The 115,084-nt window shown below is 34.0% G+C and overlaps 13 protein-coding genes, 2 long non-coding RNA genes and 2 pseudogenes across 23 annotated transcripts; 10 read left to right on the forward strand and 7 right to left on the reverse strand.

The window, feature by feature from the left end:
• Positions 1–21,310: 21,310 nt before the first annotated feature.
• LOC106388482 (protein-L-isoaspartate O-methyltransferase 2) lies at positions 21,311–22,747 on the forward strand. Of its 5 annotated transcripts, none has more exons than XM_022699245.2 (5): positions 21,373–21,578; positions 21,690–21,719; positions 21,791–22,052; positions 22,115–22,279; positions 22,358–22,747. In XM_022699245.2, the coding sequence occupies exons 1-5, from the start codon at positions 21,417–21,419 to the stop codon at positions 22,606–22,608; spliced, it is 870 nt and encodes a 289-aa protein (XP_022554966.1). In that variant the 5' UTR covers positions 21,373–21,416; the 3' UTR covers positions 22,609–22,747. The 5 variants fall into 5 exon arrangements, with proteins under 5 accessions (XP_013684009.1, XP_013684010.1, XP_022554966.1 ...); XM_022699244.2 differs by having other exon boundaries at positions 21,374–21,578; positions 21,782–22,052; XM_013828555.3 differs by lacking the exon at positions 21,690–21,719 and having other exon boundaries at positions 21,311–21,578; positions 21,782–22,052.
• A 4,072-nt stretch (positions 22,748–26,819) lies between these two features.
• On the forward strand, positions 26,820–28,875 carry LOC106388481 (KDEL-tailed cysteine endopeptidase CEP1). The gene is made up of 4 exons (XM_013828554.3): positions 26,820–27,330; positions 27,520–27,755; positions 27,835–27,975; positions 28,386–28,875. Exons 1-4 carry the CDS (start codon positions 26,889–26,891, stop codon positions 28,650–28,652), a joined length of 1,086 nt encoding a protein of 361 aa, XP_013684008.1. The 5' UTR covers positions 26,820–26,888; the 3' UTR covers positions 28,653–28,875.
• Positions 28,876–32,681: 3,806 nt separating this feature from the next.
• On the forward strand, positions 32,682–35,063 carry LOC106388479 (pentatricopeptide repeat-containing protein At5g50280, chloroplastic). Its single transcript, XM_013828551.3, has 2 exons — positions 32,682–33,582; positions 33,656–35,063. The coding sequence occupies exons 1-2, from the start codon at positions 32,753–32,755 to the stop codon at positions 34,959–34,961; spliced, it is 2,136 nt and encodes a 711-aa protein (XP_013684005.1). The 5' UTR covers positions 32,682–32,752; the 3' UTR covers positions 34,962–35,063.
• A 112-nt stretch (positions 35,064–35,175) lies between these two features.
• Positions 35,176–36,916, forward strand: BNAC03G27720D. Its single transcript, XM_013828552.3, has 4 exons — positions 35,176–35,615; positions 36,016–36,426; positions 36,598–36,648; positions 36,725–36,916. Exons 1-4 carry the CDS (start codon positions 35,222–35,224, stop codon positions 36,775–36,777), a joined length of 909 nt encoding a protein of 302 aa, XP_013684006.1. The 5' UTR covers positions 35,176–35,221; the 3' UTR covers positions 36,778–36,916.
• Positions 36,917–41,347: 4,431 nt separating this feature from the next.
• On the forward strand, positions 41,348–45,694 carry LOC106388478 (kelch domain-containing protein 4-like). Its single transcript, XM_048750900.1, has 19 exons — positions 41,348–41,578; positions 41,770–41,856; positions 41,939–42,007; positions 42,117–42,249; positions 42,328–42,374; positions 42,483–42,569; positions 42,928–42,989; positions 43,220–43,262; positions 43,359–43,439; positions 43,560–43,673; positions 43,769–43,874; positions 43,960–44,066; positions 44,138–44,365; positions 44,436–44,597; positions 44,681–44,809; positions 44,878–45,027; positions 45,111–45,197; positions 45,316–45,384; positions 45,464–45,694. Exons 1-19 carry the CDS (start codon positions 41,447–41,449, stop codon positions 45,560–45,562), a joined length of 1,992 nt encoding a protein of 663 aa, XP_048606857.1. The 5' UTR covers positions 41,348–41,446; the 3' UTR covers positions 45,563–45,694.
• Positions 45,695–46,593: 899 nt separating this feature from the next.
• LOC106385962 lies at positions 46,594–48,231 on the reverse strand. The gene is made up of 3 exons (XR_001277334.3): positions 47,570–48,231; positions 47,165–47,343; positions 46,594–46,947 (listed from the first exon to the last, which is right to left on the reverse strand). It is a non-coding gene; the product is annotated as an uncharacterized LOC106385962 (long non-coding RNA).
• A 5,782-nt stretch (positions 48,232–54,013) lies between these two features.
• Positions 54,014–57,416, forward strand: LOC106385551 (receptor-like protein 34). Its single transcript, XM_013825464.3, has 2 exons — positions 54,014–57,078; positions 57,191–57,416. The coding sequence occupies exon 1, from the start codon at positions 54,057–54,059 to the stop codon at positions 57,072–57,074; it is 3,018 nt and encodes a 1,005-aa protein (XP_013680918.3). The 5' UTR covers positions 54,014–54,056; the 3' UTR covers positions 57,075–57,078; positions 57,191–57,416.
• A 1,991-nt stretch (positions 57,417–59,407) lies between these two features.
• LOC106384054 lies at positions 59,408–62,919 on the forward strand (annotated as a pseudogene).
• Positions 62,920–65,188: 2,269 nt separating this feature from the next.
• On the reverse strand, positions 65,189–68,493 carry LOC106388476 (elongator complex protein 3). Its single transcript, XM_013828550.3, has 9 exons — positions 67,950–68,493; positions 67,558–67,627; positions 67,305–67,477; positions 66,907–67,081; positions 66,599–66,765; positions 66,310–66,529; positions 66,121–66,225; positions 65,576–65,728; positions 65,189–65,491 (listed from the first exon to the last, which is right to left on the reverse strand). Exons 1-9 carry the CDS (start codon positions 68,423–68,425, stop codon positions 65,333–65,335), a joined length of 1,698 nt encoding a protein of 565 aa, XP_013684004.1. The 5' UTR covers positions 68,426–68,493; the 3' UTR covers positions 65,189–65,332.
• A 3,785-nt stretch (positions 68,494–72,278) lies between these two features.
• On the reverse strand, positions 72,279–76,978 carry LOC106388475 (DNA repair protein RadA-like). Its single transcript, XM_048750901.1, has 15 exons — positions 76,245–76,978; positions 76,039–76,094; positions 75,889–75,947; positions 75,721–75,792; positions 75,359–75,442; positions 75,016–75,123; positions 74,750–74,812; positions 74,591–74,671; positions 73,791–73,856; positions 73,464–73,619; positions 73,173–73,250; positions 73,003–73,041; positions 72,829–72,911; positions 72,676–72,748; positions 72,279–72,584 (listed from the first exon to the last, which is right to left on the reverse strand). Exons 1-15 carry the CDS (start codon positions 76,808–76,810, stop codon positions 72,417–72,419), a joined length of 1,752 nt encoding a protein of 583 aa, XP_048606858.1. The 5' UTR covers positions 76,811–76,978; the 3' UTR covers positions 72,279–72,416.
• A 1,286-nt stretch (positions 76,979–78,264) lies between these two features.
• Positions 78,265–81,323, reverse strand: LOC106388474. Its single transcript, XM_013828548.3, has 7 exons — positions 80,504–81,323; positions 79,969–80,139; positions 79,772–79,870; positions 79,397–79,519; positions 79,164–79,301; positions 78,758–79,090; positions 78,265–78,661 (listed from the first exon to the last, which is right to left on the reverse strand). Exons 1-7 carry the CDS (start codon positions 81,182–81,184, stop codon positions 78,434–78,436), a joined length of 1,773 nt encoding a protein of 590 aa, XP_013684002.1. The 5' UTR covers positions 81,185–81,323; the 3' UTR covers positions 78,265–78,433.
• A 9,263-nt stretch (positions 81,324–90,586) lies between these two features.
• Positions 90,587–93,589, reverse strand: LOC125583627. Its single transcript, XR_007320676.1, has 2 exons — positions 92,937–93,589; positions 90,587–92,813 (listed from the first exon to the last, which is right to left on the reverse strand). It is a non-coding gene; the product is annotated as an uncharacterized LOC125583627 (long non-coding RNA).
• Positions 93,590–93,826: 237 nt separating this feature from the next.
• Positions 93,827–96,652, forward strand: LOC106388471 (probable aspartyl aminopeptidase). The gene is made up of 10 exons (XM_013828545.3): positions 93,827–94,165; positions 94,308–94,443; positions 94,535–94,816; positions 94,911–94,983; positions 95,160–95,261; positions 95,356–95,511; positions 95,681–95,854; positions 95,925–95,999; positions 96,085–96,225; positions 96,309–96,652. Exons 1-10 carry the CDS (start codon positions 94,090–94,092, stop codon positions 96,528–96,530), a joined length of 1,437 nt encoding a protein of 478 aa, XP_013683999.1. The 5' UTR covers positions 93,827–94,089; the 3' UTR covers positions 96,531–96,652.
• A 13-nt stretch (positions 96,653–96,665) lies between these two features.
• LOC106388472 (adenylate kinase 3) lies at positions 96,666–98,284 on the reverse strand. The gene is made up of 6 exons (XM_013828546.3): positions 97,978–98,284; positions 97,678–97,823; positions 97,472–97,591; positions 97,234–97,401; positions 97,054–97,143; positions 96,666–96,982 (listed from the first exon to the last, which is right to left on the reverse strand). Exons 1-6 carry the CDS (start codon positions 98,087–98,089, stop codon positions 96,881–96,883), a joined length of 738 nt encoding a protein of 245 aa, XP_013684000.1. The 5' UTR covers positions 98,090–98,284; the 3' UTR covers positions 96,666–96,880.
• Positions 98,285–102,612: 4,328 nt separating this feature from the next.
• On the forward strand, positions 102,613–109,472 carry LOC106388470 (cycloeucalenol cycloisomerase-like). Of its 5 annotated transcripts, none has more exons than XM_048750903.1 (15): positions 102,613–102,846; positions 102,916–103,046; positions 103,129–103,212; positions 103,325–103,366; positions 103,436–103,546; positions 103,612–103,803; positions 103,972–104,069; positions 104,316–107,712; positions 107,929–108,029; positions 108,221–108,287; positions 108,375–108,472; positions 108,566–108,628; positions 108,716–108,808; positions 108,931–108,998; positions 109,146–109,472. In XM_048750903.1, the coding sequence occupies exons 1-8, from the start codon at positions 102,840–102,842 to the stop codon at positions 104,491–104,493; spliced, it is 843 nt and encodes a 280-aa protein (XP_048606860.1). In that variant the 5' UTR covers positions 102,613–102,839; the 3' UTR covers positions 104,494–107,712; positions 107,929–108,029; positions 108,221–108,287; positions 108,375–108,472; positions 108,566–108,628; positions 108,716–108,808; positions 108,931–108,998; positions 109,146–109,472. The 5 variants fall into 5 exon arrangements, with proteins under 5 accessions (XP_048606860.1, XP_048606862.1, XP_048606863.1 ...); XM_048750905.1 differs by having other exon boundaries at positions 104,316–107,422; positions 107,531–107,712; positions 108,931–109,472; XM_048750906.1 differs by having other exon boundaries at positions 104,316–107,422; positions 107,536–107,712; positions 108,931–109,472.
• On the forward strand, positions 107,646–108,963 carry LOC106388469 (ras-related protein RABE1c). The gene is made up of 6 exons (XM_022699247.2): positions 107,646–107,707; positions 107,929–108,029; positions 108,375–108,472; positions 108,566–108,628; positions 108,716–108,808; positions 108,931–108,963. The coding sequence occupies exons 1-6, from the start codon at positions 107,646–107,648 to the stop codon at positions 108,961–108,963; spliced, it is 450 nt and encodes a 149-aa protein (XP_022554968.2).
• Positions 109,473–111,892: 2,420 nt separating the features above from the next.
• On the reverse strand, positions 111,893–113,303 carry LOC106388468 (annotated as a pseudogene).
• Positions 113,304–115,084: the final 1,781 nt, after the last annotated feature.

Below are 115,084 nucleotides of genomic sequence, written 5' to 3' on the forward strand. Positions count from 1 at the left end.
AACTAATAAAAATAAAAATAAAAATATTTTAGTTATTTTTAATAGAAAATGTGGAACTTGTATTTTTTTTTTTTTTTTTTTGCAAAACGAGGGAGTGTAATATATATACTGGCGTACAATAATGTTTGTTTGAGTAGTGAGTATAATATACTTATGCGCAATTGCATAAGTACATAGTGGATATAAATTTTGTCCAGATTCTTTTTAAAAAATAACTCAACAAAGTTGGCATACACACTTGCAAAAGTCGTTGTTATCCTACCGATTGAAAATTTGGTTTTGTAATATAAAAAGTATGCAATATAAAATGAACAATTTTCTACAACATTAAAAGACCGGAGTTGCTGGCGACCGGCTCTTTTAGCTACCAAATTGAGCCACTTGTTTAGATAAAAATATAGTCATAATTAGGTAGTCATAGTCAATAGAGCTTATCAATACGCTGTGCTGGTTATTAAAGGTCATCTAGCAGAATCATGAAATACTATATGCTAATTATTAACGATACATTTGACTTTTCATCTCTTTAATGGTAGGACCCATTCCCAAAAGACATGGAGCCAAACAAGGGCACGTCACACGTTAGCATGGTTAAGCTCTCTCTCTGTACGGAGAAAACACTTTAAAAATAAAAGAATATCCAGCGCATCCTATTGTTTGTTGCTTTTCTCCGACGAAATCCCCCTAAATCCATTTCATATATTCACACTAATGTTTTCTTTTTCTTTTTGAAAGAAGATTGCAAAACATTAAAGGTTTGATTGGTAATAGCAAAACACCAGACGGCTTTCTTCTTTGAAACCACCTGAAAAAATAAAAAAATTTAATTTAAATACTAACTATAATGTTTTAAAATATTAAAGACGTACCCTAAGCACGATGTTGTGCATTTGCTCCTTGTCAAATTGTTGGAAGCCCAAAAAATTTCATCTTGACATAGTCTAAGACCATGATTAACCCGAGATTTTTAAAGTGGAGTTGTTAGCGGAAGTTAAGACTTTAAGAACCAGTTCTTAACTTTTTTAGTTAAAAGTTAAGAAACAGTTTCTTAACTTCCGCTAAGAACCCCATCAAAAGAACCCGGGTTAATCATGCTCTAAGAAGCTATGGCTTCTTCTGCCTGGGTTTCCACCAATTTGATGACCTACCTCATAACCGGATCTTGAATTTCCCCGGTCTTCTGTTGGTGTAAACTCCCTTAAACAAAGCAAAATCATCGATGGTGTTACCATAGTTTTCTGCGATCTAAAAAATATAAAATTAATTAATAAAAAGTTAGTAAAATATATATAAATAACTTACAAGGATCTGAAATAGTTTGAAAAGCACAACAGTGTGACTGAGACAATTAAGAGTGACGAAAGTGCAATTGATTAACGGAACCTGAACCCTAAGTGAATTAGATACCTAGCCGCATACGGCAGTTGGTCTAGGGTTTAGTTGAACATTATCGACGGTGCGGTAATGCTTGTTTAAAGAAGCATCGATCGACGCTAGCTTAATAGCATCGATTGACGCTCGCTCCTTGTTCGCACGCGATAGCTGGAACATAGGACTTAGACATCTGATTAGTAATTGCATGCGAAAGCTGAATTACTTGCTATTGAATTCGAGTTCTAGAATTGAATCTATAAAATCTTTAGCATCCTTGATTGTAGTATTGGATCTCTTGATTGATAAATCCCTAGATATATTGTTTCTTCCTTATTGTTTACAAACCTCAATCAATCAACTGAACAACTAATTTGTTCACCCTGCTTTCATTTACTTACTACTTTTCATATTGATTGCCTAGTTTAACTTTGATTTATAAAGTCTATTGTGTGCTCACGCTCCCTGTTGATTTGATCCCTAAGTACTACAACGGAACCTCATATTTGAGAAAGTAAAGTCACTCCTTAAGGTAATTTGAGTGATATCAAAACTCTCCCTAAGAAAAAAAACACACACAGTTAGTTGAGAAATATTATAAGTAAAAAGGTAAAATTTAAAAGGAGATAGAAGAAATTACCAAAAAATGACAGATTTATATCTTGTGATCTTCCTCGGGCATCTCTAAATAGGTTGGATAACCATGCTTGAGCATTCCATACTCCATATCCAGAATGATTGTAATCCCATTGTTTGACTTATCGTACCTTCTTAGCACCAAAATATCTGCCACTTAATTCATGAAGTTAGCTGTTATACACCTTCTTGATTTTTGTAAACAGTTACGTACTTCTATGATATGTATGATCGTATGGTAGAAATCTTATGTGCAGTCAAACTAACATGTTTTCTCCGTCCGTATTGTAGTTAGAAACCAGATGTGCTATCTTGACAATGACATACCATATGCTGGAGAATCACATCTGAAAATTTTCTTCGAACGAAATATCGTATGTAAGAACATTGTGCTTCCATAGTAGTTCCAACACATATATTAGTGACTGAATAAACACATTAAGAGATCTCATAGAATCCTCTGGTCTGGGGACAAGAATGGAGAGAAACAAAAAATATCATCGCATGCATGAATCTGGTGGTAAATTGTAAGGTGCCACAATTCTTGGCCATAAAGAATATTGTCTTTCATCTTTTTCAAATAGGTTAGAACCATCAGTGCATAATTTAAGTTAGCCATTTCTTCTCTTATACGTAAATTATGGATAATTTTTTATTGGAAATGCTTCAACGCTTCTACATCTGAAGGATGTGTAATCTGATCATATGTTGCATGCTTTGCATGCCATCTCATTGGTCATATTGTATGTTCTTATTGATATAGCCACTTCAACCTTTCTGTTAACGGAAAGTACCACATCCGTTTATATTGAACTGAAAATCTTCCGCTTGTCTCCTAATAGCGAGGTTTTCGTCAAAAGCGATATCTCTTACGGTTGTCATCCCCTCTCCAGTAATCATGAAATTCTCAATGCATACATATATCACCTGATACTGTAAACATAGATAATCTACAAGTTTCTGAACCTCGTAGTATGAACCAGGTGCAAAATTATCCTTAGGTAGAATACCTCTCACAAAGTCAACAATCGCATCCACGCATTCTTCGACCAAATTATAATATGTCTTTATCGTCGTCAATCTACTTGCAGATGATGAAACTGAATGACCATCTCCACATCCTTTGTACAATGGTTGTTTTGTTGCATCTAATATATCAAAAAATCTCCTAGCTTTTAATCGGGTTCTTACCGTCTATCTTCTTCCTTAACCATTGAAGGTAAATTTTTGCTATATGTATCCTTTACCATCTGAATAGTACATACACCATAATTCATATCCGTGCTAGGTTCATCTAAACTATTTGCAGTCTGAGGTTTGCTAGTTCTAACATAATATGTTTCTCCATGAAGAAACCAAATCTTGTAACCCGGCATAAACCCATTTATATATAAATGCTTCTAAACTTCACTCTTCTTAATATTCATATTATTATTACAAGGCGAGCATGAACATTCAACTTACGGGTTTTTATAGCTTTCGTTTGTTGTTGAGCCACCACCATGAATTCTCTAATACCATTTGCATATTCTTGTGTAAGTACATTTGTCTCCGGATCCATAGTATTTTTATCCATCCATGAACAAAAGTAACCACGATGAGCCATATTTGTGTGCTCTGTTCGATGTGGTATTTATAAAGAATGTGTCGGATATTTCTGATGGATTCCTAGTGAAAATGACAAATCCGTCGGTAATCGGTAAAAACTTTGAAATATTTAAACAGTTATAAAAGCTGTCATAATCCGTCATAAAATTTTGAAGAACTTTAAATTTCTTTGGAAATTACAATGGCTAGATAACGAATATATGGTATCCTCATAAAATTGTTTGAAGGTTTAAATGGTAAAGTATTTCGTCGGAAATTTATGGGAATTACCGACAAAATTCTGTTAGGTTTCTATCATTCGGGAACAGCGAATTACCGACAAATATTTATACTTTCATTTTCCTCGGTTAATCGTAGGGAACTCTGTAAAGTATTCCCATGTTTTCTTGTAGTAGCTTATCTGTGATGCTTTGAGAGTTAGACGCTTAATCTGAACTAGATTTTTATCAGCGCTTGCAAAGCGCGGAATTGTTTCTATTTAAAATAAATAACTTTAAATTTTTTAAAATACTTTTATATATTGTTATGTATTTGTTAAGTTTTAATTAGGATCAGTTAAAATATTTTATTTGAAGAACCGAACCCGACCCGTAAAAGTTATACCAAACCCGAGCTATAATGAGAAAATACTCGAATGGTCCAAAACTTTAATATTAAAAGAAATAGAATTGAACCCGACATGAGTAAAAAAAAAATTGTATTGAAAAATATCTGAATCACAATTATATATGTAAATATCTTATATATTAAAACAGAAGTCACAACCTTGATTCATGTGTGATTTTTTAAAAAATGGACCTAATGGACCTATTCCTAGAAAGTCATCTTAAATTTAATCTCTGATCTTATCATTTAAATTTTGGGCCTACCAGAAATTTTTATTGGCCTATCAATAATTGGATTTAAACAATAGATGATACATTGAATTTATAGATAATATAAATTAAATAGATATAATTTAATGTTGTAATACTATACCTCCATATGTTAAATATTTAAATATTTGTCGATGTTAACTTTTAAAATTATAAAGATTTTTTTTTAAATAACAAAAATCATATTATCTAACAATGATTAATCTTTACTACCTTAAACCAATGAAAACAAATTTTAAACTATATAGTTTATTTTAAAAATTAAACTATATAGTTTATTTTAAAAATTAAACAAAAACTAATTTTTAATTATGTACTCGATAATATAAATCTATGAAGCGAAAAGTTTAATTTTTAAAAAACTTTCCAAATTTGTGAAATGTTATAATATCTTTGAATATGACAATAAAACTATATTTTACTAATCCTTATATATATAGTTACGATTTTAATAATGAAATAATAATCCGAAAATATATATATATAAGAAGATACAAATACATGTGAAAGTTTGAAACAATCCATTCAATGAAAAAATATATCTTAAACTTATTATGTTTTAAAAATTGATAGACACATATATATTATAATATATACCAATTTAGAATTGAAAACAAAATATTTATATAAAAATAAATGAAAACAAAAATCCGCGCGGTTGCGCTGATCGAGATCTAGTATTTTATATTTTTAAAGCTAGTATATAAAAGCCAAAATATATGAAAGTACTAATATAAAAGAAATTAAAACAACAAAACTTTCTTAGACTTATACGTTCATTTATATAACTCTTTATATATATTTTTAACACTTGTAACACATTATATCATCATATAATCTCTCAGGGTGTGATTGATGACCAAGGGAATGAGAAAGAACATTCAATTCCTTATGGTTCCCATAAAAATACATCATTCATAAGAAATTAATTTTCCTTTCTATTCTTTATCATTCTTTTTTTTTTGTAGAGAATAACAAAGCAAAATTATTCTTCATTATTTTTGAGGAGGAACAATCATTCTCACTCATTCCTTTAATTTTATTCTTCTTCATTCTTTTCTTATTTGTTCCTAGTGTTCCTCAAATGGTCAGCAGTCATACCTTAACTCTATTACATATGATAATCAACTACCTGCAAGATATGCGATAATGATGAACAGCACCGAGGATAAGGATTTCACGATGAAGCTCTTCCTAAACACTTGGATCGACAGATGGTTCTGCATGTACGACATCCTCGATGGACATGCTCTCTCCTCAGCAGACGATCACAACGAATGTCTCTGCCTAAAGTACTTCGAAACCCCCAGTAAGCTTCCCTTCTTATAATTTGCAAGAAATTGCATAGTTTGGGATTCGAACCCAAGACCTGGATGAAGAAGCCTTTAAACCCTAACCAGTAAACTACAGTGCTTCCACAACTCTTTAGATTTTAAGATACTTTTTTGGACCGACAGATGTTAGTATACTTCGTCCAACCATTTTACTTAAATTTGATTACACATTTTATATAATCAATCTTAACTGAAATAAATGCAAGCAAACAAATAAATGTTTATTGTGAATATTTTTGACCAGATTTTCGAAATGTTTAGAGGAGGATCCAGGAAATATAATATTAGAGATTAAGTAAATCTAACTGGATTATTTGAGAATCTTTTAGTTAGTAAAATATGGAAGTTCGTAAAATTTCAAAAAAGCTACAGATAATTGTAGCTATAGTTACGTTATATTTAAGGTGAGTAGTTAGTAATAGTATATGTTAAGAGAAAATATATAAAGTATAGTTTTTAAGAAAATATTCTATCTAGCATCAAGTTGGATATAACTTTTTGATTTTGTTTTATAGTATAGCTTTGGCATGTACGAGAACTAGGCACATATTCGATGGTAAGTTATTTGGAAGATGTTTATTGATTGATCAAAGGATGAGTACAAGGGATAAGACGATGAAATCGCTAAGAGCAATGAACTCAGCAAGAGAAATTAAAGCTATAGAAAATTTAGTTATGGTGCTGAAGTTTGTATGATTGTGAATGTTCCCTCTTCTCCTTTTATATCTGATTTCTTCTATTTTCCTTCAAGTCAGGGTGTTCCTTTAACCGCCTCTTAGTCAACTGGGATGAGTTCAGTTGGTTAGCTGGACCTTGTTCGCCAAAGATACCTTCTGAGCAGATGGAAAAGGTCAGGATATGGTTGGCAAAGAGGAGAATCATGGCAGAAATATCGACCAGGAAGTCGATCATCAAGCTTAGTAGATCTTTCGCCGACATGGTGAACCAATGGCTCCTTTTGTGTCAGGTATCATATATGATATATCTCAGTCGTAGTATTGATGATTATTTCATTTCCGAGGATGAAGTCCTTGAAGCAAATGTAAGGCCGTCAGTCGTTGAAAGTCAGAACTGAAACAATCATTTTGCAACTCGGTTTACAGTGAAGAGTGTGAATGAACTCGTCACACGCTTGGATGTTGATGCTGGTTTAACTTTCTTGATTCCAAAACCATATCAAAGACCATGGACTCCTCTAGTCGGGTACGCCTACGTGTATGAGTAATGGTTTGAAAAAGAAGCTAAGCTATGGTTTCCAATCCCTCACCTCATCACATCCTACTACAATAGAAGAGAAATTCCCCTCTCTCAACTGACCTTTGGATCAATTTGGATTGCCTTTCTCTATGGTAATGGCTACCAAGATCAATATTTTGATGTCCATCATGGTTTTTGAGGAGATGACATGTGGTAGAATGAATAAGGTAAGACACAATGTTTGTTAATGCCAAGATGCATCCTGCTCAAAACTATCTAATCGACCACCTCTCTAAAACTTGAGATTGGTCTCGATACTTTTTCTAAGTAAAACCCAATGAGGAAGATTTCGAGGAGAGACAGACAAATTCCCCCATTCTTATGGAGCAACAACCCCAATAAATAGTCACTTTTCTGACTCCAAAATAGTTATCATTATTAATTTTATGTTTGTTTTTGCATTTCAACGTCCCCGCTTTGCCCTTTATCCTGGAAATTTATTTGTGAATACGGAGCTGATATATTAGCGTCATTAGAGTTGGCAATATATTAGCGATGAGAGAAGCAATCCATTGTTAGTTTGAGAAATTTTCTAAAGGTGCAAATATCCTTTACAAAACTTCTTTATTTTTAAAAACATTTTGCTGATTCAACACCCTTCCTTTCTTTAATACGACTTGGGTACCAATATTCCTTGTTCAAGAGACCGCAACAAACAGAAAAGAGCCTCCAAATCTGAGATGGGAAAAGTCAAGAAAAATCTCTCTAACTTCACCATTTTTATCCAGTGAAGCCTCAATCGAAACTTCCTAAAATACGATCCAAATTCTGGATAACATGGAGTTGAATCAAACCGAGCATATCCCCATCCATACCCCTTTTGCGAATCCTTCTGAGAAAGTGAGGAAGGACAAGTCGGCCAAGAAAAAAAATAAATCTGCAGACAAAACTCAAGGCCAATGAGGGTGCCGGGAAGGATGGACTGACGAGTTCACCATCTGGCATTGATCTAAAGTCGACGAAGTAGTCAGTAATGAGGATCTGCTGACTTCCATACCAAACACTGAGAATCGGGTTGGTGAAGTGCTTTCAAACCCTCTTGAAAGTGTTCCTCAAGAGAAAGGTGCTACTATGGTCAGTCAAAAAAAGAACGAGTAACCGGTGCCTAAAATGACTAAGACGCCTTCTTGTAGTGCAGTGGATTTTCATATTCAATCACTATGACTTTCGTGAACAGTCGTGAGTCTTGTGCGGACTTGTTCCATCACTTGATGGGTGGTGTGAAGGAATTTCATGCAGTGCCTGGTCTGAATTCTCTGGGCGTACGCCGCGATGTAGCTCGTACCGTAACTGCCACAACTAATACTTTTTAATATTCTTTTCGTGTATTTATCGTAAAGTCTTTCCTCCTTATTCATGCCATTCAATATACTGCTCATATCAACAACATGGTGGCCGACTACGAAGCTGCCTTAACAAAGAAGGAAGATGGCCTGGAGAGGGCCAATGAGATAGTTTGAGTTTGATATCAGCATCATATCAAACTAGAGGGTGAGATTGAGGCTTTGAAAAGCGCGCCGAATTGGTGGTCTCCCAGAGAAATCAAGCGATCTTCTAACTGAATGATGCGAAGAAACAGCTAGGCTTACTGGCCAAACAAGTTGTGACTTCTCAATTCACCATCTCGATGTTGGAAATGAAAAAAGCGGACCTCATCCGTACTCTCAAATTTTAGACCAACCTTCGTAGGCATTCACGTGTGGAATGTGTTTCTCGAGTTGAGCCATATATTAAGGTCAAATGTACGACTCATCTGGAGAAGTTCCTTAATTACATAGCGTAGAAGGAGGTGGTAACCAAGAAGATCCTGATCTTGAGCCAGGCCTCTGATACCAAGAAATACTTGGAGAAACTGATCGCGCAAGGGCTTGAGGTCCCAAAGGATGTCATGGATTAGTTCGCGGCAGATGTGGCTCAATTTTACCTGCAAGAGATAGCCGACATCGAAGTCTTGGAGATTGAAGAGAATGACCTGACTCTTTCTCCTTTGGCGGAAATTCCAAGAATTTCTCAAGCACCTTTGACTCTGGTGGCAAATGAGTTTGGATCAAACCAAACTCTCATGCCTGCTGAGACTCTCGTAAAATACGTTCTTCTAAGGAGAAGGATCCGCTAGCCGAAGTCCAAGGTCAGGATGATGACCATTTGACTTGAGTTGATCAGCAAGGACTCGCTGAAGAAGTCCATCAGGAGCAAAGGATCCCTGAAGAAGGCAGGGAGGAATATGCTCACATCCACATAACAAACTTTACATGTTAGTGTATGATGTACTTTACCAGAGTTATCCCACACAAACAAATTGATTAGGGATTTATTGCCGTGGATTAGCATTTAAATTATAAAATTAATGATAATTACAATCTGTAATACTAAATGCAGTTTGATCCAATCTTTCCCAAGACCATCGTAAGCCATTTCCGTACAAGTCTACAACTTCAACTTGAAGTTGATATCACTCAAATTACTATAAGGAATGAATTACTCTCTCAACTAAGAGGTTCAGATGTAGTACTTAGGGATCGAATCCACAAAGGCTCTAGGATTACACAATAGATTTATAGTCTTTGAAATAAGGCTAGATTAATGGGTTAATAGGTTTTAAAGTAGTAAATGAATTGGTGAGCAAGGTAATTGCTCGATTGGTTTGATTTGAGGTTGTTAACAGTTGGGTGAATAGCTAGATTCATGTATATTCTCAGGTATGATAAGTAAATAACTTAATTTGGGTTTTTTAGGGGTTTATTGATATTAATTGTTCTTGAAGTTAAACTCAGATATAATCAATTATATTATCTAATCTGGATCTCGGATTTCAACTCTCGTATGTTAATCACGAGAAAGTGTCGATCGATGATTCGTAAAGAATATCGATCAATACACCTTTTAAAATTTCGATCGACAGAACTATCGTTGCGTCGATCGATGCTTCTTCCAGAAAGCTTTACGGACAGTTTTGATTTATATTCTCTAACTTACTAGACCAACTCTCGTGTGTATCTAGTCAGTTAGATCATGCTAGTTATTTTCTGGTATTGAGTCAAACGATAGCTTGTTCTCAATTAATCCTAAGATCTAAGTTTAAAGGGTGATCAATCCTAAACTTAGTGTAAGAGCAACTAGTTGTAAGAACTATATTTTTAAACACCATAGCAACAGTTTAAGTCAGTAATACATTTATCAACCTATTGAGAACCCTAAATCTAACAGTAAGACTACTCAGACATATTCATAAAGCACATGGTTATGATGGTCTGAATAATACTTAAATAAATGAATAATAAAGAGTAAGCAATAGAGTAAATGAAAGCAAGGGAGTTCAAGATCTTCTATGTTTTGTAGTTCACATCTATCTCTCCAATCCTAAGCTCTTTCCCTCCAATGGTGGCTTCTTTCTTCTCTCCAAACTTGGTCTAAAAAGGTCTCTCGGCAAGTCTGCCTCTAAAATAATACAAAACCCTAATAAATAGCTAACAGGCGGCCATGGACTTAAAATATAATTTATTGAAACTTTGTGAAACTTTCAATCTTCTAATTTTGTCATTAACTCGCGGGTGGCTTCGCCGTCGATCGATGATACGAGTCTTTCATCGATCGATTGTTCTTGGTGATCGTCAGTCGATATTCTAACAAATAATCGACTCTCTCTGTTTTCAGCAAAGCCCTCAAAAAGTCTCCAAATTGCTCCAAATACATCATTTTCCTCAAGTAAATACATTAACATGTAACTACTCTAAATAGACTCTATATCGTAGTAAATATATCTTAAAACACTTATATACCATTGCTAATAATGGGTAAAAATCCATGGTCTATCAGAAGTCTTCAAGAGGAAATGACCGTGGTGAGTATGATGATAATGAACCGGTTCATTCTTTCAAACTTTGATCTCGGTTTAGAAAACATTTTAAACCGGTCGACAACTAGGTAATTGGAATGACATGTTGAATTTGGGGAAATTGAACCGTCACATTTCTCGGAAGATAGAATGTTCTTTAGCTTTAATGATAATGTAAGTCTTATAGACCTAATGATGATGTTCTCCTCTAAAGTGACATATTGCCTTCTATAAATGGTGGCCTCCACTCCTCATTTTCTCATTTTCATCTAGAACAACAGGTGGACCTCTTTCAAACTCTCTCAATATTGTTTGATCTTTGTTATTTTGAATCTTTCAGTTAGTTAGTCACCACCACTAGCCCTACTACTTAACTTTTATCTCATTGCTTAGTATTCATGCCAATGGGAGTATTATTGGAAGATGAGGGTGTATACGGAAGTAGTGCAGGTGGATGTGGAGGCTTTTCTGGGATCCAATTATGTGATTTTTGTGTCTGTGCAATATCCAACTAAAACTGTATTCTTTTGACATAAGGCTTGTACCAAAGAGTAGTGATTAGCACTATATGAAAGTTGTGTTCCTTTCGCATGAGAAAGAACATTTGAGTACTTGAAATATTTATATTTACGAATACGATATGACTTACAATGTGCACGGTTTAATAGATTCCAATCCTGGTTCGCCAAAAGGGCTTGACTTAAGTCATAAATGTCTCTGAAACCTAAGTTTCCCGCCATATTGTAGAAAGATAATTTCTTCGGAGATATACATGATATTTAGCCATTTTAGTTCCCCACTAGAAACATGACCTCATATTGTCCACTTGTGAACATAGTTGAAGAAGTAACTAAAAGCAATTCATGGAGAATACATGTATTGCAAACATTACTGATTTAATGGAGTTCCCTCCCCAGCAGGGGGGTTAACTCAGATGCCCCTTTGACTCACGAAAATGCTCAAATCTCCCATCAAAAAAATATATTTTTTATTTATTTATTTTAAATAAGAAAATAGGCTAAATACATCTATAACCCTAACAAAATTACATAACTACATGACCCGACCACTCAAACCCGGCCCACTCAAACACATACGGGTATAACCCTTTTCCTAAACCTAAACTCCGCGTTTAGACAAAAAAGAGAAAAAAAAATTGTCGTTCTCTCCTCTCTTTCTCCTCGTGCCTGTTCTTTCGGACGTTCTTGATTTCCAGAAACTCCCGGCTTCATCGTTTCCTCTTCTTATTCTTCTCTTCTTCTGTTCTAATCAAGACTTCATCTTCTGAATCGACATCCTTCATTCTGGTAAGTTATTTTTTGACCTTGATTTCTTTGTATTTTGTATCTAGGTCATATAAAATTTAGGGAAAACTTGTAAATTGTAGTCGAAAAATTTGGTAGGATCTTAGTAAGCGAGATTGTGGTTTGAAATTGGGGAAAGCATCTTGAAACTGTAGAATTGGTATAAATTGAAACAAAAAACCAAGAGCTCGCGATTTTTATGGGTTCTTTCTTACTGGATCCAATTGGTTTTCTTGATTTATTGTTTGTGATATGAAACCGAAATCTCTTTGACTGTTAGGATAAATGTAAACTGAAATGTAGTAGGTGATTTATTGAGTGAATGAAAGGTTTGAGATTAGGAAGTAATAATTCTATATTATGCCTAAATTGTGTTGTTTTTGGATGTTCAGAGGAAGTAGATAATGGCAGGTAACTGTGGAGGAAAAAAAAGACTACAAAGAAAAGTGGAAAATCCACAACAGCTCTTGTTGCTGAAGAGCATGTGGAAGAGCTATGTCTGAAACAATAGTGATGATATGTGTGACCCCCCCCCCCCCCTCTGAGGTATAATATTTTTTTGGTTTTAGTTGAATAAAGTGTCACTGGTTGTGTGTGTATTGGTTTTATTTTAATTAAGTGCTACTGTTGTGTATTAGTTTTGAATTGAAGCTTTATTGATGTTGGTAGGAGTAACTGAGTTGTTGTGATTAACATCTTGTACAGGGAATGAAGGGCCTAAAAAGAAAGCGTCCATCTACTGGAGGTGGAGTCTCCAGTAGAACTAGAGCTAGAAAAGCGGTATCAAATGGGAATGAGCCGGCTAGAGAAGAGAGTAATCCAGTGCGAGGAACGACTGTGGTTTCGCTCTCACTTGATACCGAAAGTGAAGGCATGTCTGCTGTTTCCTCCAAGGTAATTTTTGCATTCATTTTAATCATTTATTTTATTAGTTTACTAGTAAAAAATGACTAATACATATATATTTGATTGCAGGAAAGACAACCACCACAGCCCCTTGAAATGTACTTCAAGAACACACAGTACCTGAAGACTTGCAAGATTCAGACCAAGTGCCGCGTGAAGAACACAGTTGATGTGATTAAGGAACTTAAGGAGGAGGTCGGCTGGTTCACGAGCCATCCTCAGTTTTGTCATTTCTTCCACATGCCTGATGAAGAATTCCTGAAGCTCAAAGGAATGTGGATGTTACTGCTGCACACCATTCGTATTGAAGGAGAAGAAGCTGCATGGTTTGGGGTGAATGGTGTGCCCATCCACTACTCTATGAGGGAGCATGCCCTCATCTCTGGCTTGGACTGCCATGAGTATCCGAGTGGAAATTTGAAGCTCGGGGGTGCTAAGTTTACGGATTATTACTTCGGTAATAAGAAGAAGATCACCATAGTAGATGTGAAGCAGAAGCTGCAATCTATGGGGACAACATGTAATGATAGATTGAAGATGGCTGTCCTGTTCTTCCTTGGTCGGATTATCAGAGGAACGACGAAGGATTCTGCAGCATTAGACCCGTTCATCTTAAGGATAGTGGACGATTTGGATGTTTGCAGAACATTTCCTTGGGGTCGTCTAACATTTGATGATGCAATAAAGGAGATTAAGCATGTAATGGAGCTTCTGAAGGGTGAAGTGCACCATGCAACCGGCTTTAATGGATTCATAATTCCATTAGAGGTAAAGCACACAATTTAGCATTAAGTGAAATTTTTGTTATTTATAACCGAAAATCTGACACTATGACACTTCATTTGTGTAGGTTTTGGCTTTTGAGTGTATTCCTAAGCTAGGAAAAAAATTTCGAATCTCTTCAGATGGCGCCTGTGGAGATTGTCCTAGGATGTGCAAGAGTCGGTTTACAAAGAGTAGCATGAAGGGCTATCCTTTGGAAGATATATATGCTGCTTTTGGAAACACAAAGGTATATCTTTATTTAATTTAATAGAAAATAGAAAATATTTAAACTGATATTTCTGAATGTTTTATTTTCAGGTTATTAACAGTGTGTTGGTTCCAACGGTGGATGAGGAAACTTTGCTGGCTCGTATCATTGATCCGGAGCCAGAGTACCAGCGTGAGGGTAGCACAAGTGATAGGTGGAACTACTGGCTAAATGTGAAGCAGAAGAAGATTTGGTGGAAAGAACTTTATGAGTCAGATGTTGCTGCACGAAAGTTTACAAAGACGAAAGACAAAGAAAAGGTGACGATTGTAGAAGGTTCATCTTCTAATTCTGGTTTGGAGTCGATGTTGAAAGGTGTGGAAGAGAGGATTGTGAAGGCCATGGAAGAAGGATTTTCTGGAATTAATTTAATGGTAGAGACAAAGCTGGAGGCTATGAACTTGAGGATGGGTAAACTTGAGAAGTACCAGCAAGTTTTGAAGAAAAAGGCTAAGAAAATAGAAGACAAGTTGACTTCTATTGAAAGCAAGGGAAATGAGGATGAGGAATATACACAGTGGAATGATTTTGATTATGGTAGAGATCATGGGAAGGATAGAGACATGGCTGAGGCAGAGAAGGCTGAGACAGGGAAGAAAATCAGTGAGAAGGGTGAGGAAGATGAGGAAAACAGTGGGAAAGATGAGGAAGACGAGGAAAACAGTGAGAAGGGTGAAGAAGAGAAAGACCAAGAACCTGAAAAAGATAAAGAAAACAGTGACTCTGTTGAGAAAGGCGAAGAATACGTGGAGAAATCAGATGAAGAAAATTCTCTGTTAAGGCTTCATGAAAGAGTGAGAGTGCAAGCGGAAGAATTTTGGAGGACAATTGATGATGAGTCTGAGGCTGAGAAAGAGGCTGAGGAAGAGGTTGAGAAAGAAGGTGAGGAAGAGGCTGAGAAAGAGGTTCAAGAAGAGAAAGAGGGTGAGAAAGAGGCTGAGGAAGAGGTTGAGAAAGAGGCTGAGGAAGAGGCTGAGAAATAGGTTCAAGAAGAGAAAGAGGGTGAGGAAGAGGGTGAGAAAGAGGCTGAGAAAGAGGTTCAAGAAGAGAAAGAGGGTGAGGAAGAGGGTGAGAAAGAGGTTCAAGAAGAAAAAGAGGCTGAGGAAGAGGGTGAGAAAGAGGCTGAGAAAGAGACTGAGAAAGAGGTTCAAGAAGAGAAAGAGGCTGAGAAAGAAGAATCCAAGGGAACTCCTACCTCTACCGGAGTAATAGTCATTACACCACGTGGTAGAACTAAGGCAGCAGCTGCGAGGAAAGCAATCTTTATATCACCAAAGATTGTTGTGGTAACAGGGAAAAAAACAGTGAACAAGAAACCATGGTAATTGAGCAAGAAGCTATTTAGACTGAGATTGCTGAGCTAGCTGTGAAGTCAGTTGAATCTGATGTCGATCAAGATGTGGAGGAAGAGGAGGAAAAAGCTGAGAAAATTGAAGATAATCCTGTGGAGAATCCCGCTAAGAAACAGACTGAGCTAGCTGAGAAGTCAGTTGAAGTAGAAGTAAAGACTATGCGCAAGCCTAGGTTCAAGGTCATAGCAGTGCCGTATGGCATTCCCAGAGCTGAGAGACTAGCAAAAATGAGAGCTGAAGCTGAAAAAAAGAAAGCTAAAGCTGAAAAAAAGAAAGCTAAAGCTGATGGTGCACCTAAAAAGAAAGGCAGACCGAAGAAGACTGAGGCTACATTGAAGCCATGTACGCCGCTGCCGGAGAAGAGAAAAAGTGAACCATCACGGTGGGTGCAGTCTCCTTTCACTGAGGGAAAGACTGATGAGCTAGAAGTGCCAAAGAAGAAGCTTAAAACAAAAACCTAAAATGCTTATGTTATGTATATGTATTATTCAAGTTAGGATGTTATGTTTCTGCCTAAAATGCTTCTCTTGAACTTGTTAGGATGTTATGTTTCTGCTTCTGGATGTTATGTTATGTTTCTGGATGTTTTATGTTTTTTAAACAGGTGTGGTAACTCAAAATTCTAGGGGAAACTCTGGTCAAAATTTTGGAAAAATACTTCAAAATTTCGAAAAAAATACTTTTTAAAATTTGGAAAATACTCCAATTTATAAAATAATTAAAAACAGTTTACACGTAAAATGCAAACCACATGTAAAACGTGCATGGATAAAAAATGCACATGTAAAACGTGCAGCCGTCATGTATTTTGATATTATATTTTGATTACACTTAGTAATTCTTGGTAAGCTTCAAGGACTTAGTAATACTACCTTACACATAGTAATCTTTTGGCAATTTTTAGGTTTATCTACTAAAACCCTGAGAAAATGAGCTTTTTTGTAGTAAAACTGATGCTTTTACACTATAATAATCATTAAAGAAGACATTTTCTGGAAGCATTTGCCAGGAATACGTATTTTTTTAGATTTTCCTTACTATGGTCTAACCATTCATACAATAACAATGAAAGTTAAGAGAGTTTTTTGAAAAAGTGAAAAGATTTTTCTTAAACTGCTAAAATAATAATAAAAAATAGTCTTAATATATATTTAGTAAGTAACTAGTCTACAAATTGATAATAATCATAAAATATATATCTATTCTACATACTAAACATAAATACTCATACTAATATATATGTAGTCCAAATAACACATAGTAATCTAAAGTAGTCCTAGTAGTTCAAATAATACATAGTAATTCCAGAAATACAGGTAGTCCAAATAACACATAATAAATCCAGTAATCCTAGTAGGTCAAATAACACTTAGTAATTCTAGTAATACAGATCGTCCAAATAACATATAGTAATTCCAGTAGTCCTAGTAGTCGGAATAGCACAATGAAACAAATTTCAACAATCAAACACCTGAACCTGAACCACTTCCACATTCAAAATACACTGCCATACCTCTTCCTCTGGCTCTGCCTGTGTCTGTGCTTGTGGCTCTCCCTCTTCCACTCCCTCTGCCTCTTTTTCCTCTTCCACGAGCTTCTCCTGCAGATGGTTTCCTTTTTTGTTGTGGTTTTCCTTTCTTGACTTCAAATTCTGGAGGAAGTACTTTCTTTGCTCTAATTTCTTCTGGTATAACCCAATCAGACATATGAGAAACATGATATATTGTCATGTGATAAGCCAAAGCCCATTGCTCTACCAAATAGTACTTAGAACAATACTCAGATAGATGGAGTTCCCTTCCCGCTTTATCAGTCATGAATGTGGCAGCAGCTACTGCATGAACACATGGATATTTGTCTTTATCAAATTGCCCACAGGTGCACATGTTCATAGCCATGTCCACGGTATAACGCTTCCCGTCACTACCATGCACACTGTACTCGAGATGGAAGCTGTTTAACTCGTCAACCCGAAGAAACCCTGCATCAACACATCTTTTAGACATTTCCTCCTCCGCTATAGGCACAAGCTTCAGTGCGGGTGGCATTTCAGCTGCCTATTTCCTGTGCTTGTTAAACCATTCAGCAATTTTTCCAATGATAAAATCAAACATTGGAAGTAAGGTGAACTTTCTTGCGTCCTTAATAACACCGTTAAAAGATTCTGCTGAATTGGTGGTGTCAACATTGTACCTAACTCCTTCAAAGTAACATCTAGCCCATTTCTTTTGTTCACAACTTTTGTCAAGATACTCCGCTGCACTTGGATATTTCCTGCCAAAAGCGTCATAAAGGACCAAGAACTCCGCCTCTGTATAAGCGTGTGCGCACTCCATAAACTTAAATACACATGTTTCTCTGTTGTTACGGACGTAGCCTTTAACATTTTGAGACATATGCCATATACAATAACCATGAGCGGCCTGAGGGAACACTTGATGTACTGCCTTGATCAAGCCTTTGTTTATGTCCGAAAGAAACACCAATCCAGGGAGATCCGATATCACTGATTTCAACTGTTCCATAAACCATAGCCAACTCTCATATTTCTCACCATCTGCAACACCAAACGCAATTGGGTAGTGGTGATGATTGGGATCCTGAGAAGTCGCAACAAATAAGACTCCACCATAAACAGTCTTCAGGTGTGTTGCATCCACAACGAGGACTTTTCTCATCGCACGGAATCCTTCTATGCTAGCTCCCAAAACCCAAAACAGATACTTAAATTTTTTGCCCTCATCCACAACCACACGAGTTATTGTGTCAGGATTCACCTGCTCCAGCATGTGCATATAACAATATAATAAAGAATAACTCTCTTCAGGAGTTCCGCGCACTTTATTAGCAGCTAGTCTTCTTCCTCTATATGCCGTTGTGTATGATACTTCCACAGCAACTCTCTGATGAACCAAATCGATCAGAGCATTGGGACGTGGTGTGTCAAAACTTCCAGGATAATCTTGGGCCAGGATAGATGCAACGATTTGTTGTGTGCCTCTACTTCTATTAGGCAGTGTTCTTGTGGTAACAACAGAACATCTATGCTGCTTGATGTAACTTCTAACTGACCAAAGATCTGAATTCGTTAACTTTGCAACACGTACAAACCACTTGCAGCCTTCTTTGGCTCCTCGGCATTTTATCACATATCTCTTAGTATCCGACTTAATTACCTCATACTCAAAACACTTCAGATGTGACGCCGCCTGAATATGAGTTTGCGCTTCCTCCTTGGTTCTAAATTCTTGATCTAAAACCAAATCCATACCATCATCCCACTCCTTATAAACAACTGGTGTGACTTCAACTGAGGGTCCTGCTTCTCTTTCATTGGCATTCTCATGCATCTCAATGTCTTCGTAAAGTGTAAGCACACCACCACCACCAGTACCTTCATTATCAGTTGCATCCTTCTCAGTACCTTCTTCATCACCACCCTCTGTCTCAATAGCCTCTGTATCAATAGCTTCTGTATCAGTAGCCTCTCTATCAGTAGCCCCTCTTTCAGTAGCCTCTCTATCAGTGGCCTCTCTATCAGTAGCCCCTCTTTCAGTAGCCTCTCTATCCGATAGACTGCCATAGAAATCAGTGTCATCATCCCTTTTGTTGAACTCCACATGTAGAACACTTCTACAATTCTCTTGATTTACTTGCATTAGATAACCAAAAACGTCTTCATCTTCCCAGATATATGATGGCTTGTTCGAATACATTACCATTGGAAAGTAACTAATCTTCGCTTCCATCTTATAGTCATCTACCTTTATCTTTCTGCAAATACGCTCAACCAAAACAGAGCGTGTGATCTCATCCACTGATTTCTTCAACACAATAGTGTGAATTTCATCTTCCCCTTCACCATCTCCCGAAATCCATTTCATTTCGACCCCATCTTTAATATAATATCCTCCATAATCAAAACAAATGATTGTACAATGCGGATTTTGCATTTTCCTGAAATAAAATGAATTATAATTAGAATTAACATTATTAAGAAGTTTAAATTAATTCTCATGTAATATTTTACTGTTAGCATTCTTACTAATACTAATTTATTTCAATACTATATACATAGTAAAACCAGTAATACTAGTAATATTTGTAAACATAGTAACACCAGTAGTATCAGTAATACCACGTTGCCTTAGTAAAACAGGTTATCTTAGTAATACCCATAAATTATCCTTGCACTAATTAATCAACTTTTTAGTCCGATTTTGTTCGGACTCAAAATCCATGTTATATAATTCATATTAATGAAATTACACCGAAGAAATCATCAAAACGGGCTCAAAACGTACATAAAATATACCCTAAAACCAATAAATACAGTTTACAAAATCCTTTTAAATCTCTTAAAATTTGCATTCAACCTTTCTTTTGTTACACTAGCCGATATGTACACTTATTTTTATAAGTATTCCAGCAAAAATTTCATCAAAAACAGACATAAATTAAACCCGAAATTCATATACACAGTTTTCAAATTCATTTTTTCTCTTTCAAATTTTCATCAATTCTTACTTGTTTAGGTTACCCATGGTTTACACAAACATTTAAAAGATATTTCACACAAAATTTCATGAAAAACGGACAAGAATTACCTGATGTTTAAGCTTCAAAATCACCAATGAAGGATGGGGAAGAAGAGCTCTTCATGCGGACAGAGGAGAGAGGAGAGGGAACATGAAGACATGTGGACCAAGGTAAATCTGATTGGTTAAGGTTGTTTGTGGACCCCATTTGGTTGTTGTGTTTGGTTGGGTGTATTTAATTGAAAAATTAAATGAATTAATGAAGTGGAAAAAAAATATATTAAAGAAAGAAAGGTTAGTATAGAGAAAGGTTAGTATAGAGAATTCAAAGACAAAGGGGTAATGAGAAAACAGAAATGACAAAAAAAAAATGAATTTTTTTTTCATAAGGGCATTTGGAGTTAAAGCCCTCCCGCAGCCGACATGAATCTAGTTTGCTATCCAGTGATATTTTTATTGACATTTTCTTCAATGTACTTGTGCATTTCTGATTTCTTTGTACCAATCTGCTCGGGTAACAGATAAGCCATGATATCACTGGATAATAGTTAGTAATTGTTGGATGTTTGTTTGTGTATGATGAAAACACTTGATCTTAAATGTGACTGTCTCTTTACAATTTTGATTAACTGACATGAGGCAGCTACAACGTATATATCAAAGATCTTATGAAGTTAAAGAACGTTTCTTAAATCTGCTTTAACAAAAAAAAAGATTAAATTAATCAGCGAAGAGTACGTGTGATATTTGTAGCGGTTGGATTGCTTGGATAGCCTCAGCCTTTTGCAGAAGAGAACTTAGAACATCAACACATAATATGAACAAGTAAAGCAACAGATCCATGTCTTCAACTTGGAGTAGCTATGAGAATATCTCATATGAACTAGGATTAATTAATACTGAAAATTGAGACAGCTATTACACATAATATCGTCTATTTATCCATTACTGACATATTTTGGTTTTCCGCATAACCTCTTCCAAAAAAACTATTCAGTGTAATTATACATTTTTACTGACAATATTTTAGCTATCTAATGTGTATTATATTTTTTCACATATCTGTTATTAAGATAATTTATTAGTATGTACTGAAAAATCAATCAGTTTTTTTGTGTAAAATAAACCTGATTAAAATTATTTTTTTATAAATTTTGACAATTGTAACTTTGGTTTAGACAAATAATTTCACATATTGGGCCTAATAAGGCCTGTTTACATTGCGATAAAAAGGTGCATTATACGAGACACATGTCAATCAAAGAACCCGAGTCTGGAAAAGGGACACGTAGTCGCACACATAAGCAACAACATCAGGAAAGATGAAACTAGAACCCGAAACCATTTAAAAAAAAAAGGGGAGAACAATGCGATCTTGCCCAACATTAACTGCATATGGTCGCCACTATTGTGCGCCGCCACGTAGACTCGTCTCCTTAACCTTCACCTCTCTCCACCGCCACAATTCTGCTCAGTTTCTCAATTTCAGTCTCTTCACCGCCTTTCGTTCTCCCTTCTCCCGCATGGAGGTTCGCTAAATCCTTCCTCTCGCCATGAATCTCTGCTTCAGTTTTCTCTTACTAATTTTCTCTTTCGCTGAGATATATTCCTCTGGTTTTTCTGATTCGATTTGTTTGGAGACTCCGAAACTTGATTCAATTGGGCTAGAGGTATTAATTAGGTCTTAATTTGATAGTTTGCCAGTGTTTATTGCTTTTCTTATGGATGTTAGCAATTCCAGACCGGAACTGGTTTGACCGGTAATAAAGCAATGGTGGAAAATCTGAAGCGGTTTGGTGTGATATCATCGAAGAAAGTAGCTAAAGTGATGGAGGCTTTAGATAGAGGTCTCTTTGTACCAGCTGGATCTTCAGCTTATGCTGATACGCCCTTGCCTATAGGTTACAACGCCACCATATCCGCTCCACATATGCACGCCATGTGTTTGCAGCTCTTGGAAGATAAGCTTCAGCCTGGGATGCGCGCTTTGGATGTTGGCTCAGGTTCATATAAGTTTTCTTGAGATTTCAGCTTCCTTCCTGGTTTTGATCGTGTCTTTTTGTAGGAACTGGTTACTTGACTGGCTGCTTTGCTCTGATGGTTGGAGCTGAAGGACGCGTTGTTGGCGTGGATCATATCCCTCAGCTTGTCGATATGTCTATCAAGAACGTTGAAAAGAGTGTTGCTGCTTCTTTGCTTCAGAAAGGATCTCTCTCCTTACATGTTGGTGGTATGTAAAACGTTGAACGTATTGTTTCAGCCTCATGGAACCGTCTGCTGAAAACGTGAGATTTCTCTCTTATGACAGATGGAAGGAAAGGTTGGGGAGAGTTTGCGCCATACGATGCAATTCACGTAGGAGCAGCGGCATCAGAGGTCCCTCACGCGCTTTTGGACCAGCTGAAACCTGGTGGAAGAATGGTGATTCCAGTAGGAACATATTTTCAAGAGCTTAAGGTGATTGATAAAAGCGAGGATGGTTCCATCAAGGCACGTACTGAAACTTCAGTTAGGTATGTGCCTCTTACCAGCCGCGTTGAACAGACGGGAGGGTTTTGAAGAAACCAAGCAAGAACACTGCTTCCTACGTCTTAGTGTGCATATAGAGGTTGTGTATGTTCTGTAATATATTTTGATGGGTAACAAATAACAATATGTTTATGAACCAACAAAATAAATGAGAATAGTGTTCAAGAAATATAACATAGTAGTGAGTACCAAACATCTGAATTTAACCAACTCAAATGGATAAGGTACAATGATATTACAGCAAATTAGAAGTTTCCTTTGATTTCAAAAAATAAACTGAGATAAAAATAAAGAACGAATGTAAGCATATTATTGATGTGGCCGAATTTTTTTTTTGGTCAGTTCACTGTACATGTTGATTTTGAGAAATTATGACTTATTTTTTTTCTCTGAAAATTCATTAATAGTAGAAATTGTCACCCAAAACAAAACGGTGGCGCGGCGTGTTTGGGCACAAATTGGGTTTCCTTTTCCTCCGAGAGGTTTTGAAAACAGAACATTGCTCAACAACTTTGATTATCTGTTAGGACTTACTGTGCGAAAAGACATACCTGCAGTGTTGAGCCATGTCAACCGTTAAATCAATTTAGCATTGACATTTCACATATCTAAAACTGCTTCTTCAACAACAAAAAAGGTTAAAATGGACAATTTTAAGAAGTTAGAGGTTAAAATGGCTCAGTTGGAACTTGGAAGTTGTGATTTATTTTGGCTATTGTGTGTAAGTTGTGGGTTTCTTGACAGTTTTCCCGCATGAATTTACATTTACATACATATTTCATTTAATAATCCTCCTGAAAAAATTTTCCAAAAGAATTTTTCTTTAGGCTGACATCTTGATTTAGTTAATTTAAATTATTAAAATGTATAATTAAATTGATTTAAAACTGAATTTTGTTATTGTGCATACATATCACTAGAGTCTATAGACTCTCAATACGGTCCACAAAACAAATATGGTCTAGAAGCAAAAAAAAAGATTTTTAGGCTGGTTACGTATAAAAAATAGGAAATAATGATTGGACGGACTCGAACCCATCAACCTCAAACAAACTAATTGTAACCGTAAACCAACTAGTCTACCAAAACTTTTGCAAAACAAAGACCAATATTTTTCATATTCTATGTAGGGCCAAAAATCACATATTTACCTTATTCACAAAATAACCATTTAAATAGGGTAATTAATTGATGATCATGTGGCATTTAGTCCTTAATATATGCTACGCCGCCAATTAATCTTATACAATGTTTCCATATCTGGCCCAAATCCGTGGTCAAAATAGTAAACCCGGATCACCGTACGTTCGGATTAATGAAAAACTCGTTAATTAAAAATATAATAAAACACGGTAAAAACCCAAGAGCCCGACATTAACCCGCGATCCGACAATGGTTGACCCGATAAAACTCAGAAACCCAATAATATTTTCAAAAATGATTCAGTTTTATATACTTTTTAATAGTATATGAAATTGAATAGATTATTTAATTTGTGATTTTGATGAAACTTTTACAATGTCGTTTAAAGAAAATGGTGACAAAGAATACCAAAATTTATTGACATGACGCAGCATTTATTTTTGTTATTGATAATATATTATAAATCATTTTATTTTAAATTTTAAATTTAGTTAATAATAATTATTTAATTAGCTTTTATATTTAGCCAAAGTCCTAATTTGGCATAAAAATAGTTTAATATTTTGTTTTTATGTTAAAGGACAATTGAAGTTAAAAGAAAATTCAAATATTTCGTAAATAAAACATGATTTTTTTTTATTTTATGTTTTGAAATTACTAGTTAGTTTTTTCTAAGTAATTTTCCTTTAGTGATATTATATTAATATATAGTTATATATTGAAACTTATCATTTATTAATTTGCGGTTCAACCACAATTGACCCAATAACCACATTACTCAATGATCCAAAACTTATCCGGTCGGATTTAAAAACATTGATCTTATATATTCTACAATGTAACAAAATTTTAATGTGATATATTAAAAGTGAACAGTGGATATTTTGTAAGCTCTGATATATCACATTAAAAATTTTATGGTTACAAATTCAAATCGTTGCTCATGAATGCTATTTAACTGTATTCTCATATGATCTGAATTTTCTTATGATTTTGTCATTCTTTTTAATTATTCTCAAAAAGAAATCCGAAAGAAAGGAATTAACGGTTACATTTTAAGGAAACCTTTTTCTTGCGTTCGTTTTTGTTGTTGATTGCGTGTTTGCTGTGTGTGCGGTGTGGTGTGGTGTGGTGTGTCCATCGTCCCCATTTACCTTTTTTTTTTTACTTTTCGCTCAGTTTCAGATTTTACCTTCTTTTTTTTTGAAAAACAGATTTTGCGTTGTTTGTTTCCATTTTACAGCTTTTACTGATTTTGCGTTGTTTGTTTCCATTTTACAGATTTTGCGTTGTTTGTTCCCATCCCCTATATATTATTTGTGAAACATTACGACTTATTTTTATAGCCACGTGTCATCATTAAGATGATTCTTAGAATTATTAAAAAAATATGTTGGTCCATCTAATTATATAATAAGCTTTTTATTAAACTAAACATAAATTCATTATTAATGTCATTTATTATTTTTTTAAATAAAAATTACGGAATTGCCTAATGTGGCTAAAGTATATATGACAATTAATGATTTTGAATAATAAAGATCTGATAAAAAAATAATGTATCTTCTATCAAATTTGTTTAATTTTAAACTATTAAAATAATTTTAAAAAATCACAATAACCATATTATAAAAATTTAGATTTTTCTTTATATGTTATATTTTGAATTTTAAAAAACGATAATAAATTACTAAAACTGTTAAAAGTCTCACATTCAAATTTTGCGATCCATGGTTTAAAATTTTTGTATGACAAAATACAAATGATTACAAAATCATATAAATAAAAGTTTAATTTAATTAATCATTAAGATTTAAAATATATATGTATATATATCATTCTAAATTAAACTATAAACCATATTGAATAAATAAATATTTTAATTTCAAAATTTACTTTGAATAATTTTTTTTGATAAAAGTTTTGAACTAACATTGATAAAAAATTTTAAATTATAAATTACTAAAATTATTAATCGCACAATGAAAATTTTGTTATCAGTAATTTAAAGTTTTTGCTATTAAAGATACACATGATCAAAAAAACATATGAGTAGAAAGCATCATTTAATAGACATTAATATTAAAAATATACTATGTATGTTAATATCATTTCAATTTAATTACATATCCTATCAAATTTTTTTAAAAAATGTTTGGATTAATAAAATTGATTTATACGTTCGCACCAATTTAATTATATATGTAATAGTTACTGACTTTTAATTATTCAATATATATTTATTATTTCAGAGTATGCAAGAATATATAATACATAAAATAGTTTATATATATAATGTTTATTCCGTGCGTGCAAGGCGCGGATCTTAATCTAGTAATCAGTTAAAGCACAGTTTCCACCTCTCTTTTTTGTCAAACAATAATCATCTATTATTTCTACAATTCTTCATCAATTTAACATTTCTCTTTTGTCTTTCGACATCAATTATTGTTATGCTAATCAGCCGACACGGTACGTTAGCAGAAAAAGAAATCGTACTTGGGTTCCGAGCGCTGTTAAAACTTAAAACTAAGCGTAATATTAAACCAGTCCATATAATTAAATATTTTATTCTCTTTTAACATAAAAAATATTTCGACATAAATAACTTGTATAATTAGGTACACAGTTTTTTCCTCATTGCCCATTTAGATACATAGTTTGTGTAACCAAATAAACAGTCACATAACTAATCATAATTAGGTGATTTAATCAATAATAGAGTTCCTATTTAAGATGATTAGTTGCGTACAAGTTTTGTTTTATCGAAATTCGTGGTTCCTATTCAGTTTACACTGGTAGTTAAGTCATCTCATCACCAAAATCATCAATTATTGTTACCAAAGATATAAGAGAAAAACTGAATGAGGTTGCTTGTACCATATCACGCGGCATCAACTGATCAACATCAATTTCTATTATATAGTTTTTATCTTTATATTTCCATTAATTAATGTATCGTCAGTCACAAGTCACAAACGTATTTGTTGCATCGAACACGTAATCCTCATCCTCTTTTGGTATTAATTTTTTCATTACATATCGTTGTCACAATATTCTCACTCCAACATATATTCCCTATATATACAGTTATCTTTATACCTTACCATCTACAAACTCATTCTCAATCACAAAAAACAAAGTAAAATTATCATATATAAAGAAATATGAAGCGCTTCATTGTCCTTTCCCTTTGCTTGCTTATGGTTCTTGAAACAACAAAGGGTTTAGATATCCATGACAAAGATGTGGAATCGGAGGATAGCTTGTGGGAGCTGTACGAGCGGTGGAGGAGCCACCACACGATAGCTAGGAGCTTTGAAGAGAAGGCAAAGAGGTTTAATGTGTTTAAGCACAACGTGAGACACATTCACGAGACCAACAAGAAGGAAAAACCTTACAAGCTCAAGCTCAATGAGTTTGGTGACATGACAACGGAGGAATTTAGAAGATCATACGCTGGTTCGAACATCAAACATCATAGGATGCTTAAAGGTGAAAGACGAGCAACAGGAAAATTCATGTATGCAAATGTTAATGCTCTGCCGACCTCCGTTGATTGGAGAAAGAACGGAGCTGTCACTCCTGTCAAAAACCAAGGCCAATGCGGTGAGTTATCTTTTTCTTGAAAATTACATCTTTACGAAATAAGTCAAATGAAATGTTTTGGTAGGGAACTCACTGATTACAAAGCTGCTTGAATATGTATATTACATCGGCCAACGGAATAAATGACAAAAAGAAATAATGTAAAATGAGAACCAAAATAAGGCTTAAGTTTTTGGTTAATTACTACAGGAAGCTGTTGGGCGTTTTCAACAGTTGTAGCAGTGGAAGGGATCAACCAAATAAGAACCAAAGAGCTGACATCACTATCAGAGCAAGAGCTAGTGGACTGTGATACGAATGAGAACCAAGGGTGTAGTGGAGGTCTGATGGACCTTGCTTTTGAGTTCATCAAGGAGAAAGGAGGGCTAACGAGCGAGCTAGTGTACCCTTACCAAGCTTCTGATGAAACATGTGACAAAAACAAGGTTTGTTACATACTGCACGTCAAGAAAGCTTAAATGGTGATGAAGTACAACAAATAACATAACTGTTACAATATCGCAGGAGAATGCGCCGGTGGTTTCAATCGATGGACACGAAGATGTTCCTGAGAACAGTGAGGATGATCTAATGAAAGCTGTTGCTAATCAGCCTGTCTCTGTTGCAATTGATGCTGGAAGTTCAGACTTCCAGTTCTACTCCGAGGTAAGAATAAGAGCAACCTCAATGGGGGTTCTTCCTCTTGGGTTCTTAAAACACAAATCATCATGTAATAAAACATATGTGTTTTAAGAACCCAAGAGCAAGAACCCCCATTGAGGTTGCTCTAAGAACATAATCTAAGATAAAAAAACAAACTACCTCCGTCTTATTACAATTAATCGTTTTAAATAAAAAAAAATTTTGCACTTGTTAATGAAAATCATTGAATATCCATTAATTAAGAAAGTTACAGGTTGTTCTTATTATTCAATGAACTGAAATAATTGGTAAAGATGGAACTCTGGTTCAAAATATGCACATATTTATGAAACAAAAAGAAGCCCTAGAAGGATATTTTTAATGAAATATAGTATTAGAGATATTTTTTTCTGAGACATGCATGGTGGTCGTAGGGAGTGTTTACGGGGCGATGTGGAACAGAGCTAAACCATGGAGTTGCAGCAGTAGGCTATGGAACAACGATAGATGGAACAAAGTATTGGATCGTTAAGAACTCTTGGGGAGAGGAATGGGGAGAGAAAGGATACATAAGGATGCAAAGAGGAATCCATCATAAGGAAGGTCTATGTGGTATTACTATGGAGGCTTCTTATCCTGTCAAGAACTCCAACACTAATCCTCCTGGACCTACCTCCACTACGCTTAAGGATGAACTCTAAAGCTCTTTATATATATATTAATATTTACAAGAAAATAATAAGTTTGATTATCATTTTTTTATGATGCCTTATATTTCTTTTTAATAGTCTGACGTCTCTCAGTATATAAACGGATTCTTCTAAATTTATTGCTGAATCCGTTTCCAAAACCAAAAGAACATAGAAGGCTTTCTTGGTATAATGTAACTCGTTGATGATTGAATTTTCTTTTGATAAAGTAAAACAGACCCATTAGTTTAGTGGTTTGAATAAAAATCATTAATACTTTTATACTATGAGGTATGAATTTTGAATCCCGAAAAAATAAGATTTTTCATAATTATAATACAATATCATAATTATCTAACGTCAACAAAAAGTAAAATAAACAAAATTTCGCAACTATTTCTCCTTTTCTACAGATTGAGTTATGCTAAAATTCACAAAAAAAAATGATCAAAGATAGATGCATCCCACCAAAATGTTTTATTGGTTTAAACCCACAAACAAAGTTGACAAGTTCTGCGAAGCAGGAACCGCAGGATGACATAAACTTGTCATCAAGTTCACTTGAGCTTTACTAAAGTTACTAAAAGGGTATTCTGTGCCAAAGACGTTTAAGACAAAGTGATCCATTATTACTATATTTGTTTATTCTTTGTACATAAGCTCGTACTGCAAATATTCGCAAGGAAAAAACTTTTAACAGGTCTTAAAACAGCTCGAGGAGGTCCTGCGATAGCACATATTCTATTCGCATATGATAGCCTATTTTTTGCAAATAAAAAAGAGAAGATTGTACAGTCATTTTAAAGATACTCAAATATTAAGCGAATGCATCAGGAATATGAATAAAATTTTCTAAATCATCTAATACAATTTGACCATAATGTTCCAGATGCCATACATGCTAAATTGCAACATTTACTCGCTATTACAAGGATTGGTGGTATGAGAACCTATTTAGGTATTTCAAAAAGTTTAGGTGGATAAAAGAACCAATTTTTTGGATTCTCAGTGAAAGAATCCATATTACAATGAATGGTTGGACGGTTTGTTTTCTTACAAAAGGAAGAAATAAAGTCCTTATAAAATCAGTAGCATCAGCTCTGCTTACACATTTTATGTCATGCATTAGGTTACCAAAAATGATGACAAAATTTAACGAGTGCAATAGCAGACGCTTGGTGAAATAGTAGTGGAAATATTAATGACATGTATTGGTTCTCATGGGATATAAAACCGGGAGAATAGGTTTTCCTGACCTACAATATCTAAATATTGATTCATTAGCAATTTTGGAGGATAATAGAGAAGCCATAATCATTAATTCAAAATTTTTTCAAATGGAGGTATTATAAAAAAAAACAGATCTTTTGGATCACATAAAATCATATTTAACATCATATGGTTGGAGGAGTATGATTTCAGTTCGATCTCTGATTAAAAATGACTAACTAAAAGAGTGAATACATGAAGCTCTATATTAGTACGGAATGATCCTTAGATCCCAGCTCCTCACTTGAGGTCATCACTACCAAAACATCAAAATCAGTTTCTAAATCATTTACTCATTGTGAATAATCTTATTAATCTGGTGGATTATACTTAGAATATGGATTTTCTTAGGCACATATTTACCTAATTGATGTGAAAATTATCTAAAGTATGGAGGCTAGTCACACATCAAAATTAGATACATAATATGACATTATACAATGATTGGGAGATATTTTGTGAAATCACGTTACAGAATATGAAAATTATATATGGATATGAAACCAGCCCCTGAGTTTTATGGACCAAATACTAAACCACTTTTGGTTTTCACTTGGAAGCTTCAATTTTTTCCAAAGTTGAAACATTTTTTTTGGAAGCAATATTGGGATGTTTACCTGTTATTAAGAATTTAAGTTCAAGGAAAATTTAGTATTTCATGATGTGGTATATGTGGAGTAGGAGAGAAATCAATAAACTACGTCTTATTTGAATGCCCAAACATAGGATTTGTCAAACATTCCTTCTAATCTAGGGTGTTTCCAATGTATATTATCGATTATCAAGATTTCCAAAGGATTGTAATTTCAACTATTTTCCATGTATTTTGTGGTATATTTGAAAAAAAATCGAAATTGCAAGAATCATAAGTAAAAAAAATGGAAACCTACAAGAGATTTTGCATGTAACAGAAATAGAGGATACACTGTAGGTTGACACAAATCAAGATTTGAAAATTCCAGTGGAACAATATCTTTTGCAAACGGTTCGGCATGAGGGAGATGTGTGATGGTGCTATATAGATGGATCATGAGTCTAACAAGATAAGTTTTCAAGACAAGAATGATTTTCCAAAACATGGATTCCATATGACAAGATAATAGGACAATGAATATCTGACGAAGTCTATCTCTTTTACATGCAGAATGTGAAGTTTTGATTTAAGAAATAGAGTGCATGAAAAACTCTATAGTTCTTGGAGGTAGTGTTCACAACAGACTGTTCTAACCTGGTGAAGATAGTATCTACATAGACGGAATGACCAGCTTTCATGTTTGATAGGGCGGAAATTCAACGATGTAAAGAGTTATTCTCTCACTTTAAATCTAACATATTCCAAAAACAAAGAACACAATGACGGACGAACTAATACGAAATGCTCAAAAAATTTCTTTCTTACGTTGTGTACTATGTTAATTATGTATTACTAATATGAATTTTTGAATTGGCGAATAGTTCAAACTAATTTATTTATTGTTGATAAAAAAAATCCATTTACATTTCTAATGTTATGACCATATCCCTTACTTATTAATAGAGAAACATTTTAAGAGAATAACTTTTGTTTAGTAATAAATTCACAAGTTTGTCATTATTGACGAGGTGTCATCATCACATGTTTCCACATGTTCCTTTTTATAATATACCAACATTTACTAGAACAATTATGATATATGTCATTGGTAGATGTATAATATGTTACGGAGTAATGAAATGACTATAGTTACTTGACTAAATGCAAGGACCTGACTATATGCATTTGGTCAAACGTTTAATGTCGTATTTGAAATGGATATCATATTTACAAGTTACCAATAATAGCTTAATGATTATGTTTACAATTAATTTTTTGAACTTTGTAACTCTATTTACTATTGAAAATAAAATATGTTCATACAATTATTTTGTAATATTATTACATTATATATACGATTTTGTACTATGTTTTTTTTTTACAAAATTGGATCTTAGGTATTTCGAGTTCAAACATAAAAAAATCTAAGGAATGTAATAATTAGAGATAAGAATGAAAAAAAATTACGAGATGAGAATTAGAGTAAAACTCATCTATGTAGAACCCATCTTTTTCTGAAAAAATTAGATCAGAAATATGGGATCGACGAATACCTATTTCTCTTTTCTATTTATGATCTCTAATATTTTTGCTTTTTAAACCAAAAAAAATTATGGACTGTCAGTATAAAAGCATCTTATTATACAAACGGACCTTTGACAAACTAATGTTCCACTATCGTTAACTTTTGTTACAGTTTTTCTTTATATTTCCCTATATAGTTTTGAGTCTATAGTTTTCATATAGGCGTTTGATTCTATACATTTACAAGTGAAGTTATTATAACTCAAAGATTTGTAATAGGTGGATTAACTATTTTCATGTGTTTAGTAGTCACATAAGTTATAAAACTGTTTACAACCATTTAAACGTGTACTTTCTAACTCCATTTTATGTATTTTTGTTTATAATTTTCTTTTACAAATTAAAAACAAATTTTAAAAGCTAAAAAACATATTTTTCCATATATGATTTCACAATGGTTAGATTATGTCATATAAAAATCTATATATCAATTAAATATATGTTGTTTAATTTATTTTATCCCGTGCAAGGCACAAATGTTGATCTAGTCCGGTCGTTACTACAAAGTAAAATTATTTAATGTATCGTTCTTTCAACGCTGAATATTTAACAAAAACATTTTAACCAAAATGTCCCTTGAAAGAGAGGAGTAAATAAATAGCAAATTTGAGCCTTTTTTTATTCACAAACAAATCTATTTAGCTATTGTCCGTGCCTGAGCGTTTGGGAGCTATAGGAGGCATCCATGTCGATGGCGTCTTCTTCTTCTTCTTCTCTTGCAACCCAATCCTTTTATACTTGGTTTTCTCTATCTCACCCACTTCACCTCCCTCAACCTTATCCACTTGTTCGCTCTTCACTCTGTCGAAAATCCATCTCTCTGTCCGCTACTTCCCCTTCTTCTCCTCCCATTTTCCTCTCATGTTTCGACGACCCACCACCACCACCAAATGTTCCGGAACCAGATAATCCGACAACTATTAGCGAAGAAGTAGATGATGATGAAGACGAAGAAGACCCAATTCTCAAATTCTTCAAGTCACGAACTTTAAAAGCAGAGGACCCTCCTCAAGAATCCAAATTCTCCCTCCAGAAGAATCGTCGAACCTCCTGGCACTTAGCTTCCGACTTCTCCGACCTTGAAACCGAAATCGAGCCCGACCCAACAAAATCCGCCTCTGTAGCAAACCAGCAAACACTTGGTGTGCACAACAATACACCCTCTGTCGCTGTGGAAATCCTGGAAACAGCTAAGAATCTGACAGAGAATCAAACTCTAGGAGAGATGTTAGCAGGTTTCGAAAAAAGGGTCAGCGAGAAAGAGTGCGTAGAGGCATTAGTGATGATGGGTGAATCTGGTTTCATCAAGAGCTGTTTGTACTTGTACGAGTGGATGAGTCTGCAGAACCCCTCACTCGTTTCGCCTCGTGCTTCCTCTGTGTTGTTTACATTGCTCGGTAGAGAAGGAATGGCTGATATGATTCTGCTTCTTCTTCGTAATCTACCTGACAAGGATGAGTTCAGAGATGTTCGTCTCTACAACGCCGCCATTTCTGCACTCTCAGCTTCTCAAAGGTACTTCCTTTCTTCAGCTCTAGATAATTTAAACTTGTATCCTTTTGATCAAATTTTCTCTTCTTTTAATTAGTTATGATGATGCTTTGGAAGTTTATGAGTCCATGGATAAGATCAATGTCCATCCAGACAGTGTTACATGCGCTGTAATGATCACCACAATGAGGAAAGCAGGACGAACTGCGAAAGAAATCTGGGAGATATTCGAGAAAATGAGCGAGAAAGGTGTGCGTTGCTGGAGTCAGGATGTTTTCGGCGCCCTTGTGAAATCCTTTTGCGACGAAGGGCTTAAAGAAGAAGCTCTTGTGATACAAACTGAGATGGAGAAGAGAGGAATACGTTCAAACACCATAGTGTACAACACGTTGATGGATGCTTACAACAAGTCCAACCACGTTGAAGAAGTGGAAGGTCTTTTCGCTGAAATGAGAGGTAAAGGGTTGAAGCCCACATCCGCAACTTATAACATTCTTATGGATGCTTATGCTAGAAGAATGCAACCTGATATCGTAGAGACCCTTCTGAAGGAGATGGAGGGTTTAGGTTTAGAGCCAAATGTGAAATCCTACACGTGTTTGATTAGTGCGTATGGTAGGACGAAGAAGATGAGTGATATGGCTGCTGATGCTTTCTTGCGGATGAAGAGAGTAGGTTTGAAACCTACTTCACATTCTTACACAGCTCTTATTCATGCTTACTCTGTTAGCGGGTGGCACGAGAAAGCTTATGCTTCCTTTGAAGAGATGTGTAAAGAAGGGATTAAACCGTCGGTTGAAACGTACACGTCGCTTCTCGATGCGTTCAGAAGGTGTGGTGATGTAGAAAAGCTGACGGAGATTTGGAAACTAATGCTGAGAGAGAGAATACAAGGGACAAGGGTGACATATAACACTCTTCTTGATGGGTTTGCGAAACAAGGTCACTACATTGAAGCGAGGGATGTTGTTTCCGAGTTTGGTAAAATGGGTTTGGAGCCGACTGTTATGGCATACAATATGCTGATGAATGCTTACGCAAGGGGAGGACAAGATTCGAAACTGCCACAGCTGTTGAAAGAAATGGCTGCTCTCAACTTAAAACCTGATTCCATCACTTATTCGACCATGATCTACGCTTTTGTCCGTGTCCGAGACTTCAAAAGAGCATTCTTTTACCACAAGATGATGGTTAAAAGCGGGCAAGTACCAGACCCGAGGTCATATGAGAAACTTAGGGCCATTCTTGAAGACAAGGCAAAAACAAAGAACAGAAAAGATAAAAATGCTATACTTGGTATTATCAATAGCAAGTTCGGTCGTGTTGAAGCTAAGCCCAGAGGAAAGAAGGACGAGTTCTGGAAATACAAGAGGAACCGAACATCTTATAAACCCCAAGCGTAGCCTGTTAAGCTATTTAAATGCCATAGTATTACATAGTGAAGATGTAAGTCTAGTTCAGTTCATGTAATATATATTTCTTGTTTATAGGAGATACCTTGATCACGTGGACTAAAAAGTGCAGGAGTTTAGCTTTGTTGTTCCGACAAGCAAAGAATCTCTTAAGCTTTAAGCAATCTTTCAGATATAATAACTAACTCTTTACCCTCTACATCACATATCACACTCTCTCTCGTTTACACAATCAAAAAGAGAGAACAAAAATGAAAATCTTGGTTCTTATGTTGACAGTCGTAGTAATCTCAGAGGTTTGCTTGGTGGGCGCGTGTCGATCATACTGTGGAAATATAACGGTGGATTATCCGTTTGGAATCCGGAATGGATGTGGGCATCCAGGGTACAGAGATCTCTTATTTTGTATGAATGATGTGTTGATGTTTCACATACGTTCAGGTTCTTATAGAGTGTTGGATATTGACTACGCGTACCAGTCGATAACGCTGCATGATCCTCACATGTCGAATTGCGGAACCATTGTGCTTGGTGGCAAAGGCAATGGCTTTGAAGCTGAGGATTGGAGAGCTCCTTATTTCAATCCTACCTCTGATAATGTCTTTATGTTGATCGGTTGTTCTCCCAAATCTCCTATCTTTCAAGGTTAGTAAGTTGGACTACAACACATACGTCAAATAATTTTTATTTGCATTCTTTAGACTAAACAAATCCGGTTTACAATTTAGTTTGAGCTTGCTTTCTCGGTTTATATAACTCTCGTTCAGAAGAAAACGCAATCGGTTTGATGCAATATTGATTTGGTTCATTTTGTATTCGGTTTGGGTTTTGGTTAAACTTTGAGATATTATTTAAGTAATTATTGTTATGTTATATGATTATATATATACATATTAACATATAGATGTGATTAAAGTTTCTAAAGAACATTAAAAAATTTTGGTTATGATGATAAAGGTTTTTAGATTCGGAATTTTCCTTTCAAATCCGGTTTAAATGCGGTTGAATAGAGTTTGATAAACTAAATTTCCACTATTAATGTTAGGCTTTCCGGAAAAGAAATTACCATGTCACAACATCTCTGGAATGAGCTGTGAAGAATACATGTCGTGCCCGGCATGGGATATGGTTGGATATAGACAGCCGGGTCTATCATCCGGATCGGGTCCACCCATGTGCTGTGCGATTGGATTTGAATCAGTAAAAGCGATAAATCTAAGTAAGTTGGAGTGTGAAGGATACAGTAGTGCATACAATCTCGCACCCTTGAAGCTTAGAGGACCTTCTGATTGGGCTTATGGAATACGAGTCAAGTACGAGCTACAAGGGAGTGATGCGTTTTGTCGTGCGTGTGTTGCAACTTCCGGTACTTGTGGCTACGAATCTGCTGATGGTGGAGGGCTTAGGCACGTTTGCATTTGTGACCACCACAATTCTACCACAAACTGTGATTCAGGTCGGTTTTGCATTATCATTTTATGATTTATCTAAAAAAAACTAAAGCTCTCTATACTCGAACCAGCTGGTTCACAAACTTGTTTTACTTTATTAAAATGCTGATGATATCTATTTTTATGTAGTTTTTTTTTTTTTTGCTAACATTTGGTACAACTCTATTTTTATGTAGTTGTAGCACCAACCAGTACATCTTCAAGTGTTCGACCAAAAACCATTGGATGTAAGTATCAAAATGCATTTACGTGTACTAATTTGGTTTATTAATTTAAGCTAAATTATTACCGTTTCTTTTGCAGCACTGATCCTCTACTTCATAGCTATGAACATACGTTTTAAAAGAAGACAATGAATGACCCATTAATAATGTCTGGAATTAAGCGTCTATTTTTATTTTACTCAGACATTTAGTTTCATTAAAATTGTTTGAAGTTTTGTACGCATTCCCACGAATTTCGATTTATACACCAAAATTTATAGACTTCATAATATGTGAAGAGTCAGCGCTAAGTAAAGAGAGAGGTGAAAATCCCAATAAACATATCTCCTTGTTTACGAGTTCCGATTCCCATTGGCAGTAAACTGAGTTTGCTCTTAGATATTTCTAGAATTAATTTCTAATAATAATTTAATTGAGTAACTAAAATTTAAAGTCAAAACAAGAATTCTGCAATAAATAAAGGATATATGACTCAAAAATATTTTAAAATTTGGAGACATATTTTACTCAAAAATTATTTTGATTCTCTTTCTCATACTATTTATTTTAAAATATTTTGTAGGTAAACTTATACAAATGAGTTTTATTCAAATGAAAGCTTTTATAATAAAATTCTTCTACTTTTAGGAGAATATATAAAAACACTATTTTACCCCTAAATTAACTATAATGTATGTCTACTGAATATAGTTCCTTTATTTTAAAGGAAATATAAAGGAATGCTATCATAAAGGAAATATAAAGGAATGCTATCTTGCCTCTGAACTAAGAGTCAGAATTAGGATTTCATATATTTTTTATTTCTTCTTTTTTTTTGGTCAAATATTTTTTATTTCTTCTAAGAGCATCTCAAAAAAACACTCTATAACTTCAAATATGAAGTTTTTAGCTCTCCAAAAATGAACTTCAAAACTTCAAATTTGAAGTTTTGAGGAGTGAAACTCTATATTTGAAGTTTCACTACTCAAAACTTCAAATTTGAAGTTTCATATTTTTATTTGCATTTTGGTCCCTACAATTACACATCACATTTATGATTCATAAATATTTTTTTTTTATTGTTTTAATCCTTATAAAAATTATATCTCATAAATATTTTAAGTTTTGTTTACAAAATTTAAGTTTACACATAAAATTAAAAAAAAAACTTTAAAAGAAGGTTTAATATATTTAAAACTAGATTTAGATAACAAAAATATACAAAAAAAAACTTAACAAAAAAACTTTAAAAAAATTACATGAAGATATAACTATTACACCGATTTAAATATAACAACAACACTAATTGTAAGTTTGATCCGGAACCTTCAAAATTTCCAAATAATGTCCAATCTTCTTTGTATAACTGAAGATGGTTGTTGTTGTTGTTGATGATGTCTTTTCGTACAATTCTTTCTTGTTCATATTAAATATATTAACGAGTATTAATATCATCGATAAAAGTTAGTCTTTTATCAATATTTCATGTTTCTCTTTTACATCCTTGTTCTGATCTAATGTATTTACAAGTATTAAATCACCTAATTTCAATAATTTTTATCTCTAATCTACAAATTAAAAATGAGGAGAGCCATTTTTACTTCGAAATGCACTAGTAGATCATATATGCATCACGAAAATCACTTTATGGAATAATATGGTATTTTGCTTGAAGTTTAATATTAATTAAGTTATTCTGTTTAAAACTTTATATTTTAATTTAATATTTTATTAGTTGATATTGTTGTAATATGTTTATATATGTGCTAGTTATTTATAAAAGTTTTATGAATTCAAATTGAATATGACAAATATAAGGACCATATTATAAAATACAAATAGTTTTGAAGGTGAGTTTAAAGTTTTGCTTTTGGAGAATAACACCTTTAAACTTCAAATATAGAATTTGAGAAACTTCAAAATAAAATTTCTTTTTGGAGATGATCTATGAGACTAGCATACAGAAATTATATTAAAGAAACATACATTGGAACCTATATAATAGTGTTCATGTATTTTAGATGAAAATATAGAAGAAATAATAGAAGTGGGTTGAAAATACCTTTAGAGATTCTTATTGAAAACATCTTTGATTGTGGTTTTAGAATATCATTATCTGTGGAGAGACTCTTAAAAATTTCTCACCAATTTAATATTCGTATTTTCATTTATAACTAAATTATAAATCATAAATAAAGTTAAACAAACAAAAATATGATAAATGTCTTAATGGTCTCTTTAAAGAACGAAGTTCCTTCCCAGTGAACCGTTTACTCACCTCCTTATTTTCTCTTTTTCTTTCTGTTTTTTTTTTTATCTTTTGATTTTTTTTGTTTTCTAATTCTTGAATTTTTTTGTAAGATGCTCGCAACACTGATTCTCTTATGTTTGTATTCGGACTAAAATTTTCAATTTATAATAAAGAATGAATAAAACAAATATTTAAAAAATAAAACAAATTTGGAAGGATTGAAAACAACTATTTCTAACTAATCTTTAACTCAATAAATTGAATTAAACAAATTTAGAAAATTGAAAATAAACGAATAAGTATTATCATTGATCTATATAATTCTCCATATTTAACTTTCACAATTCCGTTGGAAAACATCAGACTAAAAGGTAAATGAATGAAAACTAATAAAAAAGAGAGTTAGAGAATAATTTTACCAAAATATTAAACCAATTTTCATAAAGCCTTGTTTTCAGTAACCATTTTGGTTGCATCTGCATCCATGTCATCATTTGGACGACTTTGGATCATGATTTGGATGACGTATGTCAATATGTTCTTGAGGCTCTATTTGTTTTTTTTTGCCATAGTTATTTGTGCATGAATTAGTATGTTCTAATGTATGTAGGACTGAGTTTTTACCCAAACCGAAGAAAAAAATTCAACTTTTGGTGCAGGTTCGGTTATGAGTTCATTTTTAATTCAATAAAATTTATAAAAAATTCAATTTTCGTTTGGTTTGGTAGGTGGTTAGTTTACTTTCCAAAAACAAATTAACTAAATTTCAAACCGAACTAAACAAATTTCAAACTGAATTAACCACAACATCCAAAATTATCAAAGACTTTAACCCAGTTAAACCAAAACGTAAGCAAAACCAAAAACTTTGATTAATTTTGGCAGTTTTCAAAACATGAATTAGCTGAATATCCAACCCAATCAATTTTTTACGGATCAGTTCACTAAAATTTTGGGCGAACCGAATTACAAAAAAATGATCAATCTGAAGTTCCAAACCAAATACTTCAAACGAACTGAATCCGCATGCCTAGATGTATGGATCAGCGAACACCTAACCTCCTTCAACTTTTGGAAAGTAAAAATCATCCCCAGGTTCTTTGGTTTTATGGCTACTGGTCGGTAAACAGATCACAAGAATACACTGCACTTATTCTCAATTTTGTCCATAAAAGCAATAGACAAACGAAAGCATAGCTCCAAAATTTAGTAATGCTTATAATGATAGACTTATCAGCTGGAGGCGACCAACAAAGATAAAGCTCGATGGATCCAAGAAAGAAATCTTCTTTGAATCTTGTCAATAAGAAGTTCATAGTCCAATTTACTCCAAACCTTGGTAGCTAGAGCCATTATCAAATAATGAATGTGTAGGGTGCCAAATATTAGGCACTTACTCACAACAGCTTGGCTGAAGTAATCTCTATCCTTACCAACTTCAAAAATAAAATATTTGGTTGCATCGATATACAAGCCGAACATACAAGCAAACTAATCCATCACACCAAGGCCTCCATCTAAGAGTTGCCACTACAATAATGAGTATATCATGTGTAAAACTAAGATGAGTGCGGTTCACATCCTTACATTTGGGATGATATCCAAAATGATCATCCATAGCTGCTTGATTCAACATATTGGAGAGAAAATTATTGAGAGAGAACAACCTTAGCGTATACCATAGCACTAGTGGAAAAGCCCTTTAGTTACTCATTAAACACAACACAGAAAGATGATGTAGAGATGCGAAGACAAATCCACTTAATAAACTGGCGAGGCAGACCTACTGCTTGGAGCATTGAAATGATGAAACTTCATTTAACCATATCAAATGCTTTGGAAATGTCAAATCTGTTTTCTAGCAAAAAAGGCTAAGTAAATTTTAGATATTCTATCCGGTAACACTTTCTTGAGTTTATGGTCATAATACTTTAGAAATAATCTTATAACTCACATTACAAAAACTGATAGGCAGAAATTGAGACATTTCGTTTGGTTTGTCTTTTTTTGGAATGAGACAGATATTTATATCATTTAAGCCTTACTATGATACCATCAAACATGAATTTATTAACTATACTAGTTAAATCTTCTTTTACTATGTCTCAAATATTTTGGTAGAAAAAACAGTTAGACCATCTGGCACGGGAGATTTAAAAGAGTTCAATGTTATAAATTTTATAATCTTTTTTTATAAAATAGTTTTAAAAATTTAGAAAATATTATATTTTTCATAATTTATGTTACACCATACAGTAAAATATTTGAACTCGGTGTAAACGTATAAGGGTATGGATTTATTTAATATATTTAGTAAAAAATTTAAGAAATAATATTTTAAACGAAATTTTAATGGTATATTTGAAAAATATGATGTTTCTAAAATGCCCAGAATTATATGATTAGTGATGACAGGTAAGTAAATGGGCCTCCAAATTTCCTCCTTGATAAAAAGCAAATGGCCCAAGTAGATAAAAGCCACGTTCCCCTTGTTGAGCACAAACGGTAGAAGAAGAAGAAGAAGGGCTACTTCCCTTGTAATCGCTCTCAGCCTCCATTCCTGCAAACAAGATGGGGAAGAAGACGAAGAAGGCCGGAAAAGGCAAGGAGAAAACTGAGAGGAAAACGGCCAAGGCCGAGGAGAAGAAAGCTCGACGAGAAGGCAAAAAGCTCTCTCCTGAAGACGACATAGACGCTATTCTCGTATTTACTCACTTCCTCTGCTTCTTTTGTTTTCATTAGGTTCTGTCTTGAGGTTTCTTATTCATTGTCTGAAATTCTCATCGGGTTCCGCTCATAGTTTTATAGATTTATTGATTAAAAGAGACGACTACTTTAGTAGAGTAACTGCAACAAGTAGAAGGTGGTCTAATGATGTATGTTGTTTTAACCAGTTGAGCATACAGAAGGAAGAAGCTAAGAAGAAAGAGGTCCTTGTTGAGGAAAATGTTCCAGCACCATCTCCTAGGTCAAACTGCTCGGTTAGGCTTTTTGCTTTTAAAGATTGAAACTTTCTTTTATCTAAAACATTTCATTTTTTTGCTAAATCCGTGTTTTATGCAGCTTACTATAAATCCTTTGAAAGAGACTGAGTTGATACTCTATGGCGGCGAGTTCTACAATGGCCAAAAGGTTAGCTTTCGATTGTTTTGGTCTTTGTTGCCCTTATTCCACTTGTTCATAAGTGTTTGATTCTCTAAACATGCAATTCAAAATTGTTTTTTTTTTTATGTGAATGCAGACATATGTATATGGTGATCTGTACCGATATGATGTTGATAAGCAGGAGTGGAAGTTAGTTTCAAGCCCCAACAGTCCTCCTCCTCGCAGCTCTCACCAGGCAGTTGCTTGGAAGAATTATCTCTACATTTTTGGTATGTTTAGTTTTTTTTTTTTTTCATCTTCATTCCTTACCGTTCATATTTGTAAGCCTCTTTCTTTTTATCGATTAGGTGGTGAATTTACATCGCCAAACCAAGAGCGGTTCCATCACTACAAGGTGAGAGTTGCATATTTACTCATATTTACTCATTGTTTTATCAGTCTATTACGATATATATATATTTTTTTTGTTTCTCATACTTTTAACTTTTGTTTTAAATTGTAGGACTTTTGGATGCTGGACGTGAAAACTAACCAATGGGAACAGTTAAATTTAAAGGGATGTCCTAGTCCCCGTTCTGGTCATCGTATGGTATGTTTTTGATGTATCCTTAAAACCAAACTATGTAGTCGCTAACATACTGCTGGAATAACTTTGCATATGCTATTCCCCCTCTCAATGAAACATGAGGAATATCTAGGCTTTGGCTGTACATTATCCATACATCAGACATTGAGACTAATATCAGACTATTCATGAGGATGGGAATCTGGAAGATTTATCTCCAGTTTTCTGCTTAATTTTTAAACTATCTTTTGTAATGAAATATATATGCATATAGCATTCTATTGTATTGAGTTTTTTGCATAGTGAAAATGTAATTATAACTAATCAACTCTTGCTTCCCCTCTAGTAACCAACCCGTCAAGTTCTTTTTTTTTTCCTCCAGGTATTATACAAGCACAAGATTATAATTTTTGGTGGCTTCTATGACACTCTACGTGAAGTAAGGTAATTTACTCATTGCTTAAGAAATATATCATGATAATGTGTTATCTTGGTTGGTAATTTTTCATCTTTTTGTTACCCTCCCCTGGATGCTTTATTATTTTGGTTGGGACATTTTCTTTTGTAAGCAATTTCAATTAATGAAAGTGAAAAAAATGTAAATCTTAGCTACTACTGAATTAGGATCTTAGTGTCACTGTTATCTCTAAGTTTACTTCTGCAATCCCCTGCAGGTACTACAATGATCTCTATGTGTTTGATCTGGACCAATACAAGGTAAAACCTACGTTCCATTGAAGAAGTTTCAACTTTCCACCCACCTTACCTCCCCAAACCTGTTAACTGAATATAGTTATGGTGTCTCTTTGATAGTGGCAAGAAATAAAGCCTAAGCCTGGTGCCATGTGGCCTACAGCTAGAAGCGGTTTCCAGTTCTTTGTTTATCAAGATGAGGTAAGCTTACGATGTTCATGTCTATATCATATCCCTGAGTCAAAAACGCTGTTTCTTTTCCTGAATAAAAATTAATAGAAAAAGACAGATTCATTGATAAGAAAGCCTCTCATGGTGCAGATATTCTTATATGGTGGTTATTCAAAAGAAGTCTCATCTGAGAAGAGCTCTGAGAAGGGAGTTGTTCATGCAGATTTATGGTCTCTTGACCCCAGAACGTGGGAATGGAACAAAGTATGTACTTTTACAATTAGTTCGTTTATGATTTTGCAATTAGATTGAACTCCTTTCTTTCTTTGTATAGTAATAAAACTGGTTGCTGTAATTAGGTGAAGAAAATTGGGATGCCTCCTAGCTCTCGTGCAGGGTTTTCGGTATGTGTCCACAAAAAGCGTGCTTTGCTGTTTGGTGGTGTTGTGGACATGGAAATGGAAGGTCAGGAAATGATTATATCCTTGTTTCCTTTTTTTTTTGTATATCAAGTTGAATTATCATCGACCTGTGTGATTTATTGGCGCAGGTGATGTAATGATGAGTTTATTCTTAAATGAACTCTATGGCTTCCAGTTAGATAATCGTCGCTGGTACCCCATAGAGCTACGAAAAGAGAAATCATCAAAAGATAAGGTAATGATTTTGTCTACTAGAGTTTCTGTTGCCTGCTGTATTTACGTTTTATCATCATTTTTTTTTTACAGGCAAAGAAGAATTTAGAGGCCAAACCTATGACATCTAATGATGATGATGATGATGATGATGATGATGAGATGGATTCAGCAGAAGGTGAATCTCCGTCGGCCATGGGTGATGTGGCAGGCTCTTCCGATGGGATTTCTGAACGTATGGCAGCATGTCTAACGGTTGAAGGAAGTACTAGTAAAGCTCTAAAGGGAAGACTAGATCCACAAGTTTCTGTCTCTGAAGAGGTTTGTTCGTTAACATTGTGTTAACTTGTGTTATGAGCTTTTTTGCCAACTTGTTATTTGCTTTGTGCAGGTTGTAAAACCATGTGGACGTATTAATTCTTGTATGGTCGTTGGGAAGGACACCTTATACATATATGGTGGCATGATGGAGATCAAAGATAAAGAAATAACTCTTGATGATTTGTATTCGCTTAATCTTAGCAAACTTGACGAGTGGAAGTGTATCATTCCGGTTTGTTCCAGATCAATAATCTTCATTTTGTTTTTTTCTGTTGATTAAAAAGGTTGAAAAATATTGGTATGTCTTTAAAACAGGCGACTGAAACAGAGTGGGTGGAAGTCTCAGAGGATGAAGAAGGGGACGAAGACGAGGATGAAGATGATAGTGAAGATGAAGGAGACAGTGAAGAGTCTGATGATGAAGATGACGATGAAGAAGTAGAGGTACTTGCCTCTTCTTTCAGCCCTTTGTCTTGTTGGCTTTGACTCAATTTGGCCAATGTAAAATCTAGGCTATGGATGTTGATGGATCGGTGAAAGTAGGAGAAGTTGTTGCAATGATTAAAGGTGAAGGAAAAGCCCTCCGAAGAAAAGAGAAACGAGCTCGGATAGAACAGATCAGAGCTAATCTAGGGCTCTCAGATTCACAGAGAACCCCAGTGGTAATAATTGCTTAGAGTTTTAGTGAGAAAGAGAGATTCTGTTTGAAGCTCTCTGCTAATTTGATCATTTTGTGTGTTTCAAGCCTGGAGAAACTTTGAAGGATTTCTATAAGCGCACAAATATGTACTGGCAAATGGCTGCCTACGAGCATACCCAACATACTGGCAAGGTATGCTAATCTCTGTCTGTGTTGATGAAGCATCTGATGAAACGCATATTGTAGCAATTTTGTTCTGTCTTTAAGGATGAGTCTTTGAAATTATGATCCACATGTAAAATTGGCATAGGAGCTGCGGAAGGATGGTTTTGACCTTGCAGAAACTCGGTATCTGGAACTCAAACCTGTACTAGATGAGGTCAGATTAGTCTCTCCATTTTTTTCGCTCTCTATAGTTGAAGTAACCAAAGTTCTGATGGTTGAATGTAAATCTGCAGTTGGCAATACTTGAGGCAGAGCAAAAAGCTGAAGAAACAGAAGGACCGGAGGCTAGTGGTACCTCTAGAAAGGGAGGCATTGCAAAGAAGAAGAGATAGATGTTTTGCAGCTTCTTCAAAAAGTATCATATATATACAGTTGGATATCAGTTTTAATGTTGGATTCTTTCGTGTCTAGTTAATGCGACTATGTGAGACTGTTTTTTTTGAAGAATTTATTATTTTAGAGTATTTGTTATATTCGTCTAACGAGATTTTGACAAATGGCACTTTCTCATATTATACGCATTTAAAAAGTTTAATATAGGATGTGGAATCTTTTTTACTACTAGATATACGATGGTTAACACCTTCATTTTTCCTTTTTGACATTTTACATCATTTTTTTCTTTTCTTCATCTTAATTTATTCAACACTTATTTTATTTTAAAGTACAATAGTTTGTTTTAAAAACTCCAACACCCTATCCACTATTTTTAATTCATACTAGAGATTTTACCGCGCATATCTGTCTATAAAATTAATGTTTAACATATTAAAAATTCATCTTAAATTTTGATTGCAAATTTATTATTTTTGTGATTAACTATTTTTCATAATTTTTAACCTATCAAAATTCAATAATCATATTTTTTTAATCTAAAGCTTTAAATTTACAGTCATACCTAATAAAAATATATTGAAAATGTAAAAAAAACATGTCTTTTTAAAAAAAGTTCTCTAAAACATTGATAATTTGAAATAGAAGGATTATATTAAAGGTTAAAATAAAGTACTTTTATTTTGTGATATATTATATTATATTATTTATTTGTTTTGATATGATATTGCTTGGTATTTGTTGTTTTGTCAATAAGTATTTTCTATGAAATTGTGAAACATGTAGGACATTTTACTATGAACGATTCTTCCATGTTTAGATACGACATAAAATTACATTGGATAAATTATGTGCATTAATGCAATTACACATATGCATATATATATATTTGTCATTATCATTGTGTAGAAAATATATAACCTTGCAATATTATTTGTCTATTAGAGGAGAAACATACTTCCATTATTATCTTAGACTGTTAAGTTAACTATTAAACAATTTATGATTGAGGTGGAAAAACACAAATAAATTATCATGGTTGGAGCACATTTCCAATAAAAGATTTTAACTACAGGTATACACTTAACTCTATTTATCAAATTGAAACTCTTCTAGCCTAACATTCTCTTACACGTTGTGTTTCTCAACCACGGTGGCCGTTTTGTTTGCCCTTCCTCTCTTATTATTTTTTTGATGGTTCTTTGATTGTGATCCTTCCCCTTCCTTACTGTCTTTATTTTCGCATCCTTGTGCTTATACTTATTTGGTAATTTTGCCTCATGTCTAACTTCAACAAACTTCATATATGCTCGGCTTCCTATATTGCATTTGCAAGTACCATTTTTTCTTCGCTTCTCTGTCATTGACTGTGCGTTGTGACTGCCTGAATCAATGAGAATTTTAAAAAATTGAAAAACGTATATGAGTCTGAGTTATGAAAGAATACAATGATGATGAGACCAAAAGTAGCTAAATCGAGGATGACTGATTGTATCATTGTGAAAACAAATCTGAAATTGCATGAAAATAAGAAATGAAATATATATTTATATATATATATATATATATATATTTTAATTTAGGTAAAGCATTTGATGTACCTCACTTCAGATATGGAGATCTTCACGTTTATTTTTTTTATGACACAATCTTCACGGTTTTGCAACACGAATAACTCTAGAACAATGAAAAGCATGAATAACTCGAAGGTCTACGTTTGAATTTGGCTGGTAGGATCTCCTCGCTATGAATTTGACTGGTGAAATTCTTAGAAGTTTCTCTGAAAAATAATAAAAAGCGTGAGGAATCATCTGCTTACTTTATCTATCAGCCCGGTCTTCACTGATTTATGGAAGTGGAGACTCTCAAACCCTAAAACAATCAATTATTGTCTCTAGCTCTCTATTGTAGCTAAAGAATAGTTATGTCCTAATCACAAAACGAATCTGGAGATATAAAAACTATAAGAATATGTAAAACAATTAACAACGGTTTAGATCTCTTACCAGTTCTCCGAAGAAAGCTCTAGTGATGATGAAAGAGACGTAGACGGACTGGACTTACGGAGGCAAAGGGTAAGGATGAATACCGATTGTAGCTTCATTCATCACAGGCGCCCAATGAAAAAAAAAGCATAAGGAAGAGCTGTTCATATTCTGTGGTGACTCTTCTGTAGTTTTTTTTAATCGATTTATAAAGTGTTGAGGAAGGGAAGTCGAAGAGCAATGTATTACGTTATCGATTTTATTTTAAAGAGCCATACAGGCCCGTACCAAAGGAACAAAAACAAAATATAAAGCCCACAGGAATGTCCCGTTTAAGATTTGGTCGACAAAGCTTAAGTGACCTGTCAAATTGAAACTCTCTCATTGGTTGATTTAATATGCTGATGTGGCATAGTTCAAAGGGTTTTATATTCCCCTTTTAATATTGTAAGATTTTTATTTTTTACAGTATAATAATTACATATTAATAATTTGATCGTAATTAACTTAAAAATTAAAATAAAATAACATTTAATAAATTTTATTTTATTTATATACTTATCTTACTTATTAAAATAATTCCAAAAAAAATATTATTTAAATAATTAAAATTAAGAACATCTTCATTTTTAAGTTGGATATTTACCTAATTTTATTTTCAAAAATACGAAACTTGTTATTATTAAAATAGCCAACATTAAAAAAAAATACACAGACACCGAGCACACATAATAAAAGACATAACTTAATACAATAGACTCAGTTCACAAACAATAAAACTCTTAGAGCATGATTATCAGGTGGGACATTTTTTGGTCCTTAAATTTTTTTTTTTTTTTTTTGTTTTCTGATTAAAAAAAATAAAAATAAATTTAAATATGAACTAATTGCGGGCCGCCACGTGTCAGTGGGATCCGCAAACAGTTAGGGACAACCCTTAGGACGTTACTTAATTAGGGACATTTGAGCAAAGTTTCTAGCAAAAAGGTGGTGGACCCCACACCAAAAACACTAAAGACCAATGTTGGGACTACCAATAATGTTGCTCTTAAGTCACACAGAAATTTAATTATTTTTAATCATTAAACTTACCAAATTTTGTCTATATGCGTTTGACTAGATCTGATTGCAATTATATAATTGAATTACATAATTCAGATCTATCAGGCACATGATTTGCAAAATCTGATAGCACTTCAATCGAAAATGGTTGTGGTGTATTCGAATCACTTGGCTTAGATTGATCATAAATAGTCTAATTATGTGCATATTTATCTCGTTCATCCTCAACAATCATATTATGCAATCATGAAGCGACATGTGACAACGCTGGACCACAATTTTTTTTTAACGGTTCAAACTAAGTTTCAATAATGGAGGTGACCTTAAAGAAACAATCTCAGGGAAACCATATTGCATGGGTTCTCATCTCAACTTCGAGTTTTTAAAAAAAAATTAAGAAAATCAATATCACTTATAAAAAATTGAGTATCTCAGCTATTTCGAAAATATTTTTGGATGAGTGTATTAACATTTGAGATACTCATTCTTCTAAATACTATTTAAAAATTTGTAAAAAAACCTAAAGTTAAAAAACCTATGCAATATGAATGCTCTCATAAAATCAAAATCCTTTTCACGAAATATATGTTTTACATTAAACTATAGATTAAGATTCGGGCAAGTTAAACTAGGTTAAGATTCACACCTTGCGCGAAACGAACATTTGATATACAAATTTTTGTACATACACTATTATTTATTTTGCATTTTTACATATTATATAATAAGAAATAATAAATATATATTGAATAATTGAGAGAAATTAACTATTACATACAGTAGAACCTCTATAAATTAATAATGTTGGGGCTTTAAAATTTTATTAATTTATAGATATATTAATTTACAAAAATTTCCTTATTTAGATTTCTTATTTTAAGATATTTTATTCTAAGATAAGAAAAATATTTGATTTTAGTGCATACACATTAATTGTTATTTTTTGAAATTATTATATAATTTGGTGTATATAATATATATTGCATATAACTTAAATGTAGTTTTAGATATAATACTACTAAATCTCATCAAAAATGAATGAAGTGTTAAGAATATATAAAGATAATTTTATTGTGAATATAAAACAAACAATATAATAATAATTTTATTACTTATATAAAATATGTATATATATATATATATATATATATATATATAAATGATTAATTTTAATTTTAATGGGACCATATATTTACATAGAATTTTCTAAAAAATTATTATCTTATTATTTTATCGATTTGTATCAAATTTTGAATCGGCCCAAATTGGGAGCAGCGAAATTTATTAATTTATAAAGATTATTAATTTATCGAGTATTAAATTATAGAAGTTCTACTGTATATAATTAAATTGGCACGAAAACACAAGTCAGAATAATCATTCTTTTTATTTACAAATTTTTAGGGTAAATAAATAAGAAAAATCATGTTTACCTATTTTATATGGTATATAGTTAAATTTCAATGATATTAACATGCATATATATTATCATTTTTAATATGGTTATCTATTAAATAAGACTTGTACTCATATGATTATATGATCATTTGCATTTTTAATAACAAAAAATTTAAACTGCGGAAATCAAAATTTCAATGTTGACTTTTAATAATTTTAATAATTTATAATCATATTTAAAAATTAAATAAAAATTTAAAAATTAAAATATCAAATTCTCAATATTTGTTCAATGAAAATTTAAGAATTAAATATTTATTTTTATATGGTATATAATTTAATTTAAGCAGTATTAACACATATATACTTTTAATATGAATACATATTAAATGAGAATTTCTATTCATATAGTTTTATGATCATTTGTATCTTGTTATAACAAAAAATTTAACTATTGATCACAAAATTTTAAATATGAGACTTTCAACTATTTTAGTAATTTAAGTCGTTTTTAAAAATTCAAAACATAACATATACAAAAATATAAATTTTTATTATATGGTGAATATGATTTCTTAATTTATTTTAATAATATAAAATTAAACAAACATGATGAAGGATATGAAAATTATTACCAAATCTTTATTATTCAAAATCATTAATTACAATAAATATCAAAATCATTAATTGCAATATATATATTTTAATCATATTAGGTAATTCCGTAGATTTTTATATAAGAAAAGAAGGAAAATAACATTTTGTACATTGACAATTTATTTTGATTGGTTTAGTAAAAAATATTGTATATGTTAAATGGACAAACTTAATTCTCTAGTAATTTTAAGAATCATAGTGTTGACACATGTATAGGTAAAAAAAATTGTAATGCTTCTTTTTTAATATATAAGTGATTTGTTTAATTACTTGCTATCCCCGCCTTGGTGAATGGTGATTTAATCGTAGCAGTAACAATAATTGAATTGTAAAAATTGGATCATGACTAAGAAGCGTCTTTCCATGTTTCACGGTGCGGAGGTGTGTGCGGAGGTGCGTGCTTCACGGTTCCTGTTCTTTAGTTAATTAAGGTTCAAAAATGTAAAAGTTTTTTTCGGATTAAATATTAGATTTTGGTTTGGGTTTTCGGATAACATTTGGATAATTGGGATAATTTAAAATATTTCGGCTTATAAACAATATTTTTAAATTATTTATTTATTTAAAAACTAAATATTGTTAATATTTATAAATATATAGTTTAATATAGAAATTCGGATACCCATTCAGGCAATTGATAAGATCCAAATCCGAACCGAATCTTATTTTTTGGTTTGGTTTGAATGGTTAAACTTTTCCCTTATATCCATAGTTTCAGAGGCGTATTGACTATTTTCAAACTTTCGGACGACGATCAGCTGCGCTAAAATGACAGAGATAATCGTTATAATCGTTCGTGCCTATCTTTTGACGAACCTCAAAAATGCAGATTGGATGACAGAACAAGTCTATAATTTCAAAATCAATTTTTTTCATTCGTGATAAAATATATAGTTGTTTTCCACTGTTTGAAAACAGATTTAATCAATATAGCAGAGTCTAACATTGTTTACAAAACTACCCTTAATAAAAATTTAATTTTTCATTTTTTGTAGTGCTATATTTGTAAATATTACATGGGATAATGGGTTATTTCCATAGATATCATAATAGTCTGATGTATAATCTCTGATAAACTTTTTTTTCTGATAAAATCTCTGAAATTTTTTGTATCTAATAATCTACGTATAATAACATTATCTGGGAATTGACCCAAACCTGGTGAGGAATTGACTAAGAAACTTCCACTAACATAGACTACATAATATATAATTTATATTACTTGAATGTTGAAACTTTCGCTAACTTGGCATATAACTATATCAGTGGAATGTGGGAACTTCCACTACCTGGGTATATAATTTATAATACCTGAGTGTGGGTTTCGACCTAGTAATCTAGAAGAGATGGCCGTCGTCTAGGAAATTTGATATCAAAGAGATTTGTTTATTTCAAAATTATTTACATCTAATTCTAACTAATATACTTAAAACAGAAAGCTTAAAGGAAAGCCAAATGTTTAGTGGGTTTGATAAGGATCAGGTGGCAGAGACAGAGACATAGGCTATACTTTGGAAGGACGCACAAATGGGAAAAGTGAATACATGCGATAAGCAACCATCTCAAAGAAATGGGGGAGACACAGAGAATCCCGACTTATTTTGGAAGGTGGTCTATACAAATGCGTCATGGAAAGACAAAGATTTATTTTCAAGACAAAGATGGTAGAGTATTTTGCAAGGAACATTAGAGATTTTTAGTCTCTCTTGCAGGCAGAATTGGAAGCATTAATTTGGACGATGAAATGCATGAAAAATATTCGACAATTTAACATTATGTTTGCTACATATTTTTTCAGTTTGTGAAGATGGTTCCGGAACCAGAAGAATGACCTGTTTTTCTTTACACCTAAAAGAAGTCCAAAAGATATTTTTGCTACTTTTCATCTCTAGAACGTACCTAAGACTCAAAACTTAAGGGTGGATATTCTTGCACGTGGTGCACAAAATCGATCTACCTTATTTATCCATATAGATATAGAGACCTTAATTAGTTTGGTTGGCAGAATCTTAGTAGTCTGTTTACGTTGATGTAAAAAAAAAACTTAAAGGAAAACATAAATTATAGTGTTTGATTATAAATTCCGGTCCAAAAGTTATGGCATATTAAAGGCTTGTTCGTTTGTCCATCCAAGACCATCTGAATAGAGATGAAATTGATTTTCGTTTAGTGTTAAAATGGAAATCATCTAAATGAATTTTAAAATTTTAGCCTAAAATGAAATTCATCCCGATGGCTCATCCAAATGAGTTTAATTAGTGCATTTGGATGGAGATGAACATGTTCAAAATAATAAATAAATAATTTTCCATTATTCTAATAAATATTTACAAATAAATAATTATGACATAGTTTCTCAAAAGGTTCAAAAAATTATAGTTTTCCACCAAAATAGCAAAAACACTTTTTTTGTCAGCGGTCGTTGATTCTCGGTCCATGCTTCACGGCGTAGCTCTATGGGGTCAAATCCAAGGCCGTGACAACCCAAGCCTTCCTTTGTTGCCTCCATTAGGAGGTGGTTTTTTTAGTTAGAAGGAGAGTTGGCGGTGTTGGGGTTTTCCGCTACATCTTGGGTCCACCGGTTCTCCCCTCCTTGCTTATGCATGCTTTGAGGATGGCGGGCGGAGCGCCGATATTAGGGTTTTCTGGTGATGGTGGGGTGCGGCTTTGGTGTATCCACACACCTTCTCCAAACCGACGAAGCCACTCCTGCTGTGTGATTTTCTTCCGTCATCGTTCCTTTTTTTCTTTTCTTGTTCTTTGAGAAGCTCCGGCGTGCTCTGTTTTGGTGGGATGTTTGTCCCTCTCTCCTCTAGCTTTCTCGCTTTCTCGTCAAACACTCTGGTGGAAGATGTTTCATTTTACGGTTCGTGGTCAGTGAATCTCATGTGGTGCGACGACATTAGCTGACGTGGCTGGCGGTGTGCGGTTCCAGGGATTGTTTTCGGTTCATCTCTTTTGTATACTAAACCGATCGGTTTGGAATTGTATCAATCTATTACGGTTTTGGCCTCTTTTTATTATTATTATATCTTTTTATTTTCCAGCTGCAATGTAAGAAAAACAAATATTTTAATACAAAGACCCTTCAAAAAATCAGTTACTAAAAATTTAAACCAAAATGACCCGACAAACAAAAAGTAAAAGCAAATTTTGTGGAAATTGACATACAACTCCACCAATACGCGCATCGTCTTCGATCAACGTGAATAACACTTCGGGGAGAAGACACGATTGTTAGTGAAGCTGGGTGGATTTACCTATGTGGAAACTTTCTATGTGTATATAAAGAGATGGCCATGACATGTTTCAGTGTACCCTTCTTTTCCACTATTGATATTCAATAGATTAAAACTAGCATAAAATAAGAAGGATAGGCTCTTGGTCCACAATGAGTACTAGCCATATGACACTTTCTTTTCTCGTCTTGTTCATTTTCAAATTTCAAGACGTGACTGCGTTCGCTACAACAGCAAGACACTTGTGTCGTCCGGGACAAAGGAATGTGCTTCTTGAATTCAAGAAAGTGTTTGAGATTCGGAGGTCTTCTTCGAAGCTTTGTAATATTAACGGTCGCATAGTAGGCTCATATCCGAAGACAGAGTCATGGGGAAATAACAGCGACTGTTGTTATTGGAGTGGTGTCACGTGTGATGCCAAGTCTAAAGATGTGATCAAGCTAGACCTCAGTTGCAGCTGCCTCCACGGCCGGTTTCATTCCAATACCAGTCTTGTTAGGCTTCAAAACCTTCCTTCTCTTAAAACTCTGGACCTTTCTAATAATTATTTATATGGTCAAGTCCCGTCCTCAATTGGGAAACTCTCTCGTCTCACCTCTCTTTCTCTTTCCAATAACCGTTTTTCGGGTGAGATTCTACCTTCAGTTGAAAATATTCCTCGTCTCTCCTTTCTCCGTCTTTCGAACAATCTGTTTTCGGGTCAGATTCGGTTATGGATTGGAAACTTTTCTCATCTCACGTTTCTTGACCTTTCCTCTAATCATTTCGCTGGTCAAATTCCATTTTCAATAGGAGTCCTTTCACAACTCACGTCTCTCAGTCTTTCTGATAATCAATTTTCAGGTCAGATTCCAACTTCACTTGGAAATCTTTCACACCTCACCTCTCTCGATTTCTCTAGTAATCAGTTTTCGGGTCAGATTCCGTCTTCACTTGGAAAACTTTCACATCTCACCTATCTCCAACTTTTTGACAATCAGTTTTCAGATCAAATACCTTCTTCGGTTGGAAACCTTTCTCATCTCACCTCTCTCCATTTTTCTCATAATCAGTTTTCAGGCCAAATCCCATCCTCAATTGGAAAGCTCTCTCGTTTAACTTCTCTCGACTGTTGCGAGAACAGTCTGGTTGGTCGAATCCCATCTTCTTTTTCACGTTTGAACCAGTTGACCAACTTGGTTGTTAATTCCAACAAGCTCAGTGGTAAATTTCCTATTGCACTACTAAATTTGACGAAGCTATCCCACTTGTCACTCTCCAACAACCGATTCACTGGAACTCTTCCTCCAAACATCACTACTTCACTATCCAACTTGGAGTTTATTTCAGCTTATGACAACGCTTTCGTTGGACCCCTCCCTTCTTCTCTCTTCAACCTCCCCGCTCTGACATCTATTTATTTGACAAATAACCAACTCGAAGGATCTCTCAAGTTTGGGAATACATCTTCACCATCATCTAAGCTACGAGTGTTAAGCCTCGGCAGTAATAAATTTAAGGGTCCAATCCCGAGTTCCATTTCCAAGCTAGCCAATCTTGAGGTGCTCGACATCTCCCATTGGAACTCCCATGTTGACTTTAGTATCTTCTCGCTTCTCAGGTCGCTCCAACGTCTTTACTTATCCCATCTGAGGGCAACGCCTAGGATTGACTTGAGTGCAATTTTGTCATGTTTCAAGTCTCTCGATTTGTTAGATCTCTCAGGAAACCATGTTTTTTTAGCCACAAACAAAACTACGGTTTCAGATCTTCTTCCCTCGGTAGTGATAAGTAATTTGAACCTGTCAGGCTGCGGTATTACCGAATTTCCAGAGCTTCTAAGAACACAGACACTACTGCAGACTCTGGACATTTCCAACAACGAGATTAAAGGCCAAGTTCCTGGTTGGTTATGGATGCTACCAAATCTTGGTTACTTGGATCTCTCCAACAACACTTTCATTGGTTTTGAAACATCAACGATCCGCAAACTATCATCTGTCCTGGGGCACCTGTTTGGCTCCAATAACAATTTCTCCGGAGAAGTTCCTTCTCTCGTATGTGAGTTGCACTCTCTAAGAACCCTCGATTTATCGAACAACAACTTCAGTGGCTCAATCCCTCTCTGTATGGGAAACCTCAAGAGTACTCTTTCAGTTCTGAACGTGCGTCAGAATCGTCTTAGTGGATGTCTTCCAGGGAATGCATTTGAAAGTCTAAGGTCGTTTGACGTCGGTCATAACCAACTAGTTGGAAAGCTTCCGAGATCGTTGGTCAATTTCTCCGCTCTCGAAGTTCTAAACGTGGAAAGCAACATGATCAATGACACGTTTCCGTTCTGGTTGAATTCTCTACAAGAGCTGAAAGTTCTTGTCCTACGCTCCAATGCGTTCCATGGACCAGTCCATCAAGCCGCGTTCCTTAAGCTGCAGATCATCGACATATCACATAATCATTTCAGTGGGATTCTGCCATCAGATTATTTTGTGAACTGGAGGAAAATGTCATCACGTGAGAGTGAGACGAACGAAGATGGGTCCAATCTAAATTACATTGGGGAAGGTTATTACCATGATTCCATGGTTTTGATGAATAAAGGGATAAAGATGGAGCTGGTCCGCATTCTAGAGATCTACACAGCACTCGACTTCTCCGGAAACAGACTCGAAGGAGAGATTCCAAAGTCCATCGGGTTATTGAAAGAGCTTCACGTGCTCAACTTGTCTAACAATGCTTTCACTGGCCACATCCCATCATCTATGGAAAACCTGACAGCTCTTGAGTCGCTTGACGTTTCTCAAAACAATATCTCAGGAGAAATCCCACAGGAGTTAGGGAATCTGTCGTACCTTGCGTACATGAACTTTTCCCATAACCAGCTTGTAGGTCTAGTGCCAGGAGGCACTCAATTTCGAAGGCAGGCTTGCTCTTCTTTCAAAGACAATTCAGGACTTTTTGGTCCTGCTCTTGACGAAGATTGCAGTGATATCCACACGCCCTCATCGCCACCATATGGAACGCTAGAGGTAGAGGAAGAAGAAGAAGAAGATGTGTTCTGTTGGATTGCAGGTGCAATTGGATTTGTACTTGGATTAGCGATTGGATGCATATTGGTTTGTTACAAAACAGAGTGGTTCACGACTCCTTTTGGACGAAACAAACAAACAAGCAGAAGCACACCAACTCGTTAGAGAGGTAATGTTCTGAATTTCAGTGAATAATGACTACTATATGTTTTTAATGAAGAAACCAAAGATTAATGAGAATAAGTTAACTTTAACATATGGAGCTATTTTTGTTTGTGTAGCCTTCTTAAACCCAAGTTGAATCATTGAAAAGAAGAGAATGAAGCAACTAAACAAATGGACTGTTGAGAAAGAAGCTATGGAAGAATACATTACTATGTTTTTAGTATGCTCTGTTTTTAGCTTGGTTTGTTCTTTTACTCTGTTTTTAGCTTGCTTTGTTCTCTGTAATTGGACAATGAACAAACTCTGCATTCAAAGCACAAACTTATTCCTATTTAATGGACATGAACTCATAGATGTACTGATATACTTCTGTCCAAGTGGGTGCGACTAAATCAATATTTCTTCTGCCAAATTAATAACAAATATATCAACACATGAATACATAGAGATGGCAACCATGGACTTGGACCGCGGGTCTGTCCGTAAAAGACTGTAACGGGACGGTATTGGGACAAAATTTTCTAGGTCCGCAAATTTGTGGGCTTCGCGGGACGGGTTTTTGCGGGACTGGGCCTTTTGCGGGATGGACCGAAACGGGTCTTGAGGGATTACATGGACCCGCATTTTTATTTTTATTTTTTTACCTGAAAAAACGAGAGAGAGAGAGAGAGTGAGAAGAAAGCGATTTTTGTGATTTTTTTCCCAGAAAACATAAGCAGTTCCGATAATGATGATTCGAGCTCCGGTGATGATGATTCGAGATCTGGCGATGACGACTCCAGCTCCAGCGATGACGATTCGAGCTTTGGTGGTGTTTCGATTTGATTTTCTCTTTTTATTACACACAACTATGAATTGCTTTATTACAATGTGGATTTCTTTATTAAGTTGATTGGTTTTATTTTTAGTGCTGTGAAATTATATTTTTCTTAAATTAAATTTGGTTACTATGATATTGTTTAGGAGAAAAATTAGTTGTATATCATGTCAATTGTATAATTTGACAAAGTGATTCACGATTTTTTTTTGAAATCCAAAGAGTTACAAAGAGAAATGGTATGATGAAGAGATACAACATTTGAGCCAAGTTATTACAAAGTCAACAACTCAATCAGATCCACACTTAATAAAATCATAGGCTGATAACAAAAAAATAAGCTTTTAACTCAAGAACGCAAACACAAACAAAACTTTATGGCATTGATTTTGATAAGGCTTTAGTGAATTTTAATGAGCTCTCTTCAACTTTTTTACACAATTCTTCAACTTGAACATTCATGAAGGAAGCTGTAGTAGGTGGTTTGATAAGGAGGCTACCGCGGGACGGCCCGCGAAGGCCTATATGTTTTGCGGTACGGGTTTGGGCCGGTGTTCTGAGGACTGCAGCCCGCGCGGGACAGGCCCGCTGTGACCCGCTCGATGACCAACCCGCCGCGGTACGGGACGAAACGGAATGGGTAAACCTGTTTGACATCTCTATGAATACATGATACATTTCATAAGATTATTTTTCTTTCTTTTGGTAGTATTTAGTGTCAGGTTACGGTATAAGCTCTTTAATCCCCTAGACTATATCTGCGAAGTGATTTTGCCACGTGTCCTTTCTACAATCAACATAAAACAAATATGACATAGCTACTGAAATTGATGACATGTCTTATAGCTTAATATGACATGGACAATTACATTTAATTTAATATTAATTTATATTTTTGGTAAACATTTTAAAATATGGTAATAACTCATATATTACATTTAATGTCAATTTATATTTTTGGAAATTTTTTTATAATATGGAATAACTCATAAATCATCATTAAAATAAATATATTCAAATATGACATTATAAATTTCGAAATATAATTTAATTATATATTTTTAAATTATACAATTTTATTACTAAATTTTTTTAAAAATGTATACAATTTTTTTAGAAAATTATAAAAATTTAATCGTAAAATCATTATTTTCTTATATATCTACAAATTTTATAAATATTGTTTAATTTTAATTTCTGGTAATTATGCAACTTTTACAAATTTATTTAATATATTTAATTAAAATAAATAGATAGAAAAATCTATCTAAGATTACAATTTCAAATATATACATGCATATTCTTAAATATAATTTTTATGTTTAATTAAATCAAATTTATATTAAAATATTTTTACAAAAAAGAAAATTTACAATATTAATAAAATTTTATTTTAAAATATAATTTATATTTATCTGTTAAAAAATATTTTAAATTTTTTTACTGCACATGGTGCAGAAATAAATTAATAAGTTCTTAGAAGAGACGTAAAAGAAAGTAATTGAAAGTAATTGATGATCAGTCAGAAGAAGGAACTATTTCTAACCAATTTAATGACTTGAAGAAGAGATCAAAAAGAGATAATGACGTGAGCGAAAGAAAAGAGAAGCTCGTTGGATCAGAATTTATCACATATATCTAATTCATTACGACCCAATCGAAATGGACTGAATTGGCAATTCGTGCATATAAAATTGATTTTTATGCCATTCAATAAAGAGACAGCTAAAAACTATTAACAAAAATATTTATCACAGTGTAATAGTAATACTCATTAAACAATTTATATAATTTTTTGAAAAGTAATGATAAAAGACGATATAAACATGTTTATAAATACACATATACATTTACATATACAAAGAGATCTAAATATTAGTTATTTAAAATATATAACTGTATAAAACTTAAATAAAAATAATAATAAATCATACTTTGAATACAATTTCACAGAAAAGTGTATATAAAACATTTATATTATAAAATTATTACAAAATGAAACAATTAAATCTAGTAGTTTTTAAAAGCGCTCTCTCTCCCTCTTTCTTAACACGCACGAAAATCATTCCGAGAAGGCAAACTAAAACATAGCAACCAACGAAATACAAAAATAGTAAATTGGAGATAATATAAATTATATAAGATTATATTAGTTTTTGTTTTGTTTTTTTTATTTTTTACTTTTTTTGTCAACTTTATTTTTTACTTAATTCGTAAAAATTTGAGATAAGCTTCAAACAACTCATTCTGGGCCAAAACTTGTTTTTCTCTGTTTGAAACTTAGCCTGGGTCAGCAGTCAACACTTGCTGCTTGTGGAATTTTTATCCTATTGTTGTCTACTTAAAATCCCTCTTTCTGTGAACGAGAAGGCAAACACTTCAATCTTAGAAATTTGCATGATCATGAAGTTGTTTCTTTTACTTGGGTTCAATTCAACACTCTCATCTTATTCCAAATTTTGGATGCGAGTTCTTTTAATGAAGCGCCTACGGTTGATGGTAATGCTGATATAAAAGCATTACTAGTATTCAAGTCTCAAGTTTCTGGAAACAATAGACTAGCCTTGGGTTCGTGGAATCACTCTACCCCGTTCTGCCAGTGGAAAGGTGTTGCATGTGGCCGCAAACATAAAAGAGTTACAGATTTAGACCTGGGAGGGTTAGATCTTGGTGGGATAATCTCGCCTGCTATCGGTGATCTTTCGTTTCTCAAGTCTCTTAATCTTGAAGATAACTCTTTTGGTGGTACCATCCCAAAAGAGGTGGGAATGTTGTTTAGGCTTGTATAAAGGAGGGGTTCCAAAAAGCCTGTAAAACTGCTCTAGATTGATGACACTTGATTTAACATCAAACAATCTTGTACAGGGTTTACCTTCAGAGCTAGGATCGTTGTCTAGCCTTGAAGTTTTGTTTCTTAGTAAGAACAATCTTTCTGGGAGGTTTCCCACATCTTTAGGAAACCTAACATCACTCAAAAAAATTTCCATCGCATATAATAATATGGAGGGAGAGGTTCCAAATACAATAGTCAGGAGAGGTACAAGCTGATCTCGGAAACATCAGTCGGTTAGAGAAACTCTATTTGGTCAACAATAATTTTGAAGGAAGCATTCCTCCGAGTCTTGGAAACTGTCATTTTCTGTTATACTTTTGGATTGGATATAACAGGTTAAACGGGACCATACCTCAAGAAATCATGCAATTGGAGTCATTTGTTCAATTGTTTGTTAATAGTAATCTGCTGACCGGTCCTCTTCCTAAAGATGTTGGAAGATTAAAACATGTTGTTGTGCTATCTGTTGAAAACAATAGATTGAATGGTAACATCCCAGAGACAATAGGTGACTGTCTCTACATGGAAGAACTTTACCTGAGAGGAAATGCATTTGATGGAGTTATTCCAGATATCAGAAACTTGAGAGCAATTACACACTTAAACTTATCAAACAACAATTTGTCAGGCAACGTACCTGAATATCTTGCCAACTTTTCCACGTTAGAGAATTTAGATCTCTCTGGTAACAACTTTGAAGGAGTGGTTCCAACAAAAGGAGTGTTTCAACATTCTGGAAAATTTTCAGTATCTGGTAATAGAAATCTTTGTGGAGGAATCCCTGAACTAAAGTTAAAGCCATGCCCTCGAAACGTAGTATCAAGGACGAGAAGACATTCATCAAACAAGAAGAAAATTTTCATTGGTGTTGGTATTGGTATAGCTTCTCTTCTGTTGGCACTATTGGCTCTGGGTTTGCTTAAAGAAAAACAGTGCATATAACACCAACCACTTGATGTCGAATTCTCCATAGACTCTTTCTATGAAAGGGTAAGCTATGAGGAACTTGGAGCTGCAACGAATGAGGTCTCCTCCAGCAATTTGATTGGTTCAGGAAACTTTGGATCTGTTTTTAGAGGGTTGCTTGGTCCGGAGTCTAAAGCTGTTGCAGTTAAAGTTCTAAATCTTCAAACAAGGGGCGCAGCCAAGAACTTTATGGCGGAATGTGAAGCCTTGAAAGGTATAAGGCATCGAAACCTTGTGAAACTTGTGACTTCTTGTTCAAGCGGAAATGAATTCAAAGCTCTAGTGTACGAGTTTATACCCAACGGAAACCTAGACACGTGGCTGCACCACCAAGTGGATGTCGAAAAAGACTCTTTATTAAATCATTCAATTTCAAGACCGCTGAAGCTATCTGAACGACTTAACATAGCCAATAGACGTGGCTTCTGTTTTGGATTATATCCACTCCCATTGTCATGACCCTGTAGCTCATTGTGATCTAAAGCCAAGCAATGTTCTTCTAGATAATGATCTAACAGCCCATGTAAGTGACTTTGGTCGTGCTCGGATCATTGACCAAGAATCCTTCGTCAACCAAGTTAGCTCCACGGGTGTTAGAGGAACCATCGGCTATACAGCACCAGGTAAAAATATTTGTGAATGTTGAATCATGTTATCTTTCTAATGTTTTTCTTTTTCTTTTATCATAACATTTCTTTTTTTTTATTGTGAAGAATATGGAATGGGAGGCAAACCATCGAGAGAAGGGGATTTGTACAGCTTTGGAATTCTTTTGCTGGAGATGTTCACTAGAAAGCGTCCAACGGATGAACTTTTTGTGGAAGATTTTACTCTCCGTAGCTATACCGAGTCTGCGTTGGCAGATCATGTCCTTGATATAGCTGACATATCGATTCTCAGCGGTGAAGTTCATAAAAAGATCATGAGTACTATTGCTGAGTGTTTGAAGATGGTTTTTAATGTAGGAATAAGGTGTTGTGAACAATCTCCCACAGATCGGATGACGATGGCTCAAGCTTAGTCTCACTCCGAGAGAGGTTCTTCAGAACCAATAGGAGGACAATGTAGACGCTCCATGTGGGTGATCTCCGACAAACTTTGTACACGGACAAAGCACGTTTCCTTAGATATATATATATATATATATATATATATATATCTTTATACTATAAAGAAGACCTTCACTCTCTTCTCACGATGACACGTCATCAAATAAGAAAAGGAGAAAGTGACACGTGTCCATCTCTTTTTTATAATAACATCAGTAATGTACGTAAATTTATAATTTAATTATTCTTCATTATAATTCATGTTACATTCAACATTTAATTATTGTTTTGTCCAAAATTTACGTCTGAGGTCTAAGTGTCTTCTTGAAGGTCCTGAGATGTCAAAAGTGAGAAGAGAGTACATGACAATGCGTGAGTTTTATGTTTATCAACTACAAACTCGACCTACTGAGGGAATGACAATCATAAAGGGCGGGAAATTGCTGCACCAGTATATTGTGTAGATGCATACACTGCAACCGAGCAAGAGAGATTAAGGTTTATTCTGTTGAACCAAAAGAAACTTCGAGCGGATTTGTATAGTAACCTATGTGACGCTGTGGAGAGCGGAGATGCAGATGCAAAACAGCTTGGGAAGAAAATCATTCTACCTTCTTCATTCACTGGAAGTCCGAGGTACATGGCTGAGAAGTATCAAGACGCGATGGCTATATGTCGGTGGTATGGCAATCCCCATCTATTCATCACAGTCACAGCAAATCCAAACTGGATGGAGCTAAAACAACATCTTGCCGCATACGGTGGTGAATCTGCTAATAGCCGACCTGACCTTGAATGTAGACTGTTCAAACTCAAACTCGATGAGATGGTTTCTGATTTCAAGAAAGGAGTTTTTTTTCATAAAACTTCGGCTGGTAAACAACTTCCCAGCGTACTATTAGTAGAGTATTGTATATAAATTGACTAATCAGATTATGTTCTTGACAAATCTTTTTTTTTTTTAATTATGTAGTTGTGTACACCATTGAGTTTCAAAAACGAGGCTTACCACATGCCCATATTCTGTTATGGTTAGAAGGCATAAAGAAAGAAGCAACTGCCTCGATGATTGATGAGTATATATCAGCTGAGTTGCCAGACAAATAAGTGGATCCTGAGGGTTTTGCATTGGTCGAGCGCCATATGATACATGGCCCATGTGGAAAGAGACGACCAACATCACCTTGCATGGACAAAGGAGAGTGCACCAAGGCTTATCCTAAGCCATTATCAGATCATACCCACATTGACAAGTCTGGATTTGTCAGATACAGGAGGAGGTCTGACCCTAGACATTTAGTCTTGAAAAGCAACATTGAGCTAGGAAATCAGTACGTTGTCCCTCACAACCTCTGTATTCTAAAAAAATATCAGGCTCATATCAATGTTGAATGGTGCTGCAGGACCAGTGCAATCAAATATCTTTTTTAATACATTACAAAAGGCGTTGATCGAGCTACTGTCCTCTTGAAAGAGACAAAAAAAAGGAGGCGATGGGAATGGGAAAAAGAGAAACGGAACAGATGTGATAAACGAGATAGACAAGTATATGGAATGTTGGTATGTCTCTGCATGTGAAGCCTCATGGAGATTATTTGCGTTTCACGTTCATCACAATCAACCTAATGTTGTCAAACTGCCTATACATCTACCAGGCCAGCACCATACTGTCTACGATGAATCAGCTAACCTAGAAGAAGTTATTTCAAAGGAAGACGTTGAGAAAACTATGCTTACTGCATGGTTTGTGGCATGTGAGACGTATGAAGAAGCACGACAGCTCACGTACGTTGAGCTCCCTTCTAGGTTCGTTTATCACACATCAGGGAAACTATGGACACCCAGGAAAACGGGTGGAGCAATAGGCAGAGTGGTACACGTCAGTCCAGCAGCTGGGGATAAATATTTCTTACGGATTTTGGTCAATGTTGTTAGGGGCCCAAGGAGTTATGAGGACTTAAGAACAGTTGGCGGTGTGGTTTTTAAGAAGTATAGAGAAGCATGTTACGCACGCGGTTTGCTTGATGACGACAGAGAGTGGCACGATGCTATAGTAGAGCCATCATATTGGGCTACTGGTCGCCAGCTGAGGCGGTTGTTTATGATTATCTTACTGTTTTGTCAAGTTATAAATCCACTGAAGCTTTGGGAACATACCTGGAAGTTTCTGGCAGAAGACATCCTTTACATGAAACGCAAAGAATTCAGATTCCCAGGTCTTCAACTCAGCGACGACCAGCTGAAACAATATACTCTGATCGAGCTCGAGCAACTCTTCAAGGAGAATGATCAGTCACTTGCGGACTACCCTAACATTCCATTGCCTGATGATGCTATTTTAACCGAGATTTCAAACACAGTGCTGATGCAGGCTCTTAGTTTATATATATATATATATATATATATAATAAGATTACAATACACGAATCTATTGTGGAGATTTTAGTAATTGATGTGTTCAAACTTTCTATAATGAACCTTTTTAATAAAACAAAACAAAAGTAATACACTCAAAAAGGATCATCAGGTAATCAGTCGATAGTTCAACAAAAACGTTTACGAATTTTGGGGTTTTAGTAGTTCAACAGGAATCTCAAAGAAGATGCTTCACCATGTAAGGACCTTCCAATTCATAACCCAACTTTCTGTAGTAATGTCGGGTTCCCACACCTGAAATCACACCGATTTTGTTAGATCGGTGTTCTCTTCTAGCAATCCTCTCTGCCTCTTCCATCAGAAGTGTTCCGTACCCCTGTAAATTATTAGACAAACGATTAATCACAACACAACACCTCCATATAGTTGACTGTGTGCCAATTTCATCTGAAGCGTGTACCTGATGTTGCAACTTATCAGCCTCCCGACCATGAACTGGTACAGCAGTTCCATACACGTGAAGCTCACGGACAACAGAACACTTTCCCATGAGTTCTGGACAAGTTACGTTCTTACCACATTTACGCAAACGTAATAACCCAACAAGAATGTCCTGCGTCCACACAGATATAATGACAATAAGACTGAGGATACAAGTTCACCTATGTATGATACACAGATCTTATTTTATATTTAATCAAAAACACAAACTCACTGTCATAGATGCTGATACGTTTACAACAGTAAAATAGATGCTGATACGTTTAAAGATAACAAGCCCCGTGTCATACCTAATCTTTTGATAATTTTCCTTTTCTTTAAATCAAAAACATCTATATTCTTTAGATAAAACATAACTTATTGTATCTAATGAGAGAGAAGAAGCCTGAGATCTTTATAAACCAGCCCCTAACCAAAGCCAGGAATATAGGGTAGTAGATTCTTCACTAGCCTTCTCAGTACTATCCTATGAAACTTGAGGATGTGAGATTATGAAGCTCGTACCTGGCGTGTATCTTCATATGAAAGGAATGTCTCCCAACCTTGGTTTGCAGTGTAATCACGACGAACAAGCTCTACTTGTTCTGGCTTGATTTTGTGATGAATGTCCTGTACTCAGACCATATGAGCACATATTTGTTACGAAAATTCAGTATTCAAAAACAACAAACCAAAAAAAGAAACATTTGGCACCTGAATTCCAGCTTCACGAGTACGAACATCACGGCATTTAAGGCCCAAATCATCCATTCTTGCCAGAGCCAGCTCACGGAGATTTCCCTTTTCAACCCCCGACGTAACCAGGGGCATAGGAATATCACGCTGAACTCTATAAACACGTGTCCATGGAGGTACCATGGAGAGAATCCTTGCAACTATATCCACAAGTTGCTCAGGTGGATAGTTTCGGTACCTGCAGAAAAATGACCATGATTAGCGCTTTTTTCCTTCTAACATATTCTTGTAAGTTCGAACATTATACCTCCCAGTTTTCCATAATTCGTAAAGGCCAGTTCCACGTATCACAAGGGTAGGATATATTTTTAACCCATCCGCTCTAAATGACGGACTCTCGAAAAACTCCTTGAAACTTTCCATGTCTCTCTCAACCCCAACATTAGGAAGATCAGGCATCATATGTGCAACCACCTATAAACAAAACAAAACAAAGTAGTTTATGGCTGCTGTCACCGAAGAAAAACGCTCACTGCTAAATAATGAACAGAAACATAGAAAGTGAAAGAGCTGTCAAGACGAACTATTACAAAATATTCATCAAACAGTAATCACCTTGAAACCAGCATCTTTAGCCAAGCAGAAGCAGTCGGCTACCGCAGCAACAGTATGGCCTCTATTTGTATCACGGGCAACATCTTCATATGTGCTCTGGACACCAATCTCTAGTCGGGTGCAACCATAAGTCAGCATTTGTCTTAGGTGAGGTCCAAGACAGTAATCTGGCCTCCTGGATAAGTTATACAACATATTAGAAAATTGTATTCATAGATTTGAAATTTCATTCTCATTCACTCTTCCATTTAAATTGATCAATTAGAAAGAAAACAGCAATCAAACACGAAACTTATTCAATATGTAGAAACTATGAAAGCTTAAATAGAGAACCAAAAAGAAGGATCTCCAAATATAATAAATGATTTAGATAAGGATCACTAATTCAAGCAACTCACGTTTCAATAGTCATGCCAATGCATTTGGTTGCACTATGTTCAGAGTAAGCAACTGCTTCTTCAACATTGGCAGAAGTGTGTCCAGACAAAGCATCATGAAGGTTCCGTATGAAGAAATCCCTGTACTCAGCAGGCAGGGACATAAAAGTACCTCCCATCAAAATGAACTCAACCTGTCATTCAAATCACGAGTAAACCATCTATCTGCGCTAAAAACTGAAATAATTATTATTAGAAAATATCAAACTCCAACCTTATCTACACTGTGACCCAACCGCTTCAGCTGGTCTATCCTGCTCCTTGCTTGAACATATGGATTATACCTAACACAAATAATAAACATAAAACTTGCATCCTCAATTACAAAAACAGAACAAAGAAGGACCATTCAAAGTTCAAAATCTCAATATAAGAATCCCATATCCATTAGATTCCATCAGAGAGAGTAACAGTCTACATTCTTGTTCATAATATCTCCCAAATCATCAAAAATCTACAATGGCAATCACAGTCCAAAACATTCTCAATTTATAATACGTCTTAGCAACAATGCTAACAAAGATTTAACTTAGTAAGAAACTCTGTGAATCAAACTAATACAATTTCAATTTATAATAAGTATTAGCAACAAATAGTAAGGTTCACCTGGCACGAATAGCTCGCATGCTGGTAGGCTCATATCCAGTGTAAGACTGAGTACTATACTCGAAGTCAGAATCAGGTCCACCTGGACAATACACGCATATATTCCCCGTCGTCGCTATGTGAGGGCACCTGTGCGGTTTCGACATAACCGCCACCACCGCGATTCCTGAAGCGGTTCGGACCGGTTTAGCACGGAGCTTCGGGAGGAGAGTCTCTCTCTCCGAATCAGGCAGCGCCGCTATCATCTCCACTAGCTTCGGCGCTCGCGCTAGGCCGTATTTCCGGCAAGCCTGGGTTTTAATCGCGTTTAGGTCCACATTCTCGTTGCGGTGGGACCGCTCGATCATCGTGCTGACGATCTCCGATATGGCGCGAACTCTAGCTTCTTCCTCCGTTAGTCCACGGCCTTCGAAGCCACCGCGACCTGGCCGTGGTTGCTTTTTCGATTCGCCGTTCATCACTACCGCCGTCGCCATCTCCACTAAACCTAAGCAAAATCGCGTACGGGTTCTAACTTTGTGTTAGTGACTTCTCTAAACGTCACCGTTTTCGTGCTCTTCATTTTATTTGCTCCGACTTCTTTTTTTGGTTAATTTTTGTGCTATTTCACAAATTCTCACTTAATTAAACAAGAGAATATTACTGTTTCTTTAAAACCAAACAAGGGCAATTAGGCGACATGTACATAGCAAAAAAAAATTATATAACCATAACAATTTGTATGCTACGATATTTTGTATAATTTTATGAAATATTCCAACAATACCCTTATCTGCGCGTGAAAGGTTGAAAGTCGTTTTTTAATTTGGAAACTGGAAAGTGAAAAGAACGATTCTTCGCGAGAATGGAAAAGGATTTGACTCGATGAGTAACAGTTGTTCAAAGCGACATCAATTGGCTCTTCAAAGTCAGGATTACATAAGACCTTCTATTTTCAAGACGGCGCGAGCGATTGCAGAGCACAAGTCAACCAATCAAGGTAATTCCATGATTTTTATAGCATAAGGGACACATTATAAGTTTCAAAGTTACGAAACTCTATTTTTGGACTATTAAATCTCAGTAAGTCCAATATGATTGAATAGAATTATGAGGTCAAACAACAATTTCATTGACAATAAGGTAAATATGTGAATCAATCTCTTTAAGAAGATGAAAAATAATGTGATGTATTGAATTGGAGAAGATAAACAGTATCTTGTGTCATATGTTTCATACTATATTTAAATTACAGTATAGTATGATACATTTCTCTTTCTCTTCTTTTGCAATTTTTTTATCCTGCTCTCCTTCCTGATTATTCTTGTTCACTACTTGATCAGTTACATTGTTTTGTCCTCCAACACCGTCGCCACTCATCATCTCCTCTTCGTCTCTTCTTCTATTCTATTTTATAATCACAGTACATTGTTTGTTGTACCATTGTTATGGATCCTTTAATTGAAACTTTTATACGCTAACCGTGTTTGTTTAAAAACTTGTGGTCTGTGTCTTAACATTCTAGGGTAGGTATATGTACATATTACTTATGTTTGTGTTCCTTTAATCTTTTACATATTCTATCTCTCACTCCAATATATTGAGGGGTTGTGTGTTGATTGTTTTACTACAATCATTAACTTCTCCACTGATTGTCCATATATCTTTGATCCATTGCATAACCTACATAACTTTGGAACGGGGAAAGAAATGTGTATTCGATTGCATTCATTTTTTTTGCAATTTGGGTACATACTACACTTCATATAGTATAGTCAGGATCTTTTGTATTCCCACAAACCACATTCATATATGTTACGTTGCCTCCCTCCCCACGAAGTATCTTCTTAGCCTCAACATGTGACTCATTGACGCTAATTTTCACAAAATACGCAAGACTTTGCCAAGTTAAAAGAGATTAGGATGGCCAAATCATAAACAAGACACACTTCCTCGTACTCTTTTGTAAAGGTGGCCATACTATATTACAGATAGTATAGTATAGTGGTCGCAGTACAGGTTTGGTATAATCCAATTAAGCACATAGATTTTTTCTTTTGTCTGCTTTCACACGCACACGCGCTTATGAAGTTCTTTTCGGCAATTTTAGACCAAACCTCTCTTTTATGTGGGCCCGTACTGTAGCATGACTATATTCTTTATTTTGTTGGCCCTTATGAATATCCGGCAAATTCTCCTAAAAAACAAGAGAATATTACATCTGAATCCCTTTTTATCTTGAGAACTTTACCTATATACATTTTTTGTCTTTGTTTGATAAAAAAAAAACATTTTATCTTTATAATAACAATATAAGACACTTTCAATTTGTCACACATTTTCACTCTGGTGTTTATCAATTATCTTCATATAGATTAGATGAGAAATCACTTATTGACATTTGCTTATGCGTCGATCACAGGTGAATTCTTAAAAGGTTGTTATAAATTGATTGGTCGATGATTTGGTATATAAATATAAATAATTATTTAAATAATAACAATAAAAATAGTAAAAATATTTTTTATAGTTTTCGAATTATACGTTTTTAAATTCAAACTTTTTATAAATTTCTTTTTTGAAACTTTTCTCGAATTTTTTTTTCAAAATTCAAAAATTCTTTTTGAAACTATTTTTATTTTTTATTTTAACTTTAAATATTTATTTATATAAAATTCGAATTCTTTTTGAAAGTATTTTTTAATATTAATTTAAACTTTAAATATGTATTTATATATTTATTAAAATCCTAAATCCACTTTTCAAATCTAAACCCTAAGTATAGATTAATTAACCTTAGAATAATAAGTGTATGTTTACGTATTTTAAACCAAATGTAAATATGATTAAGGTAAATATAAAAATTAGTATTAAGAATGTGGAGTTTAAGAAATTCTTCAAAATTAAAGATAACTCTAGAACCAATTAATATTACTTACAGAATCATCTAAAGAATATTATAAATAATAACTTATGGTAAGCATTGTCGAAATTATAGGAAACCTAATAATGTTTGATAAATTATTTTAATATTTATAAACTATATAATATAGGGAAATTGGGTTGCATACACATAGCAACACCAAAAATTTAATTTATAACCATAACAACTTTTTGGCTATGATATTCTTTGTATAATGTGTATAAAGAAAAAAAAAATCTTTCATCTCTGTTTCATTTTCACTCTCACTTCTATAGTTGATTTCATTCTCCTGAAATTATATTTTTTTTCCAAAATTTATATTGATCTTTGTTCTCTTTCTTTTATCCCATGATCATTTACAAGTTTTATGAAATTCTTGGAAAGTGATACTTCGCACTTCGTGTAATCATCATATTCAACAATTATCCATCGTCTGATCACTTTTCTTCATATCATTGTTTAGGTTTACAATTTTGCTATTTTTTGATATACGTGGATTAAGAAGCAGAGGATGCGTAGAACTATTGGAAAAGAAGAGTTGTTAACGTTGCGTTGTACTATTCCACGTCTTGTCTTCCATCATTGTCGCCAATCATTTTCTCTTCGCCTTTTTCCACCGTCTCTTCTTCTTGTGGGTATTTCTTCTCCTACTTCATCAACTCCGACAACATCTCCATCATTCCTCTGCTAATGGTGTATCCTTCTCTTCCTCCTCATCCTCCTCCTTCTCTCACCTCCTCTTCCCCTCCCCTCGTCGTTTTTTTGTCAAGGCGAAGCATTACTGTTATTCTTTTTTAACCTAGAAATTATTAACATTGTGAAGTTTCTATGTAGCAAGTTCTCTATATTATATATTTAATAGATATAGTATAGTATAATATGTTAGTTATGCATAATGCATCAAATATACATGAGTTACGTTTAGTATAAAGGAAAGATGCACATGTGTTTTATATATCTCGGGTTTGCTTCACGTGCACACCACCCTCACAAAAACCTCCCTTGGTGTTGCAGCCAGTGCCGGTTTTGTGGGTGTGCCTCCTTGGTGCAAATGTACAAGGTCCTCAATTTTTCATTATAATATAGTTTTAGGGTCTTTAATTCTAAAATTATCACAAATAAAAGGTTCAATTTTTTACGATCATATACAAACATAGCACGAACCTAGCAGAAAAAATGTTAGATGGCACAGGGCCCACCCATTTCTTGAGCCGGGCCTCGTTGCAGCACATACCTGTATGTAACATTCTCAAGCTTTCGTACTTAGCTTTGACCCTCCTAATTGGTTAGGCATTATGGACAATTTTTGTATCATCTTTTATCTCTCTATTAGTCTATTTAGTGGGCTTTCGGCAATATCTATTTTCGTTGTAATATCTTATCCATTTGTATTTCTTTAAACCTATTAATGAAATTTACTTGACAAAAAGAAAGAAGATAAAATATATTATTTTTTTTGACACAAAGGCATTAATTATAGATTACTCTCCGAATATGGTTTAAGCCCCTTAAATCTACTGAGCCGAAAAAGAAAGTAAAGAAAAAAAAAGGTTTGATTACTCTGATTATCCCCTAAACACAGAATTGATCAACTCTTTCAGATTCTTGCACCCAATGATCTCAATCTCTTTCAAACCTAGCGATTTTAGTGACTTCTCCACTGATTTGGGAACCACACATTTGGTGAAACCTAGCTTTGCCACCGTACTTACCCTTTTCTCCATTCTTGGTACCTGTATTACCATTTTTATCCTTTTAATCACATTTCATCAAAATTCTAAATAACAAACAGTCAGCTGATTCTTCCAATGACATTAAGCTTACCGTGCGAATTTCGCCTCCAAGACCAATCTCGCCGATGAATGCCACACCGTGAGGAATTGGAAACTCCAAGAAACTGCAATCAAAACAATCGTGCAGCTAGTACCAAGATATATCACTCTTTAAGAGACCAAAGAGTAGTAAACAACGCCTCACCTGCTACAAATTGCTGCTGCTATTGCAAGGTCACCAGCAGTCTCAGAGAGAGCCATCCCGTTAGCAACGTTCAGAAAGATACCCTACAAATACCAAAATTATGTTTTTATTATCACTACTAAGTATTCGCATAAGATAGTGAAGGGCAATACTGCATACTGACACAATACTTACAGATTCCTGAATCCTAAGTCCAGCTTGCTTCATAAGAACCTGTGACATGATAGACCAAAAAAATAACAATAAGATAACGTTAAATAGGAAAAAGTAAAGAGGGACTGTGCCAAACGTATGTTGTTTTTGGACGACAAGCAAAGACAATGTAAGACGTTTGTTGCACTAACCGCAATTATCATGTCAGCTCTGCTTGCTTGAACACCATTGACATGCCTTGAAACTGTTGAGCCAGTCGCACACAACGCCTACATAGAGAAAAAAAAAATCAATGTTTCAGTAGGAACTACAACACATATGGGACTGCTAACGATGAGGTCAGCACCTGTCGTCTATTAAGAACCTACATACTACGGCCAATAAAAGTCATGATTCTCTCATCATACTGACAAAAGCAAAATCTATTAGGACTTTCAAAACGCAGTTTGGAGTTCTGGAGCATAAGAAAATAATTAATTTACCTGAACTTCAATGAGGAAACTCCGAGATCCATCCATAACAACTGCTACAGCTAATCCAGCTAAAACATCTGAATCTGTGTTCTGTTGACTAAGATATATGCCACTAGGGTTTGAGACCACTTCAAGCCCGGCTTGCGACATTTCAAAAACTCCAAGCTGACAAAGATGATACAAACGAATTTATTTTCCATAATATCTCGAACTCGAATTAAAAATAAGTTTACAGATAAGATAATAAAGGAAATGAGATGATTGAACTAAGACAGTTGTAAACAACATTATGGCATACTAGTTTAACGTGGTTATATCAAGGATTTGCATACATACTTCATCAGTCGACCCAAACCGATTCTTCACAGATCGAAGCAAGCGGTAAGTTGAATGTTCTTCACCCTGAAATTTGAAAGAAAAGAAATGTCAAGTTCATAGTTTAGAAAAGAGGTTACCAGACTAATCAAAGCAATATAATTAGAATTACAGAGTGCCATTTATTGAAGAAGAAGATATCATCAATGATTGTAGACCTGGGCATTTCGGGTATCGGTTCGGTTCGGTTCGGGTATTTCGGGTTCGGTTCGGATAGTAAATGTAGGAACCGGAAAATATCCGGAAAAAGTTCGATTCTCATTTGGATCCGGTTCGGGTTCAGATAGTTCGGGTAGTTCGGATAATTTGGATAAAATATTGGTTATTTAAGGTAAAATATCAAATAATTAGGATGATTTAGATAAAAATTTTGGATATTTCGGATAAAACTATCCGGATAGTTCCGGATATTTTCGGGTAGTTTGAATACTTTATAATAATTTAGTTATCATCAACTATTTTCAAATACCTTTAATAGAATTTTAAATTAAAAATATATATTTAGTGATGTTATATGTATATATAATTAATATTTTTATATATTCGGATACCCGTTCGGTTCTCGGTTCGGTTCCGGTTCGGTTCGGCTATTTCGGATATAAAAATATAGGAACCGTTCGGGTATTTGAAGGTATTGGTCCGGTTCCGGTTTTGGATATTTCGGTTCGGTTCGGTTCCGGTTCGGTTCTTCGGTTCCGGTTATTTTGCCAGGCCTAAATGATTGCATATCTCAACACACCAGAAAACAAAAAAACGATCACCTCCATGTACAGCACAACATCTACTATGTGCTCCAAAACACGAGGTCCTGCAATATCTCCCGCTTTTGTAACATGGCCAACCTAAACCAGAAATTAGTCTGCATAAAAGATCTGATCCAGATATTCAAATTAGATATAGGAAACAATTGGCTTACTCACCAAGAAAACAGGGACATTTGATTTCTTAGCAAAACGCAGCAATGTTGATGTGCACTCTTTAACCTGTAACCAACAGAGATTGCCAAAAAAACCTAACCTTCTCAGCGAACAGAAACAAATTAAGGTAAGAGTATACGCATGAAAAGGAATGCTGGAGGTCGGTCTTATAGATGGGAGGCAACAAAAAGCAGCTACCGTTTAACTTTCTTGCTCATAGTAATTAGAAGAGTATTTTAGTAGCGAATACAGGAGGAAAACTTTTGAACCTGTGTGAGACCACCAGCGCTTCCAGTCACCTCTTTTAGATAAACCGTTTGAATCGAATCAATGATGAGAGCTCGCGGAGAGAGCCGATGAGCTTTCGTTAAAATATCCTGATATAAATCAAAAAGAAATGATTCGCTTCTTCCAAATTACCATGTTCTAAAAGAAACAGTTAAAGGCTTAAGAATATCACAAAGTATAGAGTTGGTGTCTGACATGAGGAAAATTAACAATTAGCACAAAAAGGAACGCATACCCTTTGCATTGTTTAGGCGTTTAGAGAATGTGATTTATTTTATTTACAATAAGAGAATACTAATCCACACAAAAAAAAAAAAAGAATACCTGAAGATCAGAACTGGAAAATAGGTAGAGCTCGTCTGTTTCAATTTTCATCCTGTCAGCTCGACTTCCTATTTGGTCGACACTCTGCAGTTGTGCAAAAGAAAATAAGAACTTATGAAGAACCATGTAATCAAGCCAACACAATGCATGGGCTGAGATCCTTCAGAACATACTAAAAGTACTATATCTCTACCGTAAAGAAACAAAAGGAGAGAAGAAAAACAGAGTAAGAACACTTAAAGCATCTTAAGCAGCATAGACAATAATAAAAACAGCGACTGAGCATACATGCAATCCACGAGTATGAACCAGAATCCTGATGCGAGGATATTTAGGACGGTGACTACAAGTCTACAACTAACCTCTTCACCAGAGACATACAAGACGGGTGCTGGTTGGGCCAAATCATTCCCGTCAGCAATTATAGATGCAATCTTCCATTTAAGAAGAAAAAAAAGAGAGAGAGAATCAGGGAGCCACTAATCAAAATAAGGTGAAGAAAAAGAATCAATTCAAACATTATTAATCACCTGCAATAACAAGGTACTCTTGCCAATACCAGGGTCACCACCGATCAAAATCAGTGAACCTACCATAGTAAGTCAAAAGGAGAGGGCTTTGGATAAACAGAAACTGAAGAAGGGAAAGGGATCATATGGTGAAGACAGAAACCAACCAACCTGGTGCAAGACCACCACCAAGCACTCTCCCAACTTCATTCCCAAACAGTCCTGGCCTAAAAAAAAAACACAAAACGCTATCATGTAAACATAAACATTCAAATCGGTTATCATCGCAAGAAATGATATCTCCTACAACAAACATCAAATCATCAGAAACCTATGTGAGCTAGATTGTAACAAAAACAAAATCAAAAGGAACATACAAAGAAATTCTCCATTGCTGATGAGTAATCCCATCAATAACAGAATTCAATTTGAGTGGCTGCGCAACTCCTTGCTCAGGTAACCATGCCAAACCAGCACCTTCCGAGCCGCCGCCGCGGCCACTAGCTCCACCACCACCACTTGCACGTGACTCAGGACCTTCAGAGAAACGCCGCATGGTCCCAACTTTGTTGCAAGCGCGGCAGCTTCCCCACCATTGCCCTTCCGAGTGCCCACAGCTCTCACAAACCCAGGAAGTCTTCACTTTGCCTTTCTTCTTGTTCATAACCACTTCACCCGGATCCCATCCCCGACCACTTCTGTGCCTCTCCTCCGGTTTGTCTTCTCCTCTGCTCGAAATCGCGCCTTTTGCGATTCCGGGTGAAGCCTGTGTCTTTGTATCGACGTCTGAGATGGAGCTGACGGTTTGATTGGAGAGAGAGTCGAAAACGGAGGAGAGGCGGCGGACGGGGATCGTGACCGGAGAGAAGGAAGAACGGAGGAGGAGGAGAGAGTTGGCTCGAGTGTAGAAGCATCTCAAGCTATTCATATTTGGGATTGACATCAACAACAAAGGAATCTCAGAGAGTTATGCTTGTTAGGGTTTGAGGCTGGGGAAACCCGCCAATTTCACAAATATGTTTTTTGACCCTTTCACATTTCCCCCATCTTTCTACTCCCACCCTGCACTTTTTTTTTTTTAATACCGCACTCTTTTTTTTTGTCGACAAACATTTTCATTATAAAAAAACAGGTTTAGATGATATCAATCGGCAGAAAGCCCAATAACATAATACCATCTATATAATTGTATGGAACCATAAATAGCAATATTAAAAAAATATAGTATCTTTTTAGTAATTTCACTAATATAATTATAATTATATTACTATAATAATAGTGCATATTTTTATTTATTAATTAATCAACATTAACTTTATGACAATTATAAAATCAAAAATGTAAAATAACTGGTTTTGCATATGGTTAAACGTCGGTTTAGTTTGTTTTACTAATTTTTTTTTTAATTTTAGTTTTAATCGGTGAAAAATTATGTAGCCAAAATAATAATTTAAAGACATGTTTTGTGAATAAAATAAAAAAAATAAAAATATATTACATTTATTGTCACTTAATTTTTCACTTCATATAATTATTTTACTAAATAAAAAACTCTATATATTTATCTTAATTTATCCAAACGCATGGAAGAATCTTTTTATTAGTTTATAAAATCAATAGCCTTTAATTAACTCAAGATTATTCTTTGAGAAAACCAATATTCTTTTTGAATTCTTCTCCTTCGTAAAATATGAACTCTACTATGAAAATTATATTTTCATCTCTTGTGGTCCGTCAGATTTTATATATGATTGTTGTGCATCCAATTTTCATAGTTTTAAAAGATATATATAGTGGGTTAATATATAAAAATATTTTTAATATAAATATATTTAAGACGTTTTCTACATTTTCTATCATATCATATGTATTTATGTATATTCTAAGTTTTATAATATAATCTACAAAATAATTTTCCATAATTAAAATTACATCAAATTATATATATTTAATTTTTTGAAATATTTAATTGTTTTGAGCCGCACTTTTATTTTTTTACCATTTTGATAAATATTTAATTGTTTTGAGCCGCACTTTTATTTTTTTACCATTTTGATAAAATTTGATTGAATTTATAATTTTTATTTAGAAAAATAATTTTAAATTTATCCAATTGTGTTTTAAAAAGATTGTTTTGTGATACTATTTGATTTTCAAACAGTGTTTTTATATCCGACCAAATCCGTGATTGAACCAATAGATCTAGTAATCTGTGTATAATTTGGTTCAAATTTAAAAATTCTAGAAAACCGGTAAAATAAAAAAACCCTTAAAAATATAAGAATAGTTCAAATAACTGAGAATCCCAGTCCAATTTTGGTTATTTCGGTCAAGTAATTCGAATATGAGATAAAATAAGTGTTTCGAAAAGCAGACCGTACCTACCGGTCGAACCGATCCGATCTAATCTGTCCTTAAATTAAATTTAAAACGCTTAATTAGTCAGACAACTCTGTCATGAACAAGGACCATAAAATACTATACATGGTCTTGTTGTCTCTTTGTGGTTAAAGCATGATAAATGAAACCTTTAAAAAGACCTACAATTGCTTGCTGTCACGAAGCTTTAGATCAATGAGCGGCTAGAGAGCACAAGATTTCCTGAACTGATTCTGTGCCTTAGCTTCCACGTCTCATTTAGAATATCCGCACTGTTAGGTCGCTTCAGATAGTCAGACACATCTATCTTTAGTCTTCTCAAGGGACTCACAGTCTTTGTGGCTGACTCATACGGGCTCCAACTTCCTCTGCTACTTATGGTACCATTGCTCGTCCCTTGCCCTGTCGATGCATCCTATCAAGACAACATTCATGTCAGAGAAACTGTCCACGTCCCATAGTTCTGGAATCGTAAGCAGCATTGTCTGTGCATAAAAAACAACATTATTACCTGAGATGGATCAGATTCCCAGACAAAAAGTTTTGCATTTGGCGTGTGGGGTAACTTGTTAAGGCATGTCAGTGCAGCAGAAGTGTCATCTGGCGTTTCCCATTGCAACCAAGGAAGCATAACACCGTCCATTTCAACAGGAACACTCTTTGGAACAGTGGTGCTTTGAGAGCTTTGTGATTTGACCAGCCCGAAACTTGAACTACTTTCGCTCTTCTCATCTTCAAATGATGAAAAGTCTGTGTCTTCTATGTTCGAAATGAATTCGTCGATGAATTGCTCTGCTTCATCTGTCAAACACATGGACGACCTCCTGCTCCGGTCCTTGCTCCTCTGTAATAAAACAAAAACATGTTACAAGCAAAAAAAATCTAACCAAGTTGGACTTGAGAATTGTAATGCTTACCTTCCGCATCCTTGAAGGCTTTTCATCAGCTTCAGAGCTATTTTCAATGAGCAACTCTTTCAAGTTCACAGAGAGCTCCCTACCACGCTGCTCCTCCAACATTATCTCGGCCAACAAATCTCGCTTGCGCTCCTCAGACTGCCAAATTCAAGGAGAAAAGATGTGTTGTGTGTTTGGTCGTTGACTCCTCAATGAAAGAAGCTATCAAATATAAGCACAAAGAAAAGTTGTACCTCTTGCAGTTTTGTTGCATAACCTTTCGTAAATGTGGATATAGCAGCATGGTGATCATCATGGGATTTTCGCTGGGAACCATACTCAGAGTTTCCCAAAGATTCTCTTTTCTTAGGTGTTACCTGTATTAACATCGTTCATTAAAAGACGAGAATCATGTTTCACAGGGAAGTAGCCAATACATCAATTAACAGTCTACGATATTGCTCAATTTCTATCATCCATTCTCATATTTCACTCAGATGTTCTCGCTTAAAAAGCAATATCCAGAAAGATCTGCTCTTTTAAGAGGCCTGGATTGGTTTCGAACAGAGAGTGGTCGTCCAACCTTATTAAACTAAGTAAGCTAACGAAAGACAAAGGATCCCACAAACCTTATTTTGGGCATAAACGGTCCTAATTATCCTCTCAGCTCCACGTTTGATCGAGCTGGACTCCTTTCCTTCATCATCTGTGACTGCAGAAGAATGACTCTGTAACATCACAAACAAAGCATTTTCAGCACAGAATCATACAGAGAAAGTAACCAAGCCTCTAAGAGAAACGTCCATGGGCAAAACAAGTGACTTACAGAGTAGCCATCATGATATTTGATTGGATTTTGACTAAGAGACCTCCTAGGACCTTGTCTGTGATCCGAAGCTGCAGGTTTACCAGACCCACCATTTAGACTCTTTCCACTCATGACACTCTTCTTCAAGTCCCTTGAATTGCTTGAATGCTGCACTTGATCTCCATCACTCTGTTTCACAAATACAAATCATTGCTCACATCAACAAGCCAAACACACACAACAGTGAAAATACTCATACGCTACTCCTACTGTTTGAAGATGGCAAAGCCAGAAGACAAACCGAACCGATATATTCGTAAAATATTATTACAAAACATAAATATGTATAACAAGTATGGTCATGTTGCTCTACAAAGTTGTCACATAATTACAGCTGAAAAAATCGTTATGGAGTGATATAATTATAGCCTCATCCTAAAAAAGTTCACTTTATAACTAAAAAGTTAAAAAGTTCCTAATAGATCATATCACACCACACCACACAAGAGGGCCCAGAGAGAAACTATAAGAGTTGTGAGTGTGTGTGTTTTACCTCGGAATTGTCAATCCGGCGGCGGACAACAGAAAGCGACCGTTGCCGCCGCGAATTTTCCTTTCCCCGATCTGCCCCAATTGCCCTACCCCTAATTGCATTCTCGCCGGAGTTAACCCTCTCCCGCGGCGGTTGTCTAGACACCGACCGTCGCCGGCTCGAATTGCTGCTTCCCGGATCTAATCCACCACTCTTACCGGCAATTTCTCTCGTCGACGGATTTCTAGACAACGACCTCCGCCGTCTCGAGCTTTCGGTGTCCGCATCCAACCTCCGTAAGCCACCGTTACCACTAGAGCCAACCCTAGATACAGACCGCCCGCGCCTCTGCGAATGCGCCGCCGCGTCTCCTACTCCTCCTCCTCCGCCGCTGGACTTCCTCGAGCCGGATCGTCCTCTTTCGCTGCTGCTGAGCCCGCTCTCGCTGGAGAAGGACTCGAAAAACTCGACGGCCAAGTCGTCGAGGCTGATTTCGCCGAATCCGGAACCTCTCACGGTGTTTACGAATTTTCCTTTTCTCATCGGAGTCGCGTCGGCGTCTGGATCCGGCGTACGGTGGGAGAAACGGCTCAAGCTCCGGTGCCTCCTGGGGATGGACCTCCGTGTTGAGTAAGAGGAGTCCTCGCCGCTCTCGGAAGATTTAGCTAGTGTAGTCGCTCGATTGAGAACGGAAGTCGCCATGGAGGACACTACTGTAGGAAGAGGAGCGGATGATTCGACATTTTGAATTTTGTTGAGCTGTTCGAGGAATCATATGCGTATGCTCAATTAATTCAATTTTGGACTTTCAATCAATTCGAAAAATAATATCCATTTTTTATTTTATTTTATCATTCGTATATCTTTATTTAAATTTGGGATAATAATTACAAGATTATTGACCATACATCCCTAAACCTTAATTAATCTTAAAGCCGATAATCCTCGGCTAAACAAGTTAACGATGAAATCTATAAGCAAAAGCAAAATCAAAATTCTGAATTTTTATCAAATTTATTTATAAATATTAAAACATTTATGTACTTGTAGAACTAAGGAAATCTATAACACCAGCTTGTTTTGGGGATTTAATATGTTTGTATGTGTGTGCACATGCTTAATCTCACAATTCGTTAGATATTTCATATTTTCATCTAAGTATATCTGACTCTTGTTATTTAAGATTAATTTAGTTTTTTTTGTCAAAAGATTAATTTAGTTTATAATTTCAAATTAATTCAAATTTTTCAAATTCATTTTTTAAATGAATCAAAATCTTACAGCACCAAAATTCTATTAAAATTTATGATATTACTGCGTGATCCTCAAAAGAAAATTGGTTAAAACATTATCCAAAATTATAAAATCATTAATGACAGAAAATGATAAAAGAATCTACAAAAATAAATAAACATGAGCTCCTTTTAAAAATATAATTGTAAATCTCAGTTTTAACCAGTCTTTTTGAATATTTATTTTTGTAGATTTAATATTTTTGCAAATTTTGTAAGAGATTTACTTACTTTAAAGTACTACTAGACCATGTGTCAAAATTCTTATGTAAATGTCTTAATGTTTTATAATGTTACACCAAGAATTTTATATACCTTTAAATCGAAAAGTCTTTGCTTTTTCTTTTAACATCGAAAAGTCTTTGCTTCTTGTTGATTTTCAGATTATAGAAAAGAACTTGAGCAAGAAAAGAGCAAAAATAGAAAAATAGCAAAAGAAGTTGAAAATGGTCTTCTCGTTTTCCTTAATTCTACAAGTACAAAAATATGAAATATTTCTAAATAAGTTTGATAAAAACTCAGAATTTTTTTTTATCAAAAAGAGCAATTTTTTGTTACATTAATTGATTGAGATAAATTTGCTCTTTGATTGTAACTTGAGGGTATGTATTTAGGTGGATAAGAACCACCATGAAACCAATCAACTTAAAAGGGTTTATTTAATTGATGATTTGGTAGGATTTTTTTCCAAGTTTCATCTTGTTAAGTTTAAAACTAGGTAATAATAATGTAAGCTACGTTTTACCCAAAAAAAAAAAAAATGTACGCTGCGCGATGGATCTTTTTGATCATTTAAATTTTTTTATATATCTGATTATTATGGTTTAATTAAGATAAAATTGATTAAAATAAATGTTTTAAATGAATCAACGGGATGTTGGTCCAATGGTAAATGAATGTTTAGTAGGCATTTCGCCGTTCGAATTCAAATCTCGTTAGAAAAAAACTATTTAAAATGCTTGGATTTCCGGCAAAGAAGTGAAATCACTTTTTTACTTATAAAAAAATGTTTTAAATGAAATATAAAGATATTTGATATGGTAATAAATTTCGAACATACAAGTCTAACATTGGATCAAATCTAAGCTTAAATAAAGAGTAAATAGGTGGTTCCAAATAGTACCGGTCCTTGCCATAAAAATACCACAAGAAATTTTTTAAAAACTTGGCCATTTCTATAAATTTTGTAGTTAAAGTAATTTCATCCCAAAACCGTAAAATTTTGTTTTCTCGCTAAAACCATAAAATTGCAATTTCCGTTACCTTAAAATTCCACTTTTCAGCCAAAAATTGAAAATTTCCGTCAAAACCAAAAATCTTGTGTTCTCCCACCAAACCGGAAAACCTCGTTTTCCCATTTAAAAAAATTGTGTGTTTCCCGTCAAAAATTGTAAAATCACGTTTTCCAATCAAAATCAGAAAATCATGTTTCCAATCATTAAAAGAAATTGTGTGTGTGTGTCCGCTAAAACTGTAAAATCGTGTTTTTCCGCTAAAATCAACAAAATCATTTTTCCGCCAAAACCCATAAAAAGAAATCGTGTGTGTTTCCGCTAAAACCGTAAAATGGTGTGTTCCTGCTAAAATCAGTAAAAAAATCATTTTTTCCGTAAAACCCCTGTAAAATTAATTTTAGATATATTTATTTGAATATTATAATAAGTTTATTGTTAAGAATATAAAACACTCTCCTTTTTAGTTTATTTAACTATTAATATTCAAATGCTATTATGAAAAAAATACAATTCAACATGTAGATGTTGCATCTGAATGCAAATACTAACTATAAAAACAAATAATATCCGGATGTAATATCTAGTTGTTGTATTTAGATGCTACATTTTGCATCAAATACAAAATCGAACATGACCTGGACTCTAAATCCAATTGTTAAAGTTCTTTGGGAAAACTGTTTTTTTAGAGCAAAAAAATAGTAACTATGCCCCCTTAGACTAATCTATATTTTGTGTCATATTTTCCTATAATACCCTTTAATATTTATGAAAATAATTTTAATAAATAGTTTTACAAACAAAAAAAAATTGGAAAAATAGTAACATTTGTTAAAATCTATTCTATTAAAACAACAGTGTGACCCATTGATAAAAGTAGAGTCCAACAATTATTTCAACAATACATATTTTTTTATATGATAACTGAAATGCCCTTTTAATTTTCGAAAGTAACCACCACATAATCTTTTTTTCGAAAGTAACCACCACTCCTTAATAGTTTGATCGGTTTACATAAATATTTTGTAGCCTCCGTTATGATTCCAAAGTTCTCGGATAGTCAACGGTACATAATGTCTGTGTGTAGAAGAAATAAATGCCTAATATTTGGTCAACTAATATATACTTAATAATTAATGCTAAGTAATCTTATTCTTCACTGACCGACGCAACAATATGATTGACAACAAGTTTCTTATCATCTAATATTTTTTTTACCCATGTAAAAAAATAAGAATTGATTAAAACACAAGAAAAATACAAAATACAAAATTATATCAAATAAATTTGAATTGTTTCTATTGAAAAATATTGGTTTATTCCGAAAATAAAAATATTAATACTGCTTCTTACTTTTTGACAGTTTTACACAAGCCTAATAATAATGGTATATATAATTTATATAGTTGACAAAAAAATATAATTTATATTAAAATATTTGAAGCGAATTTTTATATATTACTCTATTCAGTTCCATCCATGTATGATTCAAATCTGTTTACATCGATATAAAACATTTAATAAAAAAAACTTTATCAAAAAAATATAAAAGCATTTCAACTTAAGGGCTGTAATCATATTTTTCCAAAAATCATTATCACTGTACAAACAACATAACTTACATCTCAGCCTAAAAAATTATGATTTATTAAACAAGACATTAATTTATTTAAATTTTAAACATTTTACACATACATTAAGTTTATCAATTAACAAAGTGCATGATATTAAAATTTTAACGGGGTTTAAGTGCACTTTTATTAGAAATAAATATTCATATAAACTCATTTAGTTTAACGAGTTTTAAATATGCTATTCGATTAAAATGTATTTATTAAATGTAATTTTACTTAAATTTAGTTAAGACCATATTGACACATTTACATATATCTGTATATATTTAATAGAATATATTAAAAAAATATTTACACATTTTTTCAAAAAAATTGTTCGGTCTTCGGTGCAGGTTGGATTTGATATTGGTTTTCAGATATAACACTTTAAGAACCGTTCGGGTATATATGCTATGTTTAATAGAATATAAAACTTTGATTTTCGAGTCGATTCTGAGTCAGATTTTTTGGATACGAATATTGTTGACTAATTATGTTAGGTAACTAATAAGAAAATATAATATGTTGTAATTTTTAAGAATAAAGTTTAAAAATAATTTATGAAATGTATATGGCACGAGTGTATAGTTATGCAACTTGACATATTTAATATAAAAATATATTACACAAAAATATATTAAATTAAATTAATATTACACAAATATAATTAAAAACAAAAATATAAAAAATAAATTTCTCAAAAAAAAATAAAACAAAAAATATACCCGCCCTTTGAAGGGCGGGTCAGAATCTAGTACTTATATGAACTTAATGGTATATTTTCCAGTTATAAAAAAGTTAAAATTATAAATTTCAGATTATGTTCTAAAAAAAGTAAAAATGACATTCTACGAAGTAGAAAACGAAATCTATTTTTTTCATTGAATCTACAATGTTTAGAATACGTGATCTACGTAAATAGGAGTTTTCTACAAATATGTAGAATACACATTCCGCGCTTAACCTACCATTCTAAAATTCTTAGAAATCAAAATCTACACATTAATCTAATTCTAAAACATGTAGAAACCAACTTCTACAGATTTACTATAAATCTAAAACATGTAGAAATCAAATTCTAAACATTACTATAATTCTAAAAAAGTGTAGAAACTGATTTCTACATATTAGTTGTATTCTACGGATAAGAAATCAGTTCCTAAAAATATGGAAACAAAATATTTGAGAATATTCACTTTTATATTTTTTTTTTAAAATCGATTTAAAAAAAAACGAAAAAGGAACAAAAAAAAGCGACAAATCGATTTGAGAATATTCACTTTCATCCCAGAGAAAAATATCCTATTTTTAGAAATTCAAATTCAAAGGGGTGCTACTGGTTGTTGTCGATGGAACATTCTTGAAGAGGCGTGTCCTATTTTTAGAAATTCAAATTCCTATTTTTAGAAATTCAAATATTTGAGAATATTTGAGAATATTCACTTTCATCCCAGAGAAATCGAGTTTAAAGAGTTGAAATCATGCTTGGTCGGTTCAAATCAAGTGGGAATCAATCCGGATATAATCATACAAAACCAAAAAAATCGATTTGGGATTCTTTCCTCGGCACGGGATCAATCGATCTATTCTTACAGATCGGTCGATCTGTGTAAATCGACCTTCGCCGATCGAGTGAAATGGACCAGGTCGATCAGTATATATTTCGCGTTTTTTTTTGTTCTGAATAATGATCGGAATCGATCGATCCACTATAACTTGTAAAGTGGGATCGATCGATCCCCCTTGTCGAACTCAATATATATCTTTTTAAAAAAATTACAATTTTAAGGGCATTAATGCCATTTTGGAAAAAATTAGTCTAATAGGACATAAAATAGTATAATTTAGTGTAAAGAGACATAATTACCATTTTTTTCTCTAAAAAACAGATTTCCCAAGTTCTTTTCAATTGATTACTAGATTTTGACCCGCGCTTCCAAGCGCGGGTTTGTTTTCGAAATTAAATATAAATTTTTGATGAATTTCTATATAAGAGTATAAGTTTAAGTACATTTATTCGAAATCTCAAATCGAATTGTATCAAACTGAAAAAAAGAACCGAGCAGATCATATATCTTTAGAACCCAAAATTAAAATCAAACCAAAAACTGAATGGGTACCGGAATATTTAAAGTACAAATTATATATTCACAAATATTAATGATCATGACTAATAATGCATCAATACCATTTAAATGGTGAGAAGAAATTTCTTTTTTAAAATTATTGAACTCTTTTTAGTGGAGTACATATATGATTTATAAACGAATTAAGATATAAGAAATATTTTTATATCCGATCCAGATCTGTGATCGAACTGGTAAATATAGTGGTCGTATATAACCCGGACTGGTTTATGTTTTTCATGTAGCATTCTGTCAGATTTTTTTACAAACTCATATGTTTCCACAAAATTTGTATTCAATGAAAACTTATTAATTAAAATCCAATAAAACCAAAAAATTCGCTATTAATCCGTGGACCGACACCGATTAACCCGGTAAAACCATAATTTTAATACCTTTTAAACATTTCATATACTTTACAATACTACAAAAAACTGAATAAACTATTTTATTTGTCATATAAATAAATTTATTGTATTTATGTTATGCATTTTAATTTATAATTTTTGTATTGATCAATACTATTACAATTTAAATGTATATTGTTTATTTATTTTGTTTAGAAGCATACAATGGGTTTACACCTATTAATAAAATTAAAATTAAGATTGATACAATGAGAAATTTTTAATAGATCATGAATGCAAAGAATTAAATTAATTAATGGGTATGTATAGTCTTTATCCCAAAACCCAAAATACCAAATTTTCATCAATGAGAATTATTTTTTTTTTTGTAATTTTAAGAACATTTTGTAAAATAGTCATTTTCATTAAAAGAAGAAAAATAATATTATAGGTATTATTTGTTAGTGTTTCAAAAGGTATTATTTGTTAACTTATATTTTTGTAGTTGTTAGTATATTTAAGAGTCATCAGATTTGGTAATCATAGTTGGATTAAATATGATTGATCTTGTTAAATATAGTATTCTCGTATAGTTTAAGAAGTCGCTACATATTCTTTTGATTTCTTTATCACAATAATCGTGATCCCACTATATTAGGGTTTTAATTTTTTTATGGTAACAGAAAAAAAAAATATGCATAGTTAGTTATTAATCACATATAGTTAGAATAATTAATTGTATAACTAAAAATATAATAACTTGTTATAGATAGGTCCAACAACCTTATATATAGGGGAAGACCAAAATATAATAAAAGGAAAAGGTCCAAACAACTTTCATAGGTAGATTTCTCAAGACTGATTCCCTTTTAATAGAACTAGGACTCAGACCCCCGCGAACTCGCGGAGGAAACTATATATTAAGTAAAAACATAAATTTTAAAATAATTATATATAAAATGATGGGCATTAATTTAACAATAGACAAATGTAAAATGTTTTCACTAAATTGTAATTCATATAGTTAGAAATAAATGGATAAATACAGAAAACACAAATTTTCAAAGTATAAAAGTAAAATATAAAAATAATAAAACTTAATGATAAAATAATATGATTCTAAAATATTAAGTTAAATGCTATAATAATATATAAATATTTGTTAAAGCTGCACATTTTTGTCAACACTTTTCTATTGTATTTCTCTCTCTCTCCTCTCTCTTAGCAAAAAAATATATTTAAAGGTAGAATCCATAAATTTCACTAATTTAACAATGATTGTAGTGTGTATGAGGAATTAAGAGGATGCATGCAAAATTCAAAAATTAAAAGAGACATGTAAAAGAAACGTTTTTACTCTCCCTCCTGAATTAATTTTGTTATGAATAAAGATGTCTTCTTCTACTTGTAAGAACTCATATATATAGACAATTAAATGATACTATGCGAGGAGGCACATATATTTAATGAACTATCTTGAAATATTTTAGATATAACATAATAATTTTATCTCAGAATTATAATTTAGAGCATCATGAAATTAAACCTACAACTGAAAAGATATTGTACAAAATGAAATAAATTAAGTTAAAATTTCTTTATAAAAAACAAATAAATAAAGTTTGAAATAAATGTTTATAATCATAAAATATATGATGATAATGGTTTGATTGGCAGAACATTAGCATAAACATTATGTTTTATATTATCTAATCAACAATTTAAAAACAATCATTTAGAATAGCATTTAGATAGTACAAATGCTCTCCAAATGCTCTATATCCAATGTTTTCATATGAAGATTTTGGTAGAGTATTTGCATGTAGAATATATAAAATCTTTAAAATAATTAATATAATTAACTTTTTTATATAATAATATCACAAAATTATATTTATATCCAAAACCATATAACTTTATTTAAAAAAATGAAAGTAAAATTTTAATTTTTAGAAACAAAGTTGAATTTAAAATTTAATTTTTAGAAACAAAACTAAAATTTAATATTAAAAACTAAAATTTAAACTTAATTTTTTTTTAAAAATTAATTTTTTGACAGCAAACTAAAAAATAAAAAAATAAAATTTCAATTTTTAAAAAAAAAAATAAATTTCTATAAAATTTTATTTTTAAAATTCTATTTCCGAAATTTGTTTATTTGTTGAAAATTAATATTTAAAAAATTAAATTATTTTCAATAAAATTATTTCACATTCAAAATATTATTAAATTAAATATAATTCATTATTGCAAATAAAAATATAAAATTCATATATATATATATATATATTATAAGTATAACATATCTATATTATTCATAAATAAGAAAATTGTTTATCATATACTAATTTTATATGATAATTTTATATATAAATCATTTATTGTTCAATCAGTTACTTTATTAATTACATTTATGAGAGCTGTAGCATACTGTTCCTATAGCATACTATTCCTATAGCATACTGCTACTGTTTTGCCATCAGCTCTATTAATGGAGACCTAAAACAGAACCCTTATAAGAACTTTTTTTATTTTATTTATCATTTCAATTCCAAGATTTTCAACAATGAATTTGTTTTAAAATATTTGACTGAAATTAAAAAGCTAATCCTAGAACTCCATGTATTTAGTAAGATCTAATATGCTCAATATGCCTTCTTATGAATTTTATTTTTTCAGTGAACTAACTGAAAGATAAAATACGCAATTATTCTGGTCATCTGGTGTATCAAAGTGATGCTACCTTCTTCTTTTTTTGAACTAAAAGTGATGCTACTTTCTTGCATATTTTCCACTCTTCATCTCTTTCATATTAACCAATGTAACATACTCATCTCCAAAGGGACTATGTATTCTCTTGTAAACTGTAAGGCAATATATCCTTATAGAATTTAGGATCATTTACATAATTGGTTAACATTCAAAGATTATATAACTGGCGGTAGAAAGGTTGAAAAATGTTGGGTAACTTTAACTGTTATGAACTATGAGTTGGATAATGGTTAAAGTGTGCATGAGATCACTCTTCGAGTATTTTGACCATTATCCAACATTGAATAACACGTTATCCATTGGTAGATTGTTTTTTTTTGACTAAAGATCCATTTGTAAATATGACAATAAAACTTTTATTTTTTTAAAGTTAAGGTACAAGAGATATAAATTGAGACTTCTGTGTTTTTTGTGTGTTTTCCAAAGCTATTTTATACTCCCTCCGTTTCATATTAAGTGTCGTTTTAGAGAATTTTTTTCGTTACAAAATAAGTGTCGTTTTCGATTTTCAATGCAAAATTTATTAATTTTATGCAAAATTTATTTTTCTATTGGTTGAAATATGGTTAGGTGTATATGTAATAGTGTTTTTTTATAGAAAATATACAAAATTAATTATTTCCTTAATCCGTGTGCCGAAACCGAAAACGACACTTATAATGAAACAGATGGAGTAGTTCTCTAGAGTAGTGAATCTATCTCTGCTTTGCTTCTTCTTTTTCATTGTTTTACAACTTTCACTATTTTTTGTTGTTACATTTGTTAATCCCCAACTTTAAAAAAAAATTGTAATGATCTGTCACCAAAGCTTACAACTGTTACCTGCCAAAAATAATAGGATGATACATTTAAATAGTTTATATTCTCAGAGAATTACTGATTTTCGTTTTGTCCAAATATGACGATTTTTTTTTCTACACATACTTTTTAGAAATTGAAAGACAAGAGAGTTCATGCCTATGGTTTCTGAATTTTTTTTTTTATTTTGTAAATTCTTGATTGCAGCTTTGCAAATACAAAAGATGGCCGTTGTACTCCAACTATTCGTTCATAACTGAAATAACGTATTACATGAGAGGTTGCAGAGGGAAAATCCCTTCCAGAGTTTTGGTGAAATCATTTTATTGTTAGTTACCTTTCTCTGGTCATAACAAGAAATCAGTTTTCAGGGTATCTATTTAGGCTTGCATTTAGCAGTTAGGGTGTAATCTTTCACAAGGCTATGTGTGTTGTACTAATATGGACTTACTGTGTAGCCAGCTTAAGTTGGAAGGAACACAACTTTAAACTAATGAGCATTAGGTTTACAAACAATCCATTGAAACCTTTCACCAAACTCATTGATCTTCAAGGATTCGCTAATACAAACTACATGGCTGTTACCGGAGGGACTGGTGTAGCAGTAAAGAAAAACCTTAACTTTACACTTCGCCAGGACGTTCACTTGTCCTGCTGCTCATTGCCTCCTCCATGAGGGTGACTTTCTTTCACATGTTACATGAATTTTCTGAATATTAAAAATATCATCACAAAATTTTGATGAAGTCATCAAAGTTTCAAAAAAAAAACATTTTGATGAACTCATTCTTGGTTTATTTCTTCATCTGTTTTTTTTTTGGCAGTGTTTCTTTTTGAGGGACAATGAGAGTAATACAACTAAATAACCTTTTAACCAGTACAAAAAACAAAAGCATCTAATTCACATTAATACATAGAGTAAGTTATATTATGAAGAGTTAATGACTTTTATTGGTGTCATGTGGTAGACTAGACTTGATTAAGTTTGATTTATGATCGTAAAAATGTTATCAATCATGCATTAAATTTATTTTATTTATTTTAAGTTTGATTTAACATGTGTTATAGTTGAGTTACCATTTTGACTTAGATCCTTTATAAAATTGCTAAATCAAAACTTAAATCAACATCAACCAAAATTCCATGTATTAGAAGTTGATTTACAAAGTTAATTGATTTTTCTGTCTAAAAAGTAAAAATGAAAATAGTGATTTTGAAAAACTTTCGTGTTACAAGTTACTCTACCTAATTTTGTGCTAGTCAAAGGTTTTTATAATCATTCTTGTTCCTATTTTTCAAATTATTCAAACTTTTAACTAATTATTATACAAAATTTTAAGCATTAATTTTATTTAATTTTTCAAAAATACCAATCAGAAAATTCTATATATATGACCCTAAGTTAGTGTGGCATCAAGTCATTTCATTTCATTTAGTTTTGCTATTAGAATAGATATTATTAGTACATTATAATATTTAGATAATAATATATATTATTTTTCAAATTTAATACTTATTTAAAATATTTTTAAATATCTTAATGGGGTTTTCGTAATGGTTTATTTGTTTTTGATAAATATTTTACTATTTATATGTATATATGTTCATTTATTTTATTAAAATTATGTGCAATTTATACATCAAAAAGGTTACTAGTTAATAGTTTTTAAAAATATTAACTCTTATTTTTTACTGCAAACTTACCACATAAATTTAGGATTATTTTTTTTTTTTAACTGAACTTAGGATTAATTTTTACTTCAAGTTATATCGAATTACAAATCATACTGTAATCAGTATTAATACTACATGTCACTGATCTGAACCAATGTTTGTATTTGTAATTCACTGATTTGTAACATCCTGCATAAAGATCAAAAATGCTCATAGGAACTTACCGTATGAGTCTCTCCACTTCTTCTCCAAGTTCAAACTTCCCCACTTCAACGCACGCACGACTGTTTTTGCCCTCTTAAAAATATTTTAATTACAACTTCCCAATAATCTGGATCAACTTTTTTGAAACCCAAAAAAAAAGATTCATAAATGTCTTTTACATAGTATCACTTAACTTCAAACCATCAAATTCTTCACTAACTCCTTTTCTATGTATGGTAGAGTTTAAGTATACGATAACTGTGTCTTCTGTGTCTAGTTAAAGCATCAAACGAACATGGTACAATCAAAATAAAAGCAGTTAGTATATTGGCAGGTTCGTAAACCAATTAGTTTCTGGGAAAACATAATCAAATTCTTCAGTCAACCAATTTTCACCTTCTCTGTTTTTCAAACGTTTGTCTCCCACATGGTTCAGTGCCTTAAAGAGAATTGTTCCTTATTCAATTATAATTGGGTGTTGTTTGAACAATACACGTATGAAAAGGGACATCAATAGAATTAGAAAATAGAAAAAAGTGACTTTCAGATCAATTCTTCTGGCAAAGCATCAAATACCAATTAACAAAAATACAGAAAAGTGAAATGAAAATTGAGTAGAAAACATTATAATTAACTGCAGTAAAAAACTTGGAAAGTACCAATGTCAGAGACAAAATAAATTCGAAATCGGTAAGTAATCTTAGTTGGCCAAAAAGAAGACATGATTCACTCCATCTCCTCCTATGCAATCGGAAACACTTTAAAAGAGATAGATGCCCCTTCAAATAAAACAACAACCACTGTCACTGATTGATTTACTTTCCTATAATTAACGAAACAAGAGTGACATCGAAATAAAATATTGCAGAGACAAGAACAGATACGAAGGAAATGATGGAACTGTATGAGAGGAAAATAAATATGTTTAAAAACTTGGACGATGAGTGAATGTAAAAGGGAAAATTAATTTGAAACTAGCATATATATAGATTGAAAAAAGAGGCGACTCCAAAAGGGTGTAATTGATAAGACGCGTTGATCCAAAAGAAAACAAATGAGATACCTTTTACAACGGGACGTATATGAAGGAGTGTGTCGTTTAGAGAAACGTTGATTTAGGTCAAAAGAACACGTCTTTTGCTGAAAGAGATTGCTGACGTTGGATTTTATAAAGGGAAGAAAATTTTATCCGTTAGATTACAAAATATCGATAAACTCAACCGTTGGATTTAGATTTTATTTTCATATAAAAAAGTGATGACGTCATCAGCCAACAAAATTGAGTTTGCTATTATATATAGATAGATACTTGGGAAAAGTGGTAGATAGTCTAAGAGTACTTTAAGCAATTTTTCATAAATTAAAAAGATCAAAATTTTCATCAAAATTTAAAACATAGTTAATCCGTCCATAGGGCTGGTTGGATCCAAGTAGCCTCCTCAGTGTTTTTAAGTTGAAGAGAGAGAGAGAGAGAGAGAGAGAGAGAGAGAGAGAGAGAGAGAGTCGGTCTCTTTTAGATTAGCATTTAGCAGTGAGTGAGATCCAAACCATGGCGAATACGACCTCCCTCGTCTCCGATTTCCTCTCCTTTCTCAACGCTTCTCCCACCGCTTTTCACGCCGTCGGTAATCTCCCCGAACCATCACCGATTTGTTGTCCTTTCTAAGTCTTTCCTTCTGCGGTGTGGAAGATTCGCACGGCTCTTAATCAATCGTAGCTTTTACCTTTTTTTCCCCTCCTTTTAAAATATTGATCTAACTGTTGCAGATGAGTCAAAGAGGCGGCTACGACACGCTGGCTATGAACAGATTTCCGAGAGAGATGACTGGAAACTCGAAGCCGGCAAAAAGTATTTCTTCACAAGGAACTACTCCACCATCGTCGCTTTTGCTGTTGGCAAAAAGTACGGTCATTTCTTTCTTTTATTGTAACCTAACTCATGAATGATTTATTTATCGATTTAAAGTGTTTTTTTTTTTAATCTTTGTGAACAGATACGAAGCTGGAAACGGATTCCATATAATAGGTGCTCACACTGATAGCCCTTGCCTCAAACTCAAGCCTGTTTCTAAGGTAACCAAAGGTGGATGCTTGGAGGTTGGTGTTCAGACTTATGGAGGTGGCCTTTGGTACACTTGGTTTGATCGTGACTTGACTGTTGCTGGACGTGTTATTGTCAAAGAAGACAAGGCGGGTTCTGTCTCTTATTCTCATCGTCTTGTCAGGATTGAGGATCCTATCATGAGGATTCCTACCTTGGCCATTCACTTGGACAGGTAACATGCGGACTTTTTTTTTAATTTAGCTTGCAGTAAGCTTACTATATATTTCTCACTTGTGTAAGTATGTTTCGTTTTGCCTTGTGGACAGGAATGTGAACAGTGAAGGTTTTAAGCCAAACACTCAGACGCACCTTGTTCCAATACTCGCAACGGCTATCAAGGTGCTCTTTTAATGCTTGCTATGTTGTGATGCTCACAACAAACAACACTTCATATAACATCTTCCTTTGCATATCAACCATATTTATCTATGATGGTCAAAATCATTTTTGTAATATTTGCAGCAGTTGTGAATTCTTTGCGTCTTTTTGAATTTTATTTACATTGTGCTGTTAAGGCGGAGCTCAATAAAGTGCCAGCAGAAGGTGGTGAAGAGGACGGAGAAAAAAAGTGTACTGAAAGTAGTTCAAAATCAAAGCATCACCCACTTCTAATGGAGGTCTAGTTGAAATATAGACCTTATGGTTTTCTTCTTGAATTTTAGATCTTGTTCTGGTTTAGTAATCAAGTAGTCCTCTTTATTAATCTCTTAGATCATTGCAAATGCACTGGGTTGTAATCCTGATGAGATATGCGAATTTGAGCTGCAAGTATGTGACACTCAGCCAAGCATTCTAGGTGGTGCAGCAAAAGAATTTATTTTCTCAGGAAGGCTGGACAATCTTTGCATGTCATTTTGCTCTCTAAAGGTACGTCTTCGTGAATACGAGATTTTTTTAATAATGCTGCTGAATGAGTTGATGAATAGTTGTTTCTTGTCAGTAAACATCTTCTGGGTGCTCGATTTAGCTGTTTGAAATGTATATATCTAAAGCGTAACCCTTATGAATGCAATTGACATTTGAACATTGTACATAGGCACTTATAGATGCAACGTCCTCTGGAAGTGACCTAGAGGAAGAAAGTGGAGTAAGAATGGTGGCATTATTTGATCACGAAGAAGTTGGTTCCAACTCAGCGCAAGGAGCTGGATCCCCTGTCATGATTGATGCTATGTCACACATCACAAGTTGCTTCAGCTCTGACGCTAAGGTAGCAACCCTTCTAGTATTAACATTTTGTTTAGTGTAGCTCGCCACTCACAGTTGTTTAATCGTTACAGGTGCTCAAGAAAGCGATTCAAAAAAGCTTGCTTGTTTCCGCTGACATGGCTCATGCTTTACATCCAAACTTTATGGTAATCATTTGTATCCTTGTCATGCACATAAAGTAAGTTGATGCCTCTCCTTCAGTGCATTACTGTTTCGCTTTTTCTTTTGTAGGACAAACACGAAGAGAATCATCAACCAAAGATGCATGGAGGGCTTGTCATCAAGCACAATGCAAATCAACGTTACGCAACCAATGCAGTAACTTCGTTTGTGTTCAGAGAGATAGCAGAGAAACATAATCTCCCTGTCCAGGTATGAATATGATTTGCCTGTTAGAGCAATCCAGAAGATGTTCTAAGTTACTACCGCGTATGATGAACATGAAAAATTGGCAGGATTTTGTGGTACGTAATGATATGGGTTGCGGATCAACCATTGGTCCAATCCTAGCAAGCAGTGTGGGGATAAGGACGGTTGATGTTGGAGCTCCACAGCTCTCGATGCATAGCATCCGGGAGATGTGTGCTGCGGACGACGTGAAGCATTCATACGAGCACTTCAAAGCTTTCTTCCAAGAGTTCACTCACCTTGACGCCAAACTCACTGTCGACGTTTGAGAGCTTCTTAATCTTTATTGCTTGGTTAAGTTTGAACTAAATAAAATCGTTCATCCTTTGTTTTAGAACTGGTGTTTACAATAAATTGGTGTTTACAATAAATAGAAAGACGCTTTGGTTTATCTCACAAGTTCCTTATTAAACTCTCATTTCATTTTGCTTCTTTTTTTTTACTCATTAGACGGTAACAAACAATTTAGTGAAAACACTGCACAAAAGCTGCAGCAAAATGTTTGCTCTCAAGTAGAAGACATTCCAGGAGAACAAAAACCTCAGGAGATTTATTCAAAAAGAAAACAAACATAAGAGAGATTCAGAACTCAGTTCTCATGCCAAATTTATTACAGTTCTCATGCAGACACAACCTTCTTCACCACTTTGGTAACCTCTTCCGGAGCCTTCTCTGCTGGTATGTTCACCAGATTCCCCTTCTTCGCGTAGTAGTCAATAACCTGCAACCACAACAGCAAATCAAAACTCCAATACTCCTCTCAAGTTCAGATACTTTTCTAAGGAGACATACCGGTTGCGTCTGCTTGTGGAATGCATCCAGCCTTGACCTAAGAACATCCGCATTGTCATCTTTACGTTGAATCAATGGCTCTCCAGTCACCTAAACAACAGTGAAAGACAACAGAGATATCACACTTATGTTGCAAAACGTTTAAGGTGTGATAAATGAGAAAGATATGTTTGGACTTACATCATCGACTCCAGGAACTTTAGGAGGTGCGAATTTGGTATGATAGCTCCTTCCACTTGAAGGGTGAATCCACCTTCCAGTAATTCTTTCTTCAAGAACCGAATCGTCGATTGCAAAATTAAGCACTTTGTCAATCTGAGCTCCTCTTCTATTAAGCATCTCATCAAGCTTTTAGAAAAAGAAAAAACCCAGAATCAGAATATTTACAAATACACATAAAAGAAAATCAGACAGACACCTTCTCAGCTTGTGTGACGGTCCTAGGGAAGCCATCAAGAATGAAACCTTTCTGACATTTGGGTCTGTTCATTGCTTCATCCATGATACCAACAACCAAGTCATCAGAAACAAGCTCTCCCTGGAACAAACCATATATGATTCAATCAAAACTTAACACCTAAAGTGATACAAACATAATGAAGATTTTTGTTTTGTTTTCTTGACCTTGTCCATAGCATCCTTCGCCTTGACACCAAGAGGGGACTTAGCAGCAACAGCAGCTCTAAGCATGTCACCGGTAGACAAATGGCACAAGCAGAACTCATCCTTTATGACCGGAGACTGCGTACCTTTTCCTGAACCAGGTGGGCCTAACCATATCCCTCTCTCCGGTTAGTTTCCTCATAAAAAAGCTACAAACATCACACAGATCTCTAGACAAAGAAAAGAAAAGAGCCTAGACCAAAACTTCATGCGAAATTCAGAAACAAACAAGGAGATGATTTACAGTGGCAGTTGAATTACCGATGAAAACGAGACGTTTGTCAGGTTTAGAGGCACACTTCATGCGACGGAGGAGCTCTGACATGAGATCGACTGTCTGAATGTCTTCCATATCTACACTGCTATTCGCCATGTTCGTCGTTTTCTTGAGGAATTAGATTTGGTCTTCTCTGGAGTGCATGTAGATTCGATGCTTCCAATGCCCCAAAGCTGCGTTTATCTCCCACGACACCTTTTTCTTTTCTTAATACCCTGCTTATGATATCACCCTTCTCTTTACATGAAATTACGACACATGCCTTTAGAACAACCTTGGGGTTGGTGAGACACCCTACTTTGAAAACGAGTCTTCTCCTTACATCTACAATCCTACATTTTCATCATTGCATGTTTTTTTTTTTTTACAAATCTATATTATAATAGATCAGTTTTTCCTCACTCCTCAGCGCGTCACGTCATCGTTTTGTGGGCCATACTTTTAAAAAGTGTAAAAAAGTGTCAAGCTCATGGCTCGAACCCGGGTTATTGAGATATAAACACCAACATTTATACCACTAAACTAACTGATACCTTTGTACATTGATGGCCAAACCTAATATATATTTATGAAGGTCGGAAGCTCTTGCTTCTTCGGCTTCCTCTGAGAGTCGGACCTACAAGTGAGTTATGGGTTTCATTTTTAAATGGGATTCATCACGTTATATGAAAAAAATCTTAAGTTTGCAACAATTATGGTTTTCCTATATTGTAAACTGTTGTAGTTTAATATGGGTTCTTTTCATCATTGTCTCAAACAAGTCTGAGTTACAGAGTTGCGCCGTGTGTATGTTCGTAATCTATTTTTTCACTGGTGAACTCTTCATGTCCCCATCTTAAATCGCTTGATCATAAATGTTCCTGATTTGTAGCCCCTCTCTAAACCATATATATATGATTCTCATCTTTGATGAACTCAATCTGCATCTCCAAAAAACTCATTGATTCCTCTTAGCTTTAACCACCTTCTAGAAAAAAGTTTCTCTCTGCCTCTCCAGTTCGTCAAACCGGAGTCCCGGCGTACGTCACACAACCTCGAGTCTCTCCGTCTTGGTCTTAGTAGTCAGAGCATAGCCTCTGGCTTCCTCCGCTTCTGGGATTCCCTGAACTTCAAGAAAGACAGAGAGTTTGTGGGAATCACGGTTTTTTTTCTCGATGAAAATGTAAGTTAATCTTCGATCTATCACACTTATTTAACATCATTGTTTTAATTTATTTCATGATTCTTTGTTGGATAATACTATTTGCAGATTCCGTGATTCATGGGTTTACTCCCGTCAGACGTGCTAATCATTACATGTCATCTTTGAAAGCAGATTCCATTGTGAAAGTCGATCATTTTGAGGTTGCTAGGTGCTCAAAGTGATTGCGAACACAAACCTAGAAATTGGTAAACATATCATATTTGGTAGCTCCAAGCAAGATTACAATCAGGCAAATTCAAGTGGAATGACATACCAACAACTGAAACTAGTAATTAGTCAACAACTTATCCCATATTTTCCTTATCTGATAAAAACTACTGTGTTTCTGATCTATTTTTTCATCTACGTAACTTTAGCCTCTGTCATGGATAGCTCTCTCCCAAGAATTGCATTGACTATGGTTTCTGGGAAGAAAAAGATCTTGCTCCTGAAAAAAGACCGTGACAACCCTGTTGTAAGATTTTAGTTTGTGCAGAACAAAAAACCTTGATTTATTTTCAATTTAGTATAGTGATAGTTGTTGACAATCATTAGTTATTTGCCAATATGTTTTTTATGCGACATTTCAGAACTCTCCATTCCAAGCGGAACAGCAGATGGAAGCTAATTTTTCTGGAAGCTCCTCGACTTCAAGACAGAATCAGAAGATAGATGTTGGTGGGAGGTTAATCAAGGGAATACTTCAGAGAAGTGAGACGGCCTAGACATACTTCATCTTTTGTACAGCCTGAGCAAAGAGTGGAACCCACAAAACACGAGAGAAGAAAAAACAAAACACGAAATTAACATATTCAGATCTTCTCTCTTGCATGTCTAACATCTGGCGCCGATGAAACTCAACACCCACGGCAGACGAAGCTGATGCAAGTAAACCTCTTATCAATCATGCTTAAAATCAATCTACGCTTTTCAATCTCACAAACTAAGAAACAATTTTACCTACATGAATCGGGAAATTAGTGCCCACATTCCCGACATGGAGAAAAAAAGGAGTTGAAGTCCTAACAGTTTTTTCAGTATTAGACTAAACCACAGATTCAAGACCCAGTTATTTTGAAACCCTAACATTTTAAATCCAAATTTATTATCTTTTTCCATGCACTATTTGATTTATATACAAACAACTATCTAAATAAACACTAACAAGTTTCATCACCCTCAACTTTGAACATATAAGATATAAAAATATCAACATATGACTTCGTCGTTCATTCTTATATCAAACTCATCAACCTATGTAATATCCAAAGTCCAATCAATCACATTATAGACAAAAAAACAATAAAATCCCGTAAACAAAACTATACAATACACCTATAATGTAGTTGATCCCGCGATTGCGCGGGGACTATGTACCTAGTGTTATTTAATGTTTCTTGCTCACTGCCTTTTCCATGATTCTTAACTTTTTATGTTGCACCAATTTCTTTTTAATTATAGAAATCAGCATTTATAATATTTGATTGAGCTAAAAATAATTTTCCAACACAAGTTAACAAAACATAAATTTGACATTTTTAAAAAGAACATTATTTATTAGTTTTTGTATCTACACCAAAAGTGTACACTTGGTATTACAATTGCATATGTTTTCAATTTTTTTTGTCAACTATACAGCCTTAATAACTTTTCAAATCAAACGCTTATTTTTGGAAGATCTTAATTTCCACGAGAATGTATGTAAGCTCTATTTATATTAGAATTTTTTCCAAATAATAATGCGATTTAACTCCCTGGGCTGCTCCAAGTTTCCTCATGTGATAAAGAGGGTTTGCTTTTATCTGCATTTGTTTCTAACACTACCACTAGTTTTGTCTCAGATGCTCTATTTTCTTGTCATTAGCACTTCTCGGAGGCAAAACTTGCATAATCAAAATTTTATAGAAAAACATAACTTTTTCAGGGAACAAGATTTTCTGCGATAATCATACCAACACAAAAAGGAAAACAATGAATATGTTACAGTTTCACGGTGATGTTTTATCGGTCACGACAAGAATAAGTTTGAACAGATTACACGAGAGATCGTACAAAGATTCATGAATTTTAAAGAAGCATAGAACAAAGTAGATGAATGTCTAAATCTTAAGTTTTCTATACTAACCACCTACATTATAGGTTCCTTAAAGCTAACATACATCTCTATTTTTTGTCTCTGGATCCTTTGTTTAGAATCTCAATCTTGGTTTATATCGTCCCTCCAAGTCGGTTAAGTTTTTTCAATTGATTATACTTAGGAAAAGTGGTAGACAGTGTAAGAGTATTTTAAGCAATCTTTCATAAATTAAAAAAATCAAAGTTTTCATCAAAATTTAAAACATAGTTATATTATTCAGTTTAATTAATTATCCGTCTGGTTGGATCCTCTTGCTCCCAAAAAGGGCTGGTTGAATCCAATTGCTCCAAAAAAGGTTGGTTGGATCCAAGTAAGCAGTCTCCTCATGTTTTTAAGTTGAAGAGAGTTAAGTCAGTCTCTTTTGGATTAGCAGTGAGTGAGATCGCAGATCCACACCACACCATGGCGAATACGACCTCCCTTGTCTCTGATTTCCTCTCCTTTCTCAACGTCTCTTTTTCACGCCATCGGTAATCTCTAACGAACCATCGCCGATTGTCTTTCTAAGTCCTTCCTTTTATTGTGTGGAAGATTCACAGGGCTCTAATCAATCGTAGTTTTTACTTTTTTGTTTTGTTTTTTACTCCATTTAAAATCTTGATCTAACTGTTGTAGATCAAAGAGGCGGCTACGACACGCTGACTATGAACTGATTTCCGAGAGAGATAACATATTCTGCCGCTAGTTCCCCAAAGAAATCTCGTAAAAAATCAAACATGGCGACCGAGAATACTAAGAAGAATGGAAGTGTTACAACCACTAATATGTGACTTTCCACCTTGGTTCCTCCATTTGTCATGTCGGCTCTATTGGGTGCTAAGCCTTTTTCATCTAAACTGAGCAAGCCGTCTGCGATAATGTCAGAGTAACTGACCAAAGTATCAGTATAAAAACTATGAATTTTAATATAATTTGTTTAAAAAAATATTATTTGGCATAAGATAAATAATCTCAAAATTGAGATGAAATAAAATTTATAAAATTTAGACAACCAATGATGTAATAACATGTGTGCCAATTCAATCATTAAAACGAAAATTTCTCATTTTCCATCTTTTTCTTGTGGTTCAAAATGAAGCAATCCAACCGTGTACATCACCATTTATACATATTCAACAAGTTGAATACATTCAAACAGAATGGATCTACAGTGCACCTATTTTCAACTGTTGAATATTTAATTCAACATACTCATTATATATAACCTAATATTAATTAATTTATTCTCAATTTAAATAGAAAGCCTATTTAAAAAGAGGGAAAAAAAACTAGAATATTTGAGAGAATGGTCCGTAGAGTGATGATGTGACAAATGATTAAATAAATCTTAAAATGAGAAAGCGGATCTAGTTTTCGTCAAAATCACGAGAGTACATGTGCCACGTCAGCAGTCTCAATGAGGATTTATTTGATTGCTCGTACAAAGGAGGAACCTCTCTCTCTCTCACACTCGCACTCTCTCTTTTAAGTCAACCATCGTTTTCTCCAGATCCGGCGGAGCCATTATCTTCACAGGGATTATTACTATGTCAGGTAACGCATCTGGTCAGCGTCTCATCTTCTTTACCTGATTCTCATTAACATAAAAATGGGTTTGGATAGGAACGAGTTCAGGGAGCTTGTGGTTGGCAGCGAACCCGAGCAAGAGATGGGGAGAGCTCTTCTTCCTCTTCTACACTCCTTTCTGGCTCACTCTCTCCTTGGGCATCGTTGTTCCTTACAAGCTCTACGAGGTCCCCTTCTTTTATTAAAAGTTGGAATCTTTCACTTTTCTTTGATTAGAAAATGGAATCTTCTATTCATATTCATCAACAGACATTCACGGAGCTGGAGTATCTGCTTCTCGCCTTGGTTTCAGCTCTTCCCGCTTTCCTCATACCCATGTTACTTGTTGGAAAGGTACATCCTTTTGTTGATAACACTGCTTCTTCAACTATAAGCTAATGTCTGGTTTGTATACGACCATGCTTACCCTCCACTTCTTTAACATAGTTTATGCATTTTGCTTCAGGCCGACAGAAGCTTACCCTGGAAGGACCGTTATTGGGTTAAGGCAAGCGTTTTTTCTTCCCTGTCTCAGTCTCAGTCTCAGTCTCATCCATAGCTTTATTTATTACCACAGGCGAATCTCTGGATAATTATTTTCAGCTATGTGGGAAACTACTTCTGGACTCACTATTTCTTTCAAGTTCTTGGAGCCTCCTATACATTCCCGTCCTGGAAAATGAATAACGTAATTAGCACAAAACCTCGGCTTTGTCTTGTTTCCGTGAGCTCATCATGACATGTGTCCAACAGGTGCCTCACACAACATTCTTCATGACGCATGCTTGCTTCCTCTTTTACCACGTTGCGTCCAACATCACTCTCCGAAGGCTACGACATTCCATTGCTGGTTTACCAGATTCTCTTAGATGGTCTTTTGAGGCTGCTTGGATTCTGGCGCTTTCTTATTTCATTGCTTACCTGGAGACTGTTGCTATTGCCAATGTATGTCATCTCTTTGATAGCTCAGAGAAGATTACATCTTTAGTTTTCTGTTTCTAGCATAAAAACCAACTTACTTCGTGCCTGATCAAGTGATAGCTTATATCTGGTTAAAGGTCAAATGATACTTAAATCATTCTTTTTTTTTTCTTTTTTTTTAAACATGTGCAGTTTCCTTACTATGAGTTTGTGGACCGAAGTGCCATGTACAAAGTTGGATGTTTGTTCTATGCCATCTACTTCATTGTCAGCTTCCCAATGTTCTTCAGGTAATGAAACGCCTCAAACATATAGTTTCATATATATATTCTTAGTTTGTTGATTTTTTTAATCTCATAGTAGCACTGGATCTTTATAGTGCCAAGACTGTTGCGTATCAAAGGTGGTCTTAGTGTTATCATCTCTGGATTTTTCTTCATCTACCATTCTTATACAAATTTTTGTTCTTTTATTTGTTTTGAGAATACATAAACTCCTTTTTCATATGCTTTTCATTTGATGGTGGGGTTTTGTAGGATGGGAGAGAAACCAAGCGATGAGTGGGACTTGTCACGTGTGGCTGTTGATGCTTTAGGTGCTGCTATGTTGGTAACGATCATTCTTGATCTGTGGCGTCTCTTCTTGGGACCTATAGTTCCCCTACCGGAGGGACAAAACTGCCTTCAGTCTGGTTTACCATGGTTCTCCCGGTGAATGGTAATTCATGGCTGCTTCGACCAAGTCATGGACCGATAGAGAAACCTGAGAAAGAGTTTCCGTAAACACTTTACGGAAAGAAATTAATGCGAGGTTTTTTGGTAATGTTTCTGAGGTTTTTCTTATTCCTTTTGACTGCTTGCCTTTGTTATATTTTTCTTCAGCTTTCTTTGTTATATTTTGGTTACGAAACCTTGAAGTTATCATATTTAACCGAACAGAATGGAAGTTTTTGTTGTTGTTGTGAAATCAATTTATTGGTTCATAACTGGTGAAGTATCATCGCATGAAGCAGCTAAGGGCTTTTCTTACTATAACCAAATCATAATTTCACATCAACTTTTTCGTAGAAGATGTATTTGGTTGACATTGAGAAGACATACAAGATCTTTGGACATAAACATTCATCAAAACACCTACTTTTTGCCTTTTTACGGTTACAGTCTTTTGTCTGTATTTTAAGTTGAAACCACTATAGATATTCCACTGTAAACACGTTAAGAGAGTATATATTTTTTTCACTACTTTGAATTTGTGTGATTGTTCCTTCTTGCAAGGATCCCTCATAGGACTTGTGGCTGCGACAGTCGTATCATTTGGGTGTTCTTGAGTCAAGAATTAGAAATGAAAATAGTGCGTGTGATAATGGAGCAACTGAAAGTTAACTAGTAAGTAGTGCTAGTGATGGGGTTTGTTCTGTCTTCAAGGCCCATCAAATAATGATCTTGGTTCTGTGTCAACGTAAACCGGTTTAGAAAAAAAAGTTGGTTGAAAGTAAAAGGAAAAGACCTAGCCGGTTTTTCTTTATAAATAGAGAGGAAGTCCCTACTTTTTTTTTTTGGACATCACGAAGTCCCTACAGGATGCGCATTCACAAACAACAAGGTTATGGTTTATATAGATCATAACTCTTAAAGTTATTTTTATCACTCCTTTGGCCGATTTCGGTTATATTTTCCTTGTAAACGTTCACGATTTTTGCAATAAACGTTTTCAAATAACTCACCATCGAATTTGTAATCTTTATCTAAGTACGCTAAATTTAGATTTAAGTATTTAACTATTGCTGCTGTCTGTAAGAAATTAGAAGAAAACGACAAGAAGATCTACGATGACGTTACATACCTCAAGGAGATAACACTAAACAAACGAAAGTTGATCCTCCTATGATAGTGCATCTGCCTAAAGCTCCCATGAACCAAACCACTATCATCGACTTGATGCAATCAATCGTTTGTCAAGACATAGTAACAAAGGCTACTAATGAATGACTTGAAGGACTCATGACCGCCTACAGACTACCTCCACTTCTTCAATAAACAAGGGAACAACTCGATGATATTCCAAGAAAAATCATCCCAGTATCGTCCCATGCATCCCCTCCTCTTTGATCACAGTATTGTCAGGAAACGCAGTACATCTAAATTCTAAACTTGGTCATGTCTTCTTGGAGGGGTACTAATAACAGAGGCACATTTGATAGCTTAGGCTTCTCTGGCCTAATGTAAAACAGGTGGATGTACAAAAGTGAAGAGTGTAAATAAGAAATCAGCATACCATAGTTACCGAATCAAGTGAAAGAGATGTATGAGATTATCGATGTAATTAAACCAACCATGTTGAATGTAGGCCTAGGCAAAATAACCGGAACGTAACCGAAATATCCGAACGGTTCCTATATTTTTATATCCGAAATAACCGAACCGAACCGAGAACCGAACGGTTATCCGAATATATAAAAATTTTAATTATATATACATATAACATCACTAAATATATATTTTTAATTTAAAATTCTATTAAAAGTATCTAAAAATAGTTGAGGATAACTAAATTATTATAAAGTATCCAAACTACCCAAAAGTATTCGAAACTATCCAGATATATAGTTTTATCTGAAATATCCACATTTTTTTTTTATCTAAATCATCCTAATTATTTGATATTTTATCCAAATTATCCGAACTACCCGAACTATCCGAACCCGAACCGGATCTAAATGAGAACCAAACTTTTTTCGGATATTTTCCGGTTCCTACATTTACTATCTGAACCGAACCGAACCCGAAACTATCCGATCCGAATCGAAAATAGGTCAAGTACTAAATGGATCTTCTAGCCCCTATCCGAACTACCCGAAAACCGAAATACCTGAACCTAACGGAACCGATACCCGAAATGCCCATGCCTAGTTGAATGATTGCTAGTTCTGATATATTTTCAGTGGAAAGTAAAGAAAGAATTGCTAATTCTGTAATTAGCATAAAATGATTAGTACAGGTGAGCCTCATATTCTAAAAGTATGAGTACTTATCAACCAATCAATCAAGGTAAATTAGCTATCTTGAATCCGATTTTATATTCTATCGGAAAGCCATTGCTAACTCTGTAATTTTTCAGTTACAAGAAAAAAAAAACTCTGTAAGTTTCTCACCATTCAAAGGTCAACTTGAAAATAAAGATACAGTAAAGAAAAAGATGAGAAATTATTTTAATTACAGAAAATGATTTCTTCTTTATTTCCTTAAAATAAACCTGCAACATGAAACTGATCACACTTAGACATAACCCAAAAAATCAACCATGAAATATAAAGATAGCTGATTTACCTTGATTTTTATAGGAGTGATCGAATCATATGACTTGAAAAGAAACTGTGATAATTCATCTGCAAACTAACTTGAGTCTCTTTACGTCTGTCTTATGCAAATCAAAATTTTTAGCATTGAAACTTTTTTATTGGAAATCTTTATATATAAAGAAGGGTTTGAATCCCTCCTAGGCCATCCAGTTCAGCATCCAGCTAGGAAACTCGGTTCATATAATCGTGACACGTGTCGTCCCTAAATAAAACTCAACGTTCAATAAACGTTTTCTTAAACTCTGCTTTTCACGGACAGCCAGACCAGCCGTAAATTTTTTTAGGGTTTGGTTCTTCTTCCACAATGAATCCAAGAGTCTTTTTCTTCTTCGATCTCTGCAAGGCGGTGTCTATATTCCTCTAAAATCGCTAATTCATCGATCTTTTTTTTAGAATAGAAGTCAGCCCTATGTTTTTCAACCGTGGAGGCGAGATTCAAACGTGGTGGAAAGACTTTCCGTCACCGGCTGATCCGGAAATCAAGTGATTGAATCACGAGCAGGGAAAGATGGGTTTGGGTTTGATCTTGGACTCAACGAAGAATGATGAACCAGATCCATATACTCGCGGGTATGGTGGGTACTTAGTCTCGGACCCGATATGCTTCTTTTTAAAGATCACTTTCTCCTCAATTTTGTTCGTTTATGTCCTCAAGATGATTTAATCTATTTTCTGTGATATACTCCTACTGGATTCAAATGTGTATTTCTTCAACTATGTTAAGAGATTAAAGACTGTGATGCATGTGTTTCTCACTGAGTTTCGTATGTTTTCATTTGGCTTTAATGCAGCATTGATTTTAAGATAAGAACTATTGAGCTTGATACTGAACACATCAAGCTCCAGATTTGGGATACTGCTGGTCAAGAACGTTTTCGAACCATCACCACTGGTCAGTGTACTTTCGTTCTAACAGTGTTCTTAGCATACGTTGTCCCACTGAAAACTGAATTAGAGAGGATTAAGAGTCACTATCAGAAAGGATCTCTTTTTTTTTATTTTTCTGTGCAGTCTACTTAATGCTATGGATGATGCTTTGAGGATATTTAGTTTTTTTTTTTAAACTGATAAGTTCCTTTGCAGCTTTATTACCGAGGGGCAATTGGCATTTTGCTGGTGTATGATGTAACAGACGAGTAATCCTTTAACAGTAACTTTTGCTTCTGTCTAAGCATAACATCTTTGATTTTAACATTTTTTGCTCTGTTCTGGACCTGTTTTCTTGACCTTATTGCAGATATTAGGAACTGGATTCGTAATATCGAACAGCACGCTTCGGATAATGTCAACAAGATCTTGGTAGGGAACAAAGCCGATATGGACGAGAGCAAGAGGGTACAGTGCACAGGAGTTTCATTCACGCTTACCTTACCACTTCCTGATTCACGACTAATCATATTAATAGTGTTTACATTTTTTTTGTTTCAGGCTGTTCCAACATCAAAGGGTCAAGCACTTGCTGATGAATATGGAATCAAGTTCTTTGAAACAGTAAGCCAAACATATATCATGAAAACTTATAAAACTCCATTGATTATTTGTTTGCTTGTGTGGCTAATAAGTCATTTCACATGACAGAGTGCCAAAACAAATTTAAATGTGGAAGAGGTTTTCTTCTCGATAGCAAAGGACATTAAGCAGAGACTCACAGATACTGACTCGAGAGCAGAGGTAAGAATAAATAAAAATGTAAAGGTGCCAACACGTCACTCTAATGTTTTAGTAATTACCTTTAGATCAGGCTCTGTTTTCTTAAATGATTGTCTTTCAAGTGCTTTTCTTTATTTCTGCAGGATGAAAAGAAGTGTAACCGGTTGTTTTTGTGACATGCTCTTCGTAGCACCGTCAGACAGGAGCTAAGGTTCATAATTTAAAAGAAACAAAACTTTCTCATATTTTTCTACTTCATAGTGGATGAGTATTAAGTTAGCTGGTAAGTTTGATTTTATACTTGCAACTCTTAAATTCTCCCCAATCTGTTTCATGATGTTCTTGGAACTGCTTGCAGTGATGGTATGTAGGGTTACTTGACTCCATGTTCAGGGGAGACTCGCCTGCCTATATTCAAGCCCCCCAATGGAGGGTCTGGAGGACATCTTGACCAACCAAATCATGTGAGATCACTGACCTAGATCACAGGTTTCTTCTAATGGAAAGAATGTACTCAACTCACCGAATGATACTTTGAAGATATAAGAAAAACAACATCTAATAGTGTACTTGAAAATCATAATACTCCGGAGAAGATGCTATTTCTTATGTTTATATTTTATTTTTTCTGACATTATATGTTACACTACAATTCTTTAGATCAATCTATTGAACCATTACTTTATAAGGTAATAAAATAGTTCAATACTCAAACAAAAAAAAGTTTAGTTACACCAAACTTTGTAGATAAATTCTTATTATTATTCCCATATCAAATATCAGAAACATATATTATTATCTTATATCCAACTTAAAAAGTAAAAAAAACTTAAAATTGAATAGTATATTCTAGATACTATTAAAATTATCTGATTTATCAATAATATATAAAAATAAAAATACTATTTAAATAATTTGTATGTAATCACTCATTTGTTAATAAATTCAGAAAATAGTCATTTATGGTATCTTTGAATTGTAAAAATTGTAAATTTAGAAAAACTATTTACCAAAAACAATATGAACATTGATTATTTTCATGAAAATGTATAGACATCAACCAAATTAAATTCTAAAAACAGACTATAATCTCACCGAAGAAAAAGGTTCTGAGAACATGTTAGAGAAGGCTATAAATCTACAAACTCACTACTTATTACATGTATCTATTTTACTACTTTCATAAAACATAAAGAATGGTATTTTTTAGAAAAGGATATTATAGTATGAGTATCAACTAAACAACTTGACAAAAACATATAAACAGAAATAAAAGTAGATAACCTAAAATAAATAAAAAACATATGAAAGATATACACTGTCAATTTAGAGTAGAACATAGCCCAGATATACAACGCAATGAAATTTAGGTTGGATATCATGACCTCAAAAAATTTAATCGTAACATATAAAAGATCAACAAAAATAATGATTCATACATAATATATAAGCAATTATTATTTAAAAATATATAATAAATTTTAAACAAAATATATGAATTCTCTGCACTACTCACAATAAAGCATATTATAGTTAAGGTTCTCTCTCATAATAGTAAAATCAATAGATTTTTTTTTAAAAGTATATTAACAGTAAATTCAAAAGAAAATGTATAAGAAAAGAATAATTCATATTTTATGTGCTGAAATTTAATCATAATTTCGAATAGTTTGGTTTATTTATTATTATAATTATAAAATAGTTACATGATTAAAAGTAAAATTTCTTTTTAAGTCTATGATTTGTAAAAAGGTAACAAAATAATTTGTGAATGTTAACATTACTTTAAGAGTAAACTAAATATTTTAAATATGTCTCAAAATTTAAAATATTTTTATATTGCTTTTCACTTGCATACCCGCCCGTAGGGCGGGTTTTACCCTAGTTATATATAAAGTGACGAGTAGAATGAACAAAAATTAATTAAATTTTAGTTATGGTGTTTCTTTTTCCCCAACAGTTATGGTGTTTAATTGGCCAAATTGTAGATATGTTTGGTTTTATAACTTTTCTTTCAAAATAGTTTTTTCTAATTTAATGGACCTTCCCCTAAATCTACAACCTTATATTTTTATGCTTTTTTTCCTTTAACCAGCTGTCTAAAAAATGTAATATTATCTACAATCCTGACATGTAGTTTGTTTAAGCCACTAATAATTTAAACGTCCAAGCAATCTAAAGGATCAAGAAATATTGATGGGGAAGAATTGTAACAGAGCAAAAGAAAGTAAAATGAAAACTATAGATAATGAAAATCATGAAGTGTGAAATTGGCCGGATGACTTTGGGTGTTGATTTTCTATGTTGAAACGAAGCTTAAAATTTTTTTCAACTGATTATAGCAAAATCAATCAGTGCAATGGTGTTTCAGGTCATTGAGGCGACATCTTCTTGGTGGCGTTATGAGGATCATCTTGTGGGAGACACACCAGACTGTAGTTTCTTGTGGGAGATTCTTGATGTCCAAAGGGAACTCAATTTGTTCCGTGCTTTTTAACAAACCATGTATCGATTTTACCGCTCAAATTTACTTTTAGACAGCTTTTCCATATCAAGTAATTAAAAAAAAAATTCAATTCATTATCTAAAAGATTCTGGATAAAATTTTACAATTCCTTCAGATCCAAAACAAAATCATATAATATTAGCATCATTTCACGCGTCACTCGATCATATCAATTCCAAAAGATTCAAAAATAAATTCTGAAGCATATTAGTTAATAATAATGAAAATGTCTTGTTTAAGTTTTTTTTTTTGAGAATTTGTCTTAAAATTATAATGTCTTGTTGAAATTGTTAAATAAAACAGGGGTTGAGTGACAAATTGAGTAGCATCCAAAAGACAGAAAAACCCAGCTTACCCATCAAAGTTTTGTTTTTTCTTGTAAAATTATGGTTTATAGGGATGACTCTCATTACTTTCTTCAGTGCACATTAGCAGTGTTTGACATATTTGCATGTATTTCGGGACTGTATCACAGTTTTAAAGTTTACTTACACTTACAGCCGATGAATAAGCCACTGGTTGATAATGTGGAGTACTGGCTCTTACGTGAAATAATACTAAGTTAAAAAACACACATAAATTTGAGGAAACATACCAAGAAGATAAGAATATGAACTCATAAACGTTCTTGTATCTAAGAACATAGTGATTGCAGTTTATTAAATCTTCAAAATCAGACTACTCGCAGGAGCTTTAATTGCGAGGCATTGTTCTTATTCCAAAAAAATCACTATTCGAAAGATAAAACTAAGTGTTTATCAACTGTCTTTACTTCTTCACAAAGGTAATTCGCAATACTCCCTTCAAGCTCTTTCTTTGCCTTCTCCAGTCCCATCCTGACCAATAGGGAACCAAATCGATTTAAACACAGAACAAGTTCAGCCAAAGTGAAGTAAACATAAGATTTTAAATATTACCTCCGTATTCATTCAATGGTCCAAGACCGTACACTTCATCGACCCCACATCTTCCTAGACGAACCTTTGATGCGAAGAAGGGAAGCTCAGTCACCTGCGTGACGAATAAGACATACATTAGCCCTGTTCTTTTGATAAACGCTGCGTCTCTAAACACTCAGTATTTCCGTTGATTTTAAAGCAAGAATGCAGAGAAACCAGTCAGCCGGTGTTAATTATAAGAGAGGCAGCGTTTGATTTCCGATGATAATTGATCGCTAAAAATTCTAGCGGCAGTTACGACTCACAGCAGCAACTGTTTTTACTGTTACGGCGAGAGTTTTTATGTCGACATCATTTTCTGCGTCAGTTTTACACAAAGCAGTTGTTGTGATTATTTGGAGTCGTGACGCTAGACGCAGCGCGTTTATCAAAAGAACATGGCTATTATATGTAACTAAAGAAGCTAAACAAATTTATACAAAATGATATTTTTCAGAAGGACAGTACATGAGATGCCACAAATGCACACTCGACAATGTTTGCATCGCCTCGTAGACCCTTGAGGCAAGCATCTGCAAACTTCACTGCTGCGTAAGCCTGTATTTTATTTTCAATGTGATGAGATATAAGATTCAAAATGTAAAATCTGAAACTGCACATGTTACAATAAAGATCTACCATGGATAGTGTCGCAGAACCTGCACCAGCTTTCGCCTGGAAAGTGATTAAAAACAATCAATTCAAAGATAATAGCAAAGGAAGATGAGAGAAGGGCTTATATGTACCTCGACAACTTCAGTGCCACCATTTTGGATACGGTATACTCAATCTATTTTTGAGTGAAATAGCAAGGAGGTTTCACCTGTAACATACATAGTGATGAAAACATACACATACATAAGAGTTTTTGAACAATCAGAAAAGATGGTGAATCTTGTTAAACCTGAGAAAGAAGAGGCAAGATTGTAACTCCTGCATGTCCTCCAACAACAGGAACAACAACTTCTCGAGGATCAAGACTCATTACTTCCGCATGTTTCAAACCATAAAAGGCCATCACATTAACCAATTTATCAAACCCAAGAGACAACAAAGAATGTGTGTTTATGAGTGCATACCACAAAAGTAGTAGCTCTAACAACATTAAGCATGGTAACTCCCATGAGTTTCTTAGGATCAAAAGTGCCAGCTTTCTTGAAAACCTCGGCGGCGATCGGCACCGTAGTTCACCGGATTATTGATGATTTTCTATGTTGAAACGAAGCGTAAGAATTTCTCCAACTGACTATAGCATAAATAATCAGTGCAATGGTGTTTCAGGTCATTGAGGCGACATCTTCTTGGTGGCGTTATGAGGATCATCTTGTGGGAGACACACCAGACTGTAGTTTCTTGTGGGAGATTTTTGATGTACAATGGGAACTCCAAGGGAGATTCTTATTGTAACATCTGATATTAATAACCACCATCAATGCTTATATTTTTGGAGTGCCATCAAGTCATAATATGTGAACTGTGATCAAAGTCTTGTATCAGCTATACTAACCTCTCCAAAGTAGTTTGGATGGGGTGGATACTTCCACTGTCCAACGTCACCATCTTCCTTTATTTTCTTTGAATTATTTTGTTCATCAGCTATAGCTTCAACTTTCAACCGAAATCCCTGCAACCCACACCTAGTCCAACCAATAACATCTTCCGGCTGAAACAGTCTTTCACGTTGCATGCATTAACTAAAGTAACGGGTAAACTAACTTTCTCAGCACACACTGCCTGCAAAGGTGAACATAAAGAACAAAACCCACATGATGTAAGAGAAGTAGCTGCAGCCATTTTCCGCCTTGATATCTGTGACCTTCCCCGTGCATATAAAGTCCATTTCCTGTAGTTAAAATATATTGATAATCAATAAATGACACATAAAGTTTTGAAACATCAAGATACAAGCCTATTAAAGTTCGCAGCTTGACCTGAGGCTGGATAGTGACAACAAAATCGATTTCTAAATCATCTCCCCTAAATGAAAGATCTATGAATAAAATGTTGATAATCAATACATGAATAAACTGAAAAAAAAACAAAATCAGAATCAAATTTATCTCCCATAAACGGGAACTTTTGGAAAAGTTTCTCCCACAGATGAAAGCTTTTAAATTAAAATTTTGATAATCAATAAAAAAAAATTGAAACAAAATCAACCAATAAAGTCTAAATCTAAATCATCCCCCATAAACAAAGCTTTTGATTAAAAAAATTGATAATCAATACATGAACAAAGTTAAACTTCCACAAACAAAATCGAAATCAAAATCATCTCCCATAAACTAAAATTTTGATCAGAGTTTAACGCTGGATTTCTGGAAATCTTATGACTGAAGCTGAGAGGAGAGAACTGATGAAATTTAGGGATAGGACTTACCTTTTTTAAGTCGAAAATTCTGAGAAAGGAAGTAAAAGAAGGATGCATTTAAAGATAGATCGTTTCAGGTGTGGAGATCGATTGTTAATGAGTCCGCTGAAGACAACGATTCGATTCAGATTCACTATGTTACGTTTGAAGATATTTTGTCGGCAAGATAGAATAGGGCTCGAGACTTTTCCGTGACGATGGCAAATTCCAGATCAAATTTGGGTTCGATTTAATTTTTACAGTCCCCATCACACAACAGGTTAAGTGATATGGTGAGTTTCAATTACCTGGATACATGCCACGTCCGAAACTTTCGACTTTCCGACGTGGATACTGACGTAGGGTGCCTAGAAAAGAGGAAACAATCTTTTATATATATATAGAGATATATATCTTTTCTGTTAAAATGTAATATGTATTAATCAACAAAGAAATAAAAAGTTGTTTATCTGCAATAATCTAGATGATCAATTGTGTAATAA

The sequence above is a fragment of the Brassica napus genome, chromosome C3, assembly GCF_020379485.1.
Source record: "Brassica napus cultivar Da-Ae chromosome C3, Da-Ae, whole genome shotgun sequence".
Taxonomy (NCBI): Eukaryota; Viridiplantae; Streptophyta; class Magnoliopsida; order Brassicales; family Brassicaceae; genus Brassica; species Brassica napus.

Bases quoted from the DNA above. Each gene is read 5' to 3' on its own strand.
- LOC106388479 (XM_013828551.3), top strand. From the start codon at position 32,753: ATGTCGATGGCGTCTTCTTCTTCTTCTTCTCTTGCAACCCAATCCTTT. The intron at 33,583-33,655 runs GTACTTCCTTTC...TCTTTTAATTAG, and splicing joins GCACTCTCAGCTTCTCAAAG to TTATGATGATGCTTTGGAAG.
- LOC106388470 (XM_048750902.1), top strand. The intron at 103,213-103,324 runs GTACATCCTTTT...ATTTTGCTTCAG, and splicing joins CCATGTTACTTGTTGGAAAG to GCCGACAGAAGCTTACCCTG. The intron at 103,367-103,435 runs GCAAGCGTTTTT...TTATTACCACAG, and splicing joins AGGACCGTTATTGGGTTAAG to GCGAATCTCTGGATAATTAT.
- LOC106388472 (XM_013828546.3), bottom strand. From the start codon at position 98,089: ATGGCGAATAGCAGTGTAGATATGGAAGACATTCAGACAGTCGATCTC. The intron at 97,824-97,977 runs GTAATTCAACTG...GGATATGGTTAG, and splicing joins CAAACGTCTCGTTTTCATCG to GCCCACCTGGTTCAGGAAAA. The intron at 97,402-97,471 runs GTGTCTGTCTGA...TTTTTCTAAAAG, and splicing joins CCGTCACACAAGCTGAGAAG to CTTGATGAGATGCTTAATAG.
- LOC106385551 (XM_013825464.3), top strand. From the start codon at position 54,057: ATGAGTACTAGCCATATGACACTTTCTTTTCTCGTCTTGTTCATTTTC.
- LOC106388469 (XM_022699247.2), top strand. From the start codon at position 107,646: ATGGGTTTGGGTTTGATCTTGGACTCAACGAAGAATGATGAACCAGAT. The intron at 107,708-107,928 runs GTATGGTGGGTA...GCTTTAATGCAG, and splicing joins CCAGATCCATATACTCGCGG to CATTGATTTTAAGATAAGAA. The intron at 108,473-108,565 runs GTACAGTGCACA...TTTTTGTTTCAG, and splicing joins ATATGGACGAGAGCAAGAGG to GCTGTTCCAACATCAAAGGG.
- LOC106388474 (XM_013828548.3), bottom strand. From the start codon at position 81,184: ATGGCGACTTCCGTTCTCAATCGAGCGACTACACTAGCTAAATCTTCC. The intron at 79,091-79,163 runs GTAAGCATTACA...GTTTTATTACAG, and splicing joins AGCCTTCAAGGATGCGGAAG to AGGAGCAAGGACCGGAGCAG. The intron at 78,662-78,757 runs GTAATAATGTTG...TTGTCTTGATAG, and splicing joins GGGAATCTGATCCATCTCAG to GATGCATCGACAGGGCAAGG.
- LOC106388478 (XM_048750900.1), top strand. From the start codon at position 41,447: ATGGGGAAGAAGACGAAGAAGGCCGGAAAAGGCAAGGAGAAAACTGAG. The intron at 42,990-43,219 runs GTAATTTACTCA...AATCCCCTGCAG, and splicing joins GACACTCTACGTGAAGTAAG to GTACTACAATGATCTCTATG. The intron at 44,598-44,680 runs GTTTGTTCCAGA...TCTTTAAAACAG, and splicing joins AGTGGAAGTGTATCATTCCG to GCGACTGAAACAGAGTGGGT.
- LOC106388476 (XM_013828550.3), bottom strand. From the start codon at position 68,425: ATGGCGACGGCGGTAGTGATGAACGGCGAATCGAAAAAGCAACCACGG. The intron at 66,766-66,906 runs GTGATTACTGTT...TTTTGTTTATAG, and splicing joins CTAAAGATGCTGGTTTCAAG to GTGGTTGCACATATGATGCC. The intron at 65,492-65,575 runs GTACACGCTTCA...AATAATTTACAG, and splicing joins CTGATAAGTTGCAACATCAG to GGGTACGGAACACTTCTGAT.
- LOC106388481 (XM_013828554.3), top strand. From the start codon at position 26,889: ATGAAGCGCTTCATTGTCCTTTCCCTTTGCTTGCTTATGGTTCTTGAA. The intron at 27,756-27,834 runs GTTTGTTACATA...ACAATATCGCAG, and splicing joins AAACATGTGACAAAAACAAG to GAGAATGCGCCGGTGGTTTC. The intron at 27,976-28,385 runs GTAAGAATAAGA...TGGTGGTCGTAG, and splicing joins ACTTCCAGTTCTACTCCGAG to GGAGTGTTTACGGGGCGATG.
- BNAC03G27720D (XM_013828552.3), top strand. From the start codon at position 35,222: ATGAAAATCTTGGTTCTTATGTTGACAGTCGTAGTAATCTCAGAGGTT. The intron at 36,427-36,597 runs GTCGGTTTTGCA...ATTTTTATGTAG, and splicing joins TACCACAAACTGTGATTCAG to TTGTAGCACCAACCAGTACA. The intron at 36,649-36,724 runs GTAAGTATCAAA...TTTCTTTTGCAG, and splicing joins TCGACCAAAAACCATTGGAT to CACTGATCCTCTACTTCATA.
- LOC106388482 (XM_022699244.2), top strand. From the start codon at position 21,417: ATGCGATCTTGCCCAACATTAACTGCATATGGTCGCCACTATTGTGCG. The intron at 21,579-21,689 runs GTTCGCTAAATC...ATTTGTTTGGAG, and splicing joins CTCCCTTCTCCCGCATGGAG to ACTCCGAAACTTGATTCAAT. The intron at 22,053-22,114 runs GTTCATATAAGT...GTCTTTTTGTAG, and splicing joins CGCTTTGGATGTTGGCTCAG to GAACTGGTTACTTGACTGGC.
- LOC106388475 (XM_048750901.1), bottom strand. From the start codon at position 76,810: ATGTCAATCCCAAATATGAATAGCTTGAGATGCTTCTACACTCGAGCC. The intron at 76,095-76,244 runs GTATGTTCCTTT...TTTTTTTTTTAG, and splicing joins CAGCAATGGAGAATTTCTTT to GCCAGGACTGTTTGGGAATG. The intron at 75,124-75,358 runs GTATTCTTTTTT...GATTTATATCAG, and splicing joins TTTCCAGTTCTGATCTTCAG to GATATTTTAACGAAAGCTCA.
- LOC106388471 (XM_013828545.3), top strand. From the start codon at position 94,090: ATGGCGAATACGACCTCCCTCGTCTCCGATTTCCTCTCCTTTCTCAAC. The intron at 95,855-95,924 runs GTAGCAACCCTT...TAATCGTTACAG, and splicing joins GCTTCAGCTCTGACGCTAAG to GTGCTCAAGAAAGCGATTCA. The intron at 96,000-96,084 runs GTAATCATTTGT...TTTCTTTTGTAG, and splicing joins CTTTACATCCAAACTTTATG to GACAAACACGAAGAGAATCA.